We start from the raw sequence: 143,752 nt of genomic DNA, 5'->3' as shown, positions 1-143,752 counted from the left end.
TGGGTAATAATCTATAGTACTTAACTACATATTTCTTATCATCATTGACTTTAAATTAATAGCACTTAAGCATGTTAATTACTGTAATAAACAACCGTTCGTATAAGTTTAGTCTCGCTACCTCATAATCAACATATACAAGATCTTTCTGAGACAGAGTTTAAGGTTGTGGTCTTCTATGCGTAGACGTGTACTGCTGAGTTCTTAAGTTTTTTTATGGAACAAAATAAAGTGATACAAATGATTTCATAATAAATTGAGTTCTTCAGATTTTTTTAATAGAAGGAAAAGAAATGAAATGGAATGATATAGATGGATTTTTTAGTTGATTTTGTTTCTCAAATTTTCTTCTCAAATATGACATGATTTGGAATGGTCTTTTCTGTATTATTTTCATCTCTTCCATTCATTTTATTTCTTTTAAAACAAAACTTAAGAACATAGTCGACTAATATCACTTGGTGGCCGAGGATAAAAATTGGGTTTATGGAAGTCCGATCGATATCACTATTAACAAGACGTTTTCAAATTTAATTTTCATCATTATTAATTTAAACCAAATTTCATAAATATCATCTGGTATCAATTCCTAATTTCCTATGAAGATGCCAAGTGACTGAAATATTGAAACGGGGTCTGGGGCCATATATATGCTTCTTGCTTCTTGTCAAAGTTGGTATACATGTTGTCATCTACACCTAAAAACTCAAAAGTTCTTCAAGTATAGCGGCATCTAGTTCTTATAAATATTTTCTTTCCTTTTTTTTTTTTTTTAATACGGGGGAATATGTCTTCATCATTTTTGGATTTTGATCAACTCAACTCCATGCATATCATATTGTAATGGTACAACATATATGGTGCCTGCAACATCAAAATGAAACCAATGTGGTGGTAGACATATATCATCATCTTTTAATGAATCCTACTAGTATTCCATTCTACACTAGAAAGAGTTTTTATGTTCAAATATAAGCAAAGAAATTGAATCTTTCTTACATGAATTGGTCATTATCCACAATCACAATTTCGTTTATATACTAGGAATGATGGGTTTTTCATTTTCCAATTTCGTTTTCCACGAGAAAATTTAGTAACTACTTTTTTCCATTTTAACCAAAGCATCACGGGGCTCTAATCTTGTCAAGGGCTATAAAGGAGTCGAAGAGAGCTTGAATTCGGCTAGACTAGTGTAATTTTTGGGAGAGCTCGAGCTTGGCCAGTGGCGATCTAGACGTTTTGGTTAGTGGCCGGGGGCTAAGAATTATATTTTATCGTTGTAATTATTTACTCTTCTTGGGGCTGTTTTTTTTTTCTTTTTATATTTTTTTGGTAAAAATCAAGTATACAATAAATTAAAATCCTATTGTTTGATTACAAGTCGTTGGGGTCGGACTCCCCGCCCCTGATGAGTTGGATCCACCTATAAGCTTGGATCCTTTTAAGTAAAGCTTGAGCTCGGATTATAAATAGTTTTACATGCTTGGACTGTATAGTATCAAATATAATGTATCTTCTTATTTTTTTTTTAGTTGTAATAGTGGATAGTCTTATGTGCCCTCCACGTAACATACAACATTAACCTCCACTTGATTTTTATTAGTACCATTTGAATCATTATATATATATATATATATTAGGTATTTTACCCCACGTGATGCGCGGCTAGCTAAAAAATTATTTTATACATTAGTAGATAGCTATTCTATAGGTTTATTATGTAAAAATTGATTATGTTATAGTTCATGGTTAATTTATGTATCACTCTGGTCACCATTTGTTTTTTCGGACATGTCGATAGCACAGTCACTTAACCTACTATAGTGATTACACATCCCTTCTAAGAACATTTAACCTAAGGTATTTTGATATCATCAACAACACCATTTGTGTAGCCATAAATCGCATAAAAATGTATTCACCTTATAGATTAACACTACAACAAATCAAACATAAATCGATAATGTAGCATGTTATCTATTCATCAAACGTAATAATATGTACAAAGTAAAAAACGAAACATGACAAAAATTTAGTCATATAAAATATAAATAAATTTAGTCATATGAAATACACATAAATACAATACGAATAAGTAAAAAAAACCCAATAAGATAAATAAGAGAAAATCATTATAGTTTTTGTTTTTTATTATATAATAGACTTTGTTTTGTGATTAGAATAACAACCAACTTTAGTTAAAGTTTCGGCAAAAAAAAGAAAAAAAAAAGAAACAACAAAATTGATTGGTCATATATAATCTAATAATATATTCAAATAATTTCTAAAATTTGATATAGTCTTTAAAATTGTATATATTTTAATAAATAATATTATTTTTGTCAAATATGTGTGCCAATTTAGTAGATGCATGGACGTTATTTTATTTTTTTAATATGAGTTTTGATATTATTTTTTTATCTTGTGTATATAATTATGATTAATATATTATATTATATTTAATAAAATAAAATAGATTATTTTGAGAATAAATAAAGGTTATAAAATAAATCTATTGTAAAAAATGTATGAAGATGACACGTAGGATAAAATCCTTTGTGGCAATATTTAAAATTAGTTTTAAATTGAAAGAAGGCTTTACGTTATTTTTTGTAACGGGCCAATAGTAAAAATGGGAACATTGTATTGATGGCGGATTATGGTGAGTGCAGAGGGTTCAATAAATTATATAGTGTTCCAAATGAAGGCGGAAGGGGGTGCCTTTGGGGTCATCATGGTTATGGATTGCAGGGCGGCTTGTATTGGAAGCCTAAGAAAGGGTAAATCTTTGTATCTTATGGGATAGAGTTCTGGAACTATTTCCTGCAACAAAGAATCTTCCAAATAGATATTGAATTGATTGTTAGACAATAACAAGGATATATAAAGCATATCAAAAAATTTATATATATAAACGTAAAATGTGAATATTTAAACAGGAAATTGCAGGGTACCTTGTACATGGTACCGATCTTCTTGGTGGAGCTGAGGAATCATTGTGTAAACAGGGAAAAAAGCGGCACTGCTGCTGCGCAAGATGATGGATGGTAGACCTAGAACATAAGCGACCGATTCTGCAAAGAACATTAGGTGATCATGAATGATAACAACCGATTCCTTCCTAGACAATGATGCGTTTATGGTTTGAATAAGATGTTTTTGTAAATGGGGTTTGCAGTTATTGTTGAGAGCTTGCAAGAACTGGAGGAAGCTAGGAAAGTCCCCAGGACCGGATAAGTTATCAGAAAGGGAAAAGAAGGTGAAATATGGATAAGTAGAAGGATCGGGCTTGTTGATATCGGAATGAGCTATGGTTATGAAGAACCCTTTGGAATGAAGGTATGTTCCAAGCTGAAGCATTGGGGTCATGTGGCCTTGAAGAGGACATGCTATCAGCACCAACCGCCACTTTCTTTCACCGTGCTCTGCCATGGCCCGTATAAGATCTCTTATGAAAAAAGAAAAAAAAATCTCGATATTCCTTCCAAGGAAGAAATTACGAGATTGATATATAGTGATATAAGAAAGAAGGTAGCTTAGATTGGATGGCAAATATAGCAAGGGGCTGCCCTTTTTGTTTTTTTTATCGCATATATAGCATCATCATTTAAAGCTACACTTTTCTAATTTACGTCCTAAAAACCATAGTGCACATGGGAGTATGGGACCGCGTACCAAAAGCTAGACATTCTTGACTTTAAACACATGATTTTCGATTTTGAGAGACGGGCCCGGGTTTGTTGCACGTCTCATGTCTTTCCTAGGATCAACAATGTATATATATATAAAAGAACACATACATACTGAGTTTGGTCTACGTACTGATCTTTTTTGTGCATATTAGGCCGGTTATGCCTAGTGAAATGAGTGGAATGTACGAGGGATTTTAATTTGGTACAGCTTTTGAGAGATGTCTAAAACTCACCTAGTTAGTCACTTGTTCTATATATATAAGCAAAGCATCCAATATGCACATACTACATAATGGACTCGCTTTCCTTGTCGTATCTTTCAACGTTTTCACGACCAAATTCCATAGTTTCCCATCAAAAACCACCACTTTCATCAATGTTATCTCTGTCGCCACTACTGTCTACTTACGGTTGCGTATTATTTGACAGAACACAAGGAAACCAACAAACACTCACAAACACCACCAAGAGGCTTAGTCAAGAAGCTAGACCAAAAACACTAGTACTATCTACTGAGAAAAGGGTCAGAAGATCAATACTAATGTGCCGATCATTGCCAGCCACGATTTTGAATGCTTTTGATGACTTTGTTAACAACTTCATTGACCCACCACTTAGGATTTCGGTTGACCCAAAACATGTCTTATCAGACAACTTTTCCCCGGTTGACGAACTCCCTCCTACCGAATGTGAGGTTATTGAGGGGACACTTCCTAGCTGCCTTGACGGGGTTTACTTCCGTAACGGCCCTAACCCGCAGTTTTTGCCAAGAGGTCCATATCACCTCTTTGATGGGGATGGCATGCTTCATGGTATTCGTATATCTAAAGGAAAAGCCACGTTGTGTAGTAGATATGTGAGAACATACAAGTATAATACAGAAAAAGATATGGGATTCCCGGTTATACCAAATGTATTTTCGGGATTCAATGGTATGGCTGCCTCTGCTGCTCGCATGGCAGTCACAACATGCCGGTTTTTGACAGGTCAGTTTGACCCGTCAAAAGGTATTGGCGCAGCAAATACTAGCCTGGCCTATTTTGGCAACAGGCTATATGCATTAGGAGAGTCTGATCTCCCCTATGCTGTCAAACTTGCACCAAACGGTGATATTATCACCCTTGGGCGCCATGACTTTAACGGCAAGCTTTTAGTGAGCATGTCTGCTCACCCAAAAGTCGACCCAATAACTAAAGAAGCCTTTTCTTTTCGCTACGGCCCAATGCCTCCTTTCCTAACATATTTCTGGTTCAATAAAAATGGAGAGAAACAAACCGAGGTCCCAATTTTTTCAATGAAAAGCCCGTCTTTTCTCCATGACTTTGCTATAACCAAAAAGTATGCCATATTCCCTGAGCTCCAAATCGGGTTTAGCCCCATGGGGATGATTAGTGGAGGGTCCCCTGTGGCTGCAGACCTTAAGAAATTGCCCCGAATTGGAGTCATACCTAGGTATGCTAAGGACGAGTCAGAAATGGAATGGTTTGAAGTTCCAGGGTTGAATATTATACATGTCATCAATGCGTGGGAGGAGGACGGAGGAGATAAGGTGGTGATGGTGACGCCAAACATATTATCGGTGGAGCATACATTGGAGAGGATGGATTTGATCCATGCGTCGTTAGAGAAAGTGACAATCAATCTAAAAAGCAGAATGGTGTCGCGACACCCTCTTTCAACTAGGAATCTAGACTTCGGTGTCATCAATCCGGCTTTCTTGGCTATAAAAAACAGGTTCATTATTTATGTTTCCTTTATGTATAGCAAAAGATAAGTAAACATAATTTTGAGTAAATATGCATCTTCATTCTTGACATGCGATACATATCCAATATTCAGGTATATTTACTGTGGAGTTGGAGATCCTATGCCAAAGATATGTGGAGTTGTGAAGCTAGACCTGTCGATACCAGAAACTGATCGTCGTGAATGTATAGTAGCCACTCGCATGTTTGGGACAGGTTGTTTTGGTGGTGAACCCTTCTTTGTGGCTAGAGAGCCTGACAACCCTAATGCCGACGAGGATGATGGTTACGTGATTTCTTATGTGCATGATGAGAACACAGGTGAATCGAGGTTTGTGGTGATGGAAGCCAAGTCGCCAACACTTGACATCGTTGCTGTTGTGAAGCTGCCCCACCGGGTGCCTTATGGCTTCCATGGTCTCTTCGTAAGGGAAAATGACATTAATAAGCTGTGAGATTAATTGGAAGTCGATTCATGTATTGATCATCAGTTATGTAGAATATATACTCTTTCCTGCTCCTCTTTTTTTTTTTATAAAAAAAGGTGTGTTAGTGGTCAGTGGTTAGAACATATACTTTGTTATAATTACAATAAGCAGCTCAAATAAATTATCTAGCGATGTAAATCTAACATGTGAGCCATATGTATGTATAGAATAGATTTCTCTTTGTAAAGTCAGTAGCTAGTTAACCCTTGTGGCGTCGAGAAGCAAAATGTTTGTATCGATTTGATTATACATATACACACAAAGTCAACTATGCAAGTCAAACAAAACAAAAAGGTTTTTGGTGGGCTTGTGATATGTCAGTCATAAAGACCACTTTATTCATATTAGTAACTTAATATGAATTAGTAAGAATTAGTAACTTAATAGTAATAATTAGGGCTTTCGTTAAGATGTATTAATTAGTTGTGCACTTACTATAAAATTCAGGGTAGACTTTTAATATGAAAAGATACAATTTTTTTTTATGCCTAAAAGCTTCATTTTGCATTTTTCTAGTAATATAGTAGATACTAAAATGTTAGTAAAATTTGTAGATAGTTTAAGTCAGGGTGTGTCGACGTAGTAATTTAGGTAATAAGAGTAGTTAAATAATTCCAAAATTGTACCTTAACCACAACCAAGATGGTCTATTGGTCCGTATTGCTGCCTGGTAGCCTTTTCTTTCTTTTCTTTCCTTTAATAAAAGGAGTTTGGTAAATTAGGGGTGATTCATTGGGGCGGGTTGGGCGAAAACGGCGTTTATACCTTCATAAAATAGTGAAAACGGCCTAATTACCATGATGACTTCGACTTTTTCAATCAAGCAATCCAGGGGCATAAGCCCGACTATAACCTTAAACTATAAAAAAACATAGACGAATGAGGTTTTTAGGTGACACTAGCTATGAATTCCTGCTCTGCTACATAGATGAATACTATACTCTCCTGATCTTTAAGTTCAAACATGTTACATGGTCCAAAACTCTATGCCTCTCACAAAACATGTAACCTGACCTCCGTCTAGCCATCCTTCCAATTCCCCGGTCCTACTATATACAGGTTGCTCCTTGCGACCTTCTTAGCATCCCGTGTCCTCGATTTGCTGCTATATATCTGATGAGTCGTGCCACATCCATTATCGTTCCTTGGTCTCATATACGCATACACTCTGTGCCTTGAGCACGGTGGTTGAGGTGCTAGTCAAAGATGGAATGACTCTCAAACAGGGGGATTCTTTATATTACAAAAATAATTACGGTATGTTGGAGGTCTGAAATCCAATCATTAAACTATCCATCCTCCGGTTAATATGGTCCTCTTTAAATATAATTTTTTTTTGTCTTGTTCTATTGCCCTTTAGGACACTGATAGGCTCATGGCTAGTCGTTCAAGACCAGAATCAGCGACTCGGAGGATTTTGGAGCTGAACCATAGTTCACGTATTGGTATTTTTTTCTATGGAAGATGTGCTAATGGACCAGGATGGTGCTGATCCAGAAAGCAGTCCATTGACAGTTCTTTATATAGAAGAAGCTTTGAGAAGGTATAATGTCACACCCCTAAATCCGGGGGCGTGACGTTCATGAGATCACAACACAAGATATAGCGAACGACCACAAAACGCGTCGTTTTTGAAATACATTTAGAAATAACATTGTTTGACAAAGTTGATAATACAATACTTGAAACGAAATTCATTATTTGAAAACATCAGATTATTATTAAACAATATAATAAAGATAGAGACTTTAGCAAATTGATAAGTCAATTCCTAAGGTCTGAGATATGGGGCAACTTCCCATAATGCATGCAAATAGAAAGCTTTCCAAGTCATAGCAAATCGTCTAATTACCTGAAATACATGCTAAAGAGTGTCAACATAAAGTTGGTGAGTTCCATAGTTTTTATATAAAAGTAAGTATTATGAACCACAAGAATTTACGTAGCCATTGTCTAATTACAATGCTAAAGAAAAGTACGTATACATTGAACTAAGCTCACGAAACGAAACTCGACAGTGGTGTGCCTCAAGTAAGTACTTGTTCAGAGTACTCAAGTTTTTCAAATATATAACATCCGTTTGACCGTGCAGGTCAAGTTGGAGCTACCAACCCGGATGGGGAGTGTCAATCCCAAATAGTACTATTCAATATATCTACGTTTAAGTCCATAACTAATCGTTTCATGATATTGAGGCCTTAAGTAAACAATGCAACTTAGTACAATCTATGTATACGGTTTTTAAAGTACTTGTGTTCATCGTAAAAGTAAAGAGCATGCATTTCACCCCAAAAATAAATAAGTAAAATGGGGCTATGAAAACTCACCGTGAAGAGTAGTGAATGTGATAAAATGCAAAAGATATCCGACGCGTGACGTTAACCTAATGCACAAACAAATATGTATTTTGTCTTAATAATGTGTATTAGTAAAAGTTGTTAGTTTGAAAAGTTTCATCACCCAAATAAAAGTTGTCAAAAATAAATTGTAATATATATACAGAAAATTATTATATTAAAAAAAACAATTGTTAAATACAAATTAATATGTGTTAATAGCGTTATTATGATTATTGCTATAATTGACTCCACATTAAAATATTAATAATTGTGAGTAACAAAAATACTTCACATTGAATATTGATGTTCAGGGATTTCGCCGGCTCCATATACGTGATTTCGAGTTTTTAAAATGGTGATATTTTGTGTCAAAGTTTATATAATTTTTCAATTCAAATAAATGGTATAAAATAATTTGTAGAAGGTTTTAAACAATATAACAATTATATAGTCATCATTTTTGTAAATCATTTATATGCATATACTAGTATTTATATCCACGAGACCATATATGGGTATCGATATTTTGACATCACTGAGTAGGTATGTCATGTATAAAATATACTCGTGTACTTGGGCCCTGACGGTTGCATATCCACCCCTATTAGTTAGGGATTTTTGATAGCAGGTGTTGGGTTATCCTTATGTACACTGAGTTGCTTTTTGTATATGCACTCCCAACCCGTCAACATTAATATTGTATTTTTTTCCAAGACTCGATTGTACGTCAATCTTTCTAAAAATAAATTTGGAGTTTACAAATACAAATTATGACACTGTCTTTAGTTCTCAACAGGATAAGCCATCCACATCTTATTAAAATATCATATTCATTTGCTTCTTAAAGTCTTTCAAAATGCTATTCTGACATATCATGGACAATATAGCTTTTCCTTGTTTCATACCTTTTCATTCTGACTAAGAAAAAGACTTTACTATTTTGTCATCCCATATATATATACTACTTCCATTGAAATACCATATGCAATAATATAACAACAGTATATTAAAATTTAGAAGTAAAGCTTTTCAATGACAAAGTAAATATGGAAGTAACGACACCGACTCTTTCATTCAAGTAGTATAATACTAATAATAAACAAAGACTTTGTTCTTTTCTTGTTAAAGTTTTCTTGCTTTTGGGTGATGAAAATAAAGAAACAAGCTCAAATAATTCTTTAAATAATTATTTGAACACTTCGTGTTCTTGTTGTTACCAACTTATATTAAACACTCCATGGTATTAAATATCATAAGAATAAGAAATGATAAATTTTAAGTGAGTTAAAGTAACAATTACCCAAGAAGAGATTTAGTGCTTGGAGATGGAAAAATGTGTTATGGTGGCGTGATGGTGGTGCAGGGGTGGTGTGATGGTCGTATTTCGTCGTTGGTCAGGCGGTGGCTGTCGTCTGCGGTGGGTGGTCGACTGGAAATTAGAAAGAGATCAGGGGGAGAGTATATTTTTGTTGTATGTATTATATTTTCTTATTATTGGGGTAAAGTAACTTTAGAGGGGGACCATAGAATAAAGTATATATATATACATCGGAAGTACATATGAGCTAATCCTTTTGTTTCTATCAAGTGGGTATAGGGTTGAGTAGGGGAATGGGCTGTAAGTTGTGGTAGATATAGGTTAGCTTGATTGGATTTTCATTAAATTATTATGTGTATTTTTATATTTGTTACAAACATTTATTTGTATGCATTCTTAATAATGAAGCTAGACATTTAGGATGCTGGAACCAAAATGAATAAATTAACATGTTATGTAGTATCGATGATTACTACTGCTATCTCTTAATTTACATTAAATTTGTTAGTCATTGAAAGCTGTAATTAGAATCAATATAACTATTTCTAATTTGGTTAAGTTTTATTTATTATTTCCATGCCAACGTATACGCATTTATATATATGTATGACTAACATGCATGTTACGCATATGTTCATATATTGCAAAGGTCACGTAGGTTCTTACTAAAATGGATGTACACTAAATAGGTTCATGCCAAAAATGGATGTACATATAATGTATATTTATTTAAATGGATGCATCCAATAATTTATATTCTAATTATAATGGACCTGAAATTTGGCGGTTGTCACATATAAAAACTTCAAGAAGTTTGAGTTTGTAATGGACCATGCAGATCATTTCTATTCAGCCCGCAATTGTGCAATGAACCAGGTAAGTGTGTGTACATCCACTTGATAATAACTTGTTGCTTTTATCTTTCATCACGTTCATACGCATACGTGTATATGTTTCTGCCAGAAAACTGGGTTGCCAAGATACACAAGGAGTTGGGGATCCTTGAGGAACAGCTACCTGGTATGCTGCTTTTGTAGTGCTAGTAATGAATAGAAATCCACCAGTCCACCTTTTATTTCTTTGTGTATGTGTGTGTGTGAGAGATTAAGTTTGTCATATATCTAAGCATGCAATTCAAGCTCAATGATTGACACTGGGGTGGTTGTTCCAGAGACCATATACGCGAGGGCTTATGAATCGAGGATGGATCTTTTAATAGCGGTAATTGTCGGACCACAGGGGACTCCTTATCAGGGCGGCCTCTTCTTGTTTGATGTGTGTTTCCCAAGCAACTATCCTGCTAGCCCACCTGTATGTCATTCTCGTCTTTTTTTTTTATTTATTTATATATATATCTACCCGAGGCTTACATATGTCAATTATGGATTAAACCTATTGAATGAATTTGTTTCAGCTTTTGCATTATCACTCTGGTGGTCTGGCTATCAATCTGAGTCTGTTCAAGAGTGGTGAGGTTTGTTTGGAAGTTCCTACCCAAAGTGGTGGGTTGGAGTCGATGTGGGTGCCTGGCATGACGACTATGCTCCAGCTTCTGGTCTCCATACAGAATCGGATATTGAATGTCGATCCGTTGTTCAACGAGCTTGCGTATGCAACTATGAAAGGCTCTTCTTATGGATAATATGCTTCGTCCCTGTTCAACGAGACTGCTTTGATAAAATCACTGAAAGCAATGATGTATACCATGAACAAACCACCCAAGGTAAGATTTTGTTCCTTGTTTCCCTTCTGCTATATGTGTAGTATTTTGTTTATATATATCTAATAAATAATGAGATGTTGTTGGATGCCTGCAGAACTTTGAGGGCATTGTGACTTGTCATTTCCGCATTCATGATTTTGATATTGTGCGTTTGGCATCAGACAAGTACAAGAAGAATCCGTGTTCAAGGACGTTGAAGAAAGATTTGTTTGCAAGCATCATGCCACTTGTAGCTGCATTCAATAAAACCAGGCCAAAGGAGAAACAAGTGGTATATCAATGTTATGGGAGACTGAAGAAAAGTCAACAATCAATCTTTTGACTTGACTACTACTACTAGTACTACTACTAATTATTGTTATATTAGCAAAAAAAAGAAAGAAAGTGTGCGGTAATTCTATTATGGGTATCATGGATGTTTATTAGTAGATATTTTGATGATGCGTCAAACTTTATTATCTATTAAACAAATGATGTCATGCTGATTAATATAATTAAAATATATTGTTATTATTTATGTCTTGCTTTGTTTTTCTTGGCATTTGTTTTTATTCTATATGTTAATGATGATTGCAAACTGATAAAGATAATGCGACAACGGTCATCTTTCGGACAATAAATTTGTTTGGAGATAGTGCTTACTTAATCCCCAAATTGGCACTTGATATTAAAAGTGTTTAAATTTAACGAAATATTTATGTACATCCCCATTATATATAAAAAATTTTTTGATTTATATACTCGTACTCAATGAAATATAAAACTTTATATCAAGGTTTCTTTTTCTCATGTGATTTTCTCGGCATTTTTGAATGGTTTCCTTTAGCCAGGAAAATTATCTGTATTTAGAAGGATATGTGCATATTTTGAAACTTTATGCTTACTATGTAATGGATGTGTATGGATGGATGTTTGCTTTCTTGTTTTAGTGTATGGATTGATGCTTATGTTCTCTAGTATGCATATGTAGTTTCTTTCCTCATGTGATTTTTCTGACATTTTTGAATGGTTTCCTTTAGCCAGGAAAATGATCGATATTTAGAAGGATATGTGCATATTTTGAAACTTGATGTTTCCTATGTAATGGATCTTGTCTTTCTATGTTTTAGTGTATGGATGGATCTTTACTTTCATGTTTTAGTGTATGGACGGATGCTTATGTTCTCTAGTATGCATATGTAGTTTCTTTCCTCATGTGATTTTTCTGGCATTTTTGAATGGTTTCCTTTAGCCAAGAAAATTATCTGTATTTAGAAGGATATGTGCATATTTTTAAACTTGATGCTTACTATGTAATGGAACTTGTCTTTCTATGTTTTAGTGTATGGATGGATCTTTACTTTCATGTTTTAGTGTATGGACGGATGCTTATGTTCTCTAGTATGCATATGTAGTTTCTTTCCTATAAAGCCATTGCCAGGGGTGATTCATTGGGGCGGGTTGGGTGAAAACGACGTTTCTACCTTCATAAAATAGTTGAGTGCGTAAAATATGATCACAAATCTATCTAATTACCATGATGACTTCGACTTTTTAAATCAAGCAACCCAAAGTCAAATATTATTTTCCACTTGCTTGACCCACCGGCATACCCATTTGGCCCGTTTCCTGCCTATTTAAGTTTCTCAGCCCAAACCGTGCCCGGGGGGGGGGGGGGGGGGGGGGGGGGGTATAAGCCCGACTGAAAGCTATGAATTCCTGCTCTGCTACATAAATGAATACTGTACTCTCCTCATCTTTCAATTCAAACGTGTTACATGGTCCAAAACTCTGTGCCTCTCACAAAACATGTAACCTGACCTCCATGTAGCCTATATACAGGTTGCTCCTTGCGACCTTTTTAGCATCCCGTGTCCTCGATTTGCTGGTATATATATGATGAGTCATGCCACATCCATTATCGTTCCTTGGTCTGTTGGTTTCATATACGCATACACTCTATGCCTTTGAGTAACACCATTTAGAAAAGCTCTTTTTGAGTAACTTTTTCCTCCATATCTGAACACAAGATGGCATGCACACATATGCTAAGGTGTAATCATGTGCGGGTGAAGACCAAAAGGTCAAGATACTGCATGACCGAATGTTTATAGGTTCCTCCACCCGATCATACCAGTGGTGTGAATTATAGTAGACAGAATTCTTAATGTCACACGTAGTTCATGGATTTGAAACCTCCAATCAGATTCAAGGAGATCCCCACAGGCTTCTGTAGGTAGCATAGCACGTATCCCCCGTGTTGATTTACATATACCTGTTAGTCAAAGAACTGCCAAATGTTAGATTATGTATATGGTAACAAGGTTTTCGAGAAATTGAAACTTAGATGCTTGTTTATAAAACCTTGTATTTAAATTTTGTATATCCTTATTAATTTTCAGTACAAGAAGAACGAGAAGGATGATGGGAGTTGCCAATCGGCCATTAACGCATAGGTAACCTTCACAAAAACGGCGTAGAGTTCCTTTTTCATAGTGCAGTCCAAAGGTTTTTTAGACATCTGAATGAAACGTTAGTACATATAGAAAGACTTCTAAATAAGATAACTCCTCTGTCATGCTAGATGTTTTTTAGACCTCCCATGGATCGTCCATATAAGATAACTCTTCTGTCACACTAGATGCATCATCCTCCACTGTACCAAGAGGCCCGACGGTCAGAATGAGATATACAATTTAGGGAATTTACGAAAGCCTTGAAAAGATAAAGAAATGGAAGGATAAATAAGAGGATACTATGCACATTAATCTGACCTATGGAGGCACACATTGGTTAGCAGTGGGGCTATGAGTGTGCGGTATGCATAACTAGTGCTATGTTTATGGATTATAATATCTTGGTCACTTTAACCCCGTGTTCTTGAGTTCCACTTGCAAAGGAAAAGAAACTAATCCTGTGTTCTTGAGTTTCACTTGCAAAGGAAAAGAAACTAAGTGAGAAGAACATAATAAAACTTGAGTTCTTGAGTATTTTTTAGAGAAAGAAAAAAAATGATGATGAAGGAAATGGATGGATGGGCCCTTTCCATGTTGTTTACAAAACTTTCTGCCCAACTTTGGGCGGATGGCAAAAGAAACTATATATAGATGTATCATTAATTTACTAATATACCCCTACTCCTGACCACCAAACTCTACTGATGTTTCTTTTCCTTTTTTTTGGCGCCATAGACATGGTGTATTTCCCTCCACTTTTCTTTTTTTTTTGGTTTATCCAACACACATATATCATGGCTCTGCTTCAAATTTTCTTTTACAGGTTTTACGTATTTTAATGTAGCTATATTTACCTGTAACTATATATCATTTTATACGCACATCTAACAAATATATATATAATTCTTATATTCTACTGTAATAAATAAAAACTTAAACAATTTCTTGATGTTGCAGTTGGTGGAAATCTTGATTTTTAAAAAAAAATACTAATCTCTCTTCTTTTCTTTTTATTTATATATTTTGTATTTTTACAGTTTTTAGTAACTTAGTATTAGAATCCGCTTGTTACAACGGATCTTCTCATGAGAGGTAACTAAAGGGCTTTTCGAATTTGATATTCAACCTGTTACTTACGATTATATACAACTAGTCTTCTCATGAGAGCTAACTAAATAGCTTTACGATGTTAATAATTGTTGTATTTGCTTCTGTTAAAAAAAAATAAAGTGTTGTATTTGCTTAAAAGGGTATCATAGTAAAATTATTATTTTTCATTTCTTTTCTTTCCAACTCAAAAACATAAAAATATTATATTTTTACTTCATTTCTTTTCATTTCTTTAAAACTCAAGAACTCAAAATATATGACACATTTCTTCTCTTTTATATTCTTTTCTGTTCATTTCATTTCTTTTAAAAATAAACTCGAGAACACAGAGAAGAGAAGAGGAGAATAGGCCTTACATTTGCCAAGTTACAATTCTCATATACTGCTCTTGCTAAAGGAGTTGAAAGCTTTAAAACTTACTAATATATCTATTAAAGGACAACTTAGTAGATTGAAAAAGTCATAGTGAGTCCATGGTTAGGCTGCTGCATATATCTTGTCTCAAACACCGGCTTTAATTCCCAAATAACTTGAAAAAGGAAATTAAACTTCCTTTATTAACCGTCTACCTTGTATGCTTTCCAGTAACAAAGTTTAATCTATCTGAAATTTCTACAAGCCTCACTTCGTTGAAAGCAAATTATCCTCGGTATTGATTAAACAAGTAAATGACTCTTTTAGATGCATGTGATGTTATTGCCAAAATTAGTTAAACCAAAAATTAAATTAAATATTATATATTCTTCAGCGTATCAACTATGTAGAATTATATTTTGTTATATATAATATAACGGGCACCATGGCCCGATCTGGCCATACATGATATTAAACACCGTGTCATTGATGTACTTCGATTACAAAATAACTGAGTTGGCCGGGCTACAATTTAGATGATCTTTTAATTGCGCTTGCTCATAATGCACGCCTCATTTTGCAGTTGAAAGCATATGAAATTGTCCTAGTTTCACATATATGTGCTTGTGTTTAATCCAATGACACCTTGCATGCTTTACTTACTTCATAGAAAGTACTTGCTTTTTAGCCCATTGTCAGATTACTGATGTTCTCGCAAGCAAATGCTATCGTCATGGCCCCTGCTTCTGAATTAACTCTTGCTTCTTCATTTAAGTCTACCTGTCATAATAAAGTTTAAACATTCATTATTGTCATTTATCCAAATTCGATTTCATGCAACTTTGTTTCACTACCAAATTGAGCTACACAAAATTGCCAATGTTGTGTACCTCAATTGGTAATGGGTCTTTGCTACAAATAGCACAAGAAAAGGTCTTGGGTTCAAATCCGGACACCTTCGTAGGCCGTACCCACAACCGTTGAGTGATTCATATCTGATTTGCTAATCTCGTGCATAAAATTATTAGTAAAAATTCGAACTAACATTTATCAACAAAAGTTACATGGGGTTGTAATTTTATAAGGTCTTTTTTTATTGAAGTTATCCGGAGAAGACATGTCATTTGGGAGGGGATTCCTTAAAGTTATCCTAACTTGAAGTTGGGATAACTTTAAGGAATCCTTTCCCATGTCATTTAACTAAGATGTATCCGGTCTAACTGAGATATCCCCGTGGCCGTTTCAGAGGCCACTCTAAATATGTTTACTTAATGAGATTCAAACCGGCCTGACCACTCTCAATATGCTCATAATATGTTTACCTAATGAGATTCAAACCTATTGTGAGGATACCATGAAGTTAATATTATACGAGTATCAATAATACTCTTTTTAGAAACTATCACAAACCTGTTTATTTAATGAGAAGAATATATTTAAAGCAAGTTTTTGACCCTTGAGAGTATAAAATCGTATGGGGCCTTGACAAATTCTTGATTCAAATTTTCTTTCTTCCTAGTGAAAATGGGAAGAAGACCTTGTTGTGAAAAGGTAGGGCTGAGAACAGGAAAATGGAGAAGTGATGAAGATGAAATCTTGATTAAATACATTCAAGCCAACGGTGAAGGTTCTTGGACTTCTTTACCTAAAAATGCAGGTATGTATGTCAATTGATTTTTTTACATCGAAAACTGAAAAAATATCTGGAAAAAATTGCGTCCAACAGGATTTGAACGCATACCAAACGTTTAGAAGACCTATGTCATAACGACTTGAATGTAATTAGTATGATTTCTTTGGACACATTCAGCCATGATCTGGCTCCATTGGCTTGAAAAACTATATATGTACATTAATTGTATGTGAAAGAGATCTTATTGTTGTATAACTGTTTGTTATCGATCTCTTGCTTTTACAGTTTACTAAAGTTATTCTGATCTCTTTTAAAGGGTTGTTGAGATGTGGGAAAAGCTGCAGGCTAAGATGGATCAACTACCTAAGAGGGGACTTAAAACGAGGCAATTTTAGTCGAGAAGAAGAAGAAGAAATCGTCAAGTTACAGGGATCCCTGGGTAACAGGTTTGTGTTATTTAACATCAATTTACGAGGATTAAATTGTCGCCGGCTAAACCAGTACTAACATTCTATGTATGCCATTTCATAACCTTAAAATCATGTAGGTGGTCAACCATAGCTTCTCATTTACCAGGACGAACAGACAATGAGATTAAGAATTACTGGAACTCTCATTTGAGCCGTAAAAACTACATGTTCTTCAAAACTATAAGCCACCCGACACAACCCTCCATAGATACGCACGAAATGGTGAATCAAACAAAGCATAAACTTGGTCGTGTGAGCCGTCGCTTTGCTAAAAAGTACAACCGTAATAAAGTGCCCCACAATTCAGCCATACCCACAATGGAGAAATCGCGTGATGATCAAACAACAAAAGGAAAGAATGTAACTTTGGTCGTTGAAAACATCCTTCTAGAAAGTGAAACTCGTTCAGACGAGATTCAGATGACAAAAGTTGATGATGGACTGGTGCTAAAAGATGATGATGAGCAAATGAGCATGAGCTTTGTTGCAACAGATGATCCTATGGATTTAGATGAAATGATGGGGTTTCTTGATGAGAATCAAACTGAAAAATGTTTTGAAGACGACATTTGCAAGATAAATGCAGTTAATAATGTCGACGATATGGAAGATGAAAACTTTAGCGCGAATCCGTTGCATTGTAGGAGGTTCTGTTTTGATGAAGAATTGGTGAATGAATGGGAGATGGGGTTTGGAATTGAAGAGATTAATTATATGATGTGTGATAATGATGATGACGATATGTTCCTTTGGTCATGGAATTAGTTTATGTGAATTTGGTGTTAAATTTGTGAAGTTCTTCAAAATGTCTATTTTTTTAGTTGTCGATCAAGAATCAAGGTTGCTGTGTTCGATTTGATTTGTTTAAAATCATACTTGTATTACTACTAGCTAATTCAATTAGCTTAAGTACGTATGATTATAATTGGATTCGGTATAACACACTGGAATCCGATGATGTATGTAACTATCAATTCTAAGGTTATTGATTAATGTTTGCATTTCAATTATGAGTTGTTTTCGATACATTGAATTATTGGAGTACATTTTATGATCGATCTTCTAATAATGAATTTGCAAACTTACAGTTTTCATCGTCTCCTTCAATATCTTGGTGACCATGAACATGAAGCTGAATTCTCAACTGTGACCCACATATATTGCAATCGTACTTTTATTTATGATTTCCCGAATTAAAGAGAATTGGAGGATCTGATGGAGTGATAAAACGGAGTAAGGAACAACCGTCGAAATGAAATAGAATCAGTGGATTGGATTCGGGATTAAATAAAGGGATTAGTTTCCTGTAACTATCTTTGACCGAATGTTTATAGTAGGAAAAAACTAAAGTTATGTGTATTGTATGTAAGCAACTTGAAAATTTGTTTATTGTATGTAAGAAAACATACGTGGCAACCATATACAAGTGCCACTTGTCAGATTGTAATTGGTTGAAACGAAATTCTTACATATAATAAACATTATTTCAAAGTTGTTTACATACAATACACACAGCTTTAGTTATTTCCTACTATAGACATTCATTCAAAGTTTCTTACATTCGAGGGAACTAATCCCTTAAATAAAAAACAACCGTCACATGATCTAGTGACAATATGTCTTTATCTCTTTACAAGATTTCATAATTCAAACCGTATCCTAAAACTTTTTTTTTTACTTAAAGTTAAGGAAAATGATTAAGAGCTTATTACATGCATAAAAAATGCATAAAAAGTAGTACTTTATATATCAATAACCGTTCCCTTAAATTTTCATAAGACTAAGTACAAATTTTAATGTATCAAATTAATTAATATTGACAGCCCTTAACAAAACTCTAAAATTAATAATTAAATATCTAATACATTTAGTCAAATTTCATTTTTCTTACTTAATAAACAAAAATAACCGTTAATTACTTATTTTTTATTTAGTATCTACATATATTATTTATATATTCAGCTAATAAAAAAATAAACATTTTATGAATAATTAAAAAAATGACTAGTCAATGGCCATGGGCAAAAAAATTAAAAAAGCTCCGATTAAACAGCCATATCTAAAAGATCATTTTTTTTTCCCAGCTAACTCATTAGATAAAACTTACAACATTAACTTATACTAGAAATTTTGATGACCACAAGATGATATATCTTTTAATAAATAATTAAGGTTGGCATAACAGGTCACATGAAACCTGTTAAGACACGGACCTGTTAAGATACGAACCTGTTAAGGTCAAACATCAAACATGAACACGACCTGTTAACTAATCGTGTCGTTTTTTTCAAACACGAACACGACACGAAAATTAACAGGTGCACCTGTTAAGACCTGTTAAGGAACCTGTTAATATGTATATTATAAAATTCTTGACTAATATTGAAAAAAAAACCTTAAGTATACAAAAACTCTTACAAATCTCAACTATTTTATAGCGACAATAATCCTTACAATACAAAAGTTTATAAACATCTTATCTTATAAAAATCATATATCAAATCATAATATCAATTCTTGGTATATTATATATATGTATAATCTTAACATGTCTTAACAGGTCCTAACAGGTCCGGATCTGTTAAGACACGAAACATTTTAAGGTCAAACACGAAACCTGTTAAAAACAGGTCGTGTCGTGTTAACAGGTTCTGTGTCAAAATTATAAGATAAAGTTACAAGACGATGAAAAATATGAAAATATTGAGTAATTTATAAACTTATTTAGTTTTTTGAAAGGTGGAAGAAAAACTTATTTACAAAGTATTTTTATAGATTTAGAATATTTTTATTTTTATATATTTTTTTTCTAAAAAAAAAAACACACCCTCCAAATCCAAATTGGCAGAAAAATGAAGTCGCCCAATTAACAAAGACAATATAAAGAAAGTAAAAAAAGAAGAAAAAGAAAAAGAAAAAAAAGAAGGCGTCTTGTTTAGTTAAACATCATCATCAATACATCTTCTGTTGTTGTTCATCGTATCAAATTTTAGCTTCCAACTGCTGGTGGTACATATAATTTCCATTTATTTCTCATCTGTGTTTATTATTATATCTTTCTTTTGTCTTTCTATTCTTAGGGTTTGCTTCTTCTTCTTCCTTTTTTTTTCTTCTAAAGAAATTCAACATATTTGCTTCCCATTTGTTTCTGTATACTAGATCTTTCTTTTTTTCTTTCTTTGTAAAATATATAATAAATGTTTTTTAAAAAAAGTTGTAAAATATATGTATAGGGGTATATATGTTTATTATTATTAGTTTTATGTATAAATAATTTGTGATTATGTGGTGAGTATTTGAAGTTGTGCTGAAATCTGAGATATCCGGTTGATTATTTTATATCATAATTAGCTGCCGCATTCCCCTTTTCATGTGAAAATTTGTTATGTTAAGCCTAATTAAAATTTGGGTTAATGATCTTTAGTGGGACACATTAACCTCTATTTGATTTTTCGTGATGCTTCCGCCTATGTAGTTTCTCAAATTGTGTATCTTTTTAGCTATTTTGTTACCCGGTAAAATGTTGCCGACTTGGATATGACAGTGACAAATTTTAGTCTGTAAACCTCCTTTTAGTGATGTGAGAACTGTTTGGAATGGTTGTTTCGTAGTGTTTAGTAAACCAAAAGTAAGTCACCAGAGAACCCAAATTGTTTCATCTCTCTTAGCTAGATTATGCCACGTTAAGTCGAATCCAGGCCGATCAGGTGTTTCCTGGCTTTCCGGCATACATGTTATAAAATAGCTAAAGTGAACAAAGTCTGGAAGTAGGCTACTGAGAAATAAGAAATGTAAAATCTCCCATAAGGTACAAAACAAAAAAGTAATCTTGTTGTTATAAAGAATTAACCTTAAAGTTTTCCTTCTCTAGGAACTAGTAATGAGTTACAGGATCGGCTATAGTAGCTTTTGATGTGTCAGGTGAGAATGTGTTTATGGATGAGAAAGCTAAGTTGGAGTGATGGATACTTAATTACTTATTGATCTTGATGTATATAGAAGTTGATTTATGAACGGTGCTTAATACGTGGGACCATTGTTGCAAAACTCCCAAGTGGAGCCTAGTACTTGCTACCCTTAGGGTGTCAAGTCGACCAGAGTCGGCTGACTACTCTGAGTACTCCCCGCCTTGGCTGCTTTGACTCCCTGAGTACTCTCAATTACCCAGTCGGCAGAGTTGGTAGCACATACTGAGTGCTCCCTTCCGTGGGCTATTATTGAAAATTAAGAAAACCTAAATGTTTATGAATAATGATGTGAACTTGTGTGCCCTGTTATCTGAACATTATTAACTGTAACCGAACGTGGTACCTTGCCTATTTGCGACATAAATATCCAATTATGTGTGTCTGGAATTGGCATAATAACAAGCTTAGTCACATCGGGGAATTGTGTGTGTTACAGGTACACAACTGGAACAACGGAGATGCCAGAGGAGGGCTACAAAGTGAGCTTTATTAAGGAATTAGCTAAAAGATATCCAAGTTTGGAGTTTCTGAATTGAATTATCCTCACAGCAACATAATTACCAAAACTTCAATTCGAGGCTGTGTGGACTTCATGAGGAAATGACGTCGGCACGTTGTGGTGGATATGTGGATCCTGGATGGGACCATGGTACTCCCCAAGATGAGAAAAAGAAGAAGGTGAGATGCAATTATTGTGGAAAAGTAGTTAGTGGTGGGATATACAGGTTAAAGCAACATTTAGCTCGAGTATCTGGAGAAGTCACGTATTGTGACAAGGCTCCAGAGGAAGTGTGTCTAAAAATGAAAGAAAACTTGGAAGGATGTCGTATTGGTAAGAAACAAAAGCAAATTGAATACGATGAACAAGCATATCTTAACTTCCCTCCTTGTTCTAGTCATAATGATAATGACAACGATAATGATGTTGCGGAAGAGGATGACCACATTGCCGTCACGTATAACAATAAGAACAAAGGTAAGCAGCTGGTAGTAGCGAGGGACAAGGGTTTGGTCATAAATATGGTGGCTCCTCCTCTTCGGTCATTAGGATATGTTGACCCTGGCTGGGAGCATGGAGTTCCTCGTGACGAGAGAAAGAAAAAGGTCAAATGCAATTACTGTGATAAAATTGTGAGTGGTGGCATCAATCGCTTTAAGCAACACCTTGCTAGAATACCTGGTGAAGTCGCACCTTGTAAAAGTGCCCCTGAAGAAGTCTATCTCAAGATAAAAGAAAATATGAAATGGCATCGTACTGGAAGGAGACATAGAAGACCAGAATCTAATAATAAGCAGCAAACATCGGAAGCAGGGCCACCATTTTATACGATGCAATCAGAAAATGAAGATGAAGAGGATGACCAAGAAGAAGATGATATGCATCTACTAATCACCAATGGGAATAGAAAGAGACTTTCCTGTGATTCTAGAAGGGTGATATCTTCTGAGCCATCATCGAAAAAACTGAAATCTGAGAATACTAATATTCTACAGTCACCAAAGAGTCAGATGGCAGGAGCTAGAATAACACGAAAGGATGTCATGTCTGCTATTTCCAAGTTTTTTTATCATGCTGGAGTCCCCACACATGCAGCAAACTCATCCTACTTCCATAAGATGTTGGGGATTGTTGCTCAATATGGACCAAACTTACCAGCTCCCTCGAGCCTTATGTTATCGGGTCGTCTTCTTCAGAGTGAAATTATAACCATTAAAACCTATCTGGCTGAACATAAAACCTCTTGGGCAGTCACTGGCTGTTCTATATTGGCAGATAGTTGGAAAGATGCACACGGCAGGACGTTAATCAACATTTTGGTTTCCTGTCCTCGGGGTGTGCACTTTGTGTCTTCAGTTGATGCCACTGAATTCATTGAAGATCCGCCGACTTTATTTAGATTTCTTGATAAATTTGTGGATGAGATGGGCGAGGAAAACGTTGTGCAGGTAGATTTCATTATATTTCTAGCTTAGTCCTCACTTCTCACATATGTTGTTGGCTGACTTGGTTAAATTGTTCTAGGTTGTCACACAAAACACACCTAGTTATCAAATGGCTGGAAAGATGCTTGAGGAGAAACGACAGAACTTATATTGGACTCCTTGTGCTGCTTCTTGTATTGAACAAATGCTGGAAGATTTTGTAAAACTAAAATGGGTGGCAGAATGTATCGAGAAAGGACAAAAAGTTACAAAGCTTGTGTACAACCACATCTGGTTATCAAGTTTAATGAAAAGAGAATATACAGGGGGACAGGAACTTGTGAGAACATCTTTTACCCGCCATGCTTCCAGTTTTCTAACTTTGCAAAGCTTAATGGACCACAGGGTTGCCTTAAAACGCTTGTTTCAATCCACTACATGGCTATCATCTCGAGTTTCAAAATCCGAGGAGGGTGAAGAGGTGGAAAAAATTGTCATGAATGCTACATTCTGGAAGAAGGTCCAATACGTTTGGAGATCAGTGGGCCCTATTCTGGAAGTGCTTGAAAAGATCAACGGTGAAGATAGCCTCTCCATGCCATATATATACAATGACATGTACAGGGCAAAACTTGACATAAAAAGCAACCATGGTGATGATGCACGCAAATATGGTAACTTGTGGAGTATAATCGACAATCACTGGAACTTGACTCTCTGTCATCCTTTGTATCTTGCTGCTTACTTCTTAAATCCATCATACAGATATCAACCTGATTTCATTCATGTAAGAAATGCAGTCAGCCTACCTAAAAGCTTTGTTTTATTTCTCAATTATGAGTAGTACCATTTAAAGTTGTTCTTATATATGTTTAATTTTACATGTTCTATTTATTTAGTATCCAGAAGTTGTGCGTGGACTAAATTCATGCATTGTTAGGTTTGAGCCAAACAATGCAAGAAGGATTTTAGCATCAAAGCAGGTAACGTGCTCTCCCTTTATTTCATAAAGGTCAATTTGCAATGTATGTCTGATGGATGTGTCATTGCTGGTTGTAGATCTCGGATTTTGGCTCTGCAAAAGCTGATTTTGGAACTGATCTGGCCATTAGCACACGGACAGAATTAAATCCGGGTAATGGGCAAACTATTAAAGATTGTTTATAGTTTTATCAGTTTTTAACATTTTGTTTCAGGTGCATGGTGGCAACAACATGGCATAAATTGCTTAGAGCTGCAACAGATTGCTGTACGCATATTGAGTCAAACATGCTCTTCATTTGGTTGTGAGCATAATTGGAGCATATATGATGAGATTCACAACCAGAGGGACAACCATCTGGCACACCAAAGATTGAATGACTATATGTACGTTCACTATAACTTACGCCTCAAGGAACGTCAAATAAGGAGAAAGATGCCAAACACTTCATTTTCCCTAGACAACGTTTTGCAAGAGAATCTATTATATGACTGGATTGTGAGGCCAGAAAAACAAGCTTATCAAGAAGATGAGGTATGACAACCACACACTTCTGATCCATATCCATATACGTTTATGTTTTTCTCTTTAATTTGGACCTTCAAGCATTGTTTTCTATATATTTGCAGGAGCTTTGTAGTGAAATGGAATTTGAGAATGGGTTGTTGGAATATGAAGGAAATGGAGAAAGTAGGAACAGTTCATTACAGGGGGACACACAACCATTAGATGCTCATCAGCCTAACAATATAAATCTGCATACTAGGATTGATAATGAACATGAAGATGAAGACGATGACCTCAACTTTTTCGATGATCGATTGAGTGATTCATAGCATGGCATGCATATTATAATGTATAGGAGTAAATCGATGTTTTAGTATTGGTTGTAATGCAAAACCATGTATTGTTTTTATATATTCCTTTGAGTAGAGCCTTAAATTGGTTCTCAATCATTCATATTGTCAATTTTAATGATATTAGACCAACGATCATTTTAGTCCCTTAGTTAGAGTTAGATTGGTGTAATTGTATAAACGAGACGGGCTTTCAAGCTTAGTAGTTTCTAAACACAAATTGAGCTCGAACATAAAACTGTTAAATAGTTTCACGAGTCTGAGTTATAAGAAAAAAAAATAGTTTCATGAGTTGAGATTAAAATACTTAATATTATGTTCAGCTTGTTTGTAATTCCATGGAAATATGTAAAGTCGAGCAAAATAGTAGTTGATGGTGGTTGAAACATTGTCACAATAAAAAGGATAACAATTCAAAGTTCCAAGACGAGAGCATTTTTAATCCTATATGCGTGTTTGGACATAAACTTATGTTTTCATGCCAAAGTTTTTGTACCTGAACCTTCGCAAACACAGTCGTCATTTTGTCATCCTTCTAATGACATGTTACGTATTTAGAGACAAGACATGTACTTGGTATCAATTATTTTACACAAGCAAGCCTACGATGTAATCTTGATTGTTTTAACGCCTACAGTGGTTGTAGCAGGAGGTCATCTTGCCAAAAGTAGAAGTAGAAATATAACACAATTTTACATTCGGCTTGTAATTAGTACTAGAAACCTATGAAATTATAAAAGATTATAAAAACAATCCAATGACAAATAAATAATAAGCTAGAAGCATCAGGCATACAACATACAGAAAAATTGAGTTATACAGACCAAAAATCCTAGAAGGCTCATTGGTAACTCATATCAAGAATTCACCTCCTCGAAGCCCTAGTAAACATATCTTTAATGTTATGTGAATTTGTCTCCACTTTTGCCTTCTTGTTTTGCTTCCCATTTCGAGTAACTCTCTTATCATTCCCAGTCTGTTCCTGGAAGAAATTAAATTAGAAATAGCTGTAATTCCAAACAGGCAAAGAGCTATGTTCATCAAAGAATCGCACAGATAGACAGCCCAGTATGCCATTTCACAGCGTTATACACTTCCCAACTAAAGTATTGTGTAAATAAGAAACCATATTCTGTACATAATTTTAACACGTGTAGAATAATATTGTATAAACTTGTGATCAAATCAAGAAACCTTTATGTTTGATTGAACCAACAAATTAGCCGTCTATGAACAAACAAAGAGGTTCGCAGTAATATATACAGGAAGTCAGTGTTTCAAATACCTGCACCGGACTAAATGAAGCATGATTAGGTGGTGCCTCTGACATGTGTATATCCGTATCTGGTGCCTTAACTGCCTCACTTATATTCAACCTGAAATTTAATTGCAATTTGTGAGTTTGCATTGGTTTCCATGAATTCAATATTTTTGCTGAAATAGTTGCAACAATAAAAATAGAATATTAACAGATTTATTACACATGGTACCTAAGATTGTCACACAGGAGCTTCAACCATGGCTCCTCTGCCAAGTATTCACCCAAAATCATGACCACATCAGTCACTGCACCAGATAAAACATTTGAATATGATTCGCTGTGTTAAAACCAAATCATCTGGTAAATAATTTTTTGAGGATTTGTAAGGCAGTTAAGGGTATCTTTTGCTACTAAAAAAAGACCTATTGATAACTGGCTATAAAAGTACATCTAGATTGTATTATCTTGTAATCCAAAGAACATAATACATTTCACTTCTTAAACAGTGTACTATAACCAAGCATTTCTGGAGAGATTGAGGCACGAAGCACAGCACCTACATCCTTATCGAGATATAGCAAATAGACAGGTGTCGGCGCTTCTTTTAAGTTATAATTAGTTTTCGCCATAAGGTTGTGATTTTATGGTTATTTCAACACACAAATCTGAGCATTCACAAATGACCGTAGGAAGCCTAAACAAAAATGCAGTGTCGCAAAGCTCTAGGTGAAAGCTTCCAACACCAAGAAGGCAAGAAGTATAGTAAGAAAAAGACTGCTTTAATAAATGTTACTCCAATAATGTGATAAATTGCTTTATTCCACAAACCATACAGGTATCCTGCTGACTTCGAGCGGCATAGTTATTATCCACTTTAAGAAGGGACTGCTTAACTTGTTGTACCTACCAAACATAAAGAAGAAAAACATGAGATACTCCGTCAACCACGTACTATAGGTGCCAACATGAAGACTAGCATACAACTATTCACATATATTGGTTAGTATCATTCGTCTGTGGCAGCAATCACATATTTGGTTTGGTTATGTGAAGAATTTTAGTTAATGTTGGTTAGCAGCAATCACATATTTGGGAAAATTATTGAACACTTGGTTTGTATGTACGAAGTAGATTCTACTCTTGACACTAGTGAAAATGGTAGTAAACAAGTTTATAGTTGTATACCATGTTGTTGGTTGTTTGGCATAAAGGTCTATTTTATGTTGCTATAGCACGTGTGTCACCATGAGTGCAATGAGTTGTGACGATATAATGTTCACGTCTAGTGTATTTGGGATTAAGAATTGTATAAGCAGGGACGGTTAGGTGTAATTGAAATTGAGGTTTCAGATATTCTAGTTGATTACATTTCGGATCTTGTATATAAGTGTGTCATACTTATTGCCCTTCTGTGATCATGATAGCATATAAAGATGCACTTGTGGAAAGCTTGATTTTAAAACAATCAACTGGCAAACAACCATTACTCTGTGTATGGCCAGCCGACTTACATCTAACCCTATAAGGCCTGGGATAAGTATCAATAGGAAGAAAATAGTTTGTTCATATACTAGGGACAGTCCAAAAAAGAAGAAGCTGATGAAACAAGAACAACTAAACCAAGTGCTGACACAACATGCTATCCTCTACTCCAGAAAACTAAGATAAACACTAATGATGATTGGAATCCGACAGAAATAGACACCCTTAAAGACAGATTACTGTAGTTAGAGAAAAGATAAGAGATAAAGACTACCTTACAGTACATCCATGCTAAAACCTTCGAGTCATTGAGTCTAAAAAACTTCATAGATCCAATCTCTGCTACACCAAGAGAGACAAAGAATATAAGCAAATGAATAAGAATAAATCAAAAGAGGTTTTTAAACACCGTTGACAATTGTAATATAATATATAAGATGGACAAACACTTCAATGTTTATTATCAAAAGTTATGAGGCTTATACTACTAACTCATTCGCTTGTGCTTTGCAAGTAACAAGTCACTTTATTAAAAAAAAAAATCATCAGATTTAACCGGCTAAGTCGGTTACATAACATTAGCTGCTAATCTATGAAATACTTATCCTCTGAAAACTTGAACATTTGCATACAATATAGAACACTATAATCAGTTCAGATAATCAGAGATACTACATTACCTTTACAATCACAAACAACTTCCATAGACTTTTCTGCAATTGTTGCTAAATGATGATATCCAGGATAATCTTGAAGGTAAATGATCTCGTCAAGTTGCCTAAATTTCCCTAGATCATCTCCATTCTGGATCAACCACACATATAGAGATATGAGAGATTCTTGACTTCTAGTATACAAATCACAAACACTTAATATACAAACTTAATAAAGTATAATAGCAATAGGCAAAGTTCCTTATTATCCTATCTGTTTCTAGTAAGTTAACTAATATACAATTTTTTTCGAAAGGCAAACATTAGCAACACACATCATAATAATCCACACAATTGATCCTAATGAGACTTGAACCCACAGGACACAACCTTTCATTTAGTGGGCCAACAGGCCCAACACACATACAGCAAGAGGGAAGCCCAATGGTAGTATGATACAATAGCATCCCATACCAATTAAGGTAGAACATACCGCTTTCACCATTACTATTAATTTTGAATTAGGATCACGCACCTTCATCCGTGCTTCATCGAACAATGGCAATAGAATGAACACCGGATCAACTGGAGTAGCAGCATACAAACTACCATCTGCTGACACATAATGTACTCTTCAGAAGATATTAAGAATACATGTAAAAATGAAACATGTACACCCATTCCACAGAGTTATATAGTTTACTTATGATCAATGAAACAAGTTAGCTTTTAAATTAGCACTGTTTTGTGTTCAAAACTTTTCCAATGCCACTATTTTTTGGTGGGGGGTTATTAAGATGTCTAGTACTCTGTTGTAGATGATTCATGCTATAATATGAGATCTGAATGGTCTATCTGAATACTGACAATCGTGCTATTCTAAATAGCAACTATCCTAACTAATTTCTTAATGCTTGAAGAGATTTATTCTCAAATTTCAAAGTAAAGGGAAATGAGAAACCATGAATGCTCAAACATCACCAGAAATTTGATGCTAACATTAGTATCTAACAGCTTTCACATGATCTAGTATCTTAAAAACTAAGTTCATATAATATTGCATGAATGGCATTAAGAAAGGATAACGGTGATTTAGAAAGTAAAACAGTTTACGACTTCAACTGGAAATGAACTATTAAGAGGATAACTTTGAGTTAGACAGATTTCACTTGTGGTGCAATTAACCATCACAAAAGACACACAATAGAGAATTGTTGTTGTAAAGTCAAGAATAATGTGCAATATTACCTTCACATATATAGTCTCCAATAAACCAAGATCCATAAGATTGTTTATACCAGCTAACTTCTTGAAGACCTCCATTGATCAATAGATAGCATTTGCTATCTCCTGCCAGAAAACCAAATAACCAGAAAAGCCATTACTCTACTAAATCCCTGTCCAAAAAAAACTCTACTAAATCCACAGATTTGGATTGGTATATTTTTTTAGATAGTTTGTCAATATTCCAAAATTCTTCAATCTCTTGTTCTGTTTTCATATTTTTCTTTTAGACAATTACATGTGGCTACTTAATGTGTTCAAATGTTGCCACTTCAATCTTCCAAAAGGGCAGTTGGATTGCCACAACTGTTAATTGAAGGTACTACACATGCAACGCAAACTTTTCAATCATCCAATGCAAACAGAACAACTAATGAACAAGATGGTGAGCATTTGAAAAGTTTCACTTAAAATATTACCCCAAATATATATTACAATTCTCAATACATTTTCAAAGCGAAATGTATTTTGATATCTGATTCTGAAAATTCATATCAGTAAGGGGTTCAGAGATTCGTACAAGTCTAAAGCAATAATCTTTGATTTTATTCAGTAATTTTATAAAGTAGGGGGAAACAGAGGTGATGGGCATGCTTGTTGGTTTGACCATACTGCGACTAAGAATAAAAGATTTTAAGGTTCATTTTTGGAGATTCGAATGCATAATGGCTGATACGTACATCGGTAATCGCATACTTTCCTAGATTAGTGAAAAAGACAATCTTTTTCGATAAATTACAGAACTTTAGCATGCTACTATATGTTAAGTACTCTAGGGCTTAAATATCCAACGATGATATATGGTATCAAGTAAGATCTCAAACAAATTAAGTACCGGTTTTCGGATGCCGAAGTTGCAGGAATCGGCCCACGCCATCCCCATCGGTGTCACAAGAATCTGCATATATAATCAATGTTAGTAAATCAAAATCGAAATCATCACCACCATTAAAAATCTTGAACTTGTAAGAGAAAGAACCTGATGATGATGATGAAGAGGTAATAAGAATACGAGCTTCATCAACACCTTCATGCCAAGGAGAATCCATTGTTGTCATTTTTGAAATGTGTGTGTGTGTAATTTTGGGAACTAGGGTTTCAGATAAAATTAAAATGGGGCGGGAGTGACTGGATTTTTATGTGACGCGCCAAAACTGGTTTGTGCCCTTCGCATTTCCACTTTTTATTTGCGCATATTGTTTATGTAATGCCTAAAGTAATACTCGTACAAAGTATCATTCAACACAAACAAAACTGGTTCGGGTCCAATTTACATTAACAGGATGCGTGTCCGCTTATCCAAAACCATTCATATTCCCATTCACAACCTATCCTAACCAGACTATTTACTAAAACAATAATAACTTTTATTTTGAAAAAATAAATATAAGGTTGTACGACACAAAACTTTAGGTGTAGACCCTTCACATACTAATTATTTAAAATTTTTTGTTTAATGAAAGTGTTTGGACCCCCATGAATTTACAGGTTAAAAAACTGATATGTAAGTGTTCCACAAATAAGCTTGGTATCTAACAGTCTTATATTATCATCCCTTTTTTATTTATATCTATTCAACCCAATTGAAACTCATTTTTACACTTAAATTAACAACCCAACAAAAATCTATTTTTTATTAGCTTAACACACACACACATAAACCAAAACTAATTCCACTCAAACTAGTCTAAAATATTATATAAGTGAAACCAAACAGTAGGTGAATTGAACGAATAAGAGAGATTTAGAATAAATTTTAGTGGGCCCAACCCACTTTTAACCGACCGACCAAGGCTTTTTTAAACTTCCATAGGGATGGTCTACGGCTAACCCAACTGGTTAGTTAAAAATAAAGGTGAAAAAATATTAAATAAAATTTAAAAATTGTTTCAAATATCCTTCACATTATATATAACAAAAATAAAAATAAATCCACATATCAATAACCTAAAAACAAAAAGCTTGGCCAACACAAAGTTATCGAAACTTGTTACAAATTTTTTTTCAATGTACAATTGTTGCATCAACGCATTTATAAAATGAGTTTTGTTAACCATATAAAAGAGGTAGCAAGATCAAGTCTTATCAGACTTTAACTCTATCTTCGGTAAGAAACAAACCTTTGTAGAAATTTAAGTACCAAATTTTAGTTGGTGATCACGACTAGTCTCACATGTATTATAAATATGTCAGGTGTCAATATAAAAAAACTATACTACAAAATATGATATATTAAAATAAAGGTTTTGCTAAACACAGGCTTAAAGATTTTTAATTAAAATTTTATTAAATAGTTGTACATAGTGATGATCAAAAACCTGTCTTTACTCAACCCAACCCGAACCCGACCCGGTTTTTTGGTCAACGGGACCAAAACCGGGTTTGACTCAACCCGAACTAGTTTGTGACCGGTTTTGGGTCAAACTTTGACCAGATATCAACCAAGTTTGACTGAGTTTTTTGACCAAAAACCGAACCGACCCGATCTCAACCTGGCTCTAACCCGATAAAAAAAACCGAACCCTAAGCGGTTAGTAACCGCCGGGTTAGGTCAATGCCGGGTGGTTACCGGGTTTGGTTAGGGGTTGACTTTCGGGTTTGGTTTCAGTTTTTTTCTACACGCCTAGTCGTACACTTTCCATATAATTCGAGGGGTGAACTTTTAATATAAAATTCCCATTAGTGCTACAATTTTCCTTAAAAGTAATCATACAAACCAAAATGACTACACACAAAAACAATGAGAAAACTGTTCCATTATACGATGTTCTTGCAGCCTCATGGTTTTATAAGGAGAAGATGTTGTGGCCCATTTCTTTGTTGATGACATCTGAGTAATGGTCATTGTAATTGAGGAATTCCCAGAAACGTGGGAGACTGAACTCTACATTTTTGGGAGAGTTGAGATAGCATGCATATAATTGTCTTATGTTTCGGATAAATGCTTCTTTAATGGTGAGAACCTGCACCAGGAAATGCAACCAAATGTATCAATTTTTCACTAAATTTATCCAACTATTAATATATTATCATTATTTTTATAAGTAAAGTTACAGAACACTTTGCATCCAATTATATGGTGTAGCAGCTCATGACACTTCGCAGATTTTTCCAAGTGAAATTAACATCATTATGGACAACTAAAATACTTGCTTGGAAAGCCTCACCCAAGGGAGTTTAACCTTATATAATGCCCGCCTATTATATTGATGTAATCCACAATATCCAAAGTCTATTTAGAATAACAAGAAATAAATAAGTAAACAATTAGACACTATAACAATGACCTGAGCGATGTTCACCGGACCTCTTCCATCTGGTCCAGACAAACTGTTTGGAACAACAATAGATCTGAAGTCCAATGCACATTGCAAAATGCTTTGAATAATGTCTGCTATCTGTTTCATATCAATTGATAAAAAACATCTGCAAATAAAATAACCAATATGCATAAGATGAAACAAGAGTACAAGACCCTACAATTTGGTCTAATCGCTCCTCTATATTGACACTCATAAGATAAAACAATAATCTCTTTAAGAAATGAGACACTAACTGAATTTCCTGACAAGACACATGCTACGATTTTTAGATGATTCATCTTAATACGGGGATATTAGCTTTTTTTTTTGAAAGGTGAATTTCGCTTGAGAACTTCGTGTCGTGATTCGACAGCGGGAGATCTAACATACGTTATCTTAACCGGGTCCGCGTTAGAGAGCTCCCTCGAAGTAGAAATGCCTATTTCAAATACCCGAAAACCCCCAACTAATCCGCCCAAAGGCACGAAGATCAATAGGGGTAAACCCTGCCTCCTTAGACTTGAACCTGGGCAATACTATTAGCTATTAACAGGGCAATACTTGTTACTTAATATTTAGGAAGAGTGTGATTTAAAACTTATCACTACGCATATAGGATTTATAGTGGTAGGAATGAGTTTTTCCATACCCAACCCCTTTGGCGATTTTAAAAATATGCAAAATATATGGGTTTCATTTCCAGATTTGTATTCCAAACTTACCAACCAACCAAACATGTGAAAGGGGAATCATACTAATTATTTGCTTCCCATATCCATTAACCATACATGCTATTAATAAATCCACCTGTTATTGAAAAACAGGATATATCTTGGTGTTCCTCACCTGTTGGCCATTCTTCTCTCTACTTAAACATGTTCCTTTTAATAGATATAGCAAATACAATTTTGTGTGTTAACTCAACTTATAGAAGTGTATATACTTTTATGTGGATAAACAATTGCGGAATACTACTTGAAGAACAATACTATGTAGTGGAGAAATTTTCTGACGGCACCACAGGGCCTACTACATGAACAAGGGGCCCGTGTAGGGAGGAATAGGAATTCCACCAATGCTTTTCATATGTTAAAATACAGAAAAATGTCAAAAAGGAAGAGAAAGAACTTACATGTGCTGTGAATCTTTGAGATAATCCATATGCACAAAGTCAAAGTCCGTCAAATCCTTGACCTAATAGAACATAAATCAAAACATGACATGTTTAAGAAATCTGAAAGAATCAGTGAGCGTACAAGAATGAAGTAAGAATCATAATAACTAATTGGTTGTAAATCTAAATATTGTGTGATCTAACTAATTACCCAAAGAATATTAATGTAGCCTGATTGTCTAAAAATCAGCCTTCATGCATTGCATCATTCTAGCAAGTGAAGATCAAGTCGATATGACAATATATAACCATTATTGTCTCAAATGTTAACCTCGTTGTTTACAAAGATCACATGCCTAGCTCCTGGCTACAGCAATCCCTTTTTAAAATTTGAAACAAAGACATTGGCATTGCGATTCGGACAATAAAGCCATTCCTTAAAAACTTGCAACTAAGAAAAAACCAAATGGAGACAACACAATAGACAAACAGAATTAATACCCTAAGATATGAGCAAAACTGTGGCTCCTTTTTACTCAAGTTTTCACATGAGATGGCTGGCCACAATCAGCACTTAACATATAGACACGCACGCTTCTCGTAAACTATTTACTGAAAATGCATCCAATTAACATAGACTGAACATAAGTGTGATGATAAGTGTTTTGAACCTTATGCTTAAGGGACTGTAGAAATCTGCTCCAGGATACATGTGATAACTGCGACTGAACATACTGCTGCAGTGTTGATACAAAATGAAATATATGGTGCCTGAAACAGAAATGAACAGATAATTGGCATATTACCAGATGTACAACAGTGTAAAATTTACAAAAAGAAAGAGCAAACAACTACCAGGCTTGGGGATACTAGTTTTTGCTCTATCTTTCCTAACAAACTTGAATTGTCCATCTTATCAGTATCAATTATGTGGTTCTAGTTAGTAAGTTGTTTCCCTATTTGCATTTATAGCTGTCCCGCACAAAAAATATAATTAACAATGCTCACAGATGAAATGCTGCTTGATTACAACAAAATGGTGACAGCCTTGAAAGCTGGGACCCCATCAAGGACCAACAAAATATCTAACTAATTATTAGAATAGTTAGCGTTGATTTCCTTATGAACAGAAGTTCATACGTCTTTATATTCTAATTACAGCAAATACAAATGCATGTAAGAATACATTGATCGCAACCATGGCAAAAGTTCAGGAGCACAATGTGCATTACGCCATTACTTCATCAAGATTTGTTTGAATATGATAACAAACGTAAAATCTTGGAGAGAACTTTACATGTTCACGAATCGATTATTAACTGAGAACTCACAAAATTGCAACTTTCATGATATAGACTCACATAACTGCAAAGACATCGGTAGAGTGAGAACGGTGTGCTTTAAAGATAGACTATAGGTTCAGTGCCGAGGAGACATAAATTGGCTACACTTGAGGAGAAATACAGCAGGTAGCACAAGAATCACACAAGATTACCAGTACTGGGATTGCAAGACTAGTTATATAATGATCACAAGTCATCCTATGATGATGTAATTATCTTAAGTTAGCTTTATATAAAATAGGGATAAGTACCCAGAAATGCAGTCAACTAATGCTCAAAAGTTATTGTGTGCGCGAACTTTAGGTCAGTTTTATTGTATTCAGGAAACTTGTTCAATAGTCCTATAGCATGCAAAAGTGACCGGGTCAAAAGTTAGCTGGTCACCACTTTCACGTTGACCCGTTGACTGCTTACGCGACATGCACACAATAACTTTTTGGGATTAGTTTATGCACACAATAACTTTTTGGGATTAGTTTATGCACACAATTAAAAAAAACATTTTATTTTTTTTCAAACTCGCAGAAAACTGCAAATACTCGCCGGAAAACTTAAAAATCCGATTAAACCTTCGTTTCTTCGAATTAGACCACGAAATTGGCACCAAAATACTCAAAAATCAGCCGCGAACAAACCCTCGGCAAAAGTTAAACCAACTGAGACTCGCCGGATAATTCATCAACTCGCCGGAAAATTTAAAATCACCATAACTTTGTTGTTTCTTCGAGTTTCGGACAACAATTTTGAGCAGTTTTAGTGTTGGTTTCAAGTCGAAACTCGAATAAACAACAAAGTTATGGTGATTTTAATTTTTCCGACGAGTTGGTGTATTTTCCGGCGAGTCTCAATCGGTTTAACTTTTGTTGAGGGTTTGTTCGCGGCTGATTTTTGAGTATTTTGGTGCGAATTTCGTGATCTAATTCGAAGAAACGAAGATTTAATCGGATTTTTAAGTTTTCCGGCGAGTATTTGCAGTTTCCGACGAGTTTGAAAAAAAATAACCTGTTTTTTTTAATTGTATGCATAAACTAATCCCAAAAAGTTATTGTGTGCATGTCACGTAAGCAGTCAACGGGTAAATGTGAAAGTAACCGGTCCCACATAGCCATAATCCCGTTTATGTTCACAATAACCAAAACTTCAAGTTTCGTGAACACAATAAAGCTGACCTAGAGTTCGTGTACACAATAACTTTTGAGCATTAGTTGACTGCATTTCTGGGCACTTATCCCTATAAAATATTAGCCAAAATAAACATATTATGCCATAAAATATGATATTATCAAAACAACTTTCCAATCATATGTGACTGTCAAACAGAATCAGCAAAAAGAGGTTCAGGAATACCTCAATTTCACTATGACATTGAAATGGTTGGTCTCTGATTTATGCAGATCAGAATAACGATCTTGGTTAGCGGTTTGGATAAATTCCTGTAGATCAACAATGCATATCACATTACACTGTGACTATGACGAAGAAATTCTGGTAGACTTTATCAACTCAACTGAGATGATCACTATGATAAGATAGGTCAAAAACATTTCAAGCTGAAAATCAACTAAAAAAATTAACTCCAAATAATAATACAGCAAAAAATAAAGAACGCAAATCACCAAAAATGAACCAATACTTGCACACAAAAATTACTGTGTACTCTATGTAAATAGCTTGCATCAACATACCTTCAATAAGCACCATACTTCAGTCAAAGAAGATAACGCGAGCTTGACTTGTATCAAAAAGCTGAAAATTTGAGCATATATATTTAATGCACCAGGTGTCAAGACGATGCTCACTGGCCAATCTACTCTGTAACCCAGGCCCAAAATGTTGAAAGACTGTATGCCTGCCAGCATATTACAAGAGATGTGAAATTTACATTTTCGAAAAGAAAAGAAAGTAAGAACTAGGGATGTCAGATGGATATACCAGTAGCAAAACCAGGAAGAGATGTTGTGCTTTCTTCTTTCATGTACACGAACAATCTATCCTTATAATGGTCTCTTTCGCATGAAGACCTCTGAACTGAGAGTTCCAGAAGCCCCTGGATTTCAGATATCCTTTTATCTACCTCTGTAGCATACCATTTCTAAAATGAAAAGAAAGACTCAGTATAAGATTATTCATCATCAACCATTAAAAGTATTAAGTCTTCTAAAAGAGAGTGTACATGATGCCAGAGTGACACAATAAACAAGTCTGCCCAGTCTGCTGATTCCATCATGTGGTATCGCCGCAAAGCCAGCAAATGTTCTTGTAAAGAGAAACCTTCCTCAAGTAGCTTAATTGTCAATTTACTGACATACATATATCTACCATCATTAAGGATGCAAATGAAGGAAATAACTGTCTTCATTGATGCAATTAATGTGCTTCAATCACTACTTTGGCATGATATAAAGGTCATAATTAAGTTAAATTTTATTATGTAATTATCATTAAAGCTAGGGAAGATGACATAACCAAGTACATCTTAAATCTAGAGCACAAATTTAAAAACCAATAGAGCAAAAACATCATCTATACAAATAAAATAAAATATTTTTTTATGTCCTCTGTCACATCATACTGTGATAATGACATCAACTAATCATGAACAGAAATACATTTCAACAAAATGTGGCGAATTTCAGGTCAAATGATTTCAAATCGTGTTCATGCAGTGACCATCTACATTCTTCAAAGAAGAAACCTCAATATGCAATAGCACCTGCATGTCATCCATAATTCTGTTTTTTTCTTATCAATTACATTCCATAAATAATTCACGTAACAGAGTATCACACTTTTGGCATTTTCAGCATTGTTAGTTAATATTGGTACTTTGCATGTAGAATGATATTGAATTGGTGCATGACACTGACACTGTGAAATTCCACAGATATCAGTATGGCTAAATACAACCGAAATTTAAATTTAAAGAGTTCCAATTTGCTCGAGTAACCAATATTGATGAGCATATCACAAGCAATAAAAATAGAAAATGAACCACATAACAGAAAGAGCTGTGATACTAACTTCTAATATGCAGATTGCAAGTAATTAAGGATACTGTAGCTGAATCTCCTGCAACAGGCATTTCTCAAGAACAAAATCCAACGGTATCTCAACTGAAGTAACACTGGTCTTAGGCTCACTAGAGCGGATTTCTTTTTTGTTGCCAGTGCCATCAAGCAGATGTTCCCAACCACCACCACCAGATGCATTTGGTGACAACGCTTGTTCTTGGAGATCAGTTTCTGAGCCGAAGGGTACATGTGTGTGGACTGAATCCTTCTTGATAACTAGGATATCATCGCCATGGCCTTCATGATGGAAATTTCTCTTGGTAGCAGCACTTTGAGCTGAAACTAAGAGCTGGTCACCTCTGTTAGAACTGCCTAGCCTATCCACACATTCACTAAAAGGATCTCTAACAGACTTAAATTCAAAAGAAGGCAAAAGAACTTTGGGACATCTATCCCGTAGCTTTGTCCCCAGTAATAGGTTATCACATGCAACCTCCCATGATCTCAAGCTTCTCAGACTCAAAGAATCATCTCCAAAAGATTTGTTAGCAACCTCTTTTGCCAGGCAATTGGGAATTAAATCCCCACATTGTGATATGCCATTTTCTTGGAATCCCGAACTTGGATCATTTTTGCGCTTGTCACTATAAGAATTTAACCATGTATCACCTATGTTTCCTATGCCATTACACATATGATTTTTGGCAAGTGGGCATCCACTATCAAGCTGATCATTAGGATATTGAGCTTCCATCATGTGTGACAAACTCTGGTTTAACGCAAGGGAGGCGCCATTCGTATATATCCATGAATATTGATGATCAACGGAGCAGCTAGATAAATCAGTCTTTTTTGCTAATTCATGCGAGCCACTTCCCATATTGGACAGGTTTTCACCTTGAGAAGGCTCGTTTGGTAGAATATCAGAAGAGGAGTCTGAAATGAACTCTAAAGCAGACAAGTACCTTTTATCAAGTTCTTCTGAATCATGCAAAAACTTGACATTGGTCTCAGATTCATCTACCATTTCATCGGAGCTTTCAATAAATGAACATTCAGATGAATCCCATGGATCGTCCATATAAGATAACTCCTCTGTCATGCTAGATGCATCATCCTCCACTGTACCAAGAGGCCTGACGGTCAGAAGGAGATCTACAATTTAGGGAATTTACAAAAGCCTTGAAAAGATAAACAAACAGGAGAATAAATAAGAGCATACTATGCACATTAATCTGACCTAAGAAGGCACACATTGGATAGCAGTGGGGCTATGAGTGTGTGGTATGCATAACTAGTGCTATATTTACGGATTATAATATCTTGGTCATTTTAAGAGAAGAGGAGAATAGGCCTTACATTTGCCAAGTTATAATTCTCATATACTGCACTTACTAAAGGAGTTGAAAGCGTGTAAACTTACTAATATATCTATTAGAGGACAACTTATTAGATTGACAAAGTCATTGAGCCAATTTATCTCCCCTCTTTCATACTTTCGTTATCACTTCCATAATACCTTATGTGTATCTCTTTAGCTCCCATAGTCCATGCACAAAATCCATCCAGAATATATTGATTCAAGGAAGAAGAAGATGCACATCTTAAAGCTATCAAATACATCTAGAATATATTGTCTGCAATGTCTGGTCTTCTTGCTGTTCTTGATTGGAACTATTTGCATGTATTCTACTGTATTCCATAAAAAGACTTAAAAGACTCATGCACATCATTGTGGTGACAGTGGCATAACATTTTAGTTACATGTCCACATATAACATAAAAGGTGTTGTGGATACATGCTGTCCCTCATAATTTCTGTCCCAAAGGTCTTTTATCTTTTCAAGGCAATATATAAGCCATTCCTTACAATGTTTAAGCTCATATGGATACATAAGCAAAGTGATCTTACAGATTATGATTCATATCTTTTGCTGAAGGAGAAACTGATCTACCATTATCCGTGGGTGCAACTTCCAAACTTCCTCGACCATTAGAAACAGAAGGGGGTAATGTAGAGTACGGAACAACCTGTAAAGCATAACACCCAAGTAATCCATAAAATTTAGATAAACTTCAGCATTAGACTGTATGTATGCAAGTGTGAATAATTTAGTTCTGGAGGTACCAATGTGTAACCTATAGCTCTAAAATATATGTTCCTACTGTAACCCTTTTATAAAGACAATTAACAACCTGATAAGAATAGCTCATTAAATCCTACTTATTAGTGGTCAATGATTTCTCACCAGTTAAGAAAAAGATCTGATAAGAGCAACAAGGATATATATAGATAAATTGAGTAAAAGTAAACTGACTGTTAAATGCAGTAATCGACTAATAATCTGTTCTGTCCATTTCATACAACCTCATCAGGGGTAAGGGAAAGCCCCATACCAATGTAGTCAAAGGCCATAGTATAGGTGGGGAATATATAGATGGAAAATAAACTCATTTTAGCATGGTATATCTGGAACACATAATTTATTATGAAGTGCTCTGGATGAACTAACCTGATGATATCTAAATTCTAGGTTCGGCAAGTGATTTTTGAGCTTTTCCATCATGACTTTGTAGTAGTCCCTCCTTGCAAGTACCATCGTTTCAATTCCTTCCTTAGTGAAAGCCATATGAAATGCATGTAACACACGTGAGCTGGACATTCTACTCCAATAGGGAAGGAAGTCCTCATATGTGCGGTTCCAGCTGCCAACACCATCAGAAAACTCCAGCAACTTTATTAGTACTTGAAGCTGCTGACCAGCTCTAAAGAGCGGAATCAAAGAGTCCCTCAAAAAACAAGGAACAGAAACTCCACCTTGCTCCTGGAATGCAAAAGGAACATCAGATAAGAACTTAAAACATATGTTATGAATAGAAAAATAAAGATGCTATAATTCAATATTCACCCTGATGGTGGCTGACGGGAAGTCGATAAAAACCCCAGTGTTGGAAAATGAATAAGATTGTTGACTCTCAGTGTCGGCCACTATGAATTCATTATAAGGATCAGTAATCTTGGCCTTAAAAATCCAAGATCTAATAAATTCAAAATACGGTTCACATGAACGAACAAAGAGAGTTTTGAGAAGGGCACGGTGAACTGGATCAGCAACCTGATATTTAAAACCAAGTAACATAAGTGAAACCCAAACTTTTTAAAAGAAGTATATAGCATGCTGCATATCTCGGAAAATGCTGACCTTGAGTTCCATATACAAGTAGGTAAGAAGGTTTCCACCTCTTGGGAAGTCACTAAATTTTGTTTTGGAATCTAAATCCCCAAGGGGTGAAAGTGAGAAGCAAAGAGCTAAACTATGCACATTGCAGACGCTACCAATAGCCTCAATCTGACACCTAAGTTCTTTCGTATGGAGGTAAACTTCCAACAGCGTAACTTCACAGTGCCCAACACTAGAAAGGCAGCCAGTTCTCAAGGTAGAAGTAGCATGAGACGTGCTATCATTATCTGACATTCGTCTCAAAGCAACAGAAGAAGATAAAGTATCCAACGCAGCAATGTAGCCTTCCAAAACATCTTCAATGGCAACAGCAAAAGCCTGGTTGACCAGACTGTATGGAGAATAATTGTTCGCTTCCACTTCTGACTCGGCATTGTTATTACTTCTCAAAGTGGCATCCCAAGTTAAATTTGTGAAATGACTAATAAATTTACGGAGAAGGAGAACTTCACATCCCACGCAGCCTATGGATCGAAGTATCTTCTCAAGAGCCAGTGTACTTGCAGACTGGTTCCACAGACTAGGAATTCGGTGAAATGTTCTGTCTGTTGGATCAGAACGGAATATGGCACACAGTTTCTCAATACTTATAAGAGATGACTCCAAACCTTGAAGAGCATTCATTGCCAACCTCACTAAACTAGCCTCCTGAAGCATGAATTAATTTCGTGATTTACTAAAAACATTGTGAAATATAAATAATACGCTTAATAAACACAAATGGTCCAAAAATGACCTAAGTAGTCAATGACATAAATTTCGGTGTTTCGGTCACGGACTGGTATACGAAATATCGTTTTTTTCGGTGGTATTTCGGTAATTCTAATATTATATATGTATTTATATATATATATATACATAAATAAGAGTAAAAGATAAAACCTGGAAGTGCTGAAACAGAATTCACCGAAATTTCAGAAATTTCGGTCAAATTTCGGTAACCACCGAAAATTTCGGAAACGATATATAAACCGAAATTCAATACCGAAATTATGTCCCACCACCGAAAACCGAAATTTCACCGAAATTGATAACAGAAAAATCAACATGTTGCTGACTACTTTTAAGCTACAAATTGAACAAGGTACATGTGTTGGCGCTAAAAAGATTTGTCATACACTTCTCCCAAATATAAAATCGATATCTTCAGCTGGCATATAGTTTAGCATAAGTAGTTTAGCTGCCACTAATCACTTTGTCTAACATAAACATTCAATTCAAAAAAATGTACACATTGGGCAAAGTACAGTCTATGGACGTCGGGATGACGAGTTCATAGTGTTACTCATGAGTGTATCATAAGATGACTCCATCTTGGCCACAAAACTATGACACGAATGCGTTTGTCTACGAACCTAACTTTCAAAGAACCACAGACCTAACATTTTCTTAGTATGTATGTAATGTATGTAGGTATATGTATCTACGATTAGCGCATATAGATACTTAAAGTGAGCAGTAGAACAGCAAATCATAGGGGGGCTTTAAAAAAGTTCAAAACTTTGAAATAACAAAGGCTCGAAAACAGTCACTAGATACCCCGGTTAAACCGCATACATATACACACACAAAAGTGAGGTATGAATACATAAATTAAAAATTGAAAGTAATTAAAAAAAATGAAATGTAATGAAGAGGGGGCATACCGAAACAGTAGAAGTGTTGTAAAAGCTTCTAGAAGAAGTGGGAATGGGGGCATTTGTTCCGGTGGGGATGGATTTCCAGGCGGGGGGTCTAGGTTTAGATAATGGGGGCGGATCTTGTTGTTGGATTTTCAAATTCTTAAAAAATATAGATGTAAAATCTTCTGTATCTACAGCCATTTTGCTCACGACGGAGATCGACGGCCGGTGACAAATTTTGGTAAACTTTCCCACAAGCTTTGGGGAGGGAGAGGGCGTGTTTGGATTTTAGATTTGGAAAGAACGAAATGCTTGTTAATTGGCTTTTGGTAATGATAAATCTTTTAAAAACATAGCCTAATTATTTTTAAGAATTTGATGATGACATGTGTATAAATCAATTGATAAAATTAAAAAAGAGAATAAATAGATAACACATGTTATGTGTTATATTTTAAGAATATTGACAGAATTATTATGCTAACTTTTAGAAAAATTTATCATTTTCTATAAATAAATTATGTCTAGAGCCCATAACTTATGTCCATATGGATGAATGGGGTCATATTCGTCATCTTTTTAAAAAAATTGGGTGATATACTAATATTGAGTTGAAGGTAATTTTCACGTTGGTTTTAATGGATTTGGGAAAAACTCTATCAATGTGTAAGCGAGTCAAAATGGACGGGGAGAATGTAAATGGATGATGTCGTATATTTACTCGATATTTTTTTTTTTCAATTATTTTACATTTATAAGATTTATTGTGTGCATTTTGCTCATGTAGACATGTAGTTTTTTTTTTTGTTGAATTGTTTATTAAAATCTATGTGTTGAAATTTTGATTAAACTTTTTGTTTTTTATTATACATTATACATACATATACACACACACACATATATATATAGTGAGGATCTTGGAAGAAGGTGTCTTAAGGAGAGAAGTGATAGAAGGTGTTATTGTTCAATAAGAACCCGACATGCGTCAAATTAAAATAAAACACGCGGTGGCATTTTTATACATTTATGTAGACTATCTGAAGATACTGTGGAGCTGAGTCAGGTTGTGTTTTTCATGTTAGTTTTGTCTTTTTTATTAAAGTCTAAATTGATACATACGAAACTGATAGATCAAAACTGACAGACTAAACTGATAGATCAAAGGTTATATTATATGTTTGGTTTTTCATGTTAGTTTTGTCTTTTTATTAAAATCTAAATATTTTACATTTGTGTAGATTATATGTTAACCTGAGTCAGTTTTAAAATTTTGGACTATGTTTTATTTTTTAATTATGTGTTTTTTTAGGTGATAATAAGTAAATATTTGTAGAGTTTTACTACTGGATTTTTGGCTGTTACTATGCAGCTGAGTCAGTTTTGGTTTTCCATTAGGTTGTTACACTTAGGTTGTTACCTTTGATCTATCAGTTTAGTCTGTCAGTTTTAATCTATCAGTTTCGTATGTATCAGTTTAGACTTTAATAAAAAAGACAAAACTAACATGAAAAACACAACCTGACTCAGCTTCACAGTATCAGGCAAATAATATACTAGTAAAAATCTGAAATAATTACTTATTAACACCTAATAAACAAAATTCATATATAACACAAATACATATTTATAAAACTGACTCAGCTTGATATATAAACTACACAAATGTAGAATATTAGACTTTAATAAAAAAAAAAAAAAAGACAAAACCAACATCAAAAACCCAAACTGACTCAGCTTGACATATAATCTACACAAATGTAGAATATTTAGACTTTAATAATAGATAAAAAAATAAAAAAAAATAAAAAAAAAACTAACATAAAAAACCAGAATTGACTCAGCTTTACACTATCAGCAAAAAATCTACTAGTAAAACTCTGAAATACTAACTTATTAACACCTAAAAAACACATAATTTACATAAAAACACATACCATATTTATAAAAACTGACTCAGCTTGACATATAATCTACACGCATGTAGTGTGACCAAAAAAAGCCAAACTAAGTGTATCAACCTAATGGAAAATCAAAACTGACTCAGCTTCACACTAATAGGAAAAAATCTAACTCAAATTCCATATAATCTACACAAATGTAGAATATTTAGACTAAAAAAAAAAGACAAAACTAACATGAAAAACCCAAACTGACTCAGCTTCACACTGTCAGCCAATCAGATTGGCTGTCACCTTTGATCTATCGGTTTAGTCTGTCAGTTTTGATCTATCAATTTCGTATGTATTAGTTTCGTATGAACTAATTCAGATATCTAAATTAATCCAAAAAAAAAGACAATTAAAAACAAAAATAAAATTAAAAACAAAAAAAACTACTGCAAAAATAAAATTAAAAAATTACCTTTTTTTAACATCTTTCCACCATTCAAAACTGGTTCTGAATCTGAAAAAGCAACTTCAGATTCATCTAACTCAAATGTTATACTTTTCCTTATTTTTAGTAATTTTTTACTGTTTCCTGCAGAGATAAACAAAAAAAGTAAATAATAATTACTACTTTTTATTTAAAATTATTCGATTTCTGTAAAATACTTACTCTTAGATGAAGATGTATTCGATTTTGGTTTCATTCTGAATAATAAATTAAATTCTTATCATACACAATATAGTTTATATCGAAGAAAACTAATAATAAATGATGTACAAAGAGTTAACGCACGTTAAAAATAGACTAACAAATCGTTAATAGTTAACGGAGAAAATAATTACAAAAATGTCACCGCGTCGCATATAACAAAAGTTCGCTTTATTTACAAATATGCCACCGCGTGGTTTTTTAATTTGACACATGGCGATTTCTAATTGGACAATAACATATTCTCGCACTTCTCTCCTTAAGTCACATTCTCATTTGATCTCTATCATATATATATATATATACCCGTTATTATTATATACCTCAAGTATCTGAATTAAATATATATATATATATATATATATTAAAAGAGTAGTTAAACAAGACTTTTAAGACACCCTTCAAATTTAAAGTTATGCTAAAAATATGCCACCTAGGATTTATCGGCATCTCCATATTTTTTCCCACAATTTATATTTATATTTAATATTTAATATCTAATTTATATATTAAATTAACAAATTAACAATTTCATCTAAACCAAAAAAACAAAGAATGGTTTAAACATTTTTCAAAGATACGTGTTATATTTTTTTTAGTAATTATGGGTACTTGCTTTCTAAATGTAAGTAGTATTAAATATGAAACTATATCTTTATACCGTAGTAAAAAAAATTATTTTATTCATAATTAGATTATATCTTTTAGGCAAAGATAACAAATGTATTTTAATAAATATATATGGAGTATTAAAATTCTAATAGGAATTCGAATCTTTTAATTAAATAAATGATATCATTTTGACCTATAAATTATGTCTCACTCCTCTTGAAATTTTAGCAATTCTCTTTGCATTGTTAATCTATCCTACTCAATGGTTTTTCATTGATCAAGGTAATGAATAAGTTATTCACTAATTGAATTTGGTTGACTAATATATATGAACATTGTTAACCAACTCATACCATGACGTCATTGAAGATTTGTGTATTAAAAGACCTACAATTCTTGTCAAAAAGTTTAAGAATGGGAGCTAACCATTGATTCAAAATAAAAAAAACTCTAGCATGGGAGTTTCATAGATAGAAATGTTGTACATTGGATCAAAAATTTCATCAATTTATTGTTAAATTTTGTACGTACTTGATGAATTGATGAAGTTGTTACAAGTACTAGACGTGTAAGATACTTTAGCATTTTTATTTAACGTTAATGAATTTCTTTTTCTATCATATTAAGTAGCCATGACACATTTGTAATCGCTAACTAAGCTATCATCTTTTCGACATAAACTAAACTTACATAGTTATCACTATTTGCACAACGCCAATTTCGTTAATGGTTAGGTCCCCGAATCAAGTTTTTCTTTTAGACCTTTATGACATCTTCCGTAGTTTCTTTGTACATGACATTAAACATGATATATGTATGCACGTTGTGATTAATCATGTCACTGTATTAATAAGAAATATACCTCAACCTGAATGTGTTTATTATTATTTTACACATTAGTTAACTTTAAATACCATCTCCTTAATTATATGTTTTACAAGTATCCACAATAAAACAATATTCATAATTAATATAAACAACCGCACATCGTGCGGGTAAAATACCTAGTATATATATATATTGTTTGTCGTCAAATAAGAAATGTAGACAATTATAACTTAAGATAATCATGGTAGCATTGATTAATCGTTAAACATATCGCATTATAATGCTTATATGTCAAATAAACATATAACATTAGTACAATAAAAATATAAAATAAAAAAATACATGACACAATCGTGCATTGCGCACGGGTATTAATATTAGTTTTATTATATGTGTGTCCTTGTGTATGTGTGTCTTGTTACGATGATGCTGATAATCTATCTTTTGTTTTCTAATTTTTTTTATATATATTATAATGATTGAGAACTGACAAAGTTAATGTGACAATAGTCACCTTTCGGACAAAAAATTTGTTTCGAAATAGCTCTTATTTAATTCCCAAAATTGCCACTTAATATAAAACTAGATTTTAGACTTGTGTTCAATACTGGACACGAGGTTTACGATATTATCGTATTATCAATCAGTATCAGACTTGTGTCCAATACTGTCCTAATTTGAAGTCATAAAAGCTTATAATTTTGAAGATATACGGTTCTAAGTGTTATATTTTGCAACTTGTAGTAAAATAATCATATGTTCGTCACTGTCCATTATTAGCTAAGACATATAGATGAAATTGTTTCTCGTATTCATTCCACAAGACATGTGTTCTTAATTAATTCCCAAAATTGCCACTTAGTATAAAAAGTGTCTAATTTTAAGGAAATATCTTCTAGCGCCTTTTAGGCTTAGTCATGTCTCTCAAATTAGGAAGCAAAGCCATAACCGGGAGTTCCTTTGCCGTTTTATTTCGAGGAAGTATTCAAGTCGAAACTCTTATATGTCAATAGGAAAAACAAATTCAGATAGAAAACAAGTCCGAGAGGATTAATGTAAATTCAACTTTTTATAATCTTGAAATTATGTTTTGATAAGCCCGCTTGCGATTTAAGTTAATATAATCACATTTTATCTTTATAAAAAAAATTAATCCGAGTTTATAATGGCTCGTTATTATAATGATGACTAATTAACAATGACAAAGCATTTATTAGTTGGATCCATTTTACTTAAAACTCTAGATTTAAAAGAAAAATGATACATACTTAAAAAATTCTCATAATGATGACATGTGGATTCCACTAATTATGTTCCCTAATTTTATCAATTGATTTAACCACTTGTCATCATCTTATAATTAAGAATATTTTTAGGCTATTTGGTTAAGAGGATTAATCATTTCTCAATTTAAAAATTAAATATATTGATTAAAAAACAGTATTTAAAATTCATGATCGAATTAAAAGATTGAGTTTGATATACAAACAAATGAAAATTGATATTAACTAGTGAATTATCAGCTAATAAAATTAAAACAAATGAATCATTAACTAAATTATGAAAAAAAATCGTTGCTGACTTATGCAAGTTATCTATCTATAAACCTACTAGGTTTCTTACCCGCACGTTGTACGGTTATTGAATTAATTTTTTAAAGTTTGTAATATTGATACTGATAACCAAAAAATTAGTTTAGTTAGCATAATTTTATTGTGTAGTTTATTCCACAATTGAAATATATATAACGATGTCTGTTATAATTATGTTGAACCAAAGGGTAACTAATGAAAATATTATATTTAGAAGCAAGCTCTAAATATATAAGTGATTATACAATATGTAAAACCAGATTACATGCCCATGGCTAATCAATTAAGAAAAGTAAGAGAAAAAAAATGTAACGCATGATGAACAATTACCTTTCATATTGTAAGGGAACAAAAAGAATATCGACAAAATTGAGAGAAAAACTACTTTAAATATTTTTTTATGATGTATACGTATGAAAATAAACTATAGTAATAATAATAGTAACATAATAATTGCAATAATAATAGGGGGTTGGTGGCCCATTGGTGAGGTCTTTGACCTTGGGGGGATCCACCTGAGTTCGAATCTCACTTCTCACATTTGTGGGGTGGATTAATAGGGATTTTTTGAGAGTCCTGGGTTTCATCCCAGGCATACGTGTGATTTAGAAGTAGGAGTAGATTATAATGCCGTTCAAAAAAAATAACAATAATAATTACTACCAAACACATCATCTCGTAATCGTTTTATATCTCTACAAATAGATAAATATGTATATGTATAAAAAAATACAACATCAAAATTATTAGAAAACATAATTAAGAAAGATATTAAAAAGTAATTTATATGTGAAGTTAGATATGTAAGCACATGAAACGAAACTGCGGTAGATGTTTTTATTTTTATAGTTTTGTAATATTATTTAAGCAGCAATTCATTTGTAATTATGGATATAAAAATAAATATTCTTCTTTATGATTTTTTACAGTTAGTACGTAATTTAATATAAGATTAAATAATATCTTTAATTTATTTTTAATATGTTGTTATACTCAATTGGGATTAAAATTTTGTTGCCAAATTTCTTAATCTAATTTTATTTATTTATGTATTATAAATGTTGTAAAAAAACATGGAGATGCCACGTGGGATAAAATCCTACATGGCAATGTTTTAAGATAGTTTAAAGTTGATGATGACTTGAAAAGGCTAAGATTCCTACTTTTTTAATATATATATATAGATAAAGCATATTGGTTTTTTATTTTTAGAAATTAAGCACATTTTTTAGTATTCCACAATACCCTTTAAGCATATTTTTTTCTTCCTAAAATATCTCTATTTAAACATAAAACGCTTATATACCCTCATTTTTCCCATTCTCTCTAATCATAACACATTTTCATCGACCTTTTTATCACCCTTCGCCATCGGCCGTCACCCTCCTTCTCCACTGCCTCTCTCGATCTCCACCACCACCCTTCATCTCCACTGCCATTGCAACGCGCGTGCACTATGCTCGTATTAAATAAGAATTATTCAGTAAAATCAAGGATATTTATTGGTTTATAGGTCGTTAAGGTATTTTTTTTTCTTTTAATATATACATGGTTAAACAAAACATTATTAACTAATATTTTATATTGAAATTCATATGGATTGGATGAGTCTTATTACATGTTAATTGAGTACAAACATTTAAGTATTATATATTTAGAGGATGATAAACATCGTTAAATCATTAATTATTTAACTTACTTATTAGATTTTAATATCGTATATGTACACATTAGGTTAAAATAAATGTATTGAAATATTTAAGAATATTTTTATACAGGGTTGAGTATTGTAAAACAAGTATTAAAGTAAAATAAATAAGATAAAATCTTGACTTTTAGATCATTGTTAACTTGATGCACGGAGATTCACAAAGTAATTGATGCATGATGGTTTTTATGATGCACGATGATTTTCAGTAAAGAAAACCTATTGTTTTATTTGTTTTACATTAATACTTGTTTTATTTCACCTAAAACCTTTTTATACCTTTAATATTTGATTTATATGCTCATTGAAAATGTAAGTTAACATATAGATATGATATTTTATGAAAGAAAAAAAATATAAATAATATATTGAAAATTTCTTAATTAGTTAAATGACGAAAAAGATTTTAAAAAAAAAAAAATTCTCAAGTTGATGGCTACAAAAACTTAATAATTATAAATTAAGTATTTAGTAAAGCTTATAAATATAAATTATAGATGAAAAAGAAAAAAAGTGTAAATTAGTGAAATTCTTTCTGCATATACTTATATTACTTATATTAGATACTAATATATTTGTATAATGATTATAACGACTTTTAGTTTATAATTTGATTATTGAAGACATTATGAATGCTCACTTTCAAGAATTAGATAAGTGGTTAAATTAGTTATCTTTTAGTATAAATAAAAATAAAGATTATGTAGGTCAGATAGTGTTGGTCGATAAAGTTGTGATTGATGGAATTAATAAGGCAATAAGAAGCGACATGTCATTTCAAAACTCCACATTAGTTAATACTTTGAAGTTGTGATTTGATGCACCACTTAAGCTACTTTTATACGAGCCAGAATTTTTTGATGTGATTTATTTTTGGATTTTGGTAAATGCACTTGATAATTATTCAACAGAAAGTTATTTTATAAACAACGTTCTACTATTTATTATTTCTAACCGAGTTTTGTAAAGATCATGAGATCCCTATGTTAAGAATAAATCTAACAAATGTAAAATACCATTTTTCACGAGGAGATTGATAAGCTAATAGAAGACAACTAATGTGTTGTAATTTGTCATCTTCATCCGCCGCAACGCGCGAGTTCCCTTCTAGTATAAATAAAGATAAAGATCATGTAGGTCAGGTAATATTGGTCCATAAAGTCGTGATTGATTGAATTAATAAGGCAATAAAAAGCGACATGGCATTTTAAAGTAAATGTCATTCACTATAATCCTCTATCCCGCAATTACGGAATAAGGCAATAATTACAAAGATCAAGTTACATTAAAATACATCCAATCCTTCCAACTAAGAGAACCTTTCATTCTATTAGTATACCACAAGAAACCTAGCGATTTGACCTCATGAAAAACCTTATCGACTTGATTCTCCTCTTGTTGAAACACCTTCTTATTTCTAGCCTTCCAAAGACACCAACTATGAAGACGATACCTTTGAATAGATTGCGCCCCTTCTTTCCTAAATTAACCTTTTGGCACTCTTCAATAAGTTCTGTAACCGAAGTAAAAGGAAAAGAAGCAACCTTGCACCAAGCGAAGATACGAGTCCAAAGAGTTTTCGAGAAGTTGCGGTTGCAAATAATATGATCAGCTGTCTCGACCCAATCGTTACGAAAGACACACATGCAAATAATAATACTAGTGTTGCATTTCGTAACCTAATTAGTTATCAACTATAAAAGTTAACATAAAATCAAATAAGATACTCCGTATTTAAATAGGGCATAAGGGATAAACTATAAAAGTTAAGAGAGGTAAAAGAAAAACTTATAACAATTAAAAGGAGGTAAACGAAAAAAGGTAGCACAGTAGATATCTTCTTTACAAGATCTGCAACAAATCTCCATTAAAGCTCAAATCAAACATCTGTGATCTGTGTACCTGGTCCTGGTGTGTCACGGGGAAATCAGAAATGGCAGGGCTTTGTCAAGATCGAAGAAAATGAGTTGGTGATGATAAAGAAAGATTCTTACATAAGATTAGAAACTTTGATATATCACAGAAATAGAAATATATTGAAAAGAGAGAAAATAGATGGAGCCCATGAGTTCAATCTTTCAATCAGAGGGTAGATATACTTTTGTACAGCAATAAAGAAAGGATTTCATCAACTTTACTTTAATAGATTTAATTAACAAATTTACCAGCAACAAAACATATCAGTCTTAATTTGATCTAAAGCTAACCTAGAGATTCGAATGTAGATGGTCCAAAACTTTTGACCTACAACAACCCACAGAAATTGACGAAAAAGAGCTGCTCTTTAAACCCAATTTCATCAACTATACATTTAGAATGTGCATAATAAGTTAATAACTCAGGATATACCCCCTCACTTCACAAAAGCCTCGAAGTTTCAAAGATGTCCGTCCATTCATGCGGTTGGTTTCTTTTCAGTTGTCTTCCCACGGAAGGAGGATAGTAACGAGAAGTGTTTTGAAGCTGTCACGTACAACAATCACATATTCAAAACCAACTATCAGACTAATACTATATGATAGTAAATTAGTAAGTACACTATTTGCCATTACAAATTCTTAATAATTATTTTTAAAAAATAGAATCAATTTCTGGTCAACCAATTACTCTTTCGACCATTTCTTGTTTACCGGTTTGCCCTAATTAAATGTTCACTAAGGGCAAATAAGTAAGATTCAATTTGACTCTGGAAAGTAGGGATGGTGCGCAAAAAGTGGTTGGGACATGAGTAGTATTAATTAATATTCGTGTAGCAAAACATTATATAATAAATAGTACAGGAGCCAAACAAATATAGTTTTGAAAGAATATATAGTTAGATACTTAGATGTAGACTCACACTTTTGAGAAGCATGACCATGTATGGGAGCTTGATCTTCAGATATTAAGGTCTTCAATGTATGAACTGTTTGATATCAGAAGCATACCATAGAGTCAGCACACTGTTTACATTTATAATTTCACATTCTGATTTCCGACTTGAAAGGAAATGGATGAAACGTGAGTTACAATGCCAGAATAATTAATTTAAAATTAAAAAGTGACCAAACTTCATTTCACAATCATCTATATGAGGGCAAACATATGTTTAAGCAAAAATCTGAAATACTTAGATGACGGATAAAGGTTTGCAATTCCTATAAGCAGCTATTCACTGGACAGTAAAACGAGAGAAACATCTCTAGCTCACATAGTGGGCATATATCAAATGGAATCGATATGTATGCCACTGTTAACTTCTATAAATAAAGCATATAAATAGTGTGACGGCCCCTGAAGATCGAAGATCATAGAAATGAAGATTTGGACAATTGCACAGATTAAAAAAAAAAAAAACACATTTGGCTAAATAAACTATCAACATGTAAGAAAACTATAGCAAATGATGGATTTGTTGATCTAGTTTTGATTATTAGATTAGTTAATGGAAAACAGAATATTTCATTTTATTATACTCAGAGATCAAGTATAGTGCAGGACGCTACACTCGGGCAACTGAAGCTACTAAAACATACTCCTTTGAGCATAATAATAGATAAAATCAATTAGGAGTTACCTTCAGCAGAAGCAGGGGCAGTGAATGTAAGATTATCAGGTTGAGAAGTTGCGGTATCTGAAGGGGTGTGGCTTTTCTTTCCAAGCATGAGAAGTCGTCTGAATCCTTTTGGTTGGGGTTTCTCAAGGACTTCAGGGATCTTTTCCAGCTTCAAGTTGTTAAAATCAGAAATATATGTCTTTTCAGCTCCCGAAGTCATTCCAAAGTTGGACGGAGGTGCTTTTGCATATTCTGAATTTCTAGTAGATGGGTCTTCAAAAGATGAAACACGTGCATAAGGAGCTTGGTAGCTAGAACTTGTTCCTGGATTTTCGCCCAAATTCTCCACACGATCATTCACCTGACCAGACAGCAGGACACCGGCATTATTAAGACAACTTATAAATCAGACTAACCAGTTGAAATGTGAGAAAACGCTTTGATGTCAGCCCATTGGTTTGCTTTTAAGAACTACTTATTAATGCTTTTTAACTGATACAAATTATACTTTTATGCATTTTGGAAAATAAAATAGGTGTACAGAATATGTAGTTCTCAGTCAGGAATAATAACAATTAAACGGATGACAGCTATAATTCTTTTATGTATGTACTTAATGGTCACTTGATGACTAGTACATGATATGAATATTTTGTGACGGTTACCTGAAAAAGAGGTGATGTTGGATTAAAGCTTAACTAATAATTAACTTTTGCATATTTCTAACAACCTGAAGAGTATTACTATTATGGGAATGGAAAGAGTATGAGCAAGGGATGCATAAAATTCTGACCTCACCAGAAGTATGATGTTTCTGGGGGTGGACTGAAATGGTCCCTTTATCAATAATTTCCATAGACAAAGGCACCTCTTGAACATTGACCTCTGTTCCATGATTACTGACATATTCCTTAGTTAATGATGACTGACGCTTATGTTCAAGCATGACGACAGTCTTGTCAATTATAGGGTTGCCATCGGCTACATTGAATCTGTCATTTAAATTCACTTTAGCAACTTCAGAAGCTCCAACAGTCTTATCCTCCTTTACCTTCACCTTTTGCGTTAGATTTGAAGATGCCTTTGATGTTCTGATTTTGAGCTCAGGAAGGGATGCAGCCTTAGTTTGATCAAGGTTAATAATAGCAGAAATCTTTTTGCTCTCGGGCCCATTGGATAACTTTGGTTTCGAAACAGGCTCTGCACTCCGTGTCTTAATAGTAGTATGAACATGAATGTTGTTGATCTTTTTAGGTTCAGATAGCCTTCTAATGCGAGTCATAGAAGCCTTTGAATCTGGAATAACAGAACTACTTTCTTTCTTTGTATCTGACATAGATGACAAGGATCTGGTCAATCTATTCCCTGCTGAATGATTCCCATCAGCTAATTTGGTGCTGCTGGTCAAGGATTTTTTTGAAATGGTTGATCCTATGGAAGTAGGTCTTATTTTGGATCTTTGTAGAGGAGACGATGAACCAGGCTCTGAATCAGTGAACTTGAATCCTCTGTGAGACATGGGAGAGAGCTTAGATGGTAACTGTTGTTTGCTGGAGTTAGCTCTTGCAGCAATTCTCTTTTGTCTCTCCATCTTAAGAGCTTCAAGTCTTTTAAGTTCTGCATCTTGCTGAAGATAGCGAGATTTAAACATAGGTACTTAAACAACGATCAATCATTTGTTTTAAAAATAAATAGGAAATGGGATAAAGTTTAGGAACGATTAAAGATGATAGTATACATAATAATATGTAACATTCACTTGAAATGCTCTAAAAGTTACTATACACTTGGAGTATAACAAAGAAATAAGCACAGTACCTGTTCTTTCCTCATTTTCTGAAGATCAGCTTTATAGGATCTTAGTTTCTCAGCACGTGCACGTGCATCCTCTATAGTATTATTCACCTTCGATGGTCTTCCCTTCCTTACCAAAGAAGGCCCCTGGTTAGCTTTCGACGGTTGGTGCTTTTCTGCACTTTTAGACCCTTTCTTAACTTCGGTCTTGTTCATTTTTTCACGTGAAGCAGCAACAGCAGCATCTTCAGCTAACTGCATTTCATAGTCTAAAGCAGGATCATATCCCAAAGGCCTCTTCTCAAGATCTCGTTCAGGCATCAAGCTTAAGGCATCTGGCTCATATGTGATGACTTGCTTATTAGATATGTTTTCTGGATTTTGAGTGTTGGATGATGGGAGGTCATATAAGTCCATATTCATGCTACTTCTATGGTCATTTACACCTGAAGTTGAGCGCAACGAAACCATAACTGCTTCGTCAGCAGCATGCAATCCATTTCTGTCCAAATTGGCGGTTGCACCCTCAAACCCATTATCGACTAGTGGATCCCTTACATATGCTTGTTCTCTTCTACCTAACAAAAAATCGTCATTTCCACTCCTATACAAAATCTTTCTTCCATTTCTATCAAAGGATTGCATATCAATTCTCTTCCCTTCACCATCATCATCTCGCCCTACATGTGCCAATGGATCAGCAGCCATGCTTTTTTGCAGTCTGTTTGTTTTAGAATCCTTTTCCATTGCAAACATATCTTCATTAGCAGAACGGTCACCTTCTGCAACCCCTTTGAGTAAATAACTTTGAAATGCATCCCAAGGGCCACTATCTATTTCTTTCCTGTTACGAGTCTCAGATTCAGACTCTTTCCGGTTACCTTTTCTCTTCGAGGATCTTAAGCTACTTCCATTATTACGAGACTCGATCTCATCCCCGATATCACTGTCAGAGGCTGATTCGGAGTCATCTCCTGATGAATTCTGGTTTTTTGAGTTAATGAAGTTAATATTACGGATAACCACCTTGCCTGATCTTGATTTCCCAGATTTTCCAACATCCTTTTGTAGTTCTGAGCCTTCGTCAGGTTCAGGGCTGGTATATCTGTTATTATGTTCCATGGAATGCCTCAAATGAAAAAGAGGATCCTCCATGGATGGATAAGGTGGCGGAGGATAAAATGGAGCGGTTCCAGGATAATGTTGATAGTATGGCATGGGATATGCTTGATACACGGGTACGCTACCTAGTGAAGTATGCATACCCCAAGGAGGGAAACCTGGATTGGGAGATTGTCCTCCATGATATTGTTGTTCACCACCTTTAACAAATGAAAACAATATAAGACGACCAAGAAACAACTAAGAGTAACATAAACCTTAGACATAGGGCACTTGTAAAGTTGTAAAGCAGCTACAAATATTACATAACTACCATACAAAACCAACATTCATCAACGATGGAAGGATTTCCTTTTACTGTCCTATGATTTAGAAGTGATCTTTGAAAAACTCAGATCAGATTCTCTATAGTTACTTCAGTTTAACCATTAATTCGTTTGGGATTTCATTTTATCAAGTCGTGCCTCTTGCTGTTTCAGACAGTATTCATGCTTTTGGTTGTTCGTAGTTAGTTCAGGTTATGCATGGAGATGGCATAGCAGGCGGTCATAGAAACGTAAACATATGAAAATCTACTTAAATAGTAAAACTGGTCAAGCAAATTCCTACCTGCATTTGGATCACCGCCTACTGTCTCTTTAGTTTCTGAAGTAGCATCACCCCTGGGTTCATTAGGCCCATTGGTCATACTTGAAAGCACAATACCTGATGCATTCATGGTCGAATAATCCAATTTGCCAGACATTGCATCTTCTGCTTCTATATCAACCCATTGTCCGGACTCATGTTTTCGCTTCCACAAATCCATGAACCGCAAACAAGCATTCCTGTTGTATGTACATACAGATGGTCAAATATAGATATATACATGAGCAGAAACAAAAGAAAGTGATGCAAAGATAGCTGCTTACATTAAACGTGATGCACCAAAGCATTCAGCGAATGATAACAAATTCGTAATATGATCAATTTCGAAACCAGCAGCAACAGCACGTGCAAAAGCCATGCCTTGTTCTTTCTTAAGGACTGTTTTGCGTGTCTCAAGAACATGTAAGAGCTGGACTCTGAATATACATTGAGTAGATATATAAGAACTCTCATTCGAACAAAAAGATATAAGAATCAGGCCACATTGAATAATAACTAAGTAGTTACGCAAATAAATATATTTTATTTTCTCCAATCATTTAAAAGATTCTGGCCTACATGTGGTTCTATCGCAGCCTGAAAACGTTAAAAAGGGATTAACGGCAGGTCAAAGGACAAGAACACTATTTTTTTCACAATCATATGTGATGATTGCGCGGATCCCAAGTTTTGTATATGCACAACACTTTTACCCTCTGAAATTATAGAAACTGTGGGAATGTGAACACAACAATCTGACACTGACCCAGCCAACCAGACAATTTGTTCAAGTGTTTTTGAGGATACTTATCCATCATACATGAGTAGAGAGAGTTGACTCATTCATCAACATAGCCACGTTGTAGCCAAAGATTGAACTGCATAAAGATCATACCAAAATGTCACTGTTGCACCGACAACCTCCATTTATGTCTAGGGAAATGCTTGTGAAGTTCATTCCAACTCAAGTCTTAAGTGCAACATCTTCACTACCCCAGAATTGGAACTTGGCTGTAACAATAGACAGGTATGACCATGCAAAGACTAGTTTTTTGGTATCAAAATAAATTAAGTGTAGGGCATAGTCCATGATTTTCTGTCAAATGTTTAGCACTCCATTAACAAGGGAATATAAGACCTCGTTGGTAGTAATTGAAACCTTGAGATCTAGTGGCCCTCGTTCAACTTATTTGACGTTGCATAACTAGGACATAAGACAATGCAACGCATATTCTAAATTCTGTCATGTTTCAAAAGACCTCAAACCACCTTAGATAAGTGTCCTAATTTGATTTTGATAGACAAATAAACTAGCTCACGCCTAACATCCACACTCAAAAACAACTGGGGACATGCATTGTGAAACGATGGACTGAAGAAAAGAGCACCAGTACTTCGAATTTCCCTCTTTGGCATTGGAAACAGTAGTCTCTTGGGCCCCAGGCTGCCAAAACAAGGGAAAAAAGGAACTAGTTAATAACCAACACTAATCATACTGAACAACAATAATACTGGGTGACTCATAACTCATTACCTTGTAAAGGACAATTGCTTTCTCCGTGTCAGCATCATATGCGGGTTTATTTTCTGGCCAAAATGTGAAAAAAATTCAATACCATGATAATTATAGAATCGGAAATGCCACATGGTCCAAATGATTACTATATATATATATATACACACCTTCATTGACTGCCACAGGCTTTACCAGACGGTCTTCTACCTGCCATCATTGACACTTCAATGATAAATATAAGAAACAAATTTACTGAACATACGACATACACGGGAATATATATATATACATATATTTTAACCTGAATATCATTGTTTCCTTGAATTGAAATTGCTTCTTCTATTTGTAGGATTTCAGATTCTATGATGTAGACACGTTCTAGTATCTCAGGAGTGCTCACAAAGCGAACAAAACTATAAAAAACAAACATAGTAGGTTTTTGTTATGGTTTAATCTTCAAGATCATCAACATGATTTAGAAAGAGTGCCATTAAATACGGAAAACTTTGCACAATGACATTGAAACGTGAAATAGCAACAATGCCACACGAAAAGCTTAAACTTTTCAGCAGTTTAAACCTTTAAACATGAAACTCTGAAAGTATGATGGTCATATATCAACACAAAGAGTCAAACTAAAGCATGAATTGAACTATATACCTTTCCACGGTGCCCTTTGTAAACCATGTTGCGTTACTGCCAGTTTCTGGTGCAAGCAATACCGAATAGCCACCTTCGGCAATCTGATCCTGAGCTGTCTTTAGGTGTGCAATAAAAGGGTTGAGCAAACCCGACGCAATTTTCTCCTTCTTATCGTTTGCGATAATGTACAAATCGCACCTGGAAATTTTACAAGAATTGTATTTATTCGATATAGATATATACCTCGCTCAACTACATATATGAGGGGGGTGATATTCGTACCACAACTTTTGATTTATTTACCACAAATATGCTTTACAGACTCAGTATGCTTTAATAATTGTACCGTGTGGTAAATATAAAGTTTTGTGGTACGAACATCAATTCTCGTATATATAAGGCATACATCATCAAACCATACATAGGATTACCTGAATTTTTGTTCAGAAAACTAAATTATCAGTACCAATTATAACTGAGATATACTAATATAATTATTAATGAACCAAAAATGAGAATAATATGTATTTTTAAAAAAACTAATGCTTTTATTGATTAGAATAAATAAATTGAGCATGCATAGTTACATAAAAACCAGCATTAAAAATAAATATTCACATGCCACATTCAGAGCATTTCAATTGGAAAGTTAACATAACATATTTACTAAAAATATAAAAATAATAATAATGCACAGACACGGATATATGCATATAGATATAGATAGATAGATATGCATGGTAAGTCAGTAAGTTGAAGTAATAATTACCTTGTTCTAGTGGGGGTGAGTTGAAATACGGCCGAGTCCAAACGAGTTTTTGACTTCATTACTTTTTTTTGGGGGGGGTTTGAGAATTCGATCGATTGATTGATTGTGACTTTTTTGTTTGTTTGGATTTTAATAGCGAAAAGCCAACTTTTTATTACAACTTTTTAATTTATAAAAAAAAAGGAATAAAGAAAAAAGTGAAAGTGAGGTAGCAGCTGCTGCTGCTGCTTATGTTAATGTAGACTTTAAAATAAAGTAATTGCTGCATTCAGGGGAGAGAGAGAAAGACGGTAAAGAGAGAGAGAGACAACAAAACATGAAGACATGAATTCCGTAGAGAGAGAGAAAGTGAGATCCAAAATGGGTTTTGGTTTACAGAATGTTTTTTAAGGAATTAGATTTTTATTAAAGGAATTGGAATTCAATTTTGTCAAATGACAAAATTAACCTCTTTATGATTTTATATTATAAATAATTCTTTTTCTTTACATATATATATTATTATATAGGATGATAATAACCAATAATATAATATGCACACCTAAATATGTGAGACATACAATCACATTTTTCTTCTTTGATCTCAAGATTCACACCATCTCTCTTTTTTTCTGCACACACTAGCATACACTAAAAAAAGCACATAATAATCTATGAATCTATCTTCAAAGTTAATACACATAAACAATTAAATATTACAAAGCAAACACACATACATGTTGCGTCTTTTGCTCAGACAAATCTCCGGCAGCGGAAGTAGCAACCGGAAAAAGAAGCGGTAGCGGAATTAGCAACCGTAAAAAAAAGCGGCAGCGGAAGTAGTAACTGGAAAAGCAGCGACAACGACACAGTTGCAGCCGGAATAATCAACGACGGCTGAAATAAGCAACAACGGTGGTCGATGGTGATGAACTGATGGGTGTGTTCCAAAAAGAAAGGTATTTTTATTTGGATGTTTAATTGTAAGAGGGTATTTTGGTAAACATGATGAATTCCTTGGAATGTTTGAAGATTCTATCATGTAACTGAAGGAATTGTAAAATCCTTGTTTTAAGGAATTTGATGGAATATTTTAAATTCCAGTTCCATTTATTTCCCAACCAAACAAGTGAAAGATTGGAATTTGAATTCCAATTCTTATGAATTCCAAATGATTCCACCCAACCAAACAGCCCCAAAGTGTTTTTTACCCGTAGTACTATGGAGTAAAGTAAATTTTTCTAACTATGTTTATGTAAAGTAAATTTTTCTAACTATGTTTATATTCATTGTATACGTGTTTATGTAAAGTAAATTTTTCTAACTATGTTTATGTGTCCCTTTTAATTTTGTTTTATATCCCTTTGTTAGGGACATGACACCGTCTTCTCAAATAATGGTAATTTTCACTTTCTAATTTAAAATATTTTCTTTTTTTATATGTTATTGTATTATCTAGCTACGTCATATATTCATAATCTTGAATGTTTTAACTTTTTTTTTATAATGATTTTTATGTGTTTAGTTTGCATGTGATTTGTGCTTTTTAACAATCTTGCAATATGATGGTGATTTTTTTTCTAATACATAGTATTTTCTTTGTTATTATTTTCTATATGTTATTATCGATCTTGAATGTCATAAAATCTTATAATAGTGTCACCATAGTTATAATATGTGCTTTCACATGAGATCGTTGCTTTTAAAAGTTCTTGCAAAGTGATTTTGTTTATTTTTTTATAAAAAAATTTCACCTGTAATTTTAATTTGGTTTCCAATAATATTTAAAACTTCTTAAATTTTACAAATTTTGTTGTCAGATGATGTACTTTTTACTAATATATTTTATTGGAATGAATTCGCTAAAATTCTTACTCTTCATGGAAAATAACCTAAGATGACAAACCCCATACTCGAACCTGAGGCCTAAGGGAAAAACTCACCCACGGAGCGCACAAATGGATTTAAAACATAACTCTAGCCACTGGCCGAGCTATTACCCGATAATTCATTCACATTATTTGTTATTTGAAAGGTAAAATCTATTGGATATTTAATTAGATAAAAATCTTTATGTTTGAAATTTATTAAATAAAAAAAAAATAAATCAAATGTCGAATATAATAAACTAGCTATTTAATCATTGTCATTTTAAATCCTAGACTAAATAATGTTTCATTTCCAACTCGACATGTCTTTGGATTTTCACTGTGTCAATCAAAAGAGGAAGCTATCGAAAACAACCATGTTGATTTATATGTTTTTTTTTGGCTTTTACCGTGTCAATCAAAAACAGATCGAAACACCCATTGATTTATACGTTTATCGTGAACTAATAGTTAATCTTTATAAATTGGGTTGTTTAACTAAAATTTAAGAACTATGTAACGTAGCATGTCCTTAATAAAGATTTCGTATCACTAAATGTTAATTATACAATTAGTATTTTATTTTTTGTTCATGTTTCTTTAGAAAAATAAACAACATAAAGTATGCTAACTATACAAAATTTAATTGTTTACTACCAATGTTAATATTGAAAACTTACAAAAAAATTAAATCAACAACCGCATATCGTGTGGGTAAAAAACCTTGTATAAATATAAATTGGTAATAAAATGTTACACTTAGCTTTAAAGCATTTATAAATTTATTATAGTAATTATTATTTGTGTTATTTAATTTAATATAATTTGGTTTTTAATATTGATATAAATGGCAGTGTTTCACCATTAAACTAAAATTTTAACGTGGATCCACGTTTACGTATCGAGTTTAAGTTTAATGAATTAAAGATAAACTTAAATGTATGACTCCAACTTGATACCTAAAAATGACTACTCGAGAAAAGAGGTTAATGAAATTACTAATATACTAGTTTTCAGACGGGTAAAATATATAAATCAATTTTTTTTAATAATAATGTAAGTATGCTAAATAAAACTAAATAAAATTCAAATAGATAAAGTACAAATTAAAGAACGAAACATATGATGATAAACTCTATATCAATATCAATTTCAGTTAACCTTTTTTTTCAACTTATTTTTTATTGACAAATTTGTTACTTTTGTTTATTGCAGTTTGAAGAAAGAAATAAGAAAAAATGTCAGATGATAAAAGAGGTGAACAAAAACAGTTTGATATTTCAATCTTTTGACGTTGTTACCAAATACAAAAACTTACCCAAATTTTCTTAAGTTATATGTTTATATATGTATCAAAAGAACAAAAAAAAAGTCCAAAAACAAATATGCAACATATTTAGAAAGAAAAGAAAAACAAAAACAAATATGCAGATATAGTAGAAACTTTTAAAAAATTATAAAAATACATGTCAATTCATCAAGAAAGACCATCTCGAATGTTTTGATTTTTTTCAGGTTGTTTCAATCCGAAATAGTCCATACATGCACAAACACGGAGTCGTAGATGATGGTTAACATGTGTTAGGTTAATATCATGATCTTATTTTTGTAGTTGAAGAATAAGCCACAAATTAATAAACCTATAATGAACAACAAACTAAATTATGAGAGATGAATAATAATAATAACATACGAATTCAATATCAAATAATAATGATTAAACATAAAAATATATATAATAAAAACTTTTTTTGTATGTTGAGTAAGTCGAACTTTTTTTGTTGTTGATAAATTCATGAGGTAGTGGAACTTTTTTTTTAGAATTTGTGAGGGTTTTTTTTCTTAAAACTAAACTAAAAGAGATGAATAATAATAACTACATAAGATTTAAATGTCAAATAATAATAATTAAACATGAACAAAAAATATATAAAAGAAAACCCTTTTTGCTTGTTGAGTAAGTCCAACTTTTCTTTAAAAAAAGAATTCGCGAGGTAGTCAAATCTTTTTTTGTTAAAAATTCGTGAGGTTTTTTTTATAGGTTGTGTATATATAATAACTTTTGGGAAAGTTAAAAATAAAAAAATAATGATTAGACATGAACAAGATATATATAAAAGAAAACTCTTTTTGTTTATTGAGTTAGTAGAACTTTTTTTTATTTTTTTTGAGAATTCGTGAGGCAGTCGAACCTTTTTTTTTTGTTAAAAATTCGTGAGGGTTTTTTCTTAGGCTGTGTATATATAATAAATTTTGGGAGAGTTTTAAGGATAAAAAGATTTGTTTTTTATTATTTAATAGAATATAGGTGAAATTTCTAAAAGAATATAGAAAAATATATATAGGATTAATTATGGTTGAGAGATAGACTTAAAGAGGAGGATTAGGAGTGCCAAGTGCATCCCTATCCTCCTTTTTTTATTTATATTATAATAGATAGATAGATAGATGAGTTTTTGCCTTTTGAGTTTATGGAGTACTTGTATATGATTGATTATTTATACTCCTTAATCAAACAAACTTAACTCTCATTCCTTAAATTTAAGAACCTGATATGTCTAATTTACCCTTCATCTTAATACAACATTATTTTCATTTTATAGATTGTGACTAAAATTCCATTTAAAAAAATTCAACCTTTATATCCCCCTCACGTGGAAACAAATAAAAAAACCCTAATTCACAATCCGTCCCCCCCCCTCACATCCCACCGCAAAAATTTATCACATCGTTGACCGCAATGAAATTATTTTTACGTTAATAATCGTCACCGTCTCACCGCCGCTGCATTGCGCGAACACCAATTTAGTTTTATTAACTTGGCAAACCTTTAAATTAAAAGGTGGACTTTCAAATCACATAATTGATAATTTGTTTAGTAGTGACGTATATGTATTATTAATTTAACTTATATAAAATGTCAATAGAGATTTGGATAATGGAATCACATCAACTTATAAATAAAATTAAAAATAGATACTGATAAAGGAAACACAATTAAAAATGGTAAGTGTCAATTTCGAAGCAATGTAATGTTTTTGTTTGTTGGTGAGGGTAGGGCCGAATATATGGTTCGCAAGCTGGATTTTTCCTCCAACGGTCAATTGAATTCACTGCATCCCATGAGGTGCTGCATACATGCATCTTCTTGGTTTAATGAATGAATAAAACAAAGGGAAAATGTTTTATAGAAGTTTTATAGCATGTATTATCTATTTTGGGTAAAGTATGAGAGAGATTATGTAAAATTTAAAGGAGGTTATGTAGAATTTAAGGGGACTATGTATGTTTATCAAATTTAAAGGTTTAATTTATAATTTTTTTTAAAGTAGCAATACCTAAAATTAAGTAAATCTGCAGTACAGATCATTTTTCCTAAAACAAAACATTTTAATTCCATGTTCCATTTCGTAGTGCTTTTCTAATCTTCTTATTTAATTTTAGGAAAAATGGTCTGTATTGCAAACTTTACCAAAATTTAGGTACCGACACTTTTAAAAAAGTTACAAATTAAACCTTTGAATTTGATAAACATTCATAGTCCCCCCTGAATTTTACATAATCCCTCATGCTTTACCTAAGATAGGTACCGCATGTTTTACCTAAACTTTCCCCTTAATTTTATTATAGTAAATTTTGGTTATATTAAAATAAAATTACCATTAGTCCCATAATTGTGTTAACCAACTCCACTTAGGTGGGTTGTCTAGTGATATCTTTTAAATACACTATGTGTGTCTCGGATGTGAGTTTTTCAAAGTGGTTTTTTATCTCAAAGTATTTTCCATGTAGAGAGAATTAGAGGTTCAGCAAATCGGTGGTTAAAATTGTCTCCAGCACGTCTGAATCCAAACTAACTTAAAAAAATAAAAGTCCCATAATTGTGTTAGTTAAAATGATCAAGGTTTAATCATTTATGAAAGTTTCAGATGAGTTTTTTTATTACAAATTTCATATTATTTTTATGTGACATAAATGATAATTTTATTAATAATTAATCAAAAATCAAGTGATCAAATGATTAAGAAAAAAAATAATGGATTACATGTATTATTATAGGGAAGTGATATTAGTACCATTATTTTTTATTAATGCATCACAATGTACAAATTGTATATCTGACTGTACAAGTCAGCAATGCACAGTCGTGATACATCAATCAAAATAAATGGTACGAATATCACTCCCCATTATTATAAGATTGAAATTTTTATGATAATTCTTAGGAAGACTTACAATTTATTTTTATTTTTTTTTAAGAAACTTTGCATATGTACTACAATGGTTATAAAATGAAAACTTATATTTAGTTTTTTATTTTTAGTTAAAACATTTTCAGGTTATCGTATTTGTGAAATATGTTTAATTTAATATTGAGTTTAATATGTAAGATAATGAAATACAACCGTTAAAATATATACTGTACTGTCTTATAAGGCAAATAACATTTTTGTTGAATTTTAACAATTCATCAAAACCACAATGCATCGATAATCAACACTATTAAGCTGTCGCCGCCACTACCAATAGACGCCATCATCACTGTTGTTGCGACCACCATCATCAATTGTCGTCGCCGCCACCACCAACACTATTACTGTAACACCCCGCTAAAGCGGAATATACGGGATGCACAGATAAGCACAATTGCACACAATACAAGTTCCAACACAACCAATATCATTAAAATATAACAGAAGTACGATAGTTATTACATAACTTGAGATAAACTTATAATAGTCAATGAACAAAAGACAGAACAATTGTCTTTAAGTACTGAAGTCTTGAACTGAACAAGCAGAGGAAAGTCTTCACAGCTCCTGATCTTGAACGCTCGAACAATTGCCAAATGAATGAGCTTAAAGGAAGAAGACTCCTATGCTACAAGATCTATAATCCTAGCCTGAAAAGCATGTAAGTTCAAAATGTCAACTACGAAAGTAGTTGGTGAGATTCACATCAAGTACGTTTTAGTTTACATATATGTATAATAAGAACAAGATCACAAGATTTGTACGTTGAACCAAAGTACTTTGTAATAGTAGAAAAGTAAGAACTAGGTCATATGATCTGCACATTTAACATAAGTACTTTGTAATAGTATGAACAGTACAAGAACGTATAATGAACTGTAAATATATATTGTCACTGCTAACCCGATTGGCCATAACTGAACTGTAATGTAAAGATATGCTCATAAAGTTCAAGTACGTCAAGTAAGATCTAGGTCAGAACAAGAACAAGTAATATGCATCCTCCAGAACTGCGGAGAATGAGGGTGGGCCTACCCTAAACAGCGTTGTCCATAATTACCTACGGTTCAATCCCTGAACTGTGGAATATGAATTGATAGCAGTGAACAAGAACTGAACAAGTACAAGTACGAACTAGAACATGTTAAAGATCAAGTACAGAGATATGAAAGTATTTAAGGATCCTGCCCATTCAAGACCTAACTACTCTTTGTAAATAGTTAAGAATCATTTCGTAAGTATCTCAAGATCATATAGTAGTACGTAGAATAGTTCAAGAACATATGTACAAGTACAAAATAGTTTTCATGCTTTTCCGTCCCCGATAAAAGAACTTGAACAAAATGTACGAAAGGGGGATTAGTGAACTCACAGTGATCTGGTACAAGCACAGTAGTATAAGCACAGAGAACAAGCACAGAGATAGATAGGTTATATCTACCAAATTCCAAGTACGTCTTGATGGAAGCCTAAGTACATGTCATTGATCATAAATAAGTACGTATATTAGTTCTTGTGATTAAATAATCACTGAAATGTCCTTGATGAACTGATGATTTGGTCCTTTGAAGATCTTTGGACGTTTTGACTCAAAAGGGTTTGAATGAACTTTAAGTACTCGAACTGAACGTCTTTGAACTCACACATAAGTGATTATCGTGTTAATGAGTTGAACGTGTCTTTAATAATGAACTTTAGCTTTAAGAACTCAATTTAGTTGTTCATAGAACTCGTACTTTAGTAATTAAGATAGAACATGTCTTTAGTGTACTCAATTAGGGTTTGCACAATGTACGTTGTTCTAGATCGTTTTAGGAACTAGTTCTGTTGTCAATAAGTAGCCTTTAATTGTGATTGATCAAATGATAATGAAGCTAAGGATTGATTTGGTGATCAAGTACATGATTAGATCGTTTTAAGTTCAAGTATGATAAGTTATAGAGTTAAGATCGTTTTAGGGTTTTAAACTCAACCTAGGGTTCCAAGACCGTTTCATTTGTTCATGGTCAAGATTGTTTCACTAGTCATCAGCTCAGGATCGTCCTAGACATCAAGCTCAGGATCGTCTTAGACATCAAGCTCAGGATCGTCTAAGTTATTAGGCTCAGGATTGTCTTGGAGTTTCTAGTACAAGATCGTTTCAGGGGCTACAGAACACAAACAAGTTCAAGAGTACAAGGTCATTACTAGTTCAAGAACAAGTGTTTGAGCGAAACCGATCCAAAGGATTAGTTACCCAATAAGTGTACCAACACGACATCACAACACAACTACCACACGAGATCAAACGAACAAGCACGAAGGGACCATAGGCTGCCCTAGGACGGTCTTGGGACCAAGATCGTCCCATTGCACCAAGGACAAGATCGTCCCATTCTCAAGAACAAGCACGAGCAACAACAAGGAGGTCTTGATCGAGTTCCGGACTTGTTTGGACATAGCACTAGTACGTATATACCCAATAACACTTACCAATAACACTTTTAATGCTTTTCAAGATCAAATAACACATGAACAAGTTGTGGCACTCAAGAACAAGTTGTACTTTCACTTTCAAAATGGATTTTGTAGATTAAAGCATATTATGACCCAAATTTGTTCACACAAATCTTATTCAACACATTTAGACACAAACCCAATAACTATTAACACGATTTTCAATCAAAAATTGGACCAAATCATCAAGAACATGAACTTGAAAAAGTACATTTTTAATTTGATCAAAAACTCGTAAAATGTTGTTGTTACCCGAGATTTGATTCAAGAAGTATGTTTTGATTATCACAAGGATGCTAAAAGTACAAACGATTTTGATTTAACAATCCAAAATCAAGAGATGCTTTGTGTGTGTGTTTAGGTGGCTGCAAGTGTGTGTTTTAGAGAGAGAGAGAGGTGGAAGGTGGGAGAAGATGAATAGTACTGTTTCTCTCTCTAGGGCTTCCTTTCTTTTCTATATATACCTTCCCCATAATAAATAAACTCAATAAATACAGGGACTATGTGCGAACATTTTTAACTAGGACTTTTATGAACACGAACGTTTACGAACCGAACTTTAATATTTCATCGTACTTAATCATAAACTCGTCATATAAACCAAGAGTCAAGATCAAATTGACCTTCATATAAGCACATAATTTAGGTCTAAAGCACGTCAAGAACTTAAATAAATTGAACTGTCTAGCCGTTCTTATGGCGAAAATACGTCTCAAAGAACTTATTTAGAACATTTCTAAGACGGTTGTTACAATTACGGCCGCGTGCCGCCGCCGCCCGTCACCGCCGCCGCTTTTACATCATCACCACAGTCACACGCCACTACCACCTGTCACCACCAACATCACCACCGCCATTACACGGATACCCTTATAGTAATATATTATAGTAGAATGACTCATGAAAATTTTCATACATATGAATGGTTAACATTTACGTATGGGTTATACAAACGATACCCTTTTCATATATTGTAACATAACATGGCAATATAAAATATAACAAGTTATTTTTTACTTTTTTTAAAATGAATTATTTGTGAATATTAAAAGGTCTAATATATATTGATTTGATTGGGCCCATGCTAGAGAGTCCCATTGCGAAATAGATCTGTAGTTTAAACCACTTGATGAAAACCTTTATCACCCATATATCTGAAAAGAGAAACCGACTCACTACTACGATAAGTGTAAATTACATACTTGTTGTTAGTTGTCACCCTAAATACGTTTAAGATAGAATTCGAATCCGTGACCTTTTGTAAAGAAAAAGGGCATTATTCCCACTAAACCATAATATAATAGAAACTAGGTGGAATACCCTACACGTTGTAGCATATATTAAAATATCTATAATCCCTTCTTTTAGATCAATTACTTTTACAACAATTATCAAAACTACTCGTCGTCGTCATCATCATCAGTCGTCGATGTTATCGCCAGTCTCCTCCAACACCATAAGCCACCATCGTTGATACAACATCGTGCTACTACACCAAATTTTTCTTTTTTGGAAAAAAATGTTTAGTTGAGGAGTGACATTAAGGATTAAATCTATATATATATAAGATGGTTAAAGGAACAAAAATGTAAATCTGTTTTATAAGCACTCTAAGCAATGAAACATATATGTTTGTATTTTTTTTTAGAGTTAACTAGATTTTAGACCTGCGTCCAACACTGGACTCGAGTTTATGATATTATCAATATTAGTTTTTTCATACATTTAAGTCATAAAAACTTATAATTTTAAAGATATATATTGCAAGTAATAGTACAATAATCACAGGTTCGTCACTGTCATTATTAGTTGAGACATATTGTTGGAATTATTTGCCGTAGTCATTCTCTATTATAGAATTTTTTTTAAAGCAGTTACACCGATAATGTAATATTATTATGAAAGATAATTAAGAATTAAAATATAAAAATACTTATGATCCCGTACTTGACATTCAAGTAGATTGTTTAATTATGATGTGGGGCCATAAAACAGAGAAGTTTATTTCAATCACTTGTCCTATGATAACTTTATAACAATTAGGATTGTTTTCCTAGTATTTGATAATAATTAGGACCCTTGATTTGAGTGCTAATAGTAACTTTAAACATTAATACACAAAACTAATATATAAAAAAAGAAAATTTTGTATCTTTTTGATTGAGAGATGGAATGAATTTTTAATGGGGTTCATATTAATTTGGATTTATCATTCAACTAACCCTCTGTTGTAAATTGTGTTTTCTTTTGTGATCGTCCCATGTTTTGTAATTCCTATAGGTATCAATTTATAATATTTTCTTATAAGAAATATTTATCTTTAGTCATGTAGTCGACATTGATATTTATATGTATAAATCTATATTTTATTTTTATATAATAATAAGTAAAGAAAAGTCAAAATTGAAATCCTGAGAAAGTCAAGAGATGTGATTACACGGATTGTTTATAGCATTTTAAAGATAAGATAAATTATTAAATATATAAATTTAAATGTAAAAATGTAAGTAAAAACAAATTTAAAAGAATATACTTCTAAAACATTAAACACATATATTATATTTCATCTTTTGAAATAATTTTTTGTACATAATATTTCATACGTTGAAATTGTTTTAACTAATTAAATGATTAACTTTTTTTTTTTAAATCCTTTTCAAGTTGAAGGCTAAATCAAGTATAAATTAAGTATTAGGGGTTAAAAAATGTAAATTATTGATGGAAAACAAAAAAGTGTAAATTAATGAGATTTTTTCGATAAATACTAATATAATAATATATTTGAATAATGATTATTAGAATTTTTAATTTATAATTAAATTCAATGATGACATAAGCGAAAGTCAATTTGATAAAATTAAGCGATTTAATTGGTTAATAAGTCATTAGTTCAACTGTCTCATAGTATATACTAGATTTTAGACCCGTGTCCAACACTGGACACGGGATTTACAATATTAACAATATCAGATCTTCATACATTTAAGTCATAAAAGCTTATAATTTTTAAAAAACACGGTTTTAAGTGTTATATTTTGCAAGTTGTAGTACAATAATCATAGGTTCCTCACTGTCATTATTAGCCTAGACATATTGATGGAATTGTTTGCTGTAGTCATTCCATAAGGCACATGCTATATATAATAATTTCTCCATTATAATATATTTTGAAACAGATGTACTCATAATGTGATATTATTATGAAAAATAATTAAGAATTAAAATATAAACATATTTGTGATCCCGAACTTGACATTCAAGTATATGTATTTAATCATGATGCGCGTTCATAACACGCATATGTTTATTTTCAATCACTTGTTCTATGATAATATGATAACAATTAGGATTGTTATTATATTCTTTGATAACAATTAGGACTATCTAATATCTGTTAATAAGTCATTAGGTTTTCAAATAACTTTTTGTAGAAAATATTTCATATGTTAAATTTTTTTTATTTAACTAAATGATTGTAAATTTTAAAAAATTCTCTCAAGTTGATGGCTAAAAATATATATAAATTAAGTGTTCAGGGCTAAAAAGTGTAAATTATTGATGCAAAACAAAAAAGTGTAAATTAATGAGACTTTTTCTACAAATATATATAAATACTAAAAATATATATAAATTAAGTATTCAGGGTTAAAAAGTGTAAATTATTGATGGAAAACAAAAAAGTGTAAATTAATGAGACTTTTTCTACAAATTAATATAAATATTAATATAATAATATATTTGGATAATGATTATTAAGATTTTTAATTTGTAGTTTATCTAAATGGTGATATCATCAAAAGTCAATTTGATGAAATCGAACGATGTGATTGGTTAATTAGTCATTAGTTCAACTGTCTTATAGTATATATTAAGATTAATATTAAGATTACAAAAAAAGTTACAAGTTTCATCCCTAACTTTCATAAATTACGATTTTAATCGTTGGCGACCTTCATCTACACTTTTGGTCAAAAAATCAATAATTCAGGTAAAAAAAAGTCAATCAATTTTGGTCAAAAAGTCAACGCTTCTAGACCAAAACTATTGACGTGGCTCCAAAATCAAGGACCAAAATCTTAATTTATGAAAGGTAGAGATGAAAAGTGTATTTTATTAACAAAACACAAGGATGATTTTTGTTATTAACTTTTACGAGTATTTTTTTATAATATAAATTTTATAAACCTCTTATTAAGACTTATTTAATACCCTAAACAAAACAAAATAGACCAATCGGCGTGGTTGCTCAGCCTTATTGGCGTCGGAGTGGGATAAAAAGTTGTTTCTTGAATCGTTTATATAATACCCTAAACAAAACAAAATAGACCAATCGGCGTGGTTGCTCAACCTTATCAGCGTCGGAGTGGGATAAAAAGTTGTTTCTTGAATCGTTGGGTTTTAGGCCCAACTGGTAATTCCTAGGGTTTTAGGCTCGTAACGCCTGGGTTTTTAGGCCCTCCAATTATAACGCTCTTTCTTTGTAAGCAAAATAAAATAGACCAACCTACTTATTTTTGTTATTTTTTTTTTTTTACAGTATTTACTTCACCTTCAATACCTCCCTCCAAATTTAGACAATTTTTTTTATGTGAAATCACATCATATACTAATTATATATATATATACGATAGTTCATTATAAATCGATTAAGCCCCTTCTTAAAACAGTCTCCGTCTATGTTGAAGATACTTAACTAAAGAAGTTATAAGACAAATATGACTTGGTGCCCTCATTGTGTCAAAAATAGCCAAACACATCGTGATCACACCACCGGCAGCGTGTAAGTTTCCTTGTCGTAACTATAAATTTGCCGTCTTTATTGTGTATGATGTAATATATATGTATTTGTTTTGAAATAATTCAGATGTTGTGTTGATTGCGGAAAAGTTATATCGCAAGATTTATATACAGAGGATGCTACTTTTGTTAAAGATGCTGGCGGAGGGGTATGTATATATATACTCACTTTTTTTTATTTATGTATTTATTTATTTTGTTAAATGCAAATATTCATAATGTAATAATAGTAATTAGTAAGCTGCTATAGATTACATACAATTTTAAGGCTTTCTTTCTTTTTTATACATACAATTATCTGCATTTTGTTGTTTATTTGACTACTTGGGTTTACGTATAATAAAAATTAAATGCAGGCTCGTCTGGCAGGCAACCTTGTTAAAATGGGAAGTGCTTGTTCCGAGTCACATATAAGAACCTTAAATAAAGGTACTCTCATTGTCATTTCGGTTTTATATTTAAGTTTATATCAAGGAAGTTGTAGGCTTGTAGCTATCATTTTATATATGCATATTTATATTTATTGCAGGGAACACGGTAATCTCTGAACTCACAAACAAATATGGGATCACCAACGTTGATCATGCTACTAAATATTACCAGGTTTGTGTTTTCCATCCTTTTAATATCTGTCGCATCAATGTGCTTATTGAGAATGGTAATTTTTGAGTAGATAAAAAAAAATTGCAGATAGCTGTTGAGCGTGGCTTTACAAGGGGGCGTAGAACACCTCTAGTTGCAGCTGCCTGTCTATATGTTGCTTGCCGGTTAGTGGTTTCTTGTACATCAATATCATGCTAGTACATAAAGAAGCATTTTTGTTTGTATAATCAATGTGGTTGTATCAACTTGTTACGTCACTGCACCTGCTGTCCTTAGAGTCATTAAACAATGTAAAATGGTCTTCATCTTAAAAAACCCCGACAAATATAATTAAATGATATGCTTCTGGTTACTTGTATTCTACTATTTACAGATTGTGTTTCAGAATATGCTGATGTGGAAACCACATTATAAATGATCTTGGAGCTATAGAAATTCAGATGATATGATGCTTTGCTAATATAGCTTGGAAGCTTATCTACATACAACCATTATTTATGAAATAATTCAATATTTATCTAGAGATAGTTATACATATTCTGTGTATATATTTTCCCATTGAAAGTTACATGTAATATTCCATGTTGTCATGTTCAGTGTAGTTAGCCTGCTTGTGTATGTGCTACTCTCTACATATATCAATTGGCATACATTTTGACTTTGGCTTTTATGGTCTAACAGTATAATACTTTCAAATTGTGTTATTTTCTGCTTAGATCACTAATCAAACATTATTACTTATTATATTATGCAGGGAACTAGAAAAACCTTTTCTGCTTATTGAATTTTCCAGTGAATTGGGTGTTAGTGTGTAAGGAATCACCTACTGTTAAATATATTACGAAAATCTTATCATGGCAATCTGATGCTATAATTTTTATTTTCAGCTATGAGTTAGGCACTGTGTATTTTCAACTATGCATGTTGTTAAGCCTCCAGGATCATCCCTTTGTTCAAAAACCAGTTGATCCTAGCCTTTTTATGCATCGATATACAAGTGGTAAGATTTTGTTTCCCGTTCATGAAATACTTATCTATTTTCCTTCAAGAATCTTTTGGAAGCTGCCTAACTTCCAGAACATCTGTCAACTTAGTCATCTTGTTGCATTTGTGATTTGTCTTCAACAAGTATAATTGATTTACTTTGACCGATGGCAAAGTGGATACTTCTTTTTTATATAAATGTTACCCCATTTTATTTATTTATTTATTTATTTTTGTGTGTGTGCTGTAGGACTAATGAAAAATGACGACAGTAATAATAAGAAAGTTTTGAACACTGCATTGCACCTTGCAGTTAGCATGAAAAGAGACTGGATTCAGGCTTGATCCCTTCTAGATTTCAAAATTTTATAATAGGTTTTTTTTCTCTTAGTGCAAGTTTATCAGTTCGTGTTTTTTATCAGACTGGGAGGAAACCTAGTGGTATATGTGCAGCGGCTATCTATGTTTCTTCGGTGTTACACGGATATAATTTTTCAAGAGCAGACGTTGTACGTGACCTTATACTTGGAATTATTTCTCCATGCTTACAAGTTGCCACCATATGTTCCTTAATGTGAACATAATGTCATGGATCATTTTTTCACTTTTCATGATCAATTGATGAACTTCTGTTCTAATTTTTTTTTTTTATATAGATTTTTTCAGTTTTACAAATTCCATTTGATCCATTACCCAACTTGCCAAACCTACTCATTTTTCACATTATATTTTTGCGAGTGGAGGAATAATGTTAGGTAAGAATAAACTACAAGATGCACCAGTGGATTTTATTTTGTACTTTTTGTTTCATCACACTATCTGTTTGATGGATGCTTGTGCACTGGCTTTATGATGTCTTTACTTTTGAAGCACACATGACACGTTAGCCACTAGTAATTCTAAAGTTTCAGAGTTTCTTTTGCTATCAAGCTTTTGACATGTCAAATGCTTTGACCAAAGCAACACTCTTTTGGCTATATGAAGTTTAATGTTATTTGCAGTGTTGATCATCTTGTGCTTTTTGATCTATCATAGATCATTTTCCTTTTGGAACTAAGTGATAGTTGTTACAGCTCATTTACTTCATTTTCTTGATTATTCTTGGTACAAGTTAAGTGTTTATTTCATTCACTATAGACTTTTTATCCCCATAACTCCCTTCGAGTGTTCTTTCCTATCCTTTTTCCGGTATCCATTCGTATCTCGTCTAGTTACTTTCATGGTAAATAGTATGCATTATAGGTGTGCTAAACCTTGACACCTCAGAAAATGTGGCCGATATGCATAATTATAATTCTCCTTGTTGGGCTAAAATAAGTCTTAAGAGTAACAGGCTCATGTTGACTGACAACTTAGGAGGCGTTGATCGGGTTTTCCCAAAAGCTATAATTACATCTTTTGGGTCCACCACACAACATATAGAGTAAATTTACAACACTTGGTTGCTACTTATTTTTTTGTTATCCCATATGACTCTACAAACAAAGTTAGCATAGTTGTTTGGCTTGGAATGCAAGTTCTAGAGATGCCATGACCACCTTGGATCGAATCCACGTGAATATGTGATTAAGTCTTGCATGCTGCTTTAAGTCGTATTGATCTGGTCAAATGCTTGAATTTGTACCTCACTTTTCATTTTATAATTTGTTTTTAGTGAACTGAAACCAAATCATGAGGTGTAATTAGAACATACAGAAAAGTCTATCTTGCTAACATGTTATGTAAGAAAGCGGTATCAACGCATGTAAACTATTGAATAGTCACTTAAATACAATCCTGCATTAGTGTTTCCATCAACTGCTATTGCCTCTTTTTCCTACCTCATCTTATGTATGTGATAATGTATGCTTAAATTTAAGTGATAATTATCGATTTGCATCAAGTTTTGTGGGTTGTGAATGATTATATGCTCATTAGTTGCGTACCAATACTACTTAGGTAATATATGATAGGATCAGGATATAAACATTTCAGAAATTAAGCAGTAAAATAACAATATAAAGCAAACATGACTAGGAACAAGAAAACGGCTTATATTCAAGAGATCAGAAAAGTTTCTTAATTATGTGCTGATAGTCTATCTAGAGTTAAAACAAGCAATGATAGTATTTACACAGTCAATAAGCAGTGATGGTATTTCTTTAGTTAAATTGGCAAACCTTATACTCATAATCTTTTACCCTAAATCTATGTATAGGGGTTTTGAGGCCTCTTCAAAGCATTCCGGATTTGTAGTTTGCTTCTTGTTTCTTCATTTTCAATAATCAATTTAATAACATTCCGTGAAGTAACAGGATGGTATAATAGCTTATTGAACACTTTTGTTTGTACTTATGGTATTACTCTAATGTGACTTGGAATGGCTGACTAGATGGAAGAATTCACAAATGAAGCTATGAAATTCGAGAAGGATATGCGGTTCTGCAAACAATCTAAGATGCCTGGAGTAACAGAAGTGGTCTGCCAGCACAAAAACAGTGCTGTTCAATCTGGTTTTGGCCTTTGTAGGAATTGTTATTTGGAGTTCTGTGGGGGACTTGATGGTTCTGAACCTCCAGCATATCAACGTGCTGAAATGGAAAGATTATCTAAGGAATCAGTGAAAAGTATGATGGACTCTACTCTTAACACAGAGCCCCTCCCAAGACCTATTGCAAATGGAAATGTATGGATAGCCATTATAGCTCTTGTGCTTCACTGCAACTTATTCCTTCATATTATAAACAGCGATGTGACTCCATATCAAGTTAAAGTTTTTTTTGACTTGCTATCATGTTGCTTTAGTAGAACATCTAGAGGTGGCAAATTGAGTAGCGTAGACCAGAAACACTTTTTTTTTTACTAAAGTTTGTTAATAGTTAGATAATGTGTCAAATATGACTAAGAAAGTTCTATTGGTTTAGTAACCTCTTACTTTTATTTTACTACAGTGATTTGTTAGTATTTATGCAATTATAATACACTTTCAATGGCTTTTAACCTGCTCACTCATTTAAAGCTTCTTTTACTGTAGTTTTGTAAATTTAATCTTACGAAATACAACATAGCCCAAATTTACCCATTGGTAAGTAAATATATTGAACTCAGCTTTTCTAATTAGGAGAACTTGTTCTGCATGTCCTTACAACAGTTTAAGACCACTATATATGTTGCTGATATGTACAATGTAGAGTTAGATTATGTTTACTACGGATTAATGTTTGTTGAAGTGTTAACTTGTTCATAAATGTAGGGAAGTCAGCATTACAGTGAACTCCAAGCAAATGCCAAAGAAAATTATAAAGGCTCCTCACCAGAGTTCCAATGTGCTTGTAAGTTGTATTCGCATTGTTTTTGCGACCCTGCTTCAGGTTCGGTTGAGGATATCGTGTTTTTTATACTTTATCGATCTTCTTCTTTGACATAATTTTATCAGCTCCCAACCCTGGAATGCTCGACAAAATTGGTGATACTGCAGATATTTTTATAAGCTCGAAGGACCCCCCTGCTACTGTTGATGAAACAGATACCCTCTCTGAAATTGATAATAACGAGGTACAAGAATCTTATGGAACTAATACTATTCATTTTATTTTACATTTTGATGTTTCATTAGAAGTCATCAAGTTGTCCTAAAATTTGTCTCACTACCGGTGGTAAGTTTCTTGGATAATTAATTAAATATGTGTTACTTTTACAATGATAACTTATAAAAGTCAAAAAGTCGGCTCTAAACTGCAGATTGCTTTATATTAATATTCTCTTGCCTCTTTATTCATTGCAATAAGTTATATGCTGTATTAGCTTATTATCAATATATCTACATTCTCTTGGGGTTTAGGTTGATTGTTACCTGCTCAATCCGGAAGAAACTCGGCTTAAGACGAAAGTATGGGAAATGATGAACGAAAACTCCAAGCAGGTGATTATTTAAATATTTTCACTTTAATGCTTCAGTAGAGATGTGGCAATTTCTACCCGTTTGCTTGAACAAATATAGCTTCAGAGGAAATTGGTCAAAGACTGATCAAAGTGTATCTTTAATAAATAGAGCCACCAAATTTCTTTACTCGAAAATCTAGTAGTGAAGTACATATTTTGTTTGTAATCATCTTGCACATTAAGGGTGTGTTTGGTTTATAAAAGGGTATGATATTGGGTATATGTTTAAAAGAAAAGTAAAATAGAAACTCAGAAATTAATGAATTTGAGTATTTTAAAGATAATGGAGAGTGTTTGTGTGTGTGTGTTTGAGAATAAATAGTAAAAGTGTTTGAGAGATACTGAGATACCTTATAATACAGGCACGTAAGCTCTATACCGGGACCTCACAGGAGATACGTGAAGCACAGGCACTTGCTAAAAAAGAGGTAACTGTATCTCTTTTTGCATCACAAAGTTTACTTTTGGAAAATTGGCTTAGTTGATATTTTGTATAGGTGACAAAAATGCGGGTTGGGTAACTGGTCAAAACAGGTAGATTTTTTTGCTGATTGAAATGGGTTAATGTGAACCAGTGTCTAAGTTTGTTTGGTTTCTATACACTACCAGTGCACCAAATATGAGTATCAAATTATTTATTTTCAAGAGTAATATTAGTTCTATGAATAAAATATGCTAGCATATTTCGTGTACTAGAACAGATTTTTGGAGTTTTGGTGAGTTTTGATTTTTGACCTGTTTTATTTTAGCTAAAAGTTTAGTTTAAACCGTTTGAAATAAAACATTACATCCATTATTCTTCAGGATGTGGGTCAAAATTGCTATATTTTGTTTGCACTCGAAATTCAGAGTAACCTTCTAGGAGTACCTCTTTGAACAACGTGATTACACAATCATGATAATAATGTTGCTTGTCCTATGAATTTGAGCTAGATCGGTTTATGCATTGTAACACCCATCGTTTAAAAATAAGGATTTCCAAAAACTTTTGCCTAACGGCGTCAAAGAAAGCGGAATTAAACTTTAAAAGTCCAAACCAGCAAAACCTGTTTGGTTTATTCGTTAAATGGTGTTACTAGCCATATCATCAAAATAAGTCTAAATGGAAATCCATCGGTTGCCCAACATTAAACAACCGAGCACATCATCAATACAAGTCATTATTATCTAAACAATAAGCAAATGTCTAAAGCGAGCAGCCACTATGGGTAAACTATAACCAACTTCAAGATCATCTACCCATGCCTCACATCTTCTCACATCTACCTGCTCACTATTGTTGGACCTGAGGGCACAACACATTTTGAAAGAGCAAGTGTTAGCTAACGAATTAGCTAAGTAAGATAACATATAAGTTATGAAACGTTTGTCCATTTAAAACATTATATAAAAGTCATATTAAGTCGTTAAGGCACAAATCCTCAAACATATCATCACACTTACATATCATATCATCAACATCATTTATATTAGGATGGGTCATCCTAAATGTGCCTAGTCATCTTTTGCATCATCACATATCACATTTGAACATCTTTATAATTGTGACAAAAGTCACGCGTCTCATATAACATATGCATCTCGTTAAGTGTGACATAAGTCGCACCCGACTAGATGAACCACCATTCAGTAGTGCATCAATGTCATTAAGGGATGGCAAGCCAATCCAGGAGTAATCCGTATGTTCAAAGACATTGGTGGGTAATCACTCCACCCGGAGATACTCAAACCACGTAATTACGTTGCAAGGAGCCACCCAAGCAACCATATACGCACTCACCGGGAAAGGGCAAGTACGGGTTAAGCTTAACACTTTCACATCAAATTTACGAGCTCGATTTCACATCACATATAGTTTAGGTGTTTACACAACCTAAACAATCATCACATATACATCATTACGTTTGGGCCCTTAAACGTGCACGTGTCATGGCAACTTAATAAGTTTAGTGAACTAGATGAACAAGCCATGTAATCATGCACATTTCACATATCATCATCATACATCACATTTCATAGCGTTTCATTTCATATCATCACATCGCATACATTGTTACATCACATACATCGTCATATATCATTGCATATCGTATATCATTACAACATTGCATAACATTTATCATCTTAGATCGTACATCATTTCATATCATATCATCTATTAAGCATACATAACATCTCATAGCAATACGTATCATTGGGGTAGCATTTCGGGCTTTTATATGCATCTACATAGCCCATATCACCTCCCGTATAATCCCGAATACCCATAAGCAACCAAGATATCATTAGGGGAAATTATATGAAAACTATGTTTTTGTTGAACCCTCAGCGTGTCAAAGTAGTGTATCTTACCTCGTAGAAGCACACAACAAATGATAACGTAAGTTACCGAGCTTTGCAAGTATTCCCGACTACCTATAATCATTAAACGACATAATGAGCTAATAAATACCCACTCACTTATGGTCATGACTCACGTCTAAATACCTATAAACATGACTCATGACAATGCTTGATGCATCAGACATTCGATTAATACTTTAAAGCTTACATAACTCGACGAAACTCGGGATACACTCACTAAATTAACCTTTCTGGAAACTTGACATTACAATCATCTTTCAAAAACATTTCCATTAGAAAGTAGACTCTCTCACGATTCCGTGGATATCTTATTTGTCAAAAACGGAGTTACGGTTCAAAAGTTATGGCCATTTAAAAATTCCGTCGCTATTGCGTCGCAACTACCAAGTTGCGTCACAGCTATGTGTCACTGGTTTCCAGTTGCGCCGCAGCTAGCCCCGATTCTGCACAAACCTCATTGTTTAACCTCCAAAACTTAACCAAACACACCCCAAACGACCCCAAACCTTATGAACGACTTTTAACCCTCAAAATTCATCATTTTAAGACTCTAATGATGTCATGAAAACAACCCTTAACATCCAATTGATTTGCAACACAACAACAATCATTTTAGGTTACCGAATCGATTCAAACTCACGTTTTTGACTCCAATCAACCCTCTAAAGACCTAGATCAGTTATGAATCGAATCAAGGGATTGAAAGGACATGAAATCAATGTTATTATACCTGGGATACCTGGAGATTATAAAGAGAATGTAAAAACTTGATCAAAACACTCTCGAATCAACCAAGCGAAGATGAAATCGAACAAGGAATTGATTATGGCAATGGGGAATGGTTAGGGCTCAAAGAGAAAAGGATAATATGAGTAATTAGAAGCTAATGGCCTGCTCCAAGACCCTAATCCCGTTTTTTAGTTTCCACCTATGTCAAAACTAGTCCTAAGGCTTCCTTATGGCTCATATTTAGCTCAAAACACCTATTGGGAATACTTACTAACACTTTAATCACAATTAATCATCTTAAACAAATTAACACATGAATCATTAAGGCTTTAAAACTTACACATAATGCACATTAATCACACATAAACATTAAATCTCTTAGAGACTTAACGGACACGTTGTGTTGACTTAACGACTCAAGTCAACCGTTAATTAAAAGTTCGGGGTGTTACATGCATGGTTAATTAACCGTTATATTGGTATTCATGCTTTTATTTGTTTGATGTGAATCAGAAAGATAAACGTAGGCGAGCTATGGAGGCCAAGAATGCTAAGCCTGCTCAAACTGCTGCAGAAGCTGCTGGTCAATTGTTCACAAAAAAGGTTTGTTCCCAGATTATAAGTATATCTTTGGAACTTGATGCGCAATTCTTTCCAGAAGATACATATAGTATTTAGTATTCACTCATTTGTATTATTATGATATTCAAGAAACAGATCCCTGTGGTTTCCAGCATTGGAAATTAAAGTGGTATGTATTCTTGAAAATGATCAAACTATCGTGTCTTAATAACTTCTTTCTTTTTGATTTTGTTGCAGAAATTAAGTTCCAAAATTAACTATGATGCGCTAAAAGATATCTTCGATGACGAGGTAAACAAGTTAGCCTTTATCCATTTTTTATTTAGTATGCTTGTCGAGTTTGTTCATATATGTTTTTCTGTTTATTTTTTTCCAAGCTCATCTGTTTTAATAAACTAAAGTAAAGAGTCCAATGATCATTTCATCTATCAAATGTTATAAACAATTAAAAATGATTCAGTAATTAGTTATTTTAATCTAAAGCATCACCGGAGTGCCCCCATCCATTTACTCTAGACAGTTTATGGAATTATTCAGGCTGTTTCAAATGATTTTTCTTTGGTTCAGTTACCAAGCCTAAAAAGAAAACCGTTCCGGTTAACTTAAGATTTGGTACGGGTTATTGGTTTTTTGTTTTCGAATATTTTCAAACATCTTTAAATAAAATTGTGTTTGGCCCCATCCATTTACTAAAGCATCAACTTTTTGTGATGATGAAATGATTAAATTGATCTTGAAGATTTTCACAAAAGTGAATGTTTTATACTAGAACATCTCATTGATCTAAGCTATAAAGTTTAAGAAAGTTATCCATGTTATGTTGTTGCAGCCAAGTCCAAAAAAGAGCCGTATTGAAGATGAGGATGAAGAATCTGGGAAGGAACCTAGAGAAACAAACGATATGGAACATAATGATGATGAAACAGAAGGTCACGAATGGAACAATGATTAGAGCCACAGCAAAATTATGCCAGTTGACTAAATTTGGATGAATTTGGGCCTTTAAAAAAAATCTGGACCATATTGGATCATCTATATTTACCACGCGGGTCATATTGGACCCTAAAAATTGTTTTACTCGTAACTTTTTACCGGGTCAAATTGGGCAGCTCAACACCAAGAACAGGTTCGCTAGCTGGAAAACCTCCAATCACGCCATCAAATCCATCATCTCCATTAATCCATACTAGTAGCTGAAAGATTCTAAGTTTCCAACGACTCGCAAATCCATTTTATGAGGTTTCCAGTCTTTCCCTTTATAAATATTATACATAATTAATTTTTTGAAAGATTTATATATATGTATATATATTATAATATAATTGATTATTACTAAAACAAATGTATATAATTAATGGGTCATGTTGAATTTCAATTTATTAGATATAGATGTAATTAATGATTTAGTAGCTCATGAGATTGCTGTAAATTACATATCCTTTTTAGCAAGAAAGTGAATTTCAATTTATTAGATTGTTGAAATGTAAATAGATGAATGTGTTTGATATTATACGCGGATTTTTATTTTAATGAATAGCTTCACAATATTTCTTTGTTAATCTATTTGTTAAGTTAGTTGTTACAAGTTTGCTAATTGCTTAACTGGGGTCTTGTTTAAAATAGATTTCATGTCAGACCAACAAAGTACTAGAGATGAGATTGAAGATGAGGTATCTTCATCGAAATCAAACAAAAAACTTTCTCTAGTATAGAGTTGCTCTGAAAAGTTTGGGCCATCTGGGAATAGAAAGGCAAGTTGCACCGTGTGCCAACCCAAATTCGGGAACATCAAATATGAAGCCACTTATACGTAAATGTTTTATCATTGTTGGGAGTGGTCCACAAAAGCATGTCCCTTTAGATCAAGAAATGTGTAAAGAGAAATTGGCAATTGTAATCATCAAACATAATTATCCGTTTAGTTATGTTGAGAACGAGGCAGCTAGAGATGTTGCACACTTTTTCGCATTATGATGCAAAGCCAATAACAAGGAAGACTGTAAAAGCAATTGTCATAAAAATATACAAAGACAAAATGAGTTAAAAGGGGAGTTGGAAATACTAAATGGTTGGATTTGTTTGACTTCAGATTTGTGGACCTCTATTACATCAGATGGATATATGGCATTGATTCACTTTGTTGATGAAAATTGGGTTCTAAGAAAAAAAGAAGTATTAGAACTTCAAATTTATACCGTCACGTCATAGTGGTTCTTTATTGGCAAGATACTTAGATTAACTTTTTAGCAGATTGGGAAATTGAGAAAAAGATTTTTACCATCACATTAAACAATGCAAAGTATAATGATGGTTTGGTAGAATCTTTAAAGGGACATACGTTTGAATGAGGTGTTGGTTTATGATGGAGATTTCATTCACATTCGTTGTGGAGCACATGAATCTTATCGTGTGGGATTAAAAGCAATTGAAAGAGCCATTGAGAAGGTTCGTGATAGTATGTAAGAGGTTGTGGTGCAAGAAAGTTCAAGTTTGCAGAAGTTATCCAACAACATACTTTGCAATGTGGAAGGCGAGTTTATCAAGATGTTCCAACAAGGTGGAACTCAACATATCATGCTTGATTATACAATAGCTTATAGGAGTGCTTATGGTGCGCTGTATTTGGTGGATCCGTATTATGACACAAATCTCTTGAAACCTTTCTATGGAATCACAACTTTGTTTTTTGGGAGTTCTGATCCCACTTCTAACTTGTATCTCCACCAAGTGTGGAAAATGAATGTAAATATGTAATATCAAAAAGGGTATTAGGAATTCGATAAGGTGATTTAGCAAGATGGCAAAGGACGTGAAGACCAAGTTTGATAAATATTGGGAAAATTATTGTATGGTTTTGTCTTTTGCTGTTATTATGGATCCTGAGTATAAGGTTAAGCTTATTGAATATTGCTTTTCCGAACTTGATATGGATGAAGAACTCCGTGTAACAAAAGTGGAAGAAATTGTTGGTGCATAACACAAGTTATATGGTGAGTATGAGATTCTTTCTCACACAGTGAACAATTCTTCCATGTCTGGGAGTTCAAATTTTGGTACTCATGATTTTTTCAATGGGAACGAACTTGATGGATTCGAGGCATTTCAAAGTCAATATGAAAAGAATGACACAAGTGAGAGGTCACAGTTGAAAACATATTTGAAGGAACCCAATATTAATAGAAACAAAAGATTATTATTTTGCACTTTGGTGAGATAATCAAGATAGGTATCCACAATTGTCTCATATGGATCGTGATATATTGAGCATCCCAATCACTACATTAGCGAGTCATCTTTTAGTATTGGGGTCGGATTAGGGTCGGATTATAAGTAAATATTGGAGCTCCCTATCATCATCAAATGCCAAGGAATTGTTATGCACTCGTGATTGGTTGTTTTATATAGAAGGTATTGAAGATTATGTCGTTCTCTTTGTAACTTCTCATTTTTAATGCCTTATTTTATATTTTGTATATAAATTTTTATTATGTTTTTACTATTTTTTACATGCATATATGAGGATGAAGAGAAAGGACTTGCCGAAGACATTGAAGCATTAAGTCCGAGTCATACTAGTATCACTACCAGGAGAATGGAAGCATAAAGCATTGAAGGTAGTTTTTTTTTTTGATAAAATTAGTTAAATTACAAGCTTGTAATTAGTTAATTGTGTACAGTAGTATATATCTTTGATTGATTCTAATATGATTGTTTCCATGTGTACGGAAGTAAGAGTCTGGAAGACATTTGCTAATGATTTGAACTCAAATGTAGTCCACGGAGCTACTGTCTTGCTACTAATTTAAGTCACTGATTTGAATTTAACATAATATCCATTTTGTTATGCCTTAATTTGAATAGCTACTGATTTGAACACAAATGTAGTCTATTACTGTTAGAGCAATGCATTTTTCAAGAGCTTTTCAGGAGTTTGAGCTTTTCATGTTAAATTAAAAGTTTTTAAAATACTAAAAGCTTTAGCTTTAGTTTTTATTTGAAAGAAAAAGCTCAAAAATAAAACGCTACTTAGTTGAAGTAGCGTTTCAGGAACTTTAGCTTTTTGATGAAGCTTTAGCTTTTTAAAAGTTACACAAATGTCTCTTAAAGTTGCAGCTACAGCTATCATACCAAACACTTTTTAAAAAAAACCTACAGGTTACAACTCCAACTAAAAATTACAGCTTACAACTTCTACTAAAAGCTACAACTACTTTTGCCAAACATACCCTTCATGTATCATGTCTTCGATTTTATTAGTAGTTAATTTAAAAGTAGTTTACAGCAATGTAGTTTTAGTTTACTCGTATGTTGACATTTGTGTAATGGGTTTGGATTGCTTAATTTCAAAACGACACGTTTTTAAAATCGTTCGTTTTAACCGGGGCCTGCTCTGAACCTGATCAATTTTAACATGTCATCTGACCTGGTCCATACATTTTGCCACATCTAATGATGATGTATACCAAATAGATGGTGATGTTTATGATGATGAAGATGCAAATCTTGAAGAATATTAATTACAACATCAAGTTCATAGTAGTCAAATTTATATAGGTTGTTAATTTGTTATAGTTTTTCCTAATTAAATTGAATATGTGGAATATGAAAAATAAAATAAACAAAATATTAATAAAATTGTAAAATCAAACAAGAAAAACAAAAAATTTATTTTATTCTTCACGTCCGAGGATTACGTCTTATATCATTGGTTAGTTACCAAAAATAAAGATAAATACAAAGAATTTTACTACTGTATAAACGAAAAGGTTGAGAAAAGTTTGAAAGTAAACATTACATAACTTCTAGGGTCATTTTTTGAAAAAAAAAAACAAGAAAAAGTATAGTTAGTAATCAAGGGGGTTAATGAACGTCGATTATCTATCAATGGCATTTAAAGGAAAATGTATAGTTATTACAAAACGGACTAAAAATATCGCACATGAAATCAGCCAACTGGTGGATGCATACTTAGTTTTTCCATGGGTTAGACTATTTGAAATGACAAGCATGTGAGCTTTTTTATTGTAGGTTTGACATTAAAATAGCTTCATAGTATTTAATTTTTGGTTGAGATTTATTTAATTGGACCCTAGTGACCAGCAGGTATAATACTCATTTATGTTTGATAAAACGTGGCCAAATGGGAGAGTAGCCAGCCATATACTTCGTTCTTGCTCACATATTTCATTCTTATCATCCATCCCTTCCATTTTTCCTCCCTCAAATCTTCAAGCGTGTGTGATTTCTTAATTCTATTTTCAATCAAGAAGCCAATCAAGTGATAATAATAATCTTTTTTTCCTAACTTTTTATCAAATAAATTTGGGGTTTAAGAGTGTGTGGGTGGGTGAGGATGTCAACGCCCACAAAGAAGAAGCATTAAATTGGCCTAAGAGCTACACTTTTATTTCAACTCTTGTTGCACAAGCTTTTAGTTTAAACACCTTTCGGGGTTAGAAGCTTTTTGGGGTGAGACTTTTGATCTCAAATACATATTCAAACAACGCTATCATTCTAAAAGGGACTAATATTTAAAAGCTCGAGCCTTTTAAGCTATAAAAAAACTCCTTACCAAACTCACCTATAAACTTTCATTTTAAAATCTTTTTAGGACTTTTAGAAGCTTTTTACGCTAAATTTTTTTTATCTAAATAATATATCCAAACAAGATTATAATTTTAAAAGCTCCAAACTTTCTCCTAAGAAGGTAGCCAATACATTCGTCCATGGTTCGTTCCCTACTCGTTCGCCAGGGATGGACGAATCCACACCATTAGATGGGACTCGTCCATTTTTTGTTCCTCTCGTTCATTCCCATGGCTCGTTCTTGCATCGATGAGTTGTAATTGCGTTTTATTTTCTGTTACTTTTTTTTCCATATATATATATATAAATACATAATTAGACAGATATATGTGTGTGTACTGTAAAGAAAGAAATGAATTTCGGTTTGATTTTTTTTTCGACGGTCGCAAATTCATGCAAAGAAAAAGGTGGGGTTTTAGGGGTTTTTTACTTTATCCAGTCTTTTTTTTTATGTATCATTATTATTTTTCAAGTTTTACCTTATATTTTAATGTTAGTTTAAAAATAACGTTAAAATAAATGAACTTCCTTTTCTCTAAATAAATATACTTTTATTTTATTATTATTATTATTATTATTATTATTATTATTATTATTATTATTATTATTATTACGTTTGAATGTGTAAAATTAAATAAAAGGTGGGTTAAAGACTAGTCATTTGCATTGGATATATTTTGGGATGTAAAATGATAAGTTATCCTAAATATTAACCTAAAAGTCCTTTTAAAACTATAACAAAGTGACATGTAATATTTATTAATTGTTTTCTTTAATATTGCCCTTTAATTTTGACCCATGTATTAGGATAATTTTTAGGTATTTATTTTTTAAGAAGATTACCTTTTATTTTTTAGGATAACTAGATTATTTTCTCGCGTAATACGCGGGATGAGCATATCAAATTTTCATAGTAAAGTGATTAATAATTATATATAGGATATATTGAAATATGATTATATATCTATACCCATAATTTTATTTAAATTATTATTTGCTTATGTCATACTTGATATCAATTAAATTTATTATTAAAGAGTCGTAATAAGTCTACAAATAAATATATACTTTTCTATTTCCTTTTCTTTTTATAAAAAATTAGTCATTATAACACATTTAATGAAATCCATATTTTCTAAATTATCAAAAATTATATTTGGTGTCCATTAATTTAATCTGATAATTACTATTTTTATATGTATCATATGTACATGGTTTTATATTTAAAGAAAATACGATAACTAATGCCCTAAAGGCGGCAGTAGCAAAATACAACAAGTTACAAGATTTATTGCATCACAAAAGGTAAAGAGAAATTATCACAAATCGTCCCCATAATTTGCTCGATTCGCATTTTCATTCATGTAATTTTTTTTCATTAGGCATCCCTGGGCTTTTCATTTTCATTGTCAATCTCCCTCCAACAAACGTCTGTCATTTTTTATCCGTTAAACCCACGTGAGGGTAGAATCGTCTAATTTCAATACATAACATAATCATACGACCATAGTTGGTCACACTTTAATGCCATTATTCTAAATTATTATTACTTATTGTTATCAATTGTTGGTTTGTATTTACAACGTCTAATTTTCATGTACGAACAATTGCACGTTATAACTTTTAAAATTAAATTGCAAAAGATCTCAAAGTATTAATATACAACAAAGATGACAAAAAAAAAACAAACTAAAATCGACTAAAAAAAATACCACAAAAGATGAAATTGAATATACAATTTCAGTATTTCAAGATAACATTTTTTTTTAAATTTGTATTCGTAAAGGTTTTATTTATTACATATATTTAGTAAACTATTTTATTAACATTTATAGTTTTTGCATTTTAAAAATCTCAACTATTTTAATGTATAACTTTTTTGTTTTAATTACCACATATTACGCGGAAATAAGCTGGTGTTTCAATATTAAAAAAAAAATCAAATAAAAAAGTCAAAACTTAACATAACATTTGTGACCATTCGAAGGTAAACACATGTAATCCGAAATTTTTCTATATGCATTTAAAGAAAATATTGACTATGGGTCGTTACAAGTATTCAGAGAAAAAAACTCCAAGACTTGTCATCCCTAAGGATCGAACTCAAGACTTTGGGTAAAACTCGGGATGTCTCTGACCAGTTGGACTAGTTATCATTGACAATATATATATATATATATATATATATATATATGTTGACGGTGATACTATTTATTAAGAGAAAAGTGATTATGGGGCTGTTATTTATCCAACTTGGGTGAAAAACCCTTACATATCAGTTTTTTAATATTTTGAATCAATATTTGGGCCCCCATGATTTTCATAGTTTAAAAAAAGGTATGTGAAGGGTTTTTCACCCAACTTAGATGCCTAACAGCCTTATATTCCCTTCCCCATTTATTAATTAGTATTAATAGATACTCTTTTAATTAAATGAAACGAGCATAGTACCCGCGCGTTGCAGCGGCTAGAAGATGAGGATAATATAAAATGAAGGCGGTGGTGGTGATCGAAGAATGCGAAGGAGAAGGATGTTGTGTGTTTTGTGGGTTTAAATTTTTGATAAGGGTACTTTCGGTAGATACTTAAGGAGGTGTAAAAAACAATAGAAGTAAGAAGGGTATTATGAGAATGAAAAAGTTGTTTAATTTCTTAAAACCAATACCTTTATAAGGGTTTATAGATATAGATATAGATGTAAGTGACATCTAAAAAAGGAAATTTAAATCATCAAAGCTCTAATGGCTGAGAGTTGATTGGAATTAGTCCTGGAGCCTCTCCGCCCTCAAAAACCCTTCTTTACCAAAGAGATATAAACATCTTCCCTATTATTTTTTTTAAGCAGGAAAGACTTATTTAATACCCTAAATAAAATAAAATAGACCAATTGCCGTGCTTGTTCAGCCTCATCGGCGTCTGTCTGCAATCGGAGTGGGGTAAATAGTTGTTTCTTGAATCATCGGATCTCCAAAACTTGTTGGGGTTACGGCTAAAACTGTTAATGCCCATGCTAGGGTTTTAGGCTCGTAACGCCTGGGTTTTTAGGCCCTCCAATTTTAACGCTTTTCCAAATTTAGACAAATTTTCAAGTGAAGTTATACACTAATAATACGATTGTTCATTATAAAGCAGCTTGAGACGCCCAAATAAAATTATGACTTGGTGCCCTCATTGTGTCAAAAATAGCCAAACACATCGTGATCACACCACCGGCAGCGTGTAAGTTTCCTTGTCGTAATTAGTAACTATAAATTTACAATCTTTATTGTGTATAATGTAATATATTTGTTATAATTCAGATGCTGTGTTGATTGCGGAAAAGTCATATCTCAAGATTTATATACAGAGGATGCTACTTTTGTTAAAGATGCCGGCGGAGGGGTATGTATATATATACTCACTCTTTTTTAATTTATTTTGTTAAATGCAAATATCTGTATGTAATGATAATAAATACTAGTAAGATGCACCTTACATACAATTATCTGCATTTTGTTGTTTATTTGACTACTTGTGTTTACGTATAACAAAAATTAAATGCAGGCTCGTCTGGCAGGCAACCTTGTTAAAATGGGAAGTGCTTGTTCCGAGTCACATATAAGAACCCTAAACAAAGGTACTCTCATTGTCATTTCGGTTTTATATTTGAGTTTATATCAAGGAAGTTGTAGTTATCATTTTTTTAAAATATATTTATTGCAGGGAACACGGTAATCTATGAACTCACAGACAAATATGGGATCACCAACGTCGATCACGCTACTAAATATTACCAGGTTTCTGTTTTCCATCCTTTTAATATCTGTCGCATCAATGTGCTTATTGAAAATATTAGTTTTGATTGGATAAAAAAAATTGTAGATAGCTGTTGAGCGTGGCTTTACAAGGGGACGTAGAACATCTCAAGTTGCAGCTGCCTGTCTTTATGTTGCTTGCCGGTTAGTGGTTTCTTTTACATCAATATCATTCTAGTATCTAAACTCTAAAGTAGCATTTTTTTTAATAATCAATGTTGTTGTATCAAGTTGTTACGTCACTGCACCTGCTGTCGTTAGAGTCATCAAACAATGTCACATGTTCTTCATCTCAAAAAAACCCGACAAACATAATGCACTGATATACTTCTGGTTACCTGTATTCTACTATTTACCGTTTGTGTTCCAGAATATACTGATGTGAAAACCACATTATAAATGATCTTGGAGTTATCTAAATTCATATGGTATGATACCTAGCTAATATAGCTTGGAAGCTATATTTGTTTAGAGATATTATATATTCTGTTCATGTATTTGCCCATTGAAAGTTACATGTAATATTCCAAGTTTTCATGTACAGTGTAGTTAGTCTGCTTGTGTATCAATGTATGTGCTACTCTCTACCTATATCCATTGGCATACATTTTGGCTTTGGCTGTTATGGTTTAACAGTATAATACTTTCAATTTGTGTTATTTTCTGGTTAGATTACTAATCAAATATTAATTTTTTTATATATTTTGCAGGGAACTAGAAAAACCTTTTCTGCTTATTGAATTTTCCAGTGAATTAGGTGTTAGTGTGTAAGAAATCACCTTTTTTAACTGTCAAATATTTTTCGAAAATCTTATCATGGCAATATGATGCTATAGTTTTTTATTTTCAGCTACGAGTTAGGCACTGTGTATTTACAACTATGCAAGCTGCTAAGCCTCCAGGATCATCCCTTTGTTCAAAAACCAGTTGATCCTAGCCTTTTTATGCATAGATATACAAGTGGTAAGATTTTGTTTCCCGTTTATGTAATACTTATTTTCTTTCAAGAATCTTTTGGAAGCTGCCTAACTTCCAGACATCTGTCAACTTAGTCATCTTGTTGCATTTGTCTTCAACAAATTTAATTGATTTACTTTGACCGATGTAGGTGGAAAAGTGGATACTTTTTATATTTCGTTGGTGTGTTTTGTTATTGTAATTTAGATACTTGTTAGTTTAGTATGATGAATGGTTTTGGAATATCAAGTGTACTGTTTTCGATGTGTTTAGTGTATGTTTTATGCTCGGTGCTTGTTTATATAGGTTTGTTTGTTTTCTAAGAGGTCGACCTTATATATGTTTATATACTGTATAGATGCTATGTATGATACCCCAAAAATGTTTTTTGTTTGTTGTAGGACTAATGAAAAATGATGATAGTAATAATAAGAAAGTTCTGAACACTGCATTGCACCTTGCAGTTAGCATGAAAAGAGACTGGATTCAGGTTTGATGCCTTCTAAAATTTTAAAATTTTATAATAGGTTTTTTTTTCTCTCTTTGCAAGTTTCAGTACTTATTCCGTGATTTTATTTACAGACTGGGAGGAAACCTAGTGGTATATGTGCCGCGGCTATCTATGTTTCTTCAGTGTTACATGGATATAATTTTTCAAGAGCAGATGTTGTACGTGACATTATACTTGGAATTATTTCTCCATGCTTACAAGCTGCCACCATATGTTCCTTTAATGTGGATATAATGTCACGGATCATTTTTTCACTTTTCATGATCAATCTGTGAACTTTTGTTTTTACAAGTTTTTTTTATATAGAATTTTACAAATTCCATTTAACCCATTACTCAACTCGCCAAACCTACTCATTTTACACATTATATTTTTTCGAGCGGAGTAATAAATTTATATAAAAATAAACTACAAGATGCACCGGTGAATGTTATCTTTGATGGATGCTTGTGCATTGGCTTTATGATGTCTTTACTTTTGAAGCACACACCACACTCTAGCCACAAGTACTTCAAAAATTTTAGAGTTGCTATCAAGCTTTTGACTTGTCTATTCCTTGATCAAAGCAACACTTTTTTAGCTATATGAATTTTAATGTTATTTACAAGAGAGAACACTTTCCAGTGTGACCTCTGATCTTCCTTGCTCCTCAAGGAGGAAATCTCTGCTATCAGATATTTTAGTTTTATGTTCTTTGTTCATTATCATCTCCAGGTTAAAGCTGTACACATATGTGAAGCAACATTGACAAAGCGATTGATTGAATTTGAAAATACAAAAGCTGGGAGTTTAACAGTAAGTTTTACTGCTACATATATCTGCAGTGTTGATCATCTTATGCTTTTTGATCTATCATAGATCATTTTCCCGTTGGAATTAACTGATAGTTGTTATAGCTCATTTGCTTCATTTTCTTGATTATTCTTAGTACACATTAGTTTTTTTTTTCATTCACCGTAGACTTTTTATTCCCATAGTTCCCTTCGAATGTTCTTTCCTACCTTTTTTTCAGTATCCATTCGTATCCCGTCTAGTTACTTTCATGGTAAATAGTATGCTTTATAGGTTTGCTAAACCTTGAAACCTCAGAGAATGTGACTGATATGCATACTCATCATTCTCCTTGTTGGGCTAAAATAAGCCTTAAAAGTACCAAGGCTCATGTTAACTGACAATTTAGGAGGCGTTGATCAGGCTTACCCAGAAGCTATAATTACATCTTTTGGGTCCAACACATGCCATATAGAGAACTATACAACACTTGGTTGCTACTCATTTTTTGGTTTTCTCATATGACCCTACAATCAAAGTTAGCGTTATTGTTTGGGGTTGGAACAGCGAGTACTAGAGATGCCATGATTATCATGGATCGAATCCACGTGTGAATATGTGATTAAGTCTCAAGTACTGCTTTAAGTCGTATTAGTCTGGTAAATGCTTGAATTTGTACCTCACTTTTCATTTTATAATTTGTTTTTAGTGAACTGGAACCAAATAATGAGGTTTAATTAAACATGCTGAAAAGTCTATCTTGATAACATGTTATGTAAGAAAGCAGTATCAACACAAGTAAATTATTGAATTTTTACTTAAATACAATCCTGCATTAGTGTTTCCATCAAATGCTATTACCTCTATTTCCTACCTCATGTTATGTGTATGTGATAAATGATAATGTATGCTAAGATTTATATGATAACTATCGGCATTGCATCAAGTTTTGTGGTTTGTGAATGATTACATGTTCATAAGTTACATATCAATACTAGTATACTACTTAGTTAGGTAATATATGATAGGGTCAGGATATAAACATTTCAGAAATTGAGCAGTAAAATAACAAAGCAAACATGACTAGGAACATGATTACGGCTTATATTCATGAGATCGGAAAAGTTTCTTAATTATGTGCTGATGGTCTATCTATAGTTAGAAAAAGCAATAATAGTATTTACATAGTCAATAAGCAGTGATGGTATTCCCTTAGTTAAATAGGCAAATCTTATACTCATATCCTTTCACCCAAAATCTATGTATAGGGGTTTTGAGGCCTCTTGGAAGCAGGTCGGATTTGTATTTTGCTTGTTGTTCCTTGATTTTCAAATAATTTCTATAAACAGTTTATTAACTTATGCTGTGTAGCAGGATGGTATAATAGCTTATTAAAAACTTTTTGTTTTTGCTTATGGTATTACTCTAATGTAACTGGAATTGTTGACTAGATTGAAGAATTTACAAATGAAGCTATGAAATTCGAGAAGGATATGCGGTACTGCAAACAATCTGCCATTGACATAAAGATGCCTGGAGCAACGGAAGTGGTCTGCCAGCATAAAAACAGTGCTGTTCAATCTGGTTTTGGCCTTTGTAGGAACTGTTATCTGGAGTTCTGTGGGGGACTTGATGGTTCTGAACCTCCAGCATTTCAACGTGCTGAAATGGAAAGATTATCCAAGGAATCAGTGAAAAGTATGACGGACTCAACTCTTAACAAAGAGCCCCTCCCAAAAACTACTGCGAATGGAAATGTATGGATAGCCATTATTGCGCTTGTGCTTCACTGCAACTTATTCACTCACATTATTTACAGCGATGTGGCTCCATCTCAAGTTGATAAATTCAATTTGACTTGCTATCATGTTGCTTTAGTATAACATCTAGAGGTGGCAAATAGGGCAGTGTAGACCAGAAACACTTTTTTTTACTTAAGTTTGTTAATAGTTAGATAATGTGTCAAATATGACTAAGAAAGTTCTATTGGTTCAGTAACCTACTTTTCTTTTACTTCAGTGATTTGTTGGTATTTATGCAATTATAATACACTTTCGATGGCTTAACCTGCTCACCCATTTAAAGCTTCTTTTACTGTAATTTTGTAAATTTAACCTTTCGAACTACAACTTAGCCCAAGTTTACCCATTTTGGACTCACCTTTTCCAATTAGGAGAACTTGTTCTGCATGTCCTTACAACTGTTTTATGACCACTATATATGTTGCTGATATGTACATGTAGAGTTTAGATTATGTTTATTACGGATCAATGTTTATTGAGGTGTTGACTTTTCCATAAATGTAGGGTAGTCAACATTACAGTGAACTCCAAGCAAATGCCAAAGAAAGGTATGAAGGCTCCTCACTAGAGTTCCAATGTGCTTGTAAGTTGTATTCCCATTCTTTTTGCGACCATGCTTCAGTTTCGGTTGAGGATATCGTGTTTTTATACTTTATTGATCTTCTTTGACATAATTTTATCAGCTCCCAACTCTGGAAAAGTCGACAGAATTGGTGATACTGTAGATGCTTTTGAAAACTCGAAGGACCCCCCTGCTACTGTTGATGAAACAGATACCCTCTCTGAAATTGATGATCATGAGGTACATGAATCTTAAAAAACTAATTCTAATATACAAGCAAAAAGCTGTAACTAGTATCATTTTATTCTACAATTTGATGTTTCATTATAAGGCATCAAGTTATCCTAAAACTTGTCTCATTACTGGTGGTAAGTTAGTTGGATAATTAATTAAATATGCGTTACTTTTATAATGATAACTTATAAAAGTCAAAAGTCGGCTCTAAACTGCCGATTGCTTTATATTAACATTCCCTTGCCTCTTTATTTTATTTATTGCAATAAGTTATATGCTGTATTAGCTTTGTATCAGTATATTAACATTTATTTGGGGTGTAGGTTGATTTTTACCTGCACACTGAGGATGAAACTCGGCTTAAGGAGATCGTATGGACACATATGAACCAAGATTACATACAGGTGATTATTTAAATAATGTCACTTTAATGCTTCAGTAGAGATGTGGCGAATTCTACCCGTTTACTTCAACAAATATAGCTTCAGAGGAAATTGGTCAAAGACCGCTCAAAGTGTATGTTTAATAAATAAGTAGAGCCACCTAATCGCTTTACTCGAAAATCTAATTGTGAAGTACATATTATGTTTGTAGTCATGTTGCACATTATGGGTGTGTTTGGTTTGTAAAAGAGTATGATATTGGCCTATTGGGTATATGTTTGAAAGAACGGTAAAAGAGAAAGTCAGAAAATAATGAATTTGATTTATTTTTTCTTTTTTTAGAAAAAAGATAATGGGAGAGGGCTTATGTAGTTATGAGTGTGTAAGAGAGACAAAATAGCAAAAGTGTTTGAGAGATAGTATACCTTGTAAAAAAGTAACAAACAGACACTAATTATTTTGAAAGTTACAAAATTTTGAACTAAAAGTGTTATGTATACCTGGTTCATATAAAAACTTGTCGGTTTTGACCCAACTAAATCCACCCATATTATCCCCTATACTTCAGAGGAGTGTAACATGTAGATTGATGGGTAATGCTAGTATTTTATAAGTATTGAAGATATAAAATGGTTTTCCAGGAAGAAGCTGCTAAGAAAGCTGCGGCAGCTGCTGCGGCAGAAGCTGCGCGTAAGCTCTATACCGGGACCTCGGAGGAAATACGTGAAGCACAGGCACTTGCTGCAGCAACAGCTGCAGCTGTTGCAAGCAAAAAAGAGGTAAATGTATCTCTTTTTGCATCACAAAGTTAAATTTTGGAAAATTGGCTCAGTGATATTCTAGGTGACAAAAATGGCGGGTTGGGTAACTGGTCAAAACAGGTAGATTTTTTTGCTGATTGAAATGGGTTAATGTGAACCATGTCTAAGTTTGTTTGGTTTCTATACACTACCATTGTACCAAATATGAGTATCGAAATTTATTTTTTTCATGAGTAATTTACTTCTTTAAATAAAATATTCTAGCATATTTTGTGTACTAGAACTGACTTTTGGAGTTTTGGTGAGCTTTGACTTTTGACCTGTTTTATTCTAGCTAAAAGTTTCAATTTAAACCGTTTGAAATAAAACATTACATCCACTATTCTTAGGGAAGTGGGTCAAATTGCTATATTTTATTTGAACTCGAAATTCATAGTAACCTTGTAGGAGTCCTCTTTGAACAACGTTATTACACAATTATAATAATTATGTTGCTTGTCCTATGAAGTTGAGCTAGATCGGTTCATGCATGGTTAATTAGCCGTTATATTGGTATTCATGCTTTTATTTGCTTTTGATGTGAATCAGAAAGATAAACATAGGCGAGCTATGGAGGCCAAGAATGCTAAGCCTGCCCAAACTGCTGCAGAAGCTGCTGGTCAATTGTTCACAAAAAAGGTTTGTTCCCAGATTATAAGTATATCTTTGGAACTTGATGCGCAATTTTTTCCAGAAGATACATATAGTATTTAGTATTTACTCATTTGTATTATTATGATATTTAAGAAACAGATCCCTGTCGTTTCCAGCATTGGAAATTAAAGTGGTATGTATCTTTGAAAATGATCAAACTCTGTGTCTTAACAACTTCTTTTCTTTTGATTTTGTTGCAGAAATTAAGTTCCAAAATTAACTATGATGCGCTAAAGGATATCTTTGATGACGAGGTAAACATTTTAGCCTTTATCCATTTTTTTATTTAGTATGCTTGTCGAGTTTGTTCATATATATTTTTTCTGTCTTTTTCTTTTCCATGCTCATCTGTTTTAATAAACTAAGGTAAAGAGTTTGATGATCATTTCATCTATCAAATACTATAAACCAATAAAAATAAATTAGTAATTAGTTATTCTAACGAGAGTTAAAGTAATCTAAAGCATCCTCGGAGTGCCCCATCTATTTACTCTAGACAGTTTATTCAGGCTGTTTCAAATGGTTTTTCTTTGGTTCAGTTACCAAGCCTAAAAAGAAAACTGTTCCAATTAACCTAAGATTTGGTACGGGTTATTGTTAGTTTGTTTTCAAATATTTTCAAACATCTTTAAATAAAAGTGTGTTTGGCCTCATATGAATAGCATCAACTTTTTGTAATGATGAAATGATTAAATTGATCTTGAAGATTTTCACAAAACTAAATGTTTTATATTTCTGTGACGGGTGGAACATCTCATTGATCTGAGCTTTCAAATTTAAGTAAGTTATCCATGTTATGTTATTGCAGCCAAGTCCAAAAAAGAGCCGTATTGAAGATGAGGATGACGGATCTGGGAAGGAACCTAAAGAAACAAACGACAACGAATATAATGATGATGAAACAGAAGGTCACGAATGGAACTATGATGATGAATACCAAATGGATGGCGATGTTTATGATGATGAAGATGCGTATCTTGAAGAATATTGATTACAACATCGGATTGCATTATTTCAGATATCACTATTATTTCTATTTTTTACAATCTCCATACAAAGTTCATAGTGATCAAATTTATATTAGTTTAAGATGATTGTTTATCTATTATAACTTGTTGGTCAGAAATTATTATTATTATTATTAGTTTGATAGTTTCTAGAGAAAATTACATTTTTAGTACCTCAAATTGGCAACTTTTGCACTTTTAGTCTCCAGCTCAGAAAATAGCAGTTTTCATACCTAAAGTTTCGTGTTTTTTTAACCTTTGGTACCACGTTCTTACGGCGTTAATTTTTGCTGTTAACTGTGTTTGGTATTTTAGTTTTTTAATACTTCAAGTTGTCAATTTTTTCACTTTTGGTACCTCAAGTAGACAACATATTTTTAATACACTCTCCAATTTCCATCTCACATATTAGTATCTATCAAACAACACAAACTCAAAAATCAACACACATTGCGATCTAATCTCGTTTGTAGCAAATATATTCATCAGTAATAGATTCCGTTCAGATCTCGTTTGTAGCATATTCCGCTCAAGTTTCGTTTCCGATCGATGGAGAGGGTAATGCAGGAGCGAGAGGGTGTTCAATAATATGAAGAAAAGATATCGATGGTGGGTGCGTTTTCCGACAACATGAGTTTTTTCCGGCCATCGATCCACCAATGCATTCAGTTCCTCCACCATCACCCGTAATTACACCACCAACATATAATATTTCAAGAATGGATACATAACATTGGGTGTTTTTTTAAGAGCCGTAAAAAAAAGGTAAAAAAAATAAAAAATTAAAAAACTCATATGTGTTGATTTTTGAGTGTGTTGTTTGACAGATGCTAATATGTGAGATGGAAATTTGAGAGTGTAATAAAAATATGTTGTCTACTTGAGATACTAAAAATGAAAAAATTAACAACTTGAGGTATTAAAAGTGTAATTTTCTCAAAAGGAGGGGGTTCAAAAGACTAAAATATCCCTCACGTATTTGTCACGTGAGGGAGTTAACGACAAAACTTAACGTCGTATGAACGTGGTACCAAAAGTGAAAAAAAACACAAAACTTTAGGTATGAAAATTGCTATTTTTTGAGTTGAAGACTAAAAGTGCAAAAATTGCCAAGTTGAGGTACTAAAAATGTAACTTTCTCTAGTTTCTATTATACATAGGCATCTTGTATATCCTATCGTCTGGGTATTTATAAAATAGCATTATTAAAGTTTATTAAACTTGATCTAATAAAATTTATTTATAAATGGAGGTAACTACAAAGTGTAAGGACTGAAATGTTTGAAAACTATAGAATGTTAGTCGTAAAGTTAAAACAATTTTCGTGAATGGATGAACTTCGAAACACGAGGCTTTCCCAAAAGTAGACGATGTACATATATGTAACCTAAGAAACATACATTATTTTGATTACAATTACATAACGAAGTGTTCTATTATATGACATATGGAATGTGATTTCATAAAAGAAACAATTTTGATTTTTTGGGTAGTACTTTTTTACATTCTATCCGCAAATACAAGTTAATTTATGTCTTCTCGTGTTCCCACAGTTCATAATTATCTAAGATGAAACTATATTTTATTTTGAGATATTTTTGTATATTTAATAGTTTCATTTTATCTCATTGATCAATAAAATCGTAACTGTAATATATCAATCAATTACCATTGTTTTTTGCTCTTTCTCTCCCTTCAATTAAATAATAAAATTCACCCAAATCATTCAAAATGTTTTACCTGACAAACCGTAAATCGTTAGACGAAACAAAAAACATGGGTAATCTTAAAATTTTGTCCTCTTTCATTAGAGATCCAATTCGATATACTTTTGACAACTTTTTAATTTTCGTTTTTTTTCCTCTTGTACTTGTGTACCTACACATGTGTAGGATCATTGTTTTCACATGTAAATTACTAAATGAACATATGTACACAACAATGAAGGTTAAGGGCGGAGACCGTCAATCCATGGCGGAGCCATGGTAGTCAAGGCGGAGCCCGTCAGTTCATGGCGGAGCCATAGCGGCTAAAGACGGAGCCCGTTAGGTTGATCACCCATCATCGGTCACCCCCTATGACCTATCACCCTCTATGACCTATCCCACTATAACTTATCACCCTCAATGACCTATCACCCCCACCAGCTTTGGTTTATGAATATCCTTAAGGACGAAGCCCGCTCCGAATCATAATTTTTGTTCAACCTACATATGTGTAAGTGTAAGTACCAAAAAGAAAACAAAAATTAAAAAGTCGTCAAAAGTATATCGAATTGGATCTCTAATGAAAGAGGATGAAATTTTAAGACTACCCATGCTTTTTGTTTTGTCTAACGATTTACAGTTTGTGAGATATAGCATTTTGAATGAATTGAGTGAATTTTATTATTTATTTGAAAAGAGAGAAAGAATGTGTGGTCTAGAATAGTTATTGAGTTCTTTTTTTCTTATGAGTTTTCAAAATAACTCACCCTTATATATATAAATGTATCTCCAGTCTAGGATTTATACACACTATACTTAGTTACATCTTTTGCAAATAAGATGAAAGAAGAAGAAGGAAATTGTTGTCAAATACTGTAATAGTTTGGACCGAGAAGGATGAGATAACATTGCTTAAGGCTTTGAAGAATACAGACGATAAGTCAGACATGATATGTCTACTTTTGGCAAAACCAAGTTTGGATATTTCAAACTTGTTCGAACGCATGGTGGCTAAAAAAGTATCCTCGTTCGAGCAAAACTTCTTTAAAAGTTTAGGAAAACAAATGCCAACGACAAATAGTAGTGGTCACGGCGCTTTGGTTCATAAGCTTAGCAAAAAGATTCACGGTCTTGAAATTGTCGGTCCTTATATGTGATCGTTTTGATAACAAAACATCACTTTAAACTTCTTTAAAAGTTTAGGAAAACAAATGCCAACGACAAATAGTAGTGGTCACGGCGCTTTGGTTCATAAGCTTAGCAAAAAGATTCACGGTCTTGAAATTGTCGGTCCTTATATGTGATCGTTTTGATAACAAAACATCACTTTAACGACCCGACAATTGAATGGGAAAAATTGTTTGGGTTATAGATTCACCGAAGTGACAAGCCTTAACCAAATGCGTAGTAACAGGTAAAAGCTCGAAAGCCGTACCCGTCCCTGTCAGGAGAGATGCCAACCATCTCTCCTTCTTACAAACACATTTACACATGCTCGAAACCCGTATATAAACCCCTGCTCACTTATATGTTTTACCGATGTGGGACACTGCTTTTTTCCTTTCTAGTAGTATTTCCTTTTTTATTACTTATTTTCATCTTTAAGATTTAATTTTTTAATTAAAAAAAAAAGCTAAAAGTATAAAGCCCTCGTAACAATAATATAGGCTCTCCCCTCTCATGTGTGTACGTAGAGTGCAAAATAAATAAACGAAACATTTTACCTATATTGTGTTAAAACAAAGTTTATTATTGAAAACGTTAAAACGAACGTTTAAAAATACACATCAAACTTGTAATAATGTAATGCATGTATAAATCATTGATCCATATTTAATCTATAAACATTTGATAATCCATTAACAGAAAGAAAATGAACATGAACCGTATAATAGTTAGAGCCAGTAGTCATTAACAAATTATTAATCAACATAAAAATAAAGTAATAAACCCATATAACAGTCACGATTATAATTACTCGTATATATCTATTATACCATGTTAACGTTTTAAACATCATGCTAGTATAATTAGAAAAATTAGAAATCAAGAAAATAAATCGGCCCTACAAAAAAAAAAACTAACAAATCATAATTCTTTATTGTTTTCCCCGATTAGATCCATGACACCACCATCCACCACCACCACATCACCACCATCAACCACCACATTCCATCATTCAATCCGTCCATGGCTAACCGACTTCTTCGCAACATCCACCCTCTCCCTCCCACTCTCCTTCACGGAACTCGCTTTTCGTATACAAAAAAACCTCCACACATTCCATGCCAACTATCTCATCATCACAGCCCTAATATTCTTATCATCCCTTGTCATTTTTCATCACCCAATTCTATTCATCTTTTCCATTCTCATCATTTCCACGTCCATTTACGTGGGTCTTGTTAGAGATGAACCGTTTTTAGTTTTCGGTTTTGAAATACGTCAGAGAAGGGTTCGTGGTGTGGTGTACATGGTTACTTTTGTTGTGTTGGTTGTCAATGATGTTTGGTGGAATGTTTTCACATCAGGTTTGGTTTCCGCAGTTGTGGTTTGTTTGCATGCGGTTTTCAAGACTCCTGATCATGATGATGCTGATGATGTGGAATCGCCTAAATATGGTGAGTTGTTATCGGTTATTGATGACAATGAAGGCGATTCAGGCATTTTGCTGGCTCGGGATCTTATACGCTCGAGTGATCATGTTTGATTAAATGCAATGCAACTCATTGTATGTAGATTGATTAATTGAATGATCATTCATTATATTGCTCTTTCGGATTTCATGGTTTGTGACTTTCTGGCTTATGATTTTTGATTCTGATAGATAATAATGGTAAGAAGGCGTCACATACATACACGTAGCTAGACTAATACCTTGACTCGCAATTACCTCAAATATGTGTACGAAACTGGAAGTGGAATTCTTTAAAAATTCACATAGTTTGAAAAAATCATAGATGCAGAGTGCCAAAACATTTCGGAATAGAAGTGACAAAGATGATATCCATATTAGTCTAATGTTAGCTGCCTGCCTAACTCTTGGGTCCATATTGACTTTGTGTTCCTTTTTCATTATTGAATTATACAAGATTTATAGAAGATGTAGTTCATCACATTGAATCTCCTATAATGCCTGCTTCAGCAGGCCTTGCTGACCAATTGTAATTAACTAATTATGGAAGCTTGATTTGATGTGCTTGGTTTCTTCGTAATCCATGCACTGATCAATTACAAAGATACGATGTTTTGCTGTGACGTAACCTCACTGTTAAAAATTGAAATTAACTAATTATGGAAGCTTGATTTGCTGTGCTTGGTTTCTTACTAATCTGTGCACTGATCAATTACAAAGGTACAATGTTTTGCTGTGACGTAACCTCACTGTTAAAACTTAAAAGTCCTTTTAATTTATACATCATGTACCTTCTATTTCATTGACTTACATACCAAGGATAGGTTAGTACATTGCCCTCGTATCTATGGCCATTCTCCTGATAGACAACTAGTACCGTTATATGCATTAGTTATTCAAAGGGTTTGTTATTTCGCCTTTGAGATCAACATAGAGTGTTACTAAGTAACTTTGTTATTTATAAACATAGAGTTTTTCATAGCTTGAACACATGAACTATTTTCCCATTAGCCTATAGACATTACAATTTACAAGTTAATGCACAATCTAAAGAGTGATTATGAAAAATCCTAAACTTCATTAGAAAGAAGAAACTTCTTCACTTAAAATAAGAATCTCACTTTTCCACTTAAACATCGTTATCTATACTATATTATAAAGCAGATTCCTTCCAGATTTTCAACATTGAATTGAAATTTTCAATATTGATTTTAAATACATCCCAAAATACCCCTCTCATCTATTCTATATTTATCTAAAATAACTATAATACTCTTTTTCTCTCCTCAAATCTCAACCAATCATTTTTTTCTCTCTCCTCCATAAATCATTTATTTCTCTAATTCATTCAAAATCTTTTATCTCAAAAACCGTACATCGATAAATTATAAAAATTGTATGGGTGTTCTTAAAATTTCATGCTCTTTCATTAGAGATGTCATTCGATATACTTTCGACAAATTTTTAAATCCGAGAGCGGAGCCCGTACGGCTAAGGCATTTGACTATCATACTCTATCACATATCAACTCCTATAACCTATCATACTCTATGACCTAGGTATCACCTCACCATCTCACCGCCGCAACACGCAGGTACTTGCTCTCGTGGATTTTAAAAGCTAAACTTTCCAGTATAACAAATAGAGAGAGAGTAAGAACCCATACAGATGTGGCAGACACAATGTGATTACTGAAGTTTCAGTCACAAGATTCATCGACATACCCGCAATTAGTTCAATGGAAATAAAACTATAATCTTATTAAATGCAGACATCATATCTGCAACTACTTGGGATTTTAGTTAGAAACTGCACATACACAAACACAGTTTGGGTAACTATCAGATTTCAGTTTTAACCAGTTCGGATTTGGATCAACTGGGTAAACTTGGCTATTTATATTTTTTAACTTGCACACTTAAAACTCAACAAATTCATCAATCATTCAGTTTGAGGAACCAAGACCTCAAATTTTAATCATCATTTTAGCTAATTTCATCAATCGTTCAGTTTAAGGAACCAAGTCCTCAAATTCCAATCGTCATTTTAGCTCTAAAAGACCCAAACAAGGTACGAAAATAGATTCAAAACGCATACGATTTTTAACACAACATGTGTTTTATATGTCTGAAGGACTGCAAACTTAAAAGAACCTAAATACCAAAGTCTAGTTAATTCTTAGTAGGCAAAAATTAAATGACAGTGAAAAATCAGGATATTTCCTGTTCACTTCAATGGAATAAACCTAGAAGAGTGGGTAGCACCAATACCAGGCCTTCCATGCTTAACAGGTTTGTACGAGAGCGAAAACTCAGCCAGGTAGTGTCCAATCATCTCGGGCTTAATTTCAACCTGATTGAAAATCTTCCCACTGTACACACCAACAATGCTTCCAATCATTTCAGGAACGATGATCATGTTCCTCAGGTGGGTCTTCACACATGCTGGCTTCTCACCAGCAGGCGCCTCACGTTTCTGCATATACAGTAAATTATTATATTGAGTCACATACTTTATAAAAGTAAAACAAAGCATACACAAAACTCATATCCAAAGCAAACGTTAAAAACATTGAATAAGACAGCACTGCAAGGTCTGTAAGCAAATACACAATCGAATGACGAACAATCAACTCTACCAAATAATTTACACTGCACCTATCCTAAAAGAAGATAGTAATATAGTATGCACCTTTATTCAGTTTTCACAGCACTATTAAATGGTATCCAAGAAATCAAGCCGCGTGACATTCCAAATGGTGAAAAACCATTAAAACTTAACAGATTTGTGTCTCAGAAACATTATTCGTACCTTTATCTAACTATTCAAGTTTCTCCCATTAAAATCCTCCAAGTTAACACAAGCACTAGTATACAAACATTAACCAATGAGATAATATGAAATACTACTAGTCTAATATCAACACAATTTGCAGTAAAAAAAACAATGCTCCATTTCTACACATAAACAGTTAAATAAAGTTACAATAATGTGAATAAATATCATGTAAGAAATATATATATATAATATATATAAAGTTAAAATACATACAGCCTTGCGGAGCTTTTTAATCAGAGCCATTGGCTTCCTCTTCAAACCTCTCTGGAACCTTTTATTATTATCAAAAAAATAATAATAATAACAAAGATTAATTAAAAATGTTAAGAATATAATATATAGATATAGATATAGAAATAGAAATAGACCTTCTGCGAGCACGAGCAGTGAAGAGCTTAACAAGGTCATCAGTAGACATATCAAGAAGAGCATCCAAATCAACACCTCTGAAGCTAAACTTCTTAAACGTTCTCTTCTTTGGTGCTCCTGCTCCGGCCGCCACATCAACCTCTACATCCGCCTATATAACCAAATAGATATATATATTATATATATTCATATAATCAGTTTGTAAATCTGATAAGTGTGAAAAAGATAGAGAGAAAGAAGAATAGAATCGGTCTCACCATTGTTGATTTGTTGCTGCTGCTGCTGGTTGCTGAAAGTGTGTAGTTAGGGTTTGTGGATGTGATAAAAAAAAAAACTAGCCTAACCACCCTTTTTGATGTCTGTATTTGGTATATACGGAAAAATAAGGCCCATCAAAACCCATATGTATTTTTGGGCTTATGCCCAAGACCATTTGTAATGTCCCCATTTACAATTTTAAAAAGGTAACTCCCAATGTTGTCTTCTATGGGTTTTGGGTCCCAATACCGTCTTCGATGGTGTATGGGGGAGGTTGATACGTAGACAATCTTACCCCTACCAAAGGTAGAGAGGCTGCTTCCAGGTTCTACCATAGGTAGAAAAGGACCTCCAACCTTGTTGGGCATGAGGATCGAACCCATGACCTAAAACATATTAAATGATTTTGAATGACATAAAAGATTTAAGGATATAAAAATGAATGAATTAGAGGTTTTAAATGATTTATGAATAAGAGAAAAAAAAATGAATGCTTGAGATTTGAGGGGGAAAAAAAATGAGTAGCTGAGATTTAAGGATATTATAAACATATTTGGTGATGATATTCAAACTAATTGATAAAGATATGAGTAATTTGGGTGTAAAAATTACATGACATAAAAATTTCATGGAACAGCACTAATTGAATTAAGATTTCAAGTGAACCAAGCACTAAAACATATATAGAAATATCCAACAAATAACATCAATGTTAACCGTGCAACTAGTACAATCATTCAATAACAATTGTTCATCCATATCAATAACCTCTTATAAAGCATATTGGCTTCTCATATATTAGGAAATTCAGCACTTTTTTATGCCCAAAATATCATTATTTCTTAATATTAATTCCCCTATACATCTAATCTATAATTGTATACTATTTAATAAATAAAACAACCTTCTTTCCAAAAGTTATGGAGGAATTATCTAAAATACCATTAATGATTAAATTACAATATTAGTCATTTATCCAACATATCTTCATTAACCTTTTACATCAATTATCTTTACATTGATTATCTACACCACTCGAAGCCACCTCCACCACCAATAGTCTCCCCCCCCCCCCCCCACTACCACGTTGGTGCCGCCACAACCACTGTGGCATTGCGCGGGTTACGTGCTAGTAATATATACAGGAGCATACGGGTCATAAACCAATCGTGAATAAGTCAAATCAAGAAAATGACACAAGATGTGCATATTCCTAAGCTTAAATAACAAAAGATGTGTGGCCTCCTTAATCCGGTCCAATGCTAGCCTCCAAATCATCCTTTTATACCCCCTTACAATACAAACTAAGTATCTATTTTAAGACATTTAAGCAATTTTTTCAATATCCTCATATTGCCCTTGATTCACCCATTACCTTTAATTCTATATCGCTAACTACAATAAGACAAACACCCTACCAAGATCTAACACACGGTCAATTTCTTCTCTCCTTCCTATTTACACACACGTATATCAATTCCTCTCCCAAATTTTTGTATTATTATCACCGTTTAACCGTCGTGCGCCAACCATCGTGGTTCATAGCATTCACTTGGTTACCTGAAAAGTATACTATGACAAATCAATACATGGTTGATGAGTTCTTAGTTTTGAACAACAAGAATCATTTGTGTCGATTCATTAGACATTGTACAATACGATGGAGCTATAAGAACACTTATAATAAGATTTTATAAATAGGCAAATGATTCACAACATCGATGCTCACATCTTAATCAACATCACACAACAACAAGTATAATGTGTGCGTTTTATCTTTGTCTTTCAATTTATAATGTTGTACAAGTAACTATCTTAAACTAAAGCACACTGACGAGCAAAGCACCCGGTCAATGCAGTATAGTCTAGTGATAAGCTACATGATCGTTCGCAGGGACGCGTTGTGTTACCTAATCTAGTAATACGTGTAATTCTAGTTTGTTTTGGGAGTTTGTCACGGACTCCTATAAACTATTACCTAACAATAACTACCCGGTACTACCGGCGCAGGCCGTGTCAGAAGACACAACGTAAATCAAGCTAGGAAAGGAAAAACAAATAACAGTAATAAAATTAATATACTTGTTTGGCAATTCCAATCTCATGGTACAACCAAATACTATCCTATTGGTTTGTTAGACTGTTGGAAACTTCATCGCGACTCAGATTCTCGTTAGATTCACATTGCTTAATTAATAGTGCTGTCGCTAGATTCACGCTACCTTATAAACAAATTCTCGTTAGATTCATTGTTTAAGCATTAATGACCTAAAGTTTGTGTTACTAATTCATCTTTTAATTACCCAGTTCTTAAGCCATGGCTAGATATAATTCTCTTCGGTGACCACAATGCTCGTTTCCAAGCTTCATGTTCAATTCATCCTAGTTACTATGGTTCTGGATCCCTCGGTTACAAGTGAACCATTTTTTACTTCTAGTTATAGACCGACTAGTTGTTTTTTGTCCTAGCATATTAGTCATAGTGTATGATCATTGACAACCATCAGAATTAAACTAATATGTTCAAATATAAAACCATTAGCAATATGAATTACTAATTAACATGGATCTACGATAAACAGTAAAACACATTCCAACAGAATCTAAACAAATACAGTAAAACAATAAGTGTCTACATGATCACATTAATCCAAAGAAGTATTCAGCCTACTAGCCTAGCATTATTAAAGGAATAACAAAGTCTGTAAACATGAAAGACATTGTTTGATAATATAAGTAAATAAAAGATAAAAGATCTAGACCAAGAATGAAGATCGGAAGGTGTTAGAAGCTCCAAAACCTCTTTGGAATCTGCAAAGTCGATCTAGGGTTGTTGCTGGGCGGCTAGGGCTGCTGAATCGGCTCTCCTTTAGGGTTTTCAGAGTTAGTTCGGCTTAAATAGAGGTGAAAGTCGGTTGCTGAACTGGGCCGACCAGCGGCGCTGGTGGGCTTACCAGCGGCGTTGGTACTGGGCTTGATTGGGTTAGCGGCGCTGGTGCTTGATGGCCAGCGGTGCTGGTGACTCCTGCTGCAATTTTCGCATCTTCGTTCGGCTCCCGAATCACTTTCTTGTGAATTCCTTCACTTTTCCAATAGAAAGTTTTCAATTACATTGGAATTCAACTTTTTGACAAAAAAAACCCTTCATGTGCAAAGTTAGAAACCTCTGTTCTAACCTTCATCGATCGGCAGTAAAATAAATCCTTGTTCACCGGCCACCGCTGTCATTATGTCAAGCACCTCCACCTCCACCGGCTGCTACTATGAATTCCGACCGTTAATCACTAGAATCCATAGATCGTCGTAACCGTGTAAACAAATAGTAACCACTGCCGGATATTAACCACCGTAACTATAGATCTCACTTGAAAAAAATGGAGGAATGGAATTAGGTTTTTGTTATGTGTGTGAAATAAAATGATATATTACTTCATCTTTTTGACTGAAGTTGTTTATTATTAGTATTAATTTATCAATTTTTTTCATTTGGTACATAGAAATCAAAAGAGTTGTTTAAGTAGTAAAATCGAAGAGAAAGGGACGATCGGGAATTGGAGGTAACGAGGGTTGGTTGGGAAAAGATTAGGATGTACTATGTCATATCAGTAATCAATATACATATCTATTTCCCTATTATTATTATTACTATTATTGTTATTATTATTATTATTATTATTATAAGAAACTCAACAAAGGTTAAATTTGGAATTTAACATAGTTTGCATTTTAATCTTTCAGATATTAAAAATTTTAAAACTTTCAGATTCTGTCAACAAAACACAATAAAGATTTTAAAACCTTCATATTTCAAATCCTTTAAAATTTAATTCCTTTCATAGATTCCAATTTCATAAAAAAACATTATGTGAATCAAACGACATCTATGCGTTATGAACATTTATGAAATATGTGAGGCATTCCTTCATGACATATTGATAACGGGTTCTTCCATTACATATTCGGGCCGCTTCCGTATCAATTCTAAATCAATGACATAATACACAATTACATATTTTAGAAAAACGATTTATATAAATGTCAACCTGTAACTAATTTTCTGTATATTTTCAGAAATACAACTCCACATTTTTAGCAAATGATTTGGCCCCAAAGATGATTGTTTATTTAAAAATGCCAAACATCTAATAATAAAGGTCAGGAACATTTGTGAATTATGTATTCCTCCACGAGATATTGATAACGAGTTTTTGAGGATTTTCTGATTTATAAGACAAACAAACGAACGAAACAATAAAAGTAAAACAAATAGATAAGAGTCTAATACTTGATTCGTAAAAGAAACGAGCCACCAAAATCAAATAATACATACACCCCAACCCACCACTATAATCAATAAAAGACGAGCCACCACCATTAAAGATAAAGCAATCGAAAATTTAAAATCTCACAATTAAAGTAAAATAATATACTTGCGATGTGAATAGATCTAATCATTATAGTAGATCCATTCTCACCTACGATTACATGTCTTGTTACTTCATGTTGTCAATTAAAGTTTATAGCTTGTACGTGGATTTCTATAAATTGTTTTTGTTAATCATAATATCAATTCTGCTTTTGTACATATTAATTCTTATATGGATATAAGAGATATTTGATTTTATAACATTTTTTTCTTGTTTCACATTTTCATAAAAGTATACACAACAATGTTGCGTTCATTACATGCTGTTATTTGTTAATATGCCTTAGATTAAGATAGATTTAAAAAATAATAATCTAATCCATTCACTAACAAACTGAAAACCATGACATAATTAGTTCCACAAGATACAACACAATAATCTAATCCATTCACACATACAAAGCTCACAAGATAACCAACAAGTTATATAAACCAAAATTATTAAAAACAACACACAAACTTGTTTAACTTTAACATCGAAATGCTCTTTCATTTCTTCATTAAAAAAAATTAAAAAAATAATCACTAGAAACCTAACTTCACACCTAACAATTAGCTGAAAATCCGATCAAAATCCATTTAATAAAAACCAATATCAAACCTTTCAAAATCAAACACAAAAACACACCAATCTTCCATCACACACACCACTTCCCCCAATCCGCGTCAAAACCAAATCATCTAATCTCAACCGTCCATTTAGTCCAAATCAACGTTTCCTATCTAAGCGGTTCCTTTTTCAAACTCAATCCGTGATATCCTCTTTCCACCAATCACGTCTCACCTTGTTTTTATATAAATACCCCCATTTTCACATTTTGTATTCCACAAGCTTATTTTCTCTCAAATCACATACAATAAACACACACAAAATATATACTATTTACACACAGTAATCACACATAGAGATGGCAGCGTCTACCAAAACAGCAGTTACGAAGAAAGCTCCCGCCGTAAAGAAACCTAAATCTCATCCTACTTATGCTGAGGTCATTTCTAATTAGTTTTTTTTCTTCAAATTATTATTATTATTTGTAAACCTATAGATATGAAATTATGTATGTATATAATTCGATTGACTGATATTTTTGAAATTGAATCTGCAGATGGTGAAAGATGCAATTGTATCATTGAAGGAAAGGACTGGATCTAGCCAGTACGCAATCGCCAAACACATCGAAGATAACCAGAAGGACCTACCTGCAAATTTCAAAAAGATGTTGCTAGTTCAGTTGAAGAAGCTTGTTGCTGCCGGAAAATTGACTAAGGTGAAAAACTCCTTCAAGCTAGCCTCCGCCGTCGAGAAGCCGAAGAAGGCGGTTGCTGAGAAGAAGAAGACGGTTACTACTAAGAAACCTGCTCCTGCTGCGGCTAAGAAAGCTCCGGTTGCGAAGAAGGCGGTGGCGAAAACTCCGGTGAAAGGAAAGAAGGTTGTGAAGAAGGCTGCTCCGGTTAAGGCGGCGGCGAAAAAGCCGAAAAGTATCAAGTCTCCGGTGAAGAAAGTTGCTGCTAAGAAGAAGGTCACTGCTGCTAAGAAATGAGATTGTTTGGCTAATTAGAGTTGTTTTTAAGGGGTAATTTGTGTAAATCTGGGGGTGTGGTTAGGGTTAGGGTTTGTTTGGCTAATAGAATTAGTGTTTAGAAAAAGTGGTGGTTATGGTTTTAATCGAATGGTTTGAGTTTTGTTTTTAATATCCTGTTAATTGTGGTTCAGTAAAAAGTAATTTAACCGACGGTTATATATACTGCTTTTGTGTTTATTATCTCTTTCATTTTAATAACCACAAATATTACTAATTCCATGCCGTTGCTAGGGTTTGAAAATTGACTCTACTTGATTTTACAATTATGATGAATGTTGTAGAGAAACAGGAAAGTTTACATGCCAAATGAAAAAGACGGATTATTACTTAAAAACTTTTTTACATAAATTGTATTCATGATAAACTAAAACCCCAATTTCTTCCTCTCCTCCAGCTTCGAGGTCAAGTTTTCTTCCATCATACCTCGTCCGTTTGTCTTTGTTGTCTGCCACCATGCTACGAGTTCATCCTGTACGACAATTAATTGTAATCACATCGAACAATTTGACCAAATGGGTAATGTATAAAGATAAATTGCAAGGTAACTTGTATCAATGGATTGCTTAACTTCTCCATTGCAGAAGTTCTGTTTATATAACATGAATCAGAGGATAGACAGACAGATTGTACACCCATTGTGATACTCTATGTTCTAATCTACATTTTGAACTTTAGAAATTACATAAGTTGCAACAAAGTAATAACTTTACCTCAAGAAAATCACAGTTAGAGATGTATCGGCTTTCAACTAGGCATTGGACCCCTCCAACACTGACCCGGATTGGCTTCTTAGTCCCTTTTGACGGGTTTTCATCTGTGTGATCCCACAAAAATCATCATTAATTACTTCAGAATTAACAACTGTAAGGATTTTAAACCATAAAGGTGAAAATTCTATGCAGTATGCAGATAAATATAATTTGACTTTTAAGGTCAACCTTTCAACTTTTGAAATACCAAAATGATTTAGAAAGAAAACCCTAAACCATCAATATTATATCAAAATTACTGATCATAGTTGAAGGCTGCAATTATCAATTTCTCCAACAACATAACAAATGTGTATCATTTGGGAAGTTAAAATGAGTACTTTGACTGTGAAAGGTAAAACTCTATCTATGGAAGGCATGCTAACACACGAGCTGAGAATGATGCCAACATGAAAACATTCGGCTAATCTTGAATTCGTTTGGATAGCTCGATGATTCAAGCTCAAAATTGGGTCAACAAAGATTTAAGATTGACTCACTAGCTCAACAGCTGGAATTGAGGGTTCACTAAAGTTTGACACAAACAAGCTTGAGTCAAATTTGAGCTTGAAAATGTGGATAAAAACAAGACTCTATAGCAGTTTACACACACACACACACACACATGGTTCCGACAGATTCAAGTCTCTGTATATGCTGATGCCTGACTTAAGATATGCTCCAAGCCTGGGTTTTTCAAGATCAACTTAAAAGAGGTAGAGCTTGAATACTGGTATGAATAACCCAATATAAGCTTGACTACTGGACAACCGTACATAGTAACAAGCAATATAGAGGAAGGAAAGTAAAAAATCATACCTATAATGCAAGCAACATAGTACCCTGCTTCCCCTACTTTCTCTTCCCATTTTGAAAGCCTCAACCGTAGAAAATATCCGTCTAAGTTTGCGATTGGTAAACGGGAATTCATCCATCTGATATTTACAGGTACATGATATATATCAACATTTTTTTGTCGGGTAACAGATCCCCTAAAACTAGAAAATAAGCAGTAAATGGAAAGTGAGAAATCTAACTTGAGAATATCTGTTCGAGATAATCTAAGCCTTCGAATGGTATCAAACATCCCTTTTGGTATTCTGAGGATCTTATCTTCTTTCAACAACTTGTTATTTTCAGAACTTTGAGAAATTTGTTTTGGAACTTCATTTAATCTTGATACCTTCTTCTTGAAGAAAACATTAGTATTCTCATCTGTCTGTAAACAATCACGTAACTCGTGACCCATTTTGCCACAGACAGCACAAGTTATATTAGAGTGAGTTGTGATAGGCCTGGCGTCTTTGACAACATCTGTATCGTACACAGAAGTTAATACTACAGGTTTCATGAACTGTTTGGAGCCAACAGAAGCATCATGGGTGGCTTTCAGCTCTAAGCTGTTATTTGAAGTTAAGGCAGTGGAAGCCGGTTTTGGAGAAAGGCGAGTTATCCACAAGTTTCTAAAGGTTTTTTGGTTCAAGTGATCATCTACAGGTGTTTTTCCAAACAAGATGATTTCTTTGGAAGCCTTGCTATTATTCTCTATCTGTGTTTTTGGTTCAAGTCCTTTAGCATCTTGTGAATTAGCAGACTTAAAAACTGTTTGGAATCCTAATCTTTTGTTCTCAATGTTCGACGTTTTATCATGGTCAACAGTTGGATGACCCTCTTCTTCTTGATACGGTCTTATACCTTTAACCATGTTTGAAATCCAGTTCATAAAAGAACTATCTTGTTTGACCACCGGATATTGTTGACTGCTTTGCTTGAGTCTTTTACTTCCAATAATCAACGGTTGTTCGAACCTCAATCTCTTGCTCCCTTTTGACATTAAATTAGCACTGTTGCAACTTTCCATACTCCCTTCTTCATCTCTTGATAAATCTTCAACACATCTTCTGCTATTCTCCGAGAGAACATCTTTAACAATCACATCATTTTCAGCAGTTCCTTCAATCTTCTCAGTAGGGGCACTATAGCTGCTGCCTTCTTTTTGTAAATCGGACAGTGGACATGCACTTTCTCTTACATCTTGCACTTTCAAAGGCAATCCAATGTTTTCAGGCTCAGTAGCTAATAGTGGTAAAAGATCAGCAGTTCTTCGGTTTTTGGGACCTGCAATAAAAAGAGTTTATGATTATAAGTGATCATGTGAGATTGAATATCAATTAAACACGGAACAATAAATATTATCAGGATGTGCTTCTGCTGCTTGAAATTGTAGCAATAACTTGCATTTTGTGCCAAGGGTTTGGCGACACTAACTATTTGATCCTCATATAGTTAGGTGATCATAAGCAGCAGTAGGCATATTCAGACACTAAAAACTGAATTACTACGACTAAGTAATCAGTTCCAAAGTGCACATGATTTCTTACAAAAAAGAAGTAATGGAAACATAAAAGAAAGAATAGTAGTATAGCGTTATTGTACCTCCACTTGTCCCAGCCACATTGTTGTCAACTAGAATGCTCTTAGAACCGCTCATACACACCTTTTCCTTGCCCTTATTAGAATTCTCCATTTTAAAGGAAGGGACACATTTCATTTCACCAACATTTTCGTCTGTTTATAAAAGTAAAATCTCAATATCACATAGTATTACTGGTATGACTTAACGTCGTCGAGATATAATCTCTAGAGATTGAAGCATTCATATCGACTATGAAACTTATAATAGTAAATTTAACTCAAGTAAAAATATGTACCTGCGTGACAAAGATTTGATCCCAAAAGAGGGGCAAGAGTGGATTTGACTGAATGACATACTTCTGCGGAGTGATTCTCAATCACATGTTTTTCATGGTCTTGAGTTGGTGAAACCTCCACCACAGCTGGACTTAATATACAAGGCTTCATGTCAGCAACACAACTGTTGCAGCCAGCACATTTGATGCTTAAACCTTTGTGCCTAGACCAAACTAACTCAGTTAAGGGACGTGTTTCAACGATTGTATCTATTCCTATTCTGGACCTCGAGTTTGCATTTGCACCTGCACCATTATTACTACAGGACTCGACACGTCGGATTGCAATACCAAGAGCAAGCCCTAAATCGATTTCATTGTCTTTCACATTCTCCATTAGCCTACGTTTGATAAAATAACAGATCCTGAAATTATAAACGATCCAAAAAAGGGTTACGTATATTTAGTGAAACTTAGGCAAGTACAAAATCTCTCCCTGTCAGCAGGGACTCCTCAATCCCAAAAACATTGGTTCAAACACGAAGCTACATACAGGACAATCAAATGTACAAATCTCTCCCTCAAAACACTATGTCAGAATAACATTGTTATGATCTTGAAGAAATTTTTTTCTAGCGTAAAACATTAATACAAGTATGAGTCCTTACATTGTAGTACATCTCCTCACAAAAGAAAAACTTATTATGGCAGTGCATATAAAGAAAAAAAGTCATAGCAAGTAAATCATTGGAGAAAGCAGAGTTTAAAAGTTAAAACGGGAGTATGCAGCATTTTTATTTTTGAACGCCAAGTTTGGAACCCGGTTATGTCCATGAAAATCCCCGTCTCAAGTCCGGAGAGTATTTTGCTCACACTCACTTTTGAACCCAAGACCTTAAAGTCTCAAATCCCCCCATATGCCAATCCATCTATTGATGGTTAGTATGCACCATTTTCTTTAAACGAAAAATCATACACTTGGTGACACCTTTGTCGCACATGAGGCTTGAATCCTCAACCAGTTGGCTAAACTTAAGGGCACCTTATCTATTACCTTAGAAACCGCTAGGCCAAAGGCCTATTGGTAAGTATGTATCATTTTATAACAGGCAGTTCCGAAACAAAGTTTCCAGATATCAGTGTAGCACAATGAACAAATCAATTATCCTCATGATGGAGCATGTTTCAATACTACAAAGACAAGGAACTTGCTTAAAAGGACTCGTCTGTTTTGCGCCACATTGTAACATTGAACTAAAACATCTAAGAATCTAAGAAAGTACTAACAATAAACTTAGTACATATGTGGACCATTCTTCCAACTTATCATGTTTTTTAGACTAAAGTGATAATTTTAAAATAGGAAGAAAAAAAATATACTAGTTTTCACTTGATAAAGTAATAAACACATCTTTTTCCTTTTGGAACCTTTAAGTAACGTCAACTTCTATAGTTGAGATCCAGCTGAATAAGTCAACTTTTTTTAAGTCAGCTTGTTTATAATTCCACCAAACTTAAAATATTACTAACGTTAAAACAATCAAATCAACTTGAAATTCGTATTTAAATAGTTTGCTTATTGCATCACATCACGAATCATATTGGTCTTAATTCAATTGTCCACGAGTCCATCAAATGATAAACAAATCTTGGCAAAGTTGATTACTTTATTAAACTAAACTACTATTATAAAGATCACAAGAAAAAGCTTCGTATTAGTATTTATATCTATAACAAAATGAATCTTAGACAAACTTCAAATGTGTTCAAACGTCCTATTTACTATGTATTGTTGGGTTTGCGGTAAAGTGTGTTATGTTCTATGTTTACTATTCCTCTCTACTATTAATGTAGTCAGATGAGATTATAGAACATTTAAACGGTGATAATACCCATACCTGGCCGACATGTATGTTTACTAAACTCCTTGCACTCTCATGCTATTGTCTCGTTTGATCGGATTTTATTAGGGGGGTGGGGAGTGCATCGATGAGGGGAGAGATACCGTGATGAGGGGAGGTGAACACCAATCCTTGTAATAAATACCGTGATGAGGGGAAAAGAGAGGGGATAGAGGTCTCGTTGTCTATATCGTGATTTTAGTATTGAATTTAAGTGATCAGATTTCATCAAAATGGAAGTGAAAGGAGGTGAGAGGCATTCCTTATACAAGGGAAGGGAGGGGAAGGGATGGGCATTCCTTGCATGAGAGAAGGGATAGGAGGAGAGAGAATGTAAAAAGGTGGTGAGGGGAAGGGATGCACTCCCCACTCCCTTATGGACAAGTGTCTCTAGAGTCAAGACTGTCTATATCTCACCTCCACATACCCCGCATGCAGGGATTGAGTCCTGTTTTTGTTCTAGACAAACTTTAACATATACTAATTAAGTATAGATAATTGAAAATTCTTATAGCCTTAATTCTATCGCCATCAAATGATAACAAAAGATTCTTGTCAAAGATTGATCTTTACTTCATTAAACTAATAGTTAATGGACAACTTTTAATATAGATGAACTAATGAACTATAAAGATCCAAACTTTAATAGTACAAACTAAAACTCCCACGAAATTTGGACCAAATAAACTAACCAAGAAACACCCAAACCATAATTCTAAATTCAACAAAAGACGATACCCATTTGAACATAAAGAAAAATAGGATAAATCCACTTACTTTAGACCTCCAAAATTCCATGGAAACTGATCCAATTTTCTTTGAGAACACAAAATCTGTAAGTTAACTTATTTATTATAGTTATAATGGTATTTGATTGAAAAAACTAAAAATTGGAATGGTTTTTATGTTATGTTTGTGGGTGGAATTCTTTCTTTTTAAAAATACATGAAAGAAGATAGAGATATATATACTGTGTATTGCATATATTGATGATGATGAGTTGCAAGCAAAACATGCATTAGTCAGCTTTGTTTTATGTATTTTTTCAAGTCCCAATTGTACAGACAGCTGCTTTTCACAATGTGGTTGGAGATATTCCACGTGGACACTTCGTATGGAACCAATCATTTCTATCTCTATTTAGCAAACAAAAGTTCTTTTTCTGTTATTTAATCTCCTAAATATTTATATTCTAAAAACCACCGCCAAAAATGACTTACGATTTCCCAAAAAATAGGGGTGTCGGTTTCATATCGTTTGGATTGAAAATACCAATGTTTTCAGAACCATACCGAAAGGAAAACCGGTCTATTTACTGGGTATTGATCGAACGGTTGAACCGGATTAAAGAACCAAATAACATTGTAAGTCTAATAAAAAAATATTACATATAAATAATTATAATATATAAATATAAATACATCAAAACCCCAATAGGAAGTAAACTTAGGCAACGTATTGCAACTCCGACAAAGATCATCGCACCTCTCTCATGTGAGTCAACCTCGATGTGAACTAAACTCCGGTAGAGATCACCGGCAATGTGTTTCAACTCCAGCAGAGATTACCCGCAACGTGTTCCGAGCAGAGGTTATGAGTAACATGGTGCAATTCCGTTGACATCACCACAATTTAGAATCTCTTTTTAGTCCAAGTCAACCAAAAGTCAACAATCGGTTCGACTGGTTCAATGGTTCGACCACTGGTTTGAGTAAACAATCGTTTTTAAACTGGAACCGGTCCGTTATGCTAATCGATTTCCGGCCCGACCGGTCTAATCGGTCGGTCCGGTCTGATCGTGAAAACAATGGAAAATACTCGATTTCTAACTTGATATTAAATTTGGGTTGGAAACTTTAATTCGAACTCAACTCATTAACATGAAAAAAATAAGATTGATGAATTGGCTTGTCAATTTTGGGTGACGGTTCAAACAAGTTGATGAAATTGATCAGTTGATTTCATGTCAAAAATGTTATATGAATTGTGAGTTGGTGGGTTGACGAGTTGATTTTATGTCAAATAGGTTGTGGGTTGTAGGTTGAGTTATCAAGTCAAATAAGTTGCTGAATCGACCTACTAAAGAGTTATGTAAATCTAAAATATTTTCAAGTTGGCAAGCCGACCAGCTTACCTGAATGGCCAAACCTGAAAAAAATTGTGTTGACGGGTTGTGGTTTCACAACTCTACTTGGTTTTTGAAGGGTTGTTTATGGGATTGAATTGATTATTGACAACCCTACCTAAAAGGATGTCTAGTACAAACCTATAAGGTATGAAAAAATCACGACAATAATCTTATTATCATTGACTCTTTAATAGTACTAGTTTTATGAACCGTTGTTGGTCTTGGATAACAAATTGTATTTTGCAAAAAGCGAGTTATATGTATATATATATATATATACATATATACGAGATGGGTAGCCGCGCAATGCGGGGGCGGTAGCGGCAACGGGTGGTGCTAGTGGCGGTGGTGGTAACGATGTGACTATTAATCTAAAAGTAATTGACGTAAATGGTAGTGTAGTTATTTTATGGCTAAGGGATGTATCTTTTGTAAATAACTTTATTAAGAATATTATAGAGATATTAAGTAGAAATATTTACATTAACTAATAAAGGAGATAGATACTTTGGATAAATATGTGTGTAAAATATTTTAGGCCGGAGGGAATACATGTCGGGTAAGGGGCCGGGTACCCTTACCACGATCAGATACACCGCTGCAACATCTCGGGTATCAGTCGGGTAGACGGAATCGGGTAGAGGATCGGGTTAAGTAACCGATCGTTGGGTTCAAAATTGTAACGTTAAAAAGCGTGCCCCCCCCCCTCAACAGCTACATTGACCAGATTTAAAAAAAAAAAAAATTTCCCTCATTTCCTTCTTTTCCTTCTATATATATATATATATACTCTTATAAAATAGTAGTTAACCAAGCTTTTTAAAGCCCTCTTGCAATCTAAAACTATATTGAAAAAATACCACATAGGATTTTATTCTATGTGTCAACTCCATATTTTTTTCAAAAATAAACTATATATTTAGAAAAAAATGAACTTATATATATATATTAATTAATTAATAAATAAATAAATATATTGTAGAAATCTAAAATTTTCTCATTAGATAAAATAATATCTTCTCTTTAACTAAAAAATCACGTCTATACCTAATGATATTTCATTATCTTTTTTATTCAACATTACATAAAGTTCTTTTCCTTTTTTTCTTATGATGATTATATGGAAGTTTTCAAAACTATATGAATATACAAAAATAAAACAAATAAATAAAACAAATTAAGTGTAAAAAATAGATTTAATTAGTTAAAAGATAATATCGAAACTCATAAATCTTAACATTATATTAACTACACCTTGAATATATGTTCCAAATTTAAACTTTTTGTTTTAATAAACAATATCCTCTTTTAAGTATAAAAACTACCTTGGTGTATACCTTTTTCTTTGCCAATAGCCGGTAAGTACAACTAAGATGGGTTTTATGGTAAACGTACAACTAATTAATACACTTTAACAAAAACCCTTAGGGTTTCGTTTAGCAAAACCTAAAAAAAAATTGAGTCATATAAATTCAAGTAATTGTAAATCACCCGGAGTCTGAGACCTACCCCACCCTTAAACCAAATTCTACATCCTAATTTTCTTTTTCTTTCTCTTTTGGAACGACACATTATACCTCTTCTAGATTTGTCAATTAGATTAAACAAAAATTAAAACCACCATGGTGTTGATAATCCATTTCTAAAAATCGCAGCAACACCTTCAAATGAATATAACTGTTTTACTTTTTGGATGTTAAGAAGAACATTCAACACATAAGGCATAGTCAAATTATCCTCTTTGAATTATATATCCAGCCAATTGTAATTTTTCATGTGACTTTTAACTTTTTTAGAGAGAAATGTAGTGGAATTGTCACTCTACATTAAGGATCAAATTGTATGTCTTTGAGTTCTGTTGTAACAAGACGACTACATGATACATGTTCTAGATGTAGATCATTTAGTTGCAACAAAAGGCAAATTACTAGAATTACTAGAAGAAAAACATATTACTAAATTCTTAATGATAATTTAAAGTATAGCTTAATAGCTTAAGTCCTTCTATCTCTTTAAGTTCATATTTTGTCAAGCTTTTGGTTGAATCTATTTCTGTTCAACCATATGTTTATATGTTACTAAACTATTTATATAGTTCACATCACGTAATTCTAATGAAATATGTTTGCTATCGTTTCTTCATATATAAAGTGTATTATATAGTTTTTTATACAGCTCGCGCATCGCGCGGGTCAAAAACCTAGTATATATATATACACCTATATGTATATACTTCTTCTTCACCATATACAACCACCATGGAACCACCAAGAGGTAACAAACGAAACCCACTACCACCACCGAACTGGGCACCACCACCGAATCATCATCAAGCACCACCACCGAATCGGTACTATACACCACCACTACCACCATCGACTCACTACTCCCAAACACACTGATGTGACCAATTTATACCCATCGCCCACATCATTATTGGCCTATTTCTTATGTGTTTTAAGTCGTTTTCGTATGCATTTGGCGCGTTTATGGTGTTTGTTAGTGTTTACAGGCTCTAAACAGGTTACGCGTTCATCCGGTGCATTTTCGAAAGATTTATTGGCCTAGAAGTTGAGTTGAATTATCGAGAGTTAATTTAAGTGAAAAGAAGGCGGAGCTCAGGAAGTATTCGGATCGAAAGAAGTTTGTTCTACATAAGTGTTGACTGCGCCGCAGTGGAGGTTTACATAGTCCACTGCGCCACAGTCCAATCCCACAGAAAAGTTTTGATTTAACCCACTATGCCGCAGTGGGGATTTCAAGGGGAAGACTGGGCCGCAGTCACCAAGAGGAAAAAGGAAGTCGTGGATTTAGGCTGCACCGCAGTGGTGGCCTTCACAAGCCACTGCGCCGCAATCCCTGAAAGTCAAAGTCAACAACACCTCACTGCGCGCAGTGAGGGAAGGCACAACCCCACTGCGCCGCAGTGGGTGCACGGGATCTGGAAGCCTGAGACGTTTTTCTGCATCAGATTTGAAGGGGTATAAATACCAAACAAAAACCTCAACCGATTTTTTTTTTATCAAAAAATCTTTCTAGGAGCTGTTCTACAAGGGTTCTTCAATCTCCAAGCAAGTTTTTCTTAGGCGGATTCATTGAAGATTCACGAGCACCCATCTAGATCGTATCTATTTTAATTGTCTTGCAATTTCAATTTCTCAAACAATTAGTACATCATGTTTCTCTTTTATTTTAATTATTTTTTTAATTGATTATGTGTGGCTAAATGTTTAATCATCCACCTTGATGTAACAAGACGAATGATGTGATTGCTATATTTTTAACTCAAAAGAGTTTATTTAATTATCGTTGTTCCGTGATCTTGATGATTTAATTCTTTTTAATAATTAAATATGATATTGGTTGCATATATTTCTTCGTTGGTGGTACCAGTTGAATGGATGTGTGATTTTAAAACGGTTATTTGTCTATGAGTAATTATCACTAGTTCATGGTATGATAGTGAATATCATTTTAAGAAAAGAGTAATTTTGTCAACGTGATTCATAGCGGTTGGTGGTACCACGTTATTGTCACATATGTGCAATTGATAATTCGATAGTCAATAAAACTAATTGTTGGAAAAAGTTGTCTTTGCTTTGGTGGTACCGACTTGGTTAATTTAACTAGCAATTAGGTGATTCGGTAATTTGTTCATGGTTGGTGGTATCACGTGAGCACCTTAATCTTGTCACGATTATCTTTAAACTCTAAAGAATTTGGTCTTAATTAAATGCAATCACATTTGAAGTCGAGTAAAGTCAAGGTGGCTAACTTTTATTATTATTGTCGGAGGTTCTCTTTTATTTTATGCAATTTGTTTTTAAATTAAATTTGGCAAAGTAATTTCGAAGCAACACCCGTTTTACAAACCATTTCTTCAAACAACTAGTCAATCCAATTCCAGCGAACGAACACGGTCTTACCTCTTAACTATATTACAAACGATCGGGTCCACTGCCCGTGAGTGCGTAGTAGTGAGTTCTTAGGTGATTCTAGTTTAAAAATTTTAAAGCTCGATTCTGCACACACCAACAACAATACTATACACCACAACCTGCTAGTCTAGCCTATGGCTACAACATGGCTCCTCCGCCTCCCGTCGAACCACACCACTTTGAACTTGCACAATCGAGCGATTTTGGTGCTTTTGAAGATCTCTCCACTGACGACGTTGTACCTGAAACTCCAACTCCAACCGCAACTCCAACCGGTTTGTATTATACTTATACACTTTGAATATACATAATATACTTATTATATATATACACTTTGTTTTGTAGAAGTGGCCGAAGAAGAAGAAGACGATGAGGTTGAAGAATGTGATGCTCGTGGTAAGAAAAAGTTTGCCGGGAGGAAGCCGCTTGAACTATGTACGGAAGAACAAGAGGTGGCGTTGGCTCAAGCATGGATTCAAATCTCGGAGTGTAAGAAATTTTGGAACGAACAAAAGGCGAAAGGGTTTTGGAAGCGGATTCTTCAACACTATGCTACTACCTTGGGTTCGACTACACGAACCTTTCATAGCTTGACTACCAAACCATTGTTTATGTTCTATATCGTCTTTCCGTTTTGTGTATATAGATGAACCAATCTTTTCGTTTATGTTCTGTGTTTATGAATGCCAAGCAATGTTTGTGTTTACGACGACCGTTTATGCCAAGCAATGTTTCTGTTTCTGTTTATGCGAGTTATATGAACCATAGTTTTGGTATATATGCGAGTTATATATATAGTTTTGGTATATATGCGAGTTTCTGTTTCATAGCTTGACTACCAAGAGCAATGTTTCTGTTTTTGTGCTTATGTAGTTTCGTGCAAAGGGGAGTGGATGCAATGACTTGGATATTACGACGACCGCTTTGTCCGATTACTATACCAAAACGGACAAGCATTTTACGCATTTACTGGCGTGGAATGTGTTGAAAGATCATGACAAGCGGAAGCAACAAGAATGTTTCTCTAATATTGTAGGAATGGGAATCCCGACGTCTAGCGGATCTTCAAAGAGAAAGTCATCGGATTTTGAAGAAGCAAGCAATGCCAATGTCCTACCCGACATGAATGAAGACCCCTGCCCGCCCCTGTCGCCAAAAAAGATGAAAAAGAAGGAAGTTGCATAATCCTCCAGCTCGGCGACAAGTGTGGCGGGTGAACTCACGAACTACACACAAAGGAGGAGCCGGTATATGGAGATTAAAGAGGACAAAGAAGATTTTGCGAAACGTTTGATGGATACACAACTTGAAGGGGAGATGTTCAAGAACCGCCAACGTGAATGTAAGGTGTTTAAGGAACCGCATGATGACATTGACGATCCCGTTTTGTTGGAATGCAATCTGGAGGAAAAGCGCGCCCTCGGTAAAAAAAACGGGTGGTCATGTAATTTTTAATTTTTATTTGAAGTATTATGTGTTGAACTATTTATTTTTAAGTAATTGTGGTTTGTATTTTTTTTTATTTTAAATATGAATGTATGTGTTGTGTGTTTTATTTAATAAATGTTTTAGTATTTATATTTATATAGTTTAATTATATGTAATAAAAAAAATGAAAATGAAATTGGGTAGGATTGGGTATGTATTGCCAGTGATTTGGGTAAGAATTGGGTAGTGATGAGTTGAAATGTTTTGATTGGTAGATGAATTGGGTAAGATTGGGTATCAAAATTGTACTCCCTCCACCCTTAGGGATATATTGGGTAGATTTAGTGTGTGAGTTAGGAATGTGTTGAAAATAAGGGTATTTTAAAAGTAAAGAGTTGAAAAGAAGGGAAAGTAGTTTGTTTATTAATATATTATAGATATAGATACACTGGGAAAAGTGAGTGTTGGTTGTCACATACCCAACTTAGATGAAAAATCTCCCAGATACTCTTTTTAAAAATATTTATTGTATAATTAATAAATAATTAGGTCCTATAATTTTTATGGAATACAAAATCAAAATGTAAAGGGTTTTTTCACCAAAGTTTTCTCATATATACTTTATAAGGAAAAAACAAAAGGGACATAGACTCGAACACGAGCCAGAAATTTTAACACATGGTTAAACAATATATTAAAAAATTTTAAAACACAAAAAACAAAACAATATGATAACATGGACCAATCCAGCACTTCAATGTGAATTGTAATTTCCAATGTTATACGAGACAGAAAAAGTTTTGGATCAAATGAGAAATTATAAGTTAATAGTATAAATAAAATTATTTTAAAAAGCTGGTGGTTATAAAGATTAAGAATATAGAATAAAAAAAAAAAATTGGTATGATACCATGATAAAAAAATTGGTGACATGGATAAACACAACGAGCAATATAAAAATTTAGGCTAAATCTTGAATAATTCTTGGTATTTTGGTATATTTAAATTATTGATTAGATATCTTCAGTTGATTTAGATTGATTTTTTACTTAGGAATTAAAGATTTGATTTGATATGTGTGGTCCAAGTTTTAAGTTTATATTATGTGTTCAATGAGTTCTTAAACCATCCCCATCAGATGTATAACATGGGGGTTCGGATTAAAATAAATAATAAACAAAGCTGATGTCAACAAATCAAGCAACGAATGGTTTGGACAAATAAGCCAAAGTTTTGAACATGGTAATAATATTACGTTTAGGTAGACAAATATTTATAACTTTTTATGCTTTTAATTATCTGTCAGCCTGCTTGATCTTTTTATTTTAGATCGTAATTGCTCACGTTTGCATGATAGTTGAAACCCATACCACGGGCATAATAACACACTAGCCAACAATGAATTTAAGTGATGTGAAAAGTGTGAGGAGACAATATGAGGATAGCTACTTTCAGATTATCATGTTTTCACGCCTCCAAAATATAAAAAATCACTTTTTATAATTTGTTTTTTACCAAATACCCAAAATAAATTTTTTTGTGATTTAAAAACACAATGATTAAAAAATCATGTTAAATGATCAAATTCCAAACACCCCTAAGTTACTAGCTTACAACTCGAAGCTTATAGGAATTATCAAAACACTGGGTTGTTCTGTGGAGGTTGTTTCGGGGAGATATTAAGAGTAGAGGGGCCAAACTATAAAATGTATATAGAATAGAAATAGAAACTCGCTGCCACAAAAGTAATACGTAGTAATGAAGAAAATCTTTTCAACTCGGCTATATATTAAGTTGTGATCTACATCTCAAATCAATCACCCACGGTCAACGTTTTCTGCGGCAGCCATTTCTTGTTTTTCCGGCAAGTCATTACTACTACTTTTAACTCTTTTTTTTTTTCTTTCTTTTTTATAATTACTCAATACCCTTATCTTATATTTTGATTTTTTTCTTATATTTATTGTCCTAATATTCAAGATTGTTAATTTTTATGTATATTTTGATATGATTTAGGGGGTATAATGTGTCTACTAAGTTGAAAGATGCAAACTTTTTAGAAATTTGAGATTGGTATGAATAGTATGTTATTTTGGGGAAACAATGTTGTATGTATACATCCTTAACTAAGTTATATGTGGTAGCATTTCAAGATTTTGTTGGGATATATTATCAGTGTACAACATTTAGGGAGTTAAATTGCATTACAATTAGGGACTTAGGGTGAATGTTATGCCAATTATACTTTTCTTTGATCTGTTTTTGTAAAGTTTTGGAATGAATCGTTTTCGTAATTTTAAGTCAATATAGTATTAACTAGATTGGGCCAAAAAAGAGAACATTTTTAGTTACAAGACTGGGATGTTCCAAAGCTTATAGGATCAAAAACTGTATAACTGCTCAAATGGACGGCAGGCGAGTGTGTATTTGTGTTGATGTGACATTTTTTCCTAATAATAAATCTGAGACTTTTTCAATCTTCTAAAAGAGATAAAGTTAACTTTGTTTAATATTTTACATTTTTCAGGTTTAGGGCATAACTTTTATCCTCTAACTTTATTTTTGCATTCGTTTGAAACTTGAAGATGACGGCTACTGATGCAGGTAAATTTTCTGTTTTCATTTTTATATATATTTCTATGTGTAAAAGGGTTTTCTAGTTGTGATTGTTAGATTGTTTTCATTGTATTAGTTACATCGAAGCTAGACAAAACTTCCAAGATCTTTGTTGCTGGTCACCGTGGTCTGGTTGGCTCCGCTATTGTACGTCGCCTGCATAGTTTGGGCTTCACCAAGCTAATCCTTCGCTCGCACGCTGAGTTAGATCTCACCAACCAGTCTGCTGTCAAAACGTTCTTTGCTTTAGAAAAACCCCAATATGTCATTCTTGCTGCAGCCAAAGTAGGCGGGATCTATGCTAACAGCACTTACCCTGCAGACTTTATCACCGTTAACCTTCAGATACAAACAAATGTCATTGACTCTTCCTATCGTTATGGTGTCAAGAAACTTATATTTCTAGGTTCTTCTTGCATTTATCCTAAACATGCACCCCAACCTATACCCGAATCTGCTCTTTTAACGGGTCCGTTAGAGCCAACCAATGAGTGGTATGCCGTTGCCAAAATTGCTGGTATCAAGATGTGCCAAGCTTATAGGATCCAATACAAGTGGGATGCAATTTCAGCAATGCCTACAAATTTGTATGGTCCTAATGACAATTTCCACCCTGAGAACTCACATGTATTGCCAGCATTGATGAGGCGGTTTCACGAGGCCAAAATTTCAGGAGCTAAGGAAGTTGTGGTGTGGGGTACAGGATCACCATTGCGTGAATTTTTACATGTTGATGATTTGGCTGATTCGGTGGTGTTTTTGTTGGAGAACTACTCTGGTTTGGAACATGTGAATGTAGGAAGTGGGAAGGAGGTAACCATTAAGGAACTTGCAGAGTTGGTGAAAGAGGTTGTGGGGTTTCAAGGAGAGCTTGTTTGGGATGCTTCCAAGCCTGATGGAACTCCAAGGAAGCTTATGGATAGCTCAGCGCTTGCTAAGTTGGGTTGGGAACCAAAGATTTCACTACGTGATGGGCTTGTTGGCACTTACGACTGGTATCTTGCAAATTGGAAGCAATGAGAGAAGTAAAACTGTCTGCCAGTATCTTTGTACTAGTATGTTACTAATAAAACCGTTTCTCTTATAAGGATTTATGATTAATATATACAGTGCATTTTGCACATGTTTCTGTTGTATCATGATAATTTATCTTTTTTATTACAAATTCTGTTTTATAATGATAATTGAGTTGCTCAGGCAGTATTTAATGAAATACCTAACTCTGTTTTCAATCTCTCTCTGGTATGTATGTGAAATGTTGATTGCATTTATCTTCTCAATGTGAAGCTTAAATTTTTTTTTATATGAATTAAATTTTGTAGTTGGTAAAATTTCAATACTTGTTTAAGAATTTATATGACAAAACTATCAAGAGTTGGTAGATCAATCTATTTTATAAGTGTAATAATTAATTTAAAACATATGAATTAATCTCGTCAGTTTTGTAATTGGTATAATGTTTTTGACAAAACTACCAAAAGTTGGTTAGATGAATTTAGCGAAGTTTGCGGGATGTTAATAAAATTTAATGTCATCAGTTTTATAGTTGGTAGAATTTTAATGTGAAAACTTGCAAATGAAGCCTAACTCAACTGGCAGATGCATACTTAGTTTTTCTCACATGTCTTGGGTTCGACTCTTAGGAGTGACAAGTCTGTGGTTTTTTTCCTTGAATCACCTGTAACGGCTTATGGTATACATCTCGTAGTCTAGAGTACGTGCAGGGCTTCACCATTATACGGTGAGGTGTTCTCTGATGTCGAATACCGACTAACTCTTAAAAAAAAAAAATTTACCGACAGAACTACCATGTTTCTTTAATAGGCTAGTTTTCACTTATCTATCATATTGATGTCAACAACAATGTGAATTGCGAGTTCATGTAAACTTTTTATCATGTTTCAATCAAGTTTAATGTTTTTATCGGTAAGAGTATAGAGGATTTAACCTTTTAAATTTGTCATGATATGAAATTTTTTGAACTTTAGGTTTGGGATATATATTTTTCAAACCCAGATTATACCCTTTCTACCTACTTTCGTTGTTGTTGTTGTTGTTGTTGTTGTTGTTGTTGTTGTTGTTGTTGTTGTTGCTGTTGCTGTTGCTGTTGCTGTTGCTGTTGCTGTTGCTGTTGCTGTTGCTGTTGCTGTTGCTGTTGCTGTTGCTGTTGCTGTTGCTGTTGCTGTTGCTGTTGCTGTTGCTGTTGCTGTTGCTGTTGCTGTTGCTGTTGCTGTTGCTGTTGCTGTTGCTGTTGCTGTTGCTGTTGCTGTTGCTGTTGCTGTTGCTGTTGCTGTTGCTGTTGCTGTTGCTGTTGCTGTTGCTGTTGCTGTTGCTGTTGCTGTTGCTGTTGCTGTTGCTGTTGCTGTTGCTGTTGCTGTTGCTGTTGCTGTTGCTGTTGCTGTTGCTGTTGCTGTTGCTGTTGCTGTTGCTGTTGCTGTTGCTGTTGCTGTTGCTGTTGCTGTTGCTGTTGTTGTTGTTGTTGTTGTTGTTGTTGTTGTTGTTGTTGTTGTTGAATCCTCCCACAAATATGGAGTGAGACATGAACTAAGGTGAATCTTTACAAAGTCCAATTCTTACCCATTACTTTATTAGATGATGGAATTAAGATGTATTTAGATTGTCTTTAGAAGGAAATGAAATTTCAAAATAAAAAGCAGAATTTATTTTGTCAGGCTTGAAGCCTTACATCGACAAGATTATAAGTCAAACTGGTTCACACATCACACAATTATTAACACAATCATCTCTAGTATGACTCGAACTCAAAACCTTGGTTATGGGATACTTTGAATACTGGGCCAAAGACCCTTTGGTTCGTTAACAAGATCGAAGTAGTGACTTGAGATGATCAAACCGAATTGCATTATGTAAGCATAGGTTGAATACACAGGGTTACGTTTCTTTTCCTTCTTTTTTTGTCAAAACAAAGAAGGTTTTAGGAACCCAGATTACAGTAACATAGTTTAAGATGAAAGTCAGAAATTTGGATTAATATGATGTATCTATACAAAGTGAGCATATCATCATCAGATGGACAATTTGGCAAGGGTTAGCGCCAATACTTTTACTCCGTTTGCTATATCTTCAGGGGAGGCATACTCTTCTGGTTTATGACTGTAACCTGGATATCAACAAAATACACAATTGGCAATTTTTCTTAGAAAAAATGTGTAACTTTTGACTTCAAGATTAACTATGTAAAATATGCTTTAAAAAAAGCAAATGGATATTGTAAAAACTAACTGTAACTTCATCTTCTAATGTATGGAATTGTTGCAATTTCTCATGGACATTATAAGATTGAAAGCTTATAACCCGCACAATTAAGTAGTGGTTTCAATTAGTACATGGTGAAAAAGGTAACTGTGGCCGGCAGCCTGTTTTGCTAACCGCTGGCTTTGGATTGTCTAACACACGGATACATGAAGATTGTTATGGGAATATATAAATGTATTTGCATTAATCAAGGACATGATAATAAATTTGCCTATCATGAAAATATAAAGGTTAAGACCCATGTCATTCTCTTTAATATAATGGTAGAGATAGAGATAAAGATTAAGCTTGTTGAAACTTTTCTTTTAGAGTGGAACATGGGAAGTTGTATTTTGCATCACAAATCAATTTAGTATTAGTTAAAATATGGAAGAGAGGCTGTACCTTTATAACATGGAATAAATATCATACCCATTGGTGCTTTTCTGCAATCAATTAAATTATGATGTAGTGTAAGCTTATTGTTTTGCTCAAATGTGATCTGCAAAGCAATTACCGACTAAGGGAGGGAAACCCTTTGATTAGTACCTGGCCATAAAGAGTGAATCATGATAAGCTCTGCTGATCATCTTCTTGTACCTCAAATCCAATAATTGAGTGGCGGATTCCATTGCCTTGATTACTGATTCATCTGAGAGGGCGGGCGGATCCTGGTTTACAATTTTAAACTCCAAAAGATCCACGCCCCTCCTTTTCGATATCTTTATAGCAGATTCATGGATCTTTTCAATTACATTATTTCTTCGTTTTTCATCAATGTCCCGCGTATCTGCAACCAACTTAAATCTTGTTATCATAGTCAGGAAATACATATTCCCAATGTCACATAGATGTCATAAAAGAAACATATGATTTTACATATGCATAAACACATAGTAGTGAACAAAGTTTTAACTCAAATCCCGAATCCAAAAGGGTGTACCAAATGAAAACATGCACCTAACCGCATGCACGTGTGTTTGTCACTTATAATAACAGTGACTATTTAGCATCTTCCCTCACAAGTAAATTATGTTTTACTTTTTTGCTTTTATAGTTTAAAAATATATAATGAGCACAATGACAGATACCTATCTCAATGTGGGATTTGCTAGGGATGCTGTTGATTGCTCCAGGATGCACCTCCAGTATACCTTAAAAAAATGCAACATTCATTTAGAAAATCTACGATATTGTAATGTGCATGTACAAGTATCACTTAAATCGATTGTGTAGTTCCATGTGACCGAGACGAATATATCAAAATATTCCACCCTTTCCCTAAAAGATGTTTCAGAAAAGTTTGGAAAACATAATTTGGCAAAAAGGACTTACCAACTGTCCCAACAGTGTCTATGGATCCAGATTCAAGAACATGCTTTTCCACAGCTAACGACAACTCTGCAGCAGCTAGTCCTGCATCATTTCTGTTCCGAATTGTTTATTATAGGAAACAAGACAACAATGAACACGGACGAGAGTTATCTTAGTGAAAACAGCATTTACACATTTTGTTTTATTTTCTAAATAAATTAAAGCAAAGTGATAAGACTCAATAAACATAGGGAATAGCTCAACTTTCTGTAATGTTGCAAAAGACCATTGGAAAAGATCAACGGGTCAGAAACTAGAAAGACCTGCGCTCCAGGAATTTCTATAGAAAACTATTTGTGGCATACAAGTATACCGAAGTGAAAGTGGATGGTGCATATCGATCTTCACCGTGTAACCATATAGGTTTTCTCCTTTAAGTCATTTGCAGAAACAAAAGGCATTTCATACAGCCATGAACACTTGGGCATTTCCACATTTCCAGAAATGACTGCACATAATATCTCTACCTATGCAACTTCAGTTTACCATTTCCAGAAAAAGGCATAATCATTTCATACGAAAAACAGGTTTTCTTCATAGATCAAAAGTTGTTGCTAGAAATTAACAATAATTATTACCGTAGTGGCATTAATACAGCACCAGCATGGCCACCATTTCCTCCAAAATCAACTTTGATGCTTGCAGGTGCGGCAATAGCAGTCACAATACCAATAGAAATACCTTTGTAAAGCATTACTTAATTAAAACTCCATACATACGAACATCAGGGTAAGGGAAAGCTATAGAAAAGCATCCAACCTTCGTTTTCCAGAATAGGACCTTGTTCTATATGCAGCTCTACAAAAGCTGAGTAGCTTCTCTCATCTAAAAACACAGTGGAGAAATCCTCGTTTTTTGCATAACCAGCAGATTTTGCAGCATCCAGGAATGACATATTGTGATTATCTACCGTCTGCTTAAGAGCAGTAGCAAGCGACACACTCCCAGCTAATAACCGGCTGACATTCAGATGATAATGAAAATAAAAGCTTTTAACAACGAAGTGATATACCCAAATAAAAGATCACAATAGAAGAAGTTGTGAGATATACAAACCTTCCCAAACAGCTGATTCCATATCGTGTAGGCTCTTCTGAGGTAAACATGATTACTTCCAATGACCTTTTAGGCTTAAATCCAGTTCTGTAAATTCCAAATCATCAAGATACAAGCAATACTTCAGATGGTTCTTATACGAAAAGGCTGCATTAACTGCAATGGAAACTTATATTGTAAATATAAAAAGTACCATATACAATCCTTTTTAAAGGAAAGCTTGTCACTTTGCTATCAAACATATTAACAGGTATTAATTAATTCCAGTTAGATTTTGAAGATCTTCAACCAATTCATCTTTTGATGATACAAGGTGTTTATTAGATTACTATGTTTTTTTTGTTTTTTTTTCTATATTTCTTTACAAATCATTGACTCGCATCACAGGTATTTGTAATGAAATAATAATTGTACACCAAACCATAAAAAATTAGGAAACAAAAGCATGCTTAGAGACACGTAAAGTTCGTACCTGTTATCTATTTGTTAATACAAAAACATTTCAAAGTTTTTAATGTAGTATAATAACTACTGAAAACCTTTTGATGTTAAAACAGTAACTATGTTTGCATACATCGATATACATGTATGCATACATGATGGTCTAAATTTTTGAAATATCACATGATGAATAGTCTGAGGACACAGGTCCCATTAGACATATGTACAGAAGACTTGCATGACGGACAGAGCTTCCGCAAGGAATTCTCCATTTGGGACTCCACAAAAACGATTGTCATGCATATATGTATGTATTTCGTTTATACAATGTTTCTACCTCTTCAGTACATTTATAGCTTCAATTGCACCCAATACACCGACTACCCCGTCGTATTTTCCAGAGTATGGAATCGCATCAATGTGAGAGCCTGTTGAAACAGCAGATAGATCTGGTTTACTACCGTCCCTGTATAAGAGTATAAGTCAACTTTAGAAACTACCTGGTAGAACTTGAACTTGGGAATATATCAAATATGAGTCCACAAAGGATCGCCGCATATCAAACACATACACTCAGAAAAACGAGAAGAAAAAACCTACCACCGACCAAATATGTTGCCAACAGCGTCCTCTCTGACAGAAAGGCCTGCATTTTCCATCAAGTTTTTGATGAACCTAAATATAATTATAAAAAAAAATAAGAAGTTATCTGTTTTTATAAAATCTACAGTAACATATTTGCAGGAACAATAGTAATAACAGGGAAGGCCATCAGCAAATCTATCAATTGAAAGAAGTAAAACCTAAAAAAGATAATTCTAAATCTGCAAATCACATAATGCTGTTCATTCCTTGGTAGCATTTACATTTCCTTTGAGATTCTTGTACACCCGGACACAAACAATTATGGTTGATAACAAGATTTATAAACTTATAAATGGTATGACTTCAGAGATAGCAAGAAGGGAAACTGTTAAATAAGCAAGAGATGCTAAAGGGGAAGAATTTGAGCTATTGCCTTGTTATAAAAGATACTGTAGATATAAACATAGAGGGTTAAAAAAGAATATGATATGGTGACAGCTTGACAGGGAAAGTCATATAGTGTATTGATACAAACAGTCTCTATTATGCAAACTATATTAGCCTGATGTAGTAGAACGTGTATGAAGACGTGTGGTAGCAAACACATGCTTTCCTTATTACGATGATCATACCACTGGTTGTCCGTTACCATTACATATAAATTTTTGCATTAGTTTTGGCTGAGGTCATGACGAGCATACAGGATGATAGTGTATGTATTGTGTTAATGTTATCATGTTGATTGATGAGTATGGAATCTTCTAAGCAGATATAGGTATGGTGAAACGCTATGAAATCTAAAATAGGGTGCAAAAAGCGAAGCTCTAGAAGTGTTGGTAGAGAAATCACATATGCTAATTGCAGTAATTAGGACTAATATGTCTGATTATTAGGATGCATACTGATGAAGTGGAAAATGAGGATGCTAGTGACAGAATACGAGCAAGGTGGATAATGTGTTGATTAGCTAAAAGACAAAAGGGGAGTTTTATATAAAGGTGGCAAGACCTGCTACAGTGCTACGATTTACGAGCCATGGTTACGGTGTAACTAGAATAGAGTAGCTCAAGCTTAACAGGAATTCAATTCTGAAAATGTTCAGTTTAGTATTTAATGCCAAATTGAACAATATATAGTATGCTTAAATCCGATATATGGACCAAGTATTTCTCCCCCACGCTGAGTAGTCAAGCTTGCAAAAAATTTTAATCAATTAAGTAAAATCTATGAAGTACTCAGTGCATGTGCACGGTGTACGCTCGAATCAGATTCAAAATAACTATATACTTAAATCATGAATCATCCCATTATAAGGTTAAACTTTTTGATTGAGAACACAAAGTTGTAATCTTTCAAACTCAACTTACAATGAAAAAACTTCAATGTGAATCTAATGTTGTTACGAATCATTAGTGAAACCTTTCTATGTTAGTTGCTTGCAAGTATGAGAAGACTACAACCCGTTTCAAATTACAAATCTCTAAACAAGATATATATGGTTGATGAACATATTCATTTCATAAAAACAACATGAACAGAGTAATACTGTGCCGAAATACAAGCATGTGCTCAAATTCAAATTTCATGAAAATTCGTCATTTTTGTTACATATTGAACCAAACAAGCAGCTAAACTAAAAGTAAACTCGTGGGACAAGATTCAAGAGCATGCCATATACTAATTACTTACGAGTATTATCAAAATTGAGGTACAAGTACATACCTTCTAGCCACTACATCATTGTCACTGTACAAGATCCTTGTTACCGATGGAGCTGGCGAATCCGAAAAACTTGAAAGTTCGTCAATCTTACATTCAAACACATCAAACATGATCAACTTATTTCATCTTAGTTAAATTAAAAGAAAAAGAAACCCAATAAATTTTCATCAGCTATTTATTCTTTATTTTAATTTTTAAAAAAAAAGAAAAAGATAACAACTTTAAACAATATAAACCTGTTTTTGAAGATTTAGAGAATCCACAGTGAAGGAATCAGGGATTAAATGATTTTCTTGATGAATTGAGGGATACCCAGAAAACTTTTCCATGGTTTTAATTGTTGACTCATTCTCTGCTTCTGATTCTTCATTGATAATAACATTTTGAGCGTCAATACTAATAACAAAACAGCTAACTATCAAAAGAAGAAGAACATGAACAAGCAATCTGAAACCCATTGTTATGTATACTTTGGTTAGATATAGTGTGTTGTGTGTGTATAGGTGGTGGTTTTGGTAGCGTTTTATTTCTATTGAATTGCGGATTGAGAGTGGAGTACAGAGGAGTGGAGAAGTGAATCACAGTCCATTAAATAATCAAACAAAAATTCACTTCACATGATGACCGGACCAAGACAAAATATTTTGATTTTTGAACTAGTTAATCGAGTTTGACGAGCCAACTTTATCTATATTATCATATATAAACAAACTTCCAGCTCTCCAAATTAAATATTCTATCTTTAAATTTCCTATTTTACTTTTATAATTTACACTTTTTTAAACACTTTATTCCTGAACTTCCTAAAATACCCTTAGAAAAATCCTATGCATCTACGTATCTATCATTCATTTTTTTGGATCAGAGATGTTTGTGCGTTTAGGTAATGGATATTGTGATATGTTATGTTTGCAGGTTGTTCACTATGTATAGTCATGTCGATTGAAAGTAGTTTTTTTTTCAATTTTATTTTAATCTTTATAACGCTAGTTTGATAAGAGTTAGTTGATGTAAAAGACAAGATCTCAGTTTAATTTCTATATTCGATTAAAATTATTAGCTGCATCACGTGTATTTTAATTCAATACAGCCCATTGTTTTTTGTTCATGATACCCCCACATTTAACCGCCTTTCTTTTTCCACAGGTACCGCTGCAACGCGCGGGTATCCCTCTAGTTAAAATATAAGTAAAGATATATTATGCTAACCAATCTCATAATAACTTTTTAATCTTTCACTTCATAACATGTACCATATGACATGATCATATTATTAGGAGAAATTTGATCTATTAAGGAATGTTAATCATTTTTTTTTTAAATAGAACTTGCAAAAATACAACAAAATTTGAATTTCACTTCCTATATTTATAGGAGTCAATAATTAAGAGATTTCTCAAGAGTCATGGGTTTTCAAGTTTCGCATACCGCCCAATTAGATGTGTAATGTTTTGAATGTTAACTACTAACTATCAATTTGTTGTTAACAAAAATGAAGATGTTGCACAATGTGATAAGGCCGGAGCCAACGCCTCGTCGACGGAAGGTTCGTGGAACTCGTCGACCAGGACTTCAATGGCAGCGAGGGTTCGTGGAACTCGTCGATGGGTGGAACTTGGTCGACGGAGGGAAATGAAGGAAAGATGGGGCCAGCTTCTTTTTTTTGTTTTGTTTTGTATTTTATTTGTTTTGTAGATATTATATATGTATATGTGTAGTATATATTTATGTATGTGAATAAGAGAATTTGTATTTATTTTAATAATAAAACAAATTTTATTATCAAAACACATTACAATAAAAAAGACAACACAAAATTAAAAACCATAGTACTTGATAAAAACACAAAATACATAATGATAAGATTACTCTTCATCTTAATCATCTTTGATTGACATTTTCCCCAAGCTACGGTAAGCGTTTTCGTTTGTCCACCACTTATCGTGTTGCGGACATTTGACTTCCCAAGTAATTTTGTCTTCCCCGCAATTGTCGTGACACGATTCAGCCCAAGTGCATTGGTCACCCAACGTGTGACCAACGTCAAAAACGTCATCGACCACCCTTTTTATCTTCTTGATCTCATCTTGTAGAAACAAAGAATATGTCTTTTCGTGCTTCAAGACCTTACGGCCTGGTGCTTGTATTTCTTTCGTAGGTAACCTATTTGGGTAGAGACTTCAGTTTGAAGGAGGGTACCATCCTTGATATCTACCATTTTGAAATAGAATGGTTTTGAGGAGGATAAAAAATTATTTGAAAGAAGTTGGTGTGAGTTGAAATGAGTGTGTTAAGTTGGGTATAAATAGGGGGAAGAAAATAATAATAAAAAAAACCTACTAGCCGTTTTTTTCAAAATTAAAAATTCAAAATCAGTAAAACGGGCCCCACAAACCGATAATAATATAAAAGTTGATTTATTTTTTAAATTATATAATTTTGTTAAATATAAAATAAGAATAAAATAAAAGTTGAGGAAGAGGTGTTTTAGGAGAGAGAAAAGCTGACGTGGCAGTGAGGAAGAGGAAGGATGGTGTCGTGGGTTGGCTGAGGCCTAATAGTGATAAGAGTGGCGGAAGTGTGGTGGTGACAGTAACGACATGTAACACCCCAAATATTTTAAGGTAAAATAAATTAACCCTTTTTCATAGTTTTGACATTAAATTAATTTCCTAGTATTTTATTTTTGGATATGGGGTTAATTTAGTTGGAACTTTAACGGATAGCGGGTAAAATACCCACAACAGGTGGGATGAGTCGTGGCATCTCCAAAGAGTGCCAGCCATCCATATGACTTATGAGTCACTTCCCACTCTCTTTTCCTCTATCTTTTCATGCATTCCTTCCCATTTATTTCAAAAAATCAAAGCTCAATTCCTTCAATTCAAGATAGAAATTATAATAATAACCATCACCAATAATCCTTATCAAGCAATTTGAAGAGTTAGGGTTTGTGGGTTTTGTGGTGTGGCTGAAAATCCTAAGGAATTTGGGGGAGAAGAATTTTTAACTTAAAGTCTTGAATTTCTTGGAAGATTGAGGTATTGATTCCTTAACCTAGTTTTATCTCCTTTTTCTCTTGAAATTAGGGTTCTTGTAGATTTCCAATTTGGGGGTTTTTGCTAGAAATTTATTATGGATGGATTTTCCCAATTCCTTAGTTAACCTAGTTGTCATTGAGGTATATGACGTGTTTGGTTATGAAATTGATAAGTTCTTGTGATAATTTAAGTTTATGAGAAAAGATGAGTTTTTTTAGTTATTGAAATAGTGATGAAAATGGTAGGTTGAACTACCTTTTTGTGATTGTTGGAAATGAAAGTAACTCAATGACAAATGGGTTGGGTTGGGTTTAGAAAGGCTAGTGATTTAGTATGACTAGGTTGAGCTAGTCAAGTTGTGAATGTAAGCTTATACATTTTATGATATGAGCATAGGTTGAAGCTTGTTGTGCATAGTCGTTTAGCCTTATTTTTCCAAGTTGCGAAGAAGATGAGTATATTTGCATACCTTTATGTATATGTTGGATCAATTGACTACACATGTTTAAGCCTTTTTGTCCATGTGTGGTAATTGATGCGGCGTTAGCCCATGTGGGGCATAGCATTTGTTGAGGCCTAAGAACCCCGATAGTTGATCTAATGAGGCCTAAAAACCTCCGGTGGCCTAAGAACCCCGATAGATGATCATGATTATGTCGTTTAGCTTATATGGATCCATATATGTGTTGTTAGTGTACAAGGTGCATATGTAAATGTGACATGACGATGCCATATGTTACATGTAAAAGTCCTTATACTTTGCCCTCCTTCGTATTCGTAAATGTATGCAATTATATTCACTAAGCCTTTGCTAATATTTTAGTTGTTTACCCTTTTATAGGTAGTTCCGGAAGAAGGAACTAGTGTGTTGATTTGAAAGAATTGAATAGAGCTTGAAGTTGACTTTTGCAAGACATTTGAAGGTATTAGGTCATTTTTGGATGAATGACACACTTTTAGCTTTAGAGGCTTAGAAATCCCTCTCCTTTTGGCTCTTGGTACATTCTGATTTTTTGGTCATGCTTTTGTTAAAATGTTTGTAAATGATCCAGTGTAAAGTTTTAGCACATTGTGAAGTTGCACTTTGGACGAAAATAGCGTCAAAATGGGTAAATGACCCATTGATGGTGTTCATGGGTTTTGAAACTATTTGATGTTGTAATTTTGTTCAAAATATGTCCATATTGTTCTTGGTCATCTTTGAAATGTGTTTTATGAAGTTCATGTTGAATTGTGAAGGTTGCAAGTTTGTTCAAGTGTTGAAATGGTTTAGGGTTGCTGATCAGGTGGCTCACTGCGGCGCAGTGGAGGTGGTTTTGCCCACTGCGGCGCAGTGGAATCCCACGTAAAGAATTTCTGTTTCTCCCACTCCGGCGCAGTGAGGTGTAAAAAAAAAAAAATCTTGGTGTTTTCGGTTTATCGAGTCTAATCCTTTCACGACATCATATAGTGTAGTTAATTGATATAAAAATATATCGTAACTATTTTAAGAGTTAAATGAATAATTAATGTAAATATATAAGGCAAAATAGGCATCAAGTGGATAAGTTTTAAAAAGGGATTAAAAATGAAATATAATTTAAGGATATCAAATATGTTAATTTGAAAACTGAAATGGGGTAAATGTTTTACATGAAAGTTTAGATATAAATATATTATAAATGAGTTATATAAACCATTATAAACCAACGTAAAACGTGACATGATAAAACATTTTTCTTTTTTAAAAACTCAAATGCAAAACTTAATTAAAGTTTATGGTTATTATCATCATCATTCATGTAGTTTGTCATTTTCACAAATATTATGTGTTGTTTTTTTCCAGAACAATCATCCCTAAAGTTTCATTTTATATCAACGTTCGCCTAGATAAAAAGTAAATGGTGGGAACCCTTTGTTTTCATGTAACGTCCGTCTATCTATCAGTTTTCTATTAACGGTCTCCCAATAAGCCCTTACATGTATGTCGGGGTAATATTGTGTTTTCACCTAGCCTCTTGGGCCTTCACGTATTGTTTTCGTAGTTCGTCATTCTCTCACAAATCGTCTCACACTACATGAAAAAGACCATAAATCTTTATATATTATGTTATATGTTATATAGAAATATATATATATATATATAATAATTTAAATGTTTTACTTATTCATATCTTGCAAGGGAATTTATACTTTATTACTCTCATGAGAGCTTAGTGAGGATTTTTATTGCATTTTTGTTTAGCATCTGGTAACAAAATTCAGTTCAGACAATCGACAATCTACTTTCAAGTTAGGACCTCACAATTTGACGGTGAGAACTTTGTTTTTATTCAAAAAACACGCGTAAAATAAATAAATAACTAACTAGTATTATACCTGATCATTACAAAAATCCAAAATATAACATTCGATAAACTCATAAAACAAAAAGGATTTTAAAACATTTAAATAAAAACTCACAACCACCAAACAGAAAATGATTTGGTAAGACTTTTGTCTCAGGAGACTATAGAGAGATTAGGAGAGATATGGTTAAAATAAGAGATACAGTTTATAAGAGAGAAGATGACGTGATGGGATTCATGGGAAATATATAGATTAGGGTGAGACAAAAGTCTTACCAAATGGGCTAATTATATTCATGGCAGAAAATGATTAGCTCAAAAGTTTAGTAAATAAGAGGGTATTTGTGATTGTATTTGT

The 143,752-nt window shown here is 33.4% G+C and overlaps 15 protein-coding genes, 1 non-coding gene and 1 pseudogene across 17 annotated transcripts; 9 read left to right on the top strand and 8 right to left on the bottom strand.

Moving 5' to 3' along the window:
* Positions 1–1,355: 1,355 nt before the first annotated feature.
* LOC122593453 lies at positions 1,356–3,432 on the bottom strand (annotated as a pseudogene).
* A 545-nt stretch (positions 3,433–3,977) lies between these two features.
* On the top strand, positions 3,978–5,892 carry LOC122584999 (probable carotenoid cleavage dioxygenase 4, chloroplastic). Its single transcript, XM_043757093.1, has 2 exons — positions 3,978–5,426; positions 5,532–5,892. The coding sequence occupies exons 1-2, from the start codon at positions 3,985–3,987 to the stop codon at positions 5,890–5,892; spliced, it is 1,803 nt and encodes a 600-aa protein (XP_043613028.1). The 5' UTR covers positions 3,978–3,984.
* A 1,490-nt stretch (positions 5,893–7,382) lies between these two features.
* Positions 7,383–11,224, top strand: LOC122593443 (putative ubiquitin-conjugating enzyme E2 39). Its single transcript, XM_043765858.1, has 5 exons — positions 7,383–7,468; positions 10,421–10,458; positions 10,546–10,602; positions 10,754–10,893; positions 10,997–11,224. Exons 1-5 carry the CDS (start codon positions 7,383–7,385, stop codon positions 11,222–11,224), a joined length of 549 nt encoding a protein of 182 aa, XP_043621793.1.
* Positions 11,225–16,728: 5,504 nt separating this feature from the next.
* LOC122593433 (transcription factor MYB12-like) lies at positions 16,729–18,072 on the top strand. The gene is made up of 3 exons (XM_043765847.1): positions 16,729–16,861; positions 17,154–17,283; positions 17,385–18,072. Exons 1-3 carry the CDS (start codon positions 16,729–16,731, stop codon positions 18,070–18,072), a joined length of 951 nt encoding a protein of 316 aa, XP_043621782.1.
* Positions 18,073–20,153: 2,081 nt separating this feature from the next.
* Positions 20,154–25,136, top strand: LOC122601155. The gene is made up of 7 exons (XM_043773925.1): positions 20,154–20,316; positions 21,712–23,222; positions 23,299–23,985; positions 24,098–24,181; positions 24,258–24,333; positions 24,395–24,714; positions 24,810–25,136. The coding sequence occupies exons 2-7, from the start codon at positions 21,876–21,878 to the stop codon at positions 25,014–25,016; spliced, it is 2,721 nt and encodes a 906-aa protein (XP_043629860.1). The 5' UTR covers positions 20,154–20,316; positions 21,712–21,875; the 3' UTR covers positions 25,017–25,136.
* A 659-nt stretch (positions 25,137–25,795) lies between these two features.
* Positions 25,796–31,058, bottom strand: LOC122585047 (ribonuclease H2 subunit B). Of its 2 annotated transcripts, none has more exons than XM_043757145.1 (10): positions 30,697–31,058; positions 30,553–30,615; positions 29,682–29,783; positions 28,969–29,045; positions 28,461–28,584; positions 28,055–28,119; positions 27,132–27,201; positions 26,528–26,603; positions 26,323–26,413; positions 25,796–26,013 (listed from the first exon to the last, which is right to left on the bottom strand). In XM_043757145.1, the coding sequence occupies exons 1-10, from the start codon at positions 30,773–30,775 to the stop codon at positions 25,903–25,905; spliced, it is 858 nt and encodes a 285-aa protein (XP_043613080.1). In that variant the 5' UTR covers positions 30,776–31,058; the 3' UTR covers positions 25,796–25,902. The 2 variants fall into 2 exon arrangements, with proteins under 2 accessions (XP_043613080.1, XP_043613079.1); XM_043757144.1 differs by having other exon boundaries at positions 25,796–26,019; positions 30,697–31,052.
* Positions 31,059–32,352: 1,294 nt separating this feature from the next.
* LOC122585783 lies at positions 32,353–43,650 on the bottom strand. The gene is made up of 14 exons (XM_043757907.1): positions 43,376–43,650; positions 41,691–42,377; positions 41,397–41,603; positions 41,001–41,312; positions 40,400–40,518; positions 38,532–39,623; positions 37,650–37,791; positions 37,409–37,568; positions 37,162–37,325; positions 36,824–36,909; positions 34,805–34,904; positions 34,152–34,213; positions 33,005–33,143; positions 32,353–32,680 (listed from the first exon to the last, which is right to left on the bottom strand). Exons 1-14 carry the CDS (start codon positions 43,550–43,552, stop codon positions 32,504–32,506), a joined length of 3,624 nt encoding a protein of 1,207 aa, XP_043613842.1. The 5' UTR covers positions 43,553–43,650; the 3' UTR covers positions 32,353–32,503.
* A 9,159-nt stretch (positions 43,651–52,809) lies between these two features.
* Positions 52,810–60,873, bottom strand: LOC122604113 (COP1-interacting protein 7). The gene is made up of 13 exons (XM_043777017.1): positions 60,692–60,873; positions 59,941–60,120; positions 59,582–59,693; positions 59,448–59,487; positions 59,299–59,351; positions 59,159–59,208; positions 58,049–58,201; positions 57,747–57,964; positions 56,040–57,337; positions 55,015–55,848; positions 54,243–54,582; positions 53,526–53,591; positions 52,810–53,149 (listed from the first exon to the last, which is right to left on the bottom strand). The coding sequence occupies exons 1-13, from the start codon at positions 60,748–60,750 to the stop codon at positions 53,082–53,084; spliced, it is 3,471 nt and encodes a 1,156-aa protein (XP_043632952.1). The 5' UTR covers positions 60,751–60,873; the 3' UTR covers positions 52,810–53,081.
* A 13,018-nt stretch (positions 60,874–73,891) lies between these two features.
* On the top strand, positions 73,892–84,826 carry LOC122603482 (transcription factor IIIB 60 kDa subunit-like). Its single transcript, XM_043776198.1, has 17 exons — positions 73,892–74,067; positions 74,152–74,233; positions 74,441–74,513; positions 74,614–74,687; positions 74,775–74,851; positions 75,442–75,498; positions 75,575–75,687; positions 75,922–76,010; positions 76,094–76,180; positions 78,043–78,336; positions 78,904–78,982; positions 79,087–79,205; positions 79,492–79,572; positions 79,955–80,020; positions 83,199–83,288; positions 83,505–83,558; positions 84,097–84,826. The coding sequence occupies exons 1-17, from the start codon at positions 74,003–74,005 to the stop codon at positions 84,217–84,219; spliced, it is 1,623 nt and encodes a 540-aa protein (XP_043632133.1). The 5' UTR covers positions 73,892–74,002; the 3' UTR covers positions 84,220–84,826.
* Positions 84,827–91,611: 6,785 nt separating this feature from the next.
* On the top strand, positions 91,612–100,501 carry LOC122603473 (transcription factor IIIB 60 kDa subunit-like). Its single transcript, XM_043776187.1, has 18 exons — positions 91,612–92,072; positions 92,153–92,234; positions 92,397–92,469; positions 92,556–92,629; positions 92,715–92,791; positions 93,358–93,414; positions 93,498–93,610; positions 94,006–94,094; positions 94,187–94,273; positions 94,830–94,910; positions 96,338–96,643; positions 97,193–97,271; positions 97,372–97,490; positions 97,808–97,888; positions 98,509–98,646; positions 99,217–99,306; positions 99,522–99,575; positions 100,130–100,501. The coding sequence occupies exons 1-18, from the start codon at positions 92,008–92,010 to the stop codon at positions 100,310–100,312; spliced, it is 1,848 nt and encodes a 615-aa protein (XP_043632122.1). The 5' UTR covers positions 91,612–92,007; the 3' UTR covers positions 100,313–100,501.
* Positions 100,502–103,388: 2,887 nt separating this feature from the next.
* Positions 103,389–103,517, bottom strand: LOC122586234. Its single transcript, XR_006321938.1, has one exon. It is a non-coding gene; the product is annotated as a U6atac minor spliceosomal RNA (small nuclear RNA).
* A 639-nt stretch (positions 103,518–104,156) lies between these two features.
* On the top strand, positions 104,157–104,744 carry LOC122593423 (PRA1 family protein F2-like). Its single transcript, XM_043765836.1, has one exon. The coding sequence runs from the start codon at positions 104,157–104,159 to the stop codon at positions 104,742–104,744; it is 588 nt and encodes a 195-aa protein (XP_043621771.1).
* A 1,996-nt stretch (positions 104,745–106,740) lies between these two features.
* On the bottom strand, positions 106,741–108,244 carry LOC122608016 (40S ribosomal protein S15-4). The gene is made up of 4 exons (XM_043781101.1): positions 108,134–108,244; positions 107,876–108,027; positions 107,721–107,778; positions 106,741–107,144 (listed from the first exon to the last, which is right to left on the bottom strand). Exons 1-4 carry the CDS (start codon positions 108,134–108,136, stop codon positions 106,896–106,898), a joined length of 462 nt encoding a protein of 153 aa, XP_043637036.1. The 5' UTR covers positions 108,137–108,244; the 3' UTR covers positions 106,741–106,895.
* Positions 108,245–113,394: 5,150 nt separating this feature from the next.
* Positions 113,395–114,303, top strand: LOC122601353 (histone H1-like). Its single transcript, XM_043774121.1, has 2 exons — positions 113,395–113,549; positions 113,667–114,303. The coding sequence occupies exons 1-2, from the start codon at positions 113,469–113,471 to the stop codon at positions 114,099–114,101; spliced, it is 516 nt and encodes a 171-aa protein (XP_043630056.1). The 5' UTR covers positions 113,395–113,468; the 3' UTR covers positions 114,102–114,303.
* Positions 114,304–114,376: 73 nt separating this feature from the next.
* LOC122601347 lies at positions 114,377–120,456 on the bottom strand. Its single transcript, XM_043774115.1, has 7 exons — positions 120,261–120,456; positions 117,604–118,007; positions 117,329–117,460; positions 115,930–117,010; positions 115,712–115,827; positions 114,854–114,957; positions 114,377–114,612 (listed from the first exon to the last, which is right to left on the bottom strand). The coding sequence occupies exons 2-7, from the start codon at positions 117,977–117,979 to the stop codon at positions 114,508–114,510; spliced, it is 1,914 nt and encodes a 637-aa protein (XP_043630050.1). The 5' UTR covers positions 117,980–118,007; positions 120,261–120,456; the 3' UTR covers positions 114,377–114,507.
* Positions 120,457–128,728: 8,272 nt separating this feature from the next.
* Positions 128,729–130,825, top strand: LOC122604560 (GDP-L-fucose synthase 1-like). The gene is made up of 3 exons (XM_043777446.1): positions 128,729–128,841; positions 129,505–129,581; positions 129,670–130,825. The coding sequence occupies exons 2-3, from the start codon at positions 129,563–129,565 to the stop codon at positions 130,611–130,613; spliced, it is 963 nt and encodes a 320-aa protein (XP_043633381.1). The 5' UTR covers positions 128,729–128,841; positions 129,505–129,562; the 3' UTR covers positions 130,614–130,825.
* A 1,613-nt stretch (positions 130,826–132,438) lies between these two features.
* LOC122606297 (ureidoglycolate hydrolase) lies at positions 132,439–138,626 on the bottom strand. The gene is made up of 12 exons (XM_043779258.1): positions 138,263–138,626; positions 138,027–138,112; positions 136,320–136,394; positions 136,057–136,185; positions 135,279–135,365; positions 134,982–135,181; positions 134,801–134,903; positions 134,184–134,275; positions 133,940–134,002; positions 133,398–133,638; positions 133,254–133,294; positions 132,439–132,714 (listed from the first exon to the last, which is right to left on the bottom strand). The coding sequence occupies exons 1-12, from the start codon at positions 138,482–138,484 to the stop codon at positions 132,620–132,622; spliced, it is 1,434 nt and encodes a 477-aa protein (XP_043635193.1). The 5' UTR covers positions 138,485–138,626; the 3' UTR covers positions 132,439–132,619.
* Positions 138,627–143,752: the final 5,126 nt, after the last annotated feature.

This window comes from Erigeron canadensis, chromosome 1 (genome assembly GCF_010389155.1).
Source record: "Erigeron canadensis isolate Cc75 chromosome 1, C_canadensis_v1, whole genome shotgun sequence".
NCBI classification, from domain to species: Eukaryota; Viridiplantae; Streptophyta; class Magnoliopsida; order Asterales; family Asteraceae; genus Erigeron; species Erigeron canadensis.
Note: the sequence above shows the minus strand (reverse complement) of the source record. Positions and strands in the feature narration are given on the sequence as shown.

Coding starts and splice junctions, on each gene's coding strand:
- LOC122603482 (XM_043776198.1), top strand. CDS start 74,003: ATGACTTGGTGCCCTCATTGTGTCAAAAATAGCCAAACACATCGTGAT. Junction 78,983..79,086: donor ACCAGAGTTCCAATGTGCTT/GTAAGTTGTATT, acceptor TAATTTTATCAG/CTCCCAACCCTGGAATGCTC. Junction 83,289..83,504: donor GTCAATTGTTCACAAAAAAG/GTTTGTTCCCAG, acceptor ATTTTGTTGCAG/AAATTAAGTTCCAAAATTAA.
- LOC122585047 (XM_043757144.1), bottom strand. CDS start 30,775: ATGACAACAATGGATTCTCCTTGGCATGAAGGTGTTGATGAAGCTCGT. Junction 29,046..29,681: donor TGGAGACTATATATGTGAAG/GTAATATTGCAC, acceptor ATGTGTCAGCAG/ATGGTAGTTTGTATGCTGCT. Junction 26,020..26,322: donor CTTCATTTAGTCCGGTGCAG/GTATTTGAAACA, acceptor AATTTCTTCCAG/GAACAGACTGGGAATGATAA.
- LOC122593443 (XM_043765858.1), top strand. CDS start 7,383: ATGGAAGATGTGCTAATGGACCAGGATGGTGCTGATCCAGAAAGCAGT. Junction 10,459..10,545: donor GCAATTGTGCAATGAACCAG/GTAAGTGTGTGT, acceptor TGTTTCTGCCAG/AAAACTGGGTTGCCAAGATA. Junction 10,603..10,753: donor CCTTGAGGAACAGCTACCTG/GTATGCTGCTTT, acceptor TGGTTGTTCCAG/AGACCATATACGCGAGGGCT.
- LOC122585783 (XM_043757907.1), bottom strand. CDS start 43,552: ATGGCTGTAGATACAGAAGATTTTACATCTATATTTTTTAAGAATTTG. Junction 41,604..41,690: donor ACTTGTATATGGAACTCAAG/GTCAGCATTTTC, acceptor TTTAAATATCAG/GTTGCTGATCCAGTTCACCG. Junction 39,624..40,399: donor AAAGATATGAATCATAATCT/GTAAGATCACTT, acceptor TCTGACCGTCAG/GCCTCTTGGTACAGTGGAGG.
- LOC122604113 (XM_043777017.1), bottom strand. CDS start 60,750: ATGAAGTCAAAAACTCGTTTGGACTCGGCCGTATTTCAACTCACCCCC. Junction 57,965..58,048: donor TTTGGTGCATCACGTTTAAT/GTAAGCAGCTAT, acceptor TACATACAACAG/GAATGCTTGTTTGCGGTTCA. Junction 57,338..57,746: donor AGGCGGTGATCCAAATGCAG/GTAGGAATTTGC, acceptor CATTTGTTAAAG/GTGGTGAACAACAATATCAT.
- LOC122601353 (XM_043774121.1), top strand. CDS start 113,469: ATGGCAGCGTCTACCAAAACAGCAGTTACGAAGAAAGCTCCCGCCGTA. Junction 113,550..113,666: donor CTCATCCTACTTATGCTGAG/GTCATTTCTAAT, acceptor TTGAATCTGCAG/ATGGTGAAAGATGCAATTGT.
- LOC122608016 (XM_043781101.1), bottom strand. Junction 107,779..107,875: donor ACTGCTCGTGCTCGCAGAAG/GTCTATTTCTAT, acceptor TAATAATAAAAG/GTTCCAGAGAGGTTTGAAGA. Junction 107,145..107,720: donor TTAAAAAGCTCCGCAAGGCT/GTATGTATTTTA, acceptor CTGTATATGCAG/AAACGTGAGGCGCCTGCTGG.
- LOC122601155 (XM_043773925.1), top strand. CDS start 21,876: ATGACGTCGGCACGTTGTGGTGGATATGTGGATCCTGGATGGGACCAT. Junction 24,182..24,257: donor GGATTTTAGCATCAAAGCAG/GTAACGTGCTCT, acceptor TGCTGGTTGTAG/ATCTCGGATTTTGGCTCTGC. Junction 24,334..24,394: donor ACGGACAGAATTAAATCCGG/GTAATGGGCAAA, acceptor ATTTTGTTTCAG/GTGCATGGTGGCAACAACAT.
- LOC122593433 (XM_043765847.1), top strand. CDS start 16,729: ATGGGAAGAAGACCTTGTTGTGAAAAGGTAGGGCTGAGAACAGGAAAA. Junction 16,862..17,153: donor TTCTTTACCTAAAAATGCAG/GTATGTATGTCA, acceptor TCTCTTTTAAAG/GGTTGTTGAGATGTGGGAAA. Junction 17,284..17,384: donor CAGGGATCCCTGGGTAACAG/GTTTGTGTTATT, acceptor AAAATCATGTAG/GTGGTCAACCATAGCTTCTC.
- LOC122603473 (XM_043776187.1), top strand. CDS start 92,008: ATGACTTGGTGCCCTCATTGTGTCAAAAATAGCCAAACACATCGTGAT. Junction 93,611..94,005: donor TATGCATAGATATACAAGTG/GTAAGATTTTGT, acceptor TGTTTGTTGTAG/GACTAATGAAAAATGATGAT. Junction 99,307..99,521: donor GTCAATTGTTCACAAAAAAG/GTTTGTTCCCAG, acceptor ATTTTGTTGCAG/AAATTAAGTTCCAAAATTAA.
- LOC122593423 (XM_043765836.1), top strand. CDS start 104,157: ATGACACCACCATCCACCACCACCACATCACCACCATCAACCACCACA.
- LOC122601347 (XM_043774115.1), bottom strand. CDS start 117,979: ATGGAGAATGTGAAAGACAATGAAATCGATTTAGGGCTTGCTCTTGGT. Junction 117,461..117,603: donor ATCAAATCTTTGTCACGCAG/GTACATATTTTT, acceptor TTTTATAAACAG/ACGAAAATGTTGGTGAAATG. Junction 115,828..115,929: donor TCTCGAACAGATATTCTCAA/GTTAGATTTCTC, acceptor TGTAAATATCAG/ATGGATGAATTCCCGTTTAC.
- LOC122584999 (XM_043757093.1), top strand. CDS start 3,985: ATGGACTCGCTTTCCTTGTCGTATCTTTCAACGTTTTCACGACCAAAT. Junction 5,427..5,531: donor TTCTTGGCTATAAAAAACAG/GTTCATTATTTA, acceptor TCCAATATTCAG/GTATATTTACTGTGGAGTTG.
- LOC122606297 (XM_043779258.1), bottom strand. CDS start 138,484: ATGGGTTTCAGATTGCTTGTTCATGTTCTTCTTCTTTTGATAGTTAGC. Junction 136,186..136,319: donor GGCAACATATTTGGTCGGTG/GTAGGTTTTTTC, acceptor ACTCTTATACAG/GGACGGTAGTAAACCAGATC. Junction 134,003..134,183: donor AGACACTGTTGGGACAGTTG/GTAAGTCCTTTT, acceptor CATTTTTTTAAG/GTATACTGGAGGTGCATCCT.